The sequence below is a fragment of the Dreissena polymorpha genome, chromosome 13, assembly GCF_020536995.1.
Source record: "Dreissena polymorpha isolate Duluth1 chromosome 13, UMN_Dpol_1.0, whole genome shotgun sequence".
In the NCBI taxonomy this organism is placed as follows: Eukaryota; Metazoa; Mollusca; class Bivalvia; order Myida; family Dreissenidae; genus Dreissena; species Dreissena polymorpha.
In genome coordinates this window covers 51,990,484-52,134,662 of record NC_068367.1, presented here as the reverse complement: position 1 = coordinate 52,134,662, position 144,179 = coordinate 51,990,484, and the positions used below count along the sequence as shown (strand labels likewise).

Here is a 144,179-nt window from a genome sequence, read left to right as displayed (position 1 = left end):
TCGAGAGTTAATGATGTTAGCACAATTCAAGCTGACACAATAGTATCAGTTTTTAATTATGTGTAATTTCATTCGCACCTCTCGCTTAACTCAACGTTCAAAGGCACGCGCACTTTCACACTTTATTAGCGCCGTCTTTAATCTGTTCTATCTCTATTTAAAGAACAGATTAATGTGAACTTAATTAACACAATTAGTTTAACTAATGCAGGCTATAATTAATATATGACTACTTGCTATACAATCAGTATCATTCAAAAATGGATCTTATTTAATTGTGGTTCCTTCTTTGAACTTATGCTGTCCGCCGACATTTAGAATAGGTAGTGTCAGTAATAAATGTATTGCTTCAGATTCACATGTTGTTTTTTTAAGATATGAAAGATGCAAATGTGTCTTACTTATATTGTTTTCTGGTCTTTAAGCTATCTTATATATGTGACTACGTGTTATGTTTGTAGAGAAATGAAAGATTCAAATGAGTCTTATATATATTTTATCCATGTATCATGTGTATTCGGTGTCATGCGAAAATAGATCTTATTTCTTAATTTCCACCTTCACACTTTATAAGCGCCGTCTTTAATTAGTTCAGTAAATTAATTAATTTAATATAATGTGCAACGGTTAGATGGATCAATTCTCGTTGTTAATTTAAAGTACACACCACTTCAGCAGTAAATGAAATCAGTTATTTTGGCTGTAAATCCAATTTTTCCAGTACAGTAGCCATCATGGCCATGTTCCTGTGTATTGAGCTGATGAGATCACCACAGCAGGTTGCTAATACACAGTGTAGACTTCCCCTCTGTTTTATTATAGTATTTGTTATTTACCTGCTTGGAATAAATGACGTGTATTCATTCGGGTCTGATGGCGTTATGTTAAAGGTCATTTAATGCGAAAAGCTGGTTTTCTGACATAATTTTAAATTTAAAAAAAAATGAAATAATGAACATATATGTGTAATTTAATTCGCAACTCTCGCTTAACTCAACGTTCAATGGGACGCGCATAGTTCTTTTTATAAATTATGTACAAATATAATATGCTATACATTGTTTTGTTTATTTACTCAAAAAGTACCAGAAAGAAACATTGTTATGTATAAAGCGCTTTACTTTTGCAAAATTTTAAATTAAATAAAGAAATATCGTATTTTTTGTTAAGTGTACTTGCTTGATATATATTCATAAAATAGCAGTTTTTTTTAAACAATCGAACTTTAACCTTCAATTTGATGCAAATGAAAAGAAGAACTGCCTTTTTTATTTTTAAACTTAAATCAATATTTAACGAAGTCATTATTGACTAAATAAATATGTACATTTTTTCAATCCATTAAAATCGGCCCTTATAGTTTACTTTCATGTATATATAGTATAATTGAGTGCTTTTCGGTGTTTCTGTGCTGGCGCGATAGTGCTTTTCGGTGGCAAATAAAAATACTATTGTGCTTTATCTTTAAACTTAAATCAATATTTAACGAAGTAATTAATGACTTAATTAACACGTACATGTTTTCAATCCATTATAAACGGCACTTATAGCTTACTTTTATGTAAATATGAATAAATATAGTGCTTTTCGGTGATTCTGTGCTGTCGCGGGAGTGCTTTTCGGTCTTCACATGAAGTGCTTTTCGGTCGGTATATTGCCGATATTTCTCCAATTTTGGGCATTAATACATCATAATAAACACAAGGTAGTATAAATATGCATGAAATATAACCATTTATAACAAATTTAGTCCGTTTACACACAAAAGAAACGCAAGTTTTCATATATACATGTATAGCGAGAAGTGAGTGCTTTTCGGTCTTCACATGAAGTGCTTTTCGGTCGGTATATTGCCGATATATATCCAATTTTGGGCAAAATGTAGTTTAGAGATACAATCATATAACCATTAATTAACTAATTAAACCCGTTAACACACACTAGAAACTATATATTGCATATATATAGCGAGAAGTTGAGTGTTTTTCGGTGCTTTTCTGTGCTATTCGGTGCTTTTCGGTACTTTTCGTTGATTGTATGTACCCGTAAATAACTATGTATAGACATCGTGAACAATACATAGTGAGCAATCTACCCATATATACAATATATATTCATATCATAATATATATATATATATATACATATATATAAGTACTGTGCACGGTACTTACCGAAAAGAAAGGCGCAACTTCAAAAACGTCCCTCTCGTACATAAACTGGAGCGTTTTATATCCAGAATACGAGAACACTGAGTACGATCCGTTACACAAATTATCAGACAGGTACTTTGTCTGGCTTTGTCCCACTCCTAAAGCTATTGTTAGTAAATAAAATCAAACACAACAATTCGAGCACAAGGTCAATTAACACACTTTATATCAACATCGATTCATAAAATGTTTATATGATTTATATCGTGATCAAAGCTAGGCTTGTATTGCAGTTATGTTTTTTTCTTAACAAAAAACTTCTTATTTAAGTATTCGGATCGGAACGGTTTGACAACAAGCTGTATATCTACCCAAGACAGAAATCTTCGATTGACAGTAAGTAAGAACAACATGCCACGAGCAGATATACATAAGTGGCACTAACCTGTGATCGCGAACATTGTATCCTTAATTGGCAGTTGTTGTTACTGTGTCCCCGGAAAAATTCAGGGTATTGCATGAGCCATGTCACCAAATTGACATTTTACTGGTAATATCAATGTCAAAAGTAGCAGTAACAGACGGAGTTACCGTGACGTAGTGGTCTAAGGTGCCCATCTACCTACCCAGGGGTTGTGGATTGATATGGCATCTTTTCATATTGGTATAAACACGGCCGTAGGAATAGGTCCATTGTTTACATTACAATGGTATCAAATAATGTATGGTCGGTTGGGAAAGTGATGATTTTATTACCACTTTCACCTTTCCCGGGTAGTCCTAAAGGCATTTGCACGTGTAAAAAACGTTAAAATAGGCCGACTTTGACCGCGATTTACAGACTGAATCTGAACCTGCCTTAAAATAGTTTTACATGGTTAGAAACTGTGGAGTTTCTCCTGTACAACAATACCATTATAATTAATATCGAGTCAATAATACTGTTTTTATAACCCCGTTTACCTTTTCCGGGTTTTCCTTAAGGCATTTGCGTGTGTAAAAAAACCCGTTAAAACTGGCTGACTTTGACCGCGATTTACAGGCGGACTCTGACCCTGCTATAAAATATTTTGACATGGTTAATAACTGTGGAGTATCTTCTTTACAACGGTACCATTATAATTAATATCGGACGAATAATAATGCATTTATAACCATTTTCGCTTTGATGCTAAGCCTTATTTCATATGATGCTTTCTCAAAATATTTTTTACATATTTAGAAACAGTGGAAGAATACCATAACAACGGTACCAAAAATGTATGGTCGGTTGGAAAAAGGAAGCTTTTATAACCCCTTTTAGCTTTTCCGTGTTTTCCTCAAGACATTGTTCTGTGTAAAAAAACACGGTATTTTTCGGTCAACTTTTACCGCGATTTACAGGTTGACACTGTTCCTGCCATAAAATATTTTAACATCATTAGAAACTGTGGAGGTCCTTCCTTGCAACGGTACCATTATAATTCATATCGGACGAATAATAATGTTTTTATAACCCCTCTTACCTTTTCCGGGTTTTCTTTACGGCATTTGCGTGTGTAAAAAAACCCGTTAAAACAGGCCGACTTTGTCCGCGATTTACAGGCCGATTCTGACGCTGCCATAAACTATTTTATATATTATTAGAAACTGTGGAGGATCTTCTTTACAACGGTACCATTATAATTAATATCAGACGAATAATAATGTTTGTATAACCCCTTTTACCTTTTCCGGGTTTCCTTTACGGCATTTGCGTGTGTAAAAAAAACCTTTAAAACAGGCCGACTTTGTCCGCGATTTACAGGCCGACTACGACCCTGCCATAAAATCTTTTGATATGGTTAGAAACTGTAGAGGATCTTCTTTATAACGGTACCATTATAATTAATATCGGACGAATAATAATGCATTTATAACCATTTATATCGGTTCCGGGTTTTCTTTACGGCATTTGCGTGTGTAAAAAAAACGTTAACACAGGCCGATTTTGTCCGCGATTTACAGGCCGACTACGACCCTGCCATAAAATATTTTGACATGGTTAGAAACTGTAGAGGATCTTCTTTACAACAATACCATTATAATTATTATCGGACGAATAATGATGCATTTATAACCATTTATATCGGTTCCGCGTTTTCTTTACGGCATTTGCGTGTGTAAAAAAAACACGTTAAACAGGCCGACTTTGTCCGCGATTTACAGGCCGACTACGACCCTGCCATAAAATATTTTGATATGGTTAGAAGCTGTAGAGGATCTTCTTTACAATGGTACCATTATAATTAATATCGGACGAATAATAATGCATTTATAACCATTTATATCGGTTCCGGGTTTTACCTAAAAGATTTCCGTGTTTTCCGGATATTTCCGGGTTTTATACCTCCCCTGTTATCAATGCTAGGATCCTACGCAGTGGCGTATGCCCAAGGGAAGTAACTGAAAAATCGAGTTATCTCAATCGGACTGGCTCGGTCTTTTACATAGATGGCCATTGTAAAAAAAAATAGGTGATTATCAAACCTTGGACGCTGCTGTGGTTACACATCGTCTCACCCTAAGTGCAATAAAAATACGACTTTTGAAAATTGCTATTTTCTGTAAACGAAAAGCCCAATGCTAGTTATCTACTACGATTTTTCAAATTGTATCGCTCGGGTCAAAACTGGTCACGGCTCATAAAACACATTTTAATTTAGAATTCACAATTAGCAAACTCATTAAGAATGCAATTTTCTAAAAGAACGAGGCCCATACATTTCATATTTGAAATATCACATCAGATAGTTGTCCTTTACTAAATTGGTTTCAAAAAGCCCTGGGGTCAAAATGGTCACACCCTTATGTTGTGATATGGCGTGTTCTGAGACTTTTGGTGCTAATTCGGCAATCGTCATAATGATAAATATATATACTTAGATAGCAAGATATGCTTATATCATTCCCTTTTCGCCCAACGTTGTGCCCAAAACCAGGGATCACGAATATTCTGCTACAGAACTTCAGTGTATCAGGTTAGCGTATAATTATCATCAGGATCCTTCTTTTTAAATGAGATATTACCAAATTGCATACTTCTTCCCTAGAAGTATAGGTGTACTGTCTGAACTGAATGAGAAATGCATAAACGTAGCAGTGCGGATATGTAGTGATGTTTTGCGAAAGGTCAGTAAGGAAGATTTCAGCGAATATCGTATTGTATACTTAAAACTGACGAACCCAGTTAAACCGAAGTATTTCTGAATCACAATCCAATATAATTATGATCATAAACGTTGTTGGTGTGACCGTAACATTTTACTGTAAAAAGGAAAGACCTGGGGTCGTATTCCAGAAACATCTTAAGTCATTTCTTAAATATTTTCACTTAAGTTCAAAATTTCAATGTTTTGTATTTCTTTACTAAATAAAGACATCCATGTTTTTTGGTAGTACTCATATAAACTTGACACAATGATATTATTTTGATGTAATTTTCGATGCCTAACTATTGCAGTATGAAATGAAACACTTAAGAAAAATTCCCAATTTAAGGATAAAAATAAATTTTAACTTAAGATGTTTCTGGAATACCACCCCAGGGTGCCGTTTCATAAAAGATCGTACGACAATTTTAACTAACGATAGAATTTTGTATTCTTAATAAGTAGACGAACTCGCTCTCCATGCTCATCAAATATATATGGGGCTAGAGATGCCAATGTAATTGATTAAGTACTGAAAATTTATAATCACATGATATGGACTTAAGCAAGTATGTACCTTCAAAAAATGTATCGTATCGTAAATGTGTACTACGATGTTTATTGAAACGGTCCCCTGAATTTACTATAACTTAACTGCATTAGTTCTTCTGAGCTGTGTACGTTTATTCTATCGCATGTTTGCCAATTGCAATAGATTGATAAACACTGTCCGGATTGTTGGACCAAACAAGTATGAAAACGCTGCTGTGTTTTTGCTTCAAAAAAAGGATGTCCATAAATCCTAGGCGATTTTGCTAAAAGGAGCTGAAATTGTGTGATCCCGCATAAAGTCCAGTTATATAGCGAATATTAGAACGCAATACACGCTTATCACTTTCTTGAGGATATGGCTGGAGAGTGAACGGCATTTTAAAAATTAATAAAGGGTATAATATTGCGAACAATACTTGTTTCGGCATGTCGGCATACTTGTTTGGATTTGTTTACCTAAATTTGTTTTTAACAAAATTAGATTTAGTATCAGTATTATATATCATTCCATGAAAATCTATCACAAAGTTATCATATGCACTTTGGGGATAAAGATGTAACTTTGCTGGTCAAAGCAGGAACACTACGAATAATAGTGCAACTGTTATAATTGTTAAGTATATTTTGTGACTGAAGTCAAACTTGTTTATTCTGACATATATATACAACAGAGGCGTATAAAATGCGCGTACGTGATTTTGAACCAAACCTTCAATCGAATAAACAATAAAACGTAATTTATTATATTTATGCTTTAAATACATATATATATGCTTAAAAAGTATCAACCATCGATTATGTATTAATCTGTAAATGTTGCAGGGATGTATATTATTTTAATGTGTTCACAATTTAACTTATCGATTTTGTTCTTAAAAAAATTCGCAGATCCAATAAAGAACTTATGCATTATACATATAATTCTCACCACAAAATCACCTGTCACTGAGTTAACATCGGTTTGTGGATGACAATAACCAAAATCAATTAAATTCGAAAAGTAAATTAATCTTGTTCAACGCATTTTATCTTTTTTTCAGAGTTCATTGTTATTATTTGCGAACTATTACAGTAATGAACCTTCTCTAATTCGAATTCTTCGAGACCATAATAAAACTGACGCCAGTTACACATCAATGTTGACACCATCCAGCCCAAGATATTCTATTACCATTCAACGTTCACGTGCATTAATTAGTAAAGCCGATGGGGACCAATTCATAATTCACAATTACTACAACGAACAACAACAGGTATAACACGAATTTAATTATTTATTACCCTGTATTTGTCCGCGGAACCATGAGCGCATATTTAACCTCAAAGGGAAGTGTTTACATGTATTGGTACTAATCAAGTCTGACATTCGATATACTGTAACGTAGATGGCTTATTTAATAAATGCCCAATTAGGATTCCAATCCTGGTTTCCCAGCTTCTACAAACAGAAAACAAAACACTTGTTTCTATGTCGAATGTATTCTTCCATAACTTTAAAAAATAAAAATCAAATATAAAAAATATTAATTAATCAACATTAACACAAAACTCTCATTCCAGTGTGTGTATGATTTCATACTTTATTTTATGGCCCTATTCCACTACGAAAACAAGCCCACGATTCGCTACGATTTATCACATTTATTGAATCGGGAAGACTCGTGACAGTCTTTAATTCAGTTACGACACTGGTACGGTTGAAGTCTTGCGAATAGGGTCGCGACTTCATTAAGATATGTAAGAATCTACTGCGACTGTACTACGAACGATGCAGATCGGTCACGACTAAGCTAGGACCTCACCGAATGCACCCATGAATTAGGCGCCAATATCTATTGATATTGATATAAATCGCAAGAATCTTAGCGGGCTCGAACCTCACTTGGAGTGAACGCGTGAGAGTCTTGATCTTAATCGCGAGAATCTTAGCAGGCTCGCAACTCACTCGGGGTGAATTCGTTAGAGTCTTGACAAAGTCGTAGCTGATTCGTAGACAGATCATGTGATCACCGATTTCCCGAGTGAGTCACGAATTATCTACAATTTCATTGCGACGCCCAAAACCGCATTAGGACGCTGTTACGAGTCAACTGCGATTAAATTCATTCTTGGAGGTCCTGGTCAAATTTTAAACACGTTTAAAATCTGGCAACGATTTTTCGGGAGCTAACGAGTTGGAGAATCACTTACGACCGACCCACGACTAGCTACGAATAAGTTGGGACCTTCGCCGATTGAGCTACGAGTGTCCCCCACCTCAAAATATTGGAAATCGGGACAAATCGTGGAGAATCGGGTCGTAGTGGAATACCCCTATTAAATGGATCTTTTCACGTTTTGGTAAATTGACAAAATTGAAAAAAGTTGTTTCAGATTCGCAAATGTTCGTTTTAGTTATGATATTTGTGAGGAAACAGTAATACTGAACATTTGTCATGGTCTAATATAGCCATTATATGCATCTTTTGACGATTTAAAAACCTGAAAATTATAAAGCGTTGCAACGCGAAACGATTGAATAATTTGGAGAGTTATGTTGTTGTTTAATTTTATTAAACTACGAAGATTGCTTATATAAAGTATAAAATAGGTCGCTTATACATACTTGGCAGAATGGCCGAGCGGTCTAGGACACCGGGGGTCACAGGTTCGAGCCCTGATGCGGGCTTTTTTTTTTTCTTCCTTTTTTGAATTTTATTCTTGAATTTTTACTGGAGCTTTTTAGATGCAATGTTTATTTTTTATCAATATAAAGCATTTAATGACAAACTTCAAAAATGCCAAAAATAATGTGAAAAGGCCCCTTTAAAAGGCATTTACTGGTTTTTAAATTACTGGCAAAATTATCATTTTTATTTTTTAGCTGACAATTTATATTCGTATGAATCGGGTTCCAAGGTCGAATATATCAAAAAAGCTTCATTGCTCTTTTATATGAATTAATTTGAGTTTTTATCAAATTTGATATGTAGTGACATCTAATAGTCCTCTACCAAATTTTTCAAATTTTATCCCTGGGGTCAAATTCGACCCTGTCCGGGGTCACAAAATTGAACATATGCTTATATAATGCCTATTTTGTGAAAACTTTAAAAAAATCATTGTCCATAACCATTAGGCCTAAGGCTACACTTTTTTGTATGTAGTGACATTGTATAGTCCTCTACATAGTTTGTTCAAATTATGCCCCAGGGATCAAATTTGACCCTTCCCTGGGGGCCACAAAATCGATTGTATGCTTATATAGTGCCTATTTTGTGAAAACCTTAAAATCTTCTTGTCCTTAATCATATGGCATAGGGCTACCAAATTTGGTATTTAGTGACATCTAATAGTTCTCTACCAAGTTTGTTCAAATTATACCCCTTGGGTCAAATTTGACCCTGCCCGGGGGTCACAAAACTGAACGTACGCTTATATGGGGCCTATTTTGTGAAAACTTAAAAAAAAAATCTGCTTGTCCATAACCATTGGGCCTAGTGCTACCTAATTTGGTATGTTGTGACATCTAATAAACCTCTACCAAATTTGTTCAAATAATGCCTCTGGGGTCAACTTTAACCCTGCCCCGGGAGGTCACAAAATTGAATAAATGCTTATAAAGCGCCTATATTGTATAATCTTTATAAATCTTCTTGTCGAAAACCATTCGGACTATGGCTACCAAATTTGGTATGCAGTAACATTTTATAGTCCTCTACCAAGTTTGTTCAAATTATGCCCTTTAGGTCAAATTTGACCCTGACCGGAGGGTCACAAAATTGAACATACGCTTATATCTTGCTTATTTTGTGAAAACTTTTAAAATATTCTTGTGCTTAACTCTAGGACATAGGGCTACTCCATTTTGTATGTAGTGAGATATAGTAGTCATCTACAAAGTTTGCTCAAATAGTATGCCCCTGGGGTTAAATTTGACCCAGCCCAGGGTGTCCCAAAAGTGTACATGTGCTTAAATAGGACTATAAGATGTCTCTAAATACCAAATTTGATAGCCCTAGTCCCAATGGTTATGGACAAGAAGCTTTTAAAAGTTTGCACAAAATATGCTTTATATAAGCATTTGTTCAATTTATTGACCCCCGAGGCGGGGTCAAATTTGACCTCAGTGGCATAATTTGAACAAATTTGAAAGAGGTTCATGCCAAGAACGTTTGTGAGAAATTTTATCATTATTGAACTTGTAGTTTAGGAGAAGAAGATGTTTAAAGAAAAAGTTAACGCACGCACGCACGGACGGACGGACGGAAGCACGCGCGCACGAAGATCACAATACCATGACATATATAAGCCCTGCTGGCCTCTGGCCAGTGGAGCTAAAACTAAAAATGAGAAAAGCATGTGCCATACTAATAAAATAAACAATTAATATTAACTAAATTATGAACATCTGTTTGAGGTACAACTGATCGCTTACATGAACCATGCGTTAACAGCAAAGTATGCTAAGAAAAAAAAAACAAATAATTTACATGATGATTCAAAGCTATAAGCCATAAGACTGATCAAATATTAACCCGGCAAGAAATTTGACATTTCATGTATTGTAACTGTATCAGTCATTTCCTTGATGAATTGACTCTTGACTATCTTATTCAAACAACATAAGACTCCGACACAAGTATCATTCGTTTAACGAAGTGAATGGAGCGGAGAGTAGGAGAAAAATATCAATAGTTTGAGTCATATTTCGAAATAATCATTGGCGATCGGAATGCGACGCAGAGGAAAACAAACGTATGTGTCAATATTATTTTGATTTATTTTTACAAAACACAAATAAGATCTTTTAATGTATGTCCTCTAAATACGATCATAATCCAATGCTGTGTTTGTTCTTGAATTGTGTTAGTGATTGTTGACAAATCCTTGACTTGTGCGCATTTGAATTATGTAAATGATTGTTGACAAATCCTTGACTTGTGCGCACTTGAATTATGTTAATGATTATTGACAAATCCTTGACTTGTGCGCACTTGAAATATGTTAATGATTGTTGACAAATCCTTGACTTGTGCGCATGTCCTGTCTTAACTGTCACTTGTAGATTGTAGGCGAAGAAAGGCATTGAAAACTGATTTAATTCTTTTAGCTGTAATAACTGATTGCCCATTGCCTTAGTTTTTTTAGAAAATAACATAATGTGACAAGATTTTTTGAGGGTCAGTTATATTTCCTATTTGTCTTTAGAAGGTGCCTTTTACCAACTTCCATATTGTCCTTAATTGAAACCATTTGGTACAATTTTAATAGAATTGACCGCTAAACAAAAGAAACTTGCAGAAAGTTGTATCGAATAAATGAAGGACAAGTCTCACTTTCGTTTAATTGCTAACAAGATTTAACAGCTATATGCTGATATATTTTATTATTAAATGTTAGACGATTTAAGTATTTGCACATGCCGATAATATTTTTTTCAGCATTGTTTTCAGCAGTGGGGCGATACAGGGCAATCATGGCCCTTTTGTTCTATCTGTTACCAACATACTTAAGCTTCGAGCGCCTTTGTGTTTATTTTCATCCCTTGGTGGCACTAGTTTCTTCAGCACATCTGTCGCTACATGTAAAATGCTTATCACATATTCTCCTGAATATATTCTCTTCCACATTTACTTCAAGTCCGTGCTTCTCGACAATGTTTTGTTTTAATTATTGTCAGTATCATTACAATGAAAGTGCCATTTGTACTGTGTTGTTTTCATAAAATTATGTTATTGCAAATTTGCCCTCTTATCAAAAAATAAGATATTATTGCAAGTGTTCCGTACACAAGTTTCTATTTTGTTACTTGTCGGAATGTTAATCAATGATCTTGCTTCTTTTAAACGTTACTATTGTTGTATATCATTATGAATTGAACGTATACAAATTTAATTTTATAATTAATTAATATGTACGATATATTTTGGACGCTGCTGCCGATGGCTGTGGTTATATAGAAAAAATGGTTAAATAATTGCTACAATACATTTGATTTGCAATTCTCGGTAGCAGCGATAATCGAAGAACGTCATTGGGAAGAATAAACGTTACTGTAAGTTTGAGATTCCGCTCGCAAAAGCAGTTGTAACTAAGAACACCAATGGGTAAATAACCGGCAAATGTTTTGCTTTTTTAAATATGCAAATAAAATTGAATAGCTCAATCACTAAAAATAAAGTTGTATAAACATAAAAATATGAGAATGCTTGACAGCTCTTGAATTTATTTTGTTATACACAAATGTATTTAACATGGATAAATTTGTTGTCATTCAGTGGCGAGGGATATCCTGTGGGGGGATGGGAGATTTAATATCAAGATTACTATGGAGCAAGTTTGTTTTTCAAATTAAGCGACTTTTCTATCATTGAAATAAATCGAACGTCATAACACAGCCCTTGAAGTATAGAAACAAGGCAATTATCTGTCAGCGGACAACAAACGTGGGCCCAATTAACGATTATAAATAATTAATTTGTTTACGTCGTAGTAACCGTTAATTGTTAGAGGACTGTTCCAGATAAATAATACCGATTTATGCTCATATTGTAGGCTCGTTTATGGCATCCCTTGGGTAAGATATTTCAAACCTAATAGAGAACTAAATAATCAATTGAACTAATTAACTGTTTCAACTATTTCCCTTTCAAATGAGCCGTGTGTGTCACAATGCTGACATTCTGGTTTATTGTTTAGAAGTGTCATTCTCCGCATGATTAGAAAGACAATTAAATAGGACATGAAAATAAAATGCCATAAGCATATGAACGGTTTGTTGGATTTTCATTGAAAATGTTGAATATAAGTTTCCGTGTGCATTCATTATACCCATCGGTCATTTAAAGATAAGTCCCCGTGTTTATTCGTTATACCCATCCGTCATTTCAAGATAAGTCCCCGTGTTCATTCGTTATACCCATCCGTCATTTCAAGATAAGTCCCCGTGTTCATTCGTTATACCCATCCGTCATTTCAAGATAAGTCCCCGTGTTCATTCATTATAAGCATCGGTCATTTGAAGATTAGTTTCCTTGTTCATTCATTTTACCCATCGGTCGTTTGGAAATAAGTTTCCTTGTTCATTCTATATACCCATCGGTCGTAGGATCATAGGCATTCCAATAACAGAGGTCGTTCGCAATATATTACTTTGAATTCCTGGTTGTCTCCATCAACAGTGCTTAACATGTTCATAGAAGCATTATATACGTTTAAACTAAGTTACAATTTGAACATGTTTATAACATATTGACAGAAAGTTGTAATTGTCAGTCGCGCACAAAAAAATGCAGCATTAAACTAAAAAGAAATATAAGGTCGTGATGGCCCAAGGAGCTCAACTGAGTATAAGCTAGTATGAAAACTATACCGATAAGACTGGTTATTAAATTAGGATATCTGTATAATATTTCTGCAACTGAGGATGAAATAGGTACATTATGTTGTCTCTGGTTCATTTTGTTTCAACCGCATTGTATTGTTGAAAATCTGTGTAAGCCAGTCCGGATAGTTTGAAAATAGATACTTAACAAATAGAAAATGTCAATTTATATATATGCTCATTGATTCTGGTATATCATTTCTTACATGTTACTTTCCATGAAGCTTATACGTTTGTGGTCATACACTGTGAAAGACTTGTGACGAACGGATAAAAATAAAACCTCTATCCAGAAAAGGGTAATTATTTGAATATTTTTCAACATCCACAACTAGCTTCTTGTGTGTTAACATTTATTTCGTGATTAATGCGAACAATATCATAATAAAATGCCCATTTATAAACAGAGGGAGTAATCACGTGATAGTCAAGATGGCGACGTCCATTCCGAGACGGTTATTTTTCGCCGTTTGATACACTTTATTACTTCTTTTTTTATTTTTTAAATGACGCTCACTTTCCAGCCATATCAGTTAAAAGGTGATAGGCGTTTATTTCGTATTTAAATTCGCTTTATATCTCGACTTTACTCCCCGCACATTTTCTTAGTGGAGCCTTTATTAGGTCATCCCGCTAAAAAATTTCGCACCGAATAAAGTCGATATATTGAGCGAATATTACTATGAAATAAAAGCCAGTAACTTTCTTCCTAATATGACTGGAAAGTGAGCGGAATAAAAAATAATAATACAAGTAATACAGGGTATACAACGACGAAAAATACCTGCCTCGGCATGGACGTCGCCATCTTGTTTGTCACGTGATTACCCACTCTGATAAAGACTGATGTGTATGCCTTAAAAGAATTGCACGTTATGATCCAGACAAAAACGACGCGGTTGGCCGCACTCAGAAATGGACATAACGCAAGCTTAATGAAGTGTACCAACAAAGTTTGAAGTTCACAAAAGAATAATTACCTATACGAAGAGGCCTCTGCATTGACGAATAACACGTTTGCAAAAAATATGCTCCCAGTTTACGTTAATGAATGTACGTTAATATTCAACACGCAGAGCGTCGCAAAGAATGCGTCGGTGGTTAAGTGGTACAATTTGGCTTGCCAAGCGGGCGGCCCTGATTCTATTTTCGGCGTGTTCAAACAACAAACAAAAATGTGCAGTATGTAATCGATATTTTTGTAAAGCGTGCGTAATGACATTTATAAACAAGAGGGCCTGAAAGGCTCAAAGTCGCTCACCTGATATAAAAAGAAATGACCTGTTCTTTGCAGCCCAAGATATCAATGGAACAAATGTTCTAAGCAAGTTTCATGAAGAATTAACAACAAATGGCCCCCCAGGCGGGCATGTTTTTTTAACAGACCTGAACCATTTTTGAACTCTTCCAAAATATGTCAAAATTTCATGAAGATTTGGCAAAAATGTGTCTTCTAGACTGTTCACATGTTTTCACTATATACATATAAAGAAAACTGCCCCACCCCCTGGCGGCCATGTTTTTCCACTGATCACGACCATTTTCAAACTCGTCCGAGACATCCACATGACTAATGTTTTGACAAAATTTCATGATGATTAGGCAAAAAATGTGACTTCTAGAGTGTTCACGAGCTTTTTTACTATATAAATATAAGGAAAAAGACCCTCCCCCATGGTGGCAATGTTTTTTTACCGATCCAAACCATTTTCGAACTCAACTGTCGTATCCAGGTGCGGTCTCGTTCGCTTACGCAAGTGAACCGGTCACGGGACGGTTACGGGTTATGTAACTTTGTGAGCACTTATGTAATTAGGAAATATTTATTCGACGAACGCTTATTTCAGGTCAGGATGATACCACTGACTGGTTGTAATTCAATTAACTAAAGGCGTCCAGTCAGATACGCCTGAATACACTCAACGAATTAATCTATGAGTGTAAACCAAAGCAGCTTTAACGAAAATAACTAACTGTTATTTCAAGAACTCGGAAATGAAGAACGATGACAGAGAATTAAGAACAGATACAAGCCTAGTCAAAAAGAAGTTCACAATCTGTGAAAAAAAACTGATATAAATATTAGTTACTGTAAGTCTAGAAGTTGCTTCAAAAATCTAGTTTAGAAAATAGGTCTAACTTAATTTAAAGAACACAATTTATGGAGATAAGGAAACTTCAGTGAATCAAATGTAAAATTAAGAAGAATTTGCTAAAGTTATTGAGACTTTCTAATTTAGAAAATACCAAATAAAAATAATCTAAATAGAAAGAATAATTTGAAAAATAATGCCAAAATGTCTTCATGCTGGAGCTACAATAATTAAGAGTTTAATTATTTCAAAATTCCAACCTTTTTCAAGAGCTGTTACCTTTTCAAGAAAGCATCAAGAGGTGATTAAATCAGCCAGAACAGCTTATTGTATACAGTTCTGAGAGCACTGGCAGAAGAGTGATTTTCCCTCAGAACAGTCCATTTTTATCAATGATCAATATCTTCCCAAATTCCAGAGCAACTAAAAATAGATTACTGAACCAGGTTAAACAAGGGAGATAAATACTGCACAATTATGTACATGTTGTCTTTCTTTCAGCTATCTCTTAGTTGATAGGCTTATCATATGTGCTAATGACTAAAACATTTATGTTATTGATGAACATTCTGTGTTATGAAAAATTACAAAATACAGTTAATGTTACATAATAATGACAAAATAAAACCAACCTTTACTACACAGGAAACGAATGTTGTGACCAAATTTCATGAAGATTGGGAAAAAAATGTTTCTAATAGACTGTTCACATGTTTTCACTATAAACATATAGACAAAACTGCCCCACCCCCTTTCGGCCATGTTTTTCCAACATCATGACCATTTTCGAGAGTGTTCAAACGCTTTTTTTACTATATAAATATAAGGAAAATGACCCCCCCCCCCCTCTGGCGGCCATGTTTTTTTCCGATCCGAAACATTTTCGAACTCAACCGTCATATCCAGAAAACACATGTTCTGACCAAATTTCACGAAGATTGGACCAAAAATGTGACTTCGCATGTTTTCACTATATACATATAGAGAAAACTGCCCCGCCTCCTGGCGGCCTTGTTTTTTCACCGATCTGAACCATTTTCGAACTTAATGAAAACACTGTTTTGACCAAGATTCATGATGATTGGGCAATAATTGTGACTTCTAGAGTGTTATCAAGGTTTCTCTATAGCCATATAAGGAATAAGGCTATGTTTTTCAATGGACCGGAACCATTTTTAAACTCAACCAACATTTAGAAAAAACATTTTGACAAAGTTACATGAAGATTGGGCATCAAATGTGACTTCTATAGTGTTTACAAGGTTTTCTTTTTTTGACCTATTGACCTAGTTTTTGACCCAGCATGACCCAGTTTCGAACTCAGTCGAGGTATCAATAGGACAAATGTTTTGACCAACGAAGCTCAGACAATAAATGTGGCCTCTGGAGTGTTCACAAGGCAAAATGTTGACGCCGGACGACGGACGACGCACGACGCACAAAAGGCGATCACAAAAGCTCAACATGAGCACGTTGTGCTCAGGTGAGCTAAAAACACGCGCAGAAAGATACTCTTGTACTTGAATTGTTCGTGTTTTATGATGGTCGGGAGGAAGCTTGTATCGTTTCGTAAAATAGTTATGTATTCGACATCTGTCATGTACGGTTATGAATATAAAAAAAAAATTGAACACAAATAATGGCTAATCCCTTACAGGAAGTAACGTATGAGAGTCTCGCTGTAGCAGTGACTATTGAAGACATCCACAAGTGACAGTGTCGCTATTAAGTATATTTATTAAATATATTTAAGCTTATATATATATATTAGCAGAAATGTGTGTTTTATTTATTTTGACAGCTGTGTTAATCATTGTTAAAGCTTATACGCAGAAAGTGTTGACCCTCAATTACAATTTTCATGTTAGCCTATACAAGGCCAATTACCTGAATATACTATATATGCTTATGTGTACTGAGTATGGTAATGGGAAAATCCCACACACATCTCGAGGATCGAGACACTTGCTCGAAAGTATATTGGTTGATATGTATATATAATAAATTTATATATAAAAACATGCGATTTAAAATCTACAAACAACTTAACATATAATTATATCATGCCAGAAAATTTGGGCCAAAAATGTAATATTCCGAATTCAAATAATGCATTGTTTGCAAAAAATAAATTAATTAATGTACAATTCAGACAAACATAAAAAACAACAAATATAAATAATATAAATATAAATAATTTCAAACTCACCAGGATGAAAAAAATGTCACGATAATAGTCAGAATATACTACAACTATTTATTATGTTTGGCTTGCGACATACCAAATGTAATGGGTCGCATAGTAATTTGCGATCTCTACCACTTATTTTGAAGTGCTGACCAAGTTTTGTTCTGTTGATTGCATATCTCTCCCTCTTATCGGACAATACATGCATGAAACCACCGGTAATGTTTATGTTTATCAACTTACAACACAGATTTGTCCTATTGTTTGCGTTATAACGTCGAAATCGTTGTAAATCGGGAATTGTTTATCGGCAATTTCGAGTCAAGCTCCATGTTGATTAGACGCTCAAAGTAAATACGGTTCTCGGTTTCAGGTATTCAGTAACTCTGAGGCGCGGAACCAAAAGTTCGAAAAAAAGCTTAAGGTGAAGGGCGGATCATCGTACACAATTAAAATAAACATTCAAACAAAACGATTATATTAGTGTTTGGTGTGGACAAAAAGACAAATGTGTGTTGTAAGTTGATAAACTCTTATTTGTTTATTGTACTAATGCATTTTATATTCGGTAGCTGTGGTATTTCGATAGTTTTACTCATGTAAAATTGGCACTGAACTATCGATCAGATCGAAGCCGACCTAGGATTTCTACGAGTTCGAGAAGTATTTTCTTGTAGTTTATGTTGGCAAATAGCCGTTTGTGGTCATTTTTCGTCACGAGGTAACCTTTTCCAACAAAATGGTACATAGTTTACGAAAATCGACCGCCATTTAGGCATTTAATCGCTTAAATTGTTGATGAAGGTGATTTTCTGTGTCAAGAGATACCTACCTTGTTTATACATATTATATCAGAAAAACAAATCAGAATTTTTGTTCTTGTCAATATGATAAAAAATGTTGTTTTATGACAAATTGATAGTGTTAAAGTGACTTGGCCACGCGCTCTACACCTGTGGTTTGGGCGCACACATGAATAGACTGAATCTTACAACATCCATAACTGAACACAGACATAACAAGGAACACAAACACTAATATATTATACATAAACACAAACATCAAATGTAATTTAACTACCTATCAAACGACACCACCCCCTCTACGTTGCCTCTTCTAAAAAAAAGTCTCCAGGCGTTTAACCTTGAAAAAACTTATTTCCCATATGAGGAAATTTTAAAATTACAACAAATACAATTTAGATATTACGAACTAACTACGAGAACAATAAGATAGGCCTAAAGGAAAAACAATCTAACATCGATTAACAATTAACACAAAAGATACTCACGAGTTTACTGTAAAAGTATAATAACATAACATTGCTGTTAAAGATCAGTAAATGTACCAATCTTAAACTTAAATTTTGATAAGAGTTGTCTCCCATATCACATACTCTTAATTCATGAAAAATTACACAATGAAAGACAAAATTAAAAAAAAAAGAAACTGTAAACAAATTGATCTCATGAACAAAGAATACATTTAAAGCAGTACTTATTGTTTGAAATGAAAGCACATGCTTTAGTGAAATCTGCGGGAAGCTTATGATTGTCTCGTAAGATTATACTTAACACAGGGTCTTAACAGGTTCGATCCCAATGTGTGGGAACATTTTTTAGATCTAAAAAGACGTCAACTATCGGTTACACCCCGGAAATAAATTTGAGAACCATCAAGTCTTAATACATAGGTTTAAACAAAACCTCATAATAGCGCTATTAAAACAATACGTGAACTCCAACTGTTTTAGACCATCTCATCTGGAGATTGCTCTGAGTGATACACAGTACCTCATGATCCTTCAGTTGCGCCATCTGTCGAATGAAGTCCCTCTACGTACACTAGGAACGGTACTTCTGCGGGACGTTACTCTGGGTGCAAAATCGACGGGGTTTTCAGGGGTTTACACACGGGCTGGACAGAATGTAATCACACCATTAAGAACTTTATTTTGGCAAATATCTCAAGTTATTGAAAAAATCTATAACGCAGTAAAGAAAGCTTTTTTCTGCAGTTTGTGCCGATATCTAAAGGTATAAGAACAAATCATTGAATACGTCTGAAATCGGTGACAAAATTTCACGTTGCATGAACAATAACCGTGTGCAATGAATGCAGTAAAAATGGAATTTATGAAAAAGAAAATATGATTATAAAATAAAGTAATTCTGATGTATTTCAATTTGACACATGCAGCATAAAATCTGGTTTTTATACACTAGTTAAAATTCTTAAGAAAATTTGTTTTATAAAGTTATTTGAAACAAGGCCATTGTCAAGCAATATGGTCACCTACCGGCTCCACCATTGTCAGAAATTCCACCATTTTCAGAATTATTATTTTTTGGTTGCCAAAGCAACCGCAATTTTTGACATAGGAACAAATTGGAATGACGTGCATAATGTCCATATTGCCATCTATCCATGTTGCAAGTTTCATTAAAAAATATTAAGAACTTTTAAAGTTATTGCAGGATCCAGAAAAGTGTGACAGACAGACTGACAGACTGACTGACTGACAGACTGACTGACTGACAGCCGGAGTGCCAACCATAAGTCCCCTCCGGTGAAACCGGTAGGGGACAATAAAGCACCACATACCGTCCTGTTCAAATCCAATAACGTTAAAAGGTGGAACTCCAAATAAATTAAGTGAACCTGCAAACTGAACACGGCATGACGTGTCAGTGAATGGTTAAGAAGCATCAACATTTTAGCCATGGCTAACGTGTATATGAATTGCATATAAACTAGGACTACAACACTTAACCAACAATTATCGATTTTATGGATTGAACAAATCAAACGCACATACGAAACACATTTATGCAACAACTCAGGTTTAGGTCGTTAGTTAAGGAAGGTGTAAAAACAGGCCTTAATTGTAGATAAGTTGAATATTTGCAGTAAAAGTGTCTTCGTAATAATTGAACATCAAAATATATATAATGAATATTTGCACTAAAAATGTCTTCACAATCCTTTAAATAAATTTTAATAAATGTTTGCCTTTCAACTTACGATAGAGGAAAACAACTACTAGAAAGTAAGGGCATTATCACAAAAAGAATTAAACAATTTTTAACAAACACATGCAAAAAGGTAAACACTCACTTAGCATGGACTTCAAGAGCATATATTGTAATCTATTTTAAGTAACGAAATTTATTGCGGCAACGGCCCCTAATTTAATAAATGCGGCCCACTTTGAGAAAACAAAAAGGTGACGAGAATGTTCGATTTGCTGGGATAATTATGGTGAAACTTTCAATGTAAATTACAATCATCTACAAAGTGGGCAACTTACTATACAGAAATGCATACAGAAATTACGAGGCAAAATGCAAGCACTCTTCTAAGCATTTGTTATGGTAAAAAAGAAAAATTACAACAATATTTGTATTACTACTCAATTGTTGTATACATGGACATTATATTAACAATAACGTTATGTTGAAGATAAAAATTTGATAATGCAAAATATAACATATAATCGTTTATAAGTATGTCTAGACATGTTTTGAGTTTCCACTTTCATGACTTAACTGATATTTACATTAAAGCAGTAAGTTTAACATTGCGAATTCGCTTATCTCTCTTGTGCACTGTAAGGCATAGTGTAAAAGTATCGAAGTACGTCTGTAATCCATTTTCTTGCTTCGCTTGTCAAAGACAATGGAGGCCTTAAATTGTGAGTTGTCTCGACGGACTAGCAGATTTACCCTTTACTCGCCGGATCCATAATGTGCTAAACGATAACTGATATTCTGATTGTATTTTAACGCGAGCATTCATAAGGGATATGTTTTACAAAATTGCAACTAGTAGTTAGCAATTTAACGTTCATAGAGTGGGTCTACTTTATATACGGTTAGATCAAGTTAATTTTACAAGTTACTAAACCAGTGGTCTATGTGTCAAAACAGCTTATGTTGAAAATTATTTATAAATATTTGTTTCATTAAAATATGTTTTTGTTTTAACATAAATGGTTTATTTCACTAAGACACACCATGAAATTAAGACCAATACTAATAGTAAAATTGCAGTTTGTAATCCACAAATTATCATTAATTACACGATCTACATAAATTGCTGTTTGATCTTATTGTCGTTTTAGGTAGTCCCGTGCCATGAAAATAAACGCATTTAAAGGGCCTTTTCACATATTTTGGCATGTTTTAAAGTTTGTCAATAAATGCTTCATATTGATAAATGTAAACATTAGATCTAAAAAGCTCCAGTAAAAAGTCAAGAATAACATTTTAAAAAAGGAAAAAAAAGTAGCCCGCAGCAGGGCTCGAACCAGTGACCCCCGGAATCCTGGGGTAAAAATTAATTTGACCGCTCGGCCATCCTGCCATGTATATATGAGAGAGGTATTTTATACTTTATATATGCAATCTTTGTAGTTTCACAAAATTAATCGGCAACAACAGAACTCTCCAGATTATTCAATCGTTTCGCGTTGCAACGCTTTATAATTTTCAGGTTTTTAAATCGTCAAAAGATGCATATAATGGCTATATTAGACCATGGTAAATGTTCAGTATTACTGTTTCCTCACAAATATCATAACTAAAACGGAAAATTGCGAATCTGGAACAACTTTTTTTCAATTTTGTCAATTTACCAAAACGTGAAAAGATCCCTTTAATATCTTAACGCTTACAGAATATTTCGTTTTCATTGGATTACCAAGATCACGTACACAATGTGTATTTTTAAGCATAGTCCGTAGCGTTTAAGTGACGTAAAATAAATATATATCAGAAAAAAATATAAGTGTGTACAAAATCAAATAGTATGCACACAATTTAAATGTCCAAATCTAATTATTGATAAGTTTGTTTACGTGAATTACTAATATTAAAGTTTCATATGATCACAGCAATATTCGGTCATTTATTTCCGGTATATATTTTAAGGTCTGAGATTATGTATAAAACAATCGGTTCAAATAAGTTCGCCAATTTTGAGGGATTCTATAGTACGAGATGACGATATATTTTCGTCAGGCGACCTTATAACTTTGTGCCAAAGAGTAGCGCAAATGATCATTTCGCTATCATGCATTATTTAAATACAAAATTGACATCTCGATATTTATTTGAACTCCGTTTGTGATTTTAAAGACAGAAACTGTTACTTATCTTGTACAAAGGCGGACGGCGTGGCGTGCATCTTTATACATCGAGTGGTCTGTCCAATTGGCAAAACCAATTCCTTCGTAAATGCGGTGATGTTCAAGTACATATGTACCCCGTGTTTCATTAATTTTCAAACGCAAAGGTGATAGTGTTTAAATCAATATAATATATGGTTATAATACTAATTTGAATAGCTGACCAAATTATAGAACTCAACGATAAAATTCACTCATAGTCTCGGTGAGTAAACGATAAGTGTGTTGCTGTTGGTGGTGTTCTATTTTATTTTCTACTGTTCCAAATATAATACGGATCTCATTATTTAATTATTTTTATTCGCAGGCTTACTTTATATCTTATGTTTGTGTGTACGCCTTTTTAATTCTCATATATTCCACTGTTGTCGAGCTAGCAAGAAACACTTATAAATCCGTACTTAGACATGAGTGTGTATCCCTTCTATATTGTTGTTGACATATTAAATATTGCACCGAAAGAATACTTTGTTGGCAATGATTTATTCAAAGCGCCAAGCTGAATTTGGTTTATCTATCTTATGTCAAAATGTCATCTGATTGATCCAAAGCTGCTCGAGTCGAGTATATTTTATACACTTATTTGAATTTGATCATAAAGACCAATTTGATTTAAAGAATATGAGAATATATACCTGATAACAAAAACAAATGTTGACAATATGTGTCGTGTTCTGAGAAAACTGGGAATAATGCACGTGCGTAAAGTGTCGCCCCAGATTAGCCTGTGCAGTCCGCACTGGCTAATCAGGGACGACAATTTCCGCCTAAATTGGATTTTTGATAAGAAGAGACTTCATATAAACGAAAAAATCATAAAAGCGGAAAGTGTCGTCACTGATTCGCCTGTGCGAATTGCACAGGCTTATCTGGGACGACACTTACGCACATGCATTATGCCCAGTTTTCTCAGAACAGGACTCATATAATATACAGCGGGTTGATCTACTGAGCTAATCGGCTTGTTTTGGTGAGTAATATACATGCTTTCCCTTACTAACAGTTTCATTCTTATGTAAGTGCATGTACTTAAATTAGTGAGTAAATATTTTGTTCTTTGTATTCAACATAATGGGAAATCATCGTCATTATCGTCATTAACATCCTCATTGAAATCGTCCGTTTTGTCCTTGCAACTAACCTAATCTTTTTTTTTCAAAAATGATAAATAATAAAACAATTAAGGCATGAGTGTTCGTGTTCGACGGGATTTCTCGCACATTCATCATACATTCTAAAGCAATTGTTCGGTCGCTAAAAGTCCTTTTATGAGCAATGTTGATCAACTCCACGATACTGCTAAGTTGAACAATCACCACGGCGTTCATACACGTTACACCATTCTTCTCCAGCATTCGATCCGGGTCGTGTAAAGGTCCTGATGAAGTGTTTTAACACATGAAAATAAGCCTTGTTCTGAGAAAAGTGTTGTTCAAAACTTTCCGCCTAAACTTGATTTGCGGTAAGGAGGGACTTCCATGAAACTAAAAATACCATAAAAGCGGAAAGTGTCGTCCCTGATTAGCCTGTGCGAACTGCACAGGCTAATCTGGAATGACACTTTACGCACATGCATTTTTCCAGTTTTCACAGAACAATACACAAATGATAATAGGCAGGAGGGCGGGAAAATCAAACTTTCAATCATATTTTTTTGCGTCAAATACATACATCGAGTGGCGAATTGATAGATTTAGAATGCATATAATACAAAACGGGGAACCTAAATGTAATGTACGTGCTTAATCAGTTCCATATTGCAAAATAAGATGCGCAATACTAACACTTAACCGATTTTTTTACAACGAGAATACAATCAATCTGAGTTCATATCCAGCAATCGCAAAGTGTGTAGCGTATTAGAATATATCGCTCAAAGTTGAACTCTGCACACATTTAACACGATATGACACAAATAAACAAATGACAATAATTTAACATTCTTCTGTCAATGTAATTTAATGTTAATCTACGACTACAAGTTGCTTGCATTTAGGGGAATAACAGAAAATGAATTTGAAGACTGTTATACATTCCAAATACATTCCAAATACACAATTTGATTTAATTATGTTAAAAATTGTTTATACAGTCATATCAAAATATTTCAGACAGTTTCGTTAAGAATCGTTAAAAGCAGAAAATTCAACTAAATGCCTTGTCAACGTCACGTGTCTAAGCACAGTTTAATGCGTTGCATAAAAGGAAAACAATGTCCTATAAGGTTTTGACTGGCCATTAAAATTGATAACCTATGGTTTGGGCGGAAATTACATACCGGGTCTTTGTGTACATTGATTATCGGCAAATGTGTAATTCCCTGATCATGTGAAGGAAAATCAAAGTTTTCTCAGAACTCGTATAGCTGAGTTATATAATGCATGAATTTGCTTCTATAAATGCATTTGCGTTTATTTTACGCAAACGTTTAAATCGTAAAATTAGATGTATAATTTATTAACGTGCAAACATACCATGTGTCTATGAAATGTAATAAATATTGTTTAAACTTGATGAGCGTTGCATTTTTGTTGCATGAGCATTATGTGGAAATTCGATATAATGCAACACTCGAGTGAAACGCTATATCTACTGCATGTATATGAGCCTAGCTCTGTGAAAATGGGGTTTAAAGCATGTGGTAAAGTGTTGTTCCAGATTAGCCTGTGTAGTCCACACAGGATTATCATGGACGACACTTTCCGCTTTTATGATATTTTATGTTTCTTCTCTTCTTAGCAAATATCTAGTTTAGGCGGAAAGTGTCGTCCCTGATAAGCCTGTGCAGACTACACAGGCTAATCTGGGATAACACTTTACGCACAAGCATTATTACCAGTTTTCTCAGAACACGACATATATTGTCACAATCAACGAGAGCACAGCAACACATTGTGTAACGTCCAAAACATTCTTTCATGAAAATAAATTACCTACAAAATTAACTCAGTACAATATAAATTGTATTGCTTCAGCTCATGTAATGACATACATTCGTCTTTTGAGTATTATATTTAGGACGGAATGCTACAATCGCCTTCACAGAATGGCAACTGAGTGTTTTTGTTGATGTTTCGCCGTGATAGTAGAAGACCAATCACATCACGTTGGTCAGTGAAGAGAAACTGTTTTTAACCCAACTTAACATTTATATATTACTTAGTTGACATACTTATGCAAGAATTTTCCAACTGCACTAATTGAAACATTGGCAAAGGCTGAATGGTCGTATGTAAAATTTATATGAACGAACCATTAAAAGGCGGGTTTTCAGGCGGTATATGACATGCCTAACATGAACGTCTTCCTTACATACAATATAGTGTTCAGTAAATATTTGATATAGTCTCGCCACTTAACAAAACAAGGGCCTCCCTCTATAAAAGGGAGGGGGGGGGGGGGTAATGCATGTGCGGAAAGTGTCGTCCCATATTAGCCTGTGCAGCTTGCACATGCTTATCAGCGATGACACTTTCCGCCTAATTAGTAATCTGGATTTTTGTAAAGAAGATACTTTATGGAAACGAAAATTACCATAAAAGCGAAAATTGTCGCCCTTGATTAGCCTGTGCGGACTGCGACATTTCTTTGTATAACTATGCTGCTTTATCATTGGAAAATGTTTTGTTTAATGTCATATAACGTATGTGGTTCATTACATATTATTGTGAGTATGTAATTTTTTTTATTAATTTTACATTACAATTATATAAACGTTAGCACTTTTTAAATTTTACTTCTCTTAAACTCAATTAAAACAGTTCATAATCGGTATGTAATCTCATTTATTGGTCAACTACCACTTTGTTTAATGCCACCGAGGGTTGTCGCGCAAATAGTGTCACAGTTACAAGCTTTGCATAAGGTATGCAACTTAGTTTTTTCGTCATAGATATTTACCACAATGCCCTTGGGGTAAACATAGGCATGATTCGGGTTTATATTAAAGTTTGAACAAAATTAAGTTTAAATTTAGTACAACAACGAAAAACATAGAACTTACAAGACCCTGGTCGTTTGTTTTGTGTGTGTGTGGGGGGGGGGGTGGGGGGGGGGGGTGCAACATCGTAAAGGGCCATTTCAGCATTTAGAGCAATGGGGTCAACGTTTGACAAGTTTTAATGATCCGATGGTTTATGTAGGCGTAGCTAGCGAATCATATTTTCTATTACGAAATCGAAGAGCAAACGAAACGTTCGATACATTCTGCTGACTATCAAATTTTATTTTACACAAATGTACTTAATAAATGTTCATGTAGTCGCACCAGGTATGCCCGGGTAGAACATATTCAATACAGATAAAACCATTTTGATTCCTGCTCTGATAAAAAATAAATCAAGAAGGTATCCTTTTTTCTTTGCGAACATCATAGAATGGTTATCCATAATTGGGTGCTTTAATTACAATAGAATTGACTGAACATAATGTGTTGATGGAGTAGGTTCTTTTTTGATATTGCGCTTCGTCTGTCACTCTTAACAATCTTATGACAAAAATAAATTACGAGATCACGCGGGAACTAACAATTAACCATTATATATAAGTCTTATAAAATAATAATAATTCATGTTGGAAAGGCTGTTATATTACGTTCATTGACATAACGACCTGTAAACGCTTAAGGACGTTGCTGAATGAATAAAATTGCCGTTAATGGTGTTTGATTTTGTATTTTAAAACAGAGATAACGAATCGATTAGTGTGCTCAATAATTCTTTATAACTTGGTCGGACGATAAAAAGAGGAAATTGATTTTCAAGTTTGGACTTTAATTTTAATATTCACATATGTCAGTTAAACAGTAAAATGAAAATCAAGTTAACAATACCTATTGACTTCAGTATTCTTGAAAAAATACGTGGAATTACCCAGTGTCAACTTTTGATAATAGGTCCTTTGACAGAAAAATAAAACAAAGAAATTGATTTCGCCGGAACAAGCTGGTATTGACTACTATTTGAAAGGAACGATAATTCATCAGGTTGTTAAAACGTTAAAAACACTTATAAAGTTATTTTGTTTATATGTCAACCAACAAGTAAAAATCCATTTCATGCAATTGAATGCGAAAAAACTGGATTCATATTATCACAGAAAGAAAACAAAAAGAACAATGTTTTGCTCAATCGGGGCTTTGTTCTCGCCGGGGCTTTATGCGTTTTAAGATAGCGATCATTTTACTGAGGGCTTATTTTATTTATTAGACTCCGCTAAACAATTAAAAATCTTTTCAGTTTTTATTAGCAAGTGCGATACAGACAGCGATACACCACAGTATTGTAATATTCCATTTATTTATATTTTTTTACCGAAGATAATAAATTTAGTTGTATTTGTTTAATAACCAAGTCATTTAATAAAATAAAACAACGACTCTGATTTGCCGACTACGTATTGCTTTTAATACTAAGGGAATATAGCATTATTTTGGGTGGTATCGAAAACTTTGATAAAGAACTGTTGTACTCCTGAGCCCGCGGTGCGAATGGAACACGTTGTCAAACTGTTTAGTAAAAGGACAGGCAAAAAACAAAGTAAAGACGAAAATGAAAAGGCGATCTATGTAAACTTACTTGGATCTATTGTAGAGACAATGATTGCGTGTATCTGATTGATCAGCGTGGATGGCATTGGCATGGTTGTCTCGGCACTTAAAATACGCAAGTCGAGAAATGTCAATAGTTTCAATATCCGATTCTGGTTGGTTGTCTGGAATAGCATTTTCTGATAAAGCGCGCCTTCTACATACGAACGGATGTGTTTAAAATGCTATCAATATTTCGAATATATTAACGTTATGTTGTACGTAAGTTAAACTTTATTTTATGTGTTTGTGTTTTTTTAATGTAAAACCATTATGTTACAAATAATGAGCATGTCTTTAATGCAACCATTCTTAATATACTAACAGCAATTTGATTGAATGTTTCGAAGTAAGCAGATTTATTGTCAGCTAATTGTTCATACTGTCAAAACAATGCAAATCATAGCAAAATTAATATTAAACGGCTATTGTATATAGTATTATATCGCGGCTTACTATTTGCTTTATTTAAATAATTAACAAAAGTGCTGGTTGTTCTACAAACAAGCATGGGCGGAGCCTTAAATGTTAACAGCAGCTCGGGACATTTAAAGAAACTATTTCGTTAAACGCTTTGGACGTAGTCAGACTTTAAAAAATATTAAATCCTTGAATGCAGCAGATGTTATTTACCCTGTTTTGGTGTGTTGACATCAAGGAAACGCATTTGTATTTTCATTTTGAAAAAAAGCGCGGAGTATATATTCAATCCGTGAATTATTTGAAAACAAAATGTCGAGATTGACACGCAGTTCTTAACGTCTTATTGTTGGTTACTGCGGTAACAGTGTTTCGTTCCAAGGCTTGCTATGAAACTACTCGGGCAATTGTCCTAGTGGTAGAATACCTAGACATCAAAACTCTCTAACGTTTTGTAATACCACAGAATTTAACAATTATTTATTTTTATTATTAAGACCATTTGTTAAAAGTACATTTAATCTAATTTAGAACTTGTTCTTTTATTTATATGTTTTAAAGAAGAAAATTTTCTTAATAACCCCCACCCTGTTCTTATTACGTTTAAATGAATTGCTCTGATATTTTTATGCCCTGTATATCTACTTAATATTGTCCATTTATCCAAAAAAATTACCTGCGTTAAACTCTATGCTATTAAAACAATCAAACATATAAATAGAGAATACTATGTTAGTGTGATTGTGTACTCGTCTCAAAAAAGTTTACATAGCGAGGCTTGCAGGCTTGCACGGCTCGGAAAGCCTCGCTATGTAAACTTTTCTTCAACTCGTCGGATAAATTCAAGTTCACAATCGCACATAATAGTATTTTATTTATCCTTCAAAACCATTAAAAAAATACGAATCTAAATTAAAAGGAAATATTAAAAATGGGGTGTGTACCTTTAAAGTCTAAACATATTTGTACTCGCGTAAAAAATATAAAAACGTGTCATTCTTCTTGCGCATCAACGCGAAATAGTTCTGCAGTTAAGCGTAAGCTTGCTAAACAAAGAAGAGATTAAACATTATATACCTCGATTTAAATTTATTCAATAAAGTAAAACACACAGTATTATTATTAAATATTAATTAGTTAATGATAATATTCAAATACTTTTACATCAAAATGGAGAAAGTCGCTATTTGCAATCATGAATGAAACCTGTGACAGTGTTAATACACATCGAATAGGACAAAACAAATATCCCGCGATCGTTGGATTTCCTTCGTGTAAAAGTTGCAATTTTGTACATTGAAGAGTTTTTTTTAGACTGCTCCATAAAACTCAGAGTGTGTTGAGAGGGACACGTGATTCTGTGCCGAGTGGGTGGGGAAAGAATGAACATTCGGGAAATTGACGAGCCTAGGTTCGCATGTTGGGGCATTTACAACGCTTGACGTGAATGATGATTGTGCATCGTGATCTTCGTGCTGTTCACTTCATTTGTCAATCCTTGCTGGTGATGGTGGGGACGGCACAGTTGCAGTGACTGGATTGCGCCATTTCCCAGAAAGGATGTGTGATCCGGCCTTATGTGTTGCTTCAGAAATGGCACTGTAATTCAATACGGATTGGATGTTTTTGTGGCCTGTGAAGTGCATAATATCAGTAGGTGCAACATTCTTGTCCTTGAGCTTTTGGGCCATTCGTTTGCAAACAGAGTGGTTTGTCAGGCGTTGACGGTCCAGTCCACACTGCTCAGCCATTCTTTGAACCATGTGTCCCAGTTTATTGATGCCAACCCTCTGCATCATAAACCACTCGCCATTCGGTCCTGTCAAATCCTGGGTCCTTGGCGCAATGTAAAGGACTTTCTTGCTGACCATATGCCTTTGGTCGTTTAGAGACAAACAACTTGAAGGCTGCAATGGGGAAATCTTTCGTCTTGTGTGGCATACAACATAGGCGGCACATTCCGGATGTTTGAAATATCACCTACTGTCCTTGTTATTGTTTGGCGCTCATTCAGTTTAACAAACTCCATGCCATCTTTTGCCTGTCTGAGGGTTACATGTACGTCTTCCCAGTTAAAAGAGAGATGAATATTGGAAATCTAGAAAAGTAAGGAAATTTAGTTTGAAAAAATGAGAACAAATATAAGTTAAACATAATTTCAAAATTTCTTTTTAAATATAAATGTAAAACTGTGTACTGTCCAGTTTGCAATAAATGGACTATTCTGACTTATTTTGTGTTATATTTTTACTATCTGTAATCTCTCTATGTAACTTTATTTATTTTTGTGTAGGCAAAACAGAAAAAACCGTAAGAAAATGCTTACACGAATAACAAGAGGGCCATGATTGCCCTGTATCGCTCCACTGCTGAAAAAAGGCTGAAACAAATATTCTCTGCATGTGCAAATACTTAAAAATAGGCCCTATTTAAGCACATGTACACTGTTGTGACCTTCTGGGCTTGGTCAAATTTAACCCCAGGGGCATAATTTGAGCAAACTTTGTAGAGGACTACTATATCTCACTATATGTTCATACAAAATATGGTAGCCCTAGGTCCTAGAGTTAAGGACAAGAATAATTTGAAAGTTTTCACAAAATAAGCAAGATATAGGCGTATATAATGTTCAATTGTGTGAGCCGCGGGTCAGGGTCAAATTTGACGCAAAGGGCATAATTTGAACAAACTTGGTAGAGGACTATAAGATGTTACTGCATACCAAATTTGGTAGCCATAGTCTGAATGGTTTTCGACAAGAAGATTTTTAAAAATTTCACAAAATAGGCGCTTTATAAGCGTTTATTCAATTATGTGACCCCCAGGGCAGGGTCAAAGTTGACCCCAGAGGCATTATTTGAACAAATTTGGTAGAGGTTTATAAGATGTCACTATATACCAAATTTGGTAGCTCTAGGCCCAATGGTTATGGACAAGCAGATTTTTAAAGTTTTCACAAAATAGGCCCCATATAAGCGTATGTTCAGTTTTGTGACCCCCCCCCCAATGGGCATAAATTGAACAAACTTGGTAGAGAACTATTAGATGTCACGACATGCCATATTTGGTAGCCATATGCTTTATGGTTAAGGACAGAAAGGTTTTTAAAGTTATCACAAAATAGGCACTATATAAGCATATAATCGATTTTGTGGCCCCCAGGGCAGGGTCAAATTTGACTCCTGGGACATAATTTGAACAAACTAAGTGGAGGAAACTATACAATGTCACTACATACCAAATTGTGGAGCCCTAGGCCTAATGGTTATGGACAAGAAATTTTCACAAAATAGGCATTATATAAGCATATGTTCAATTTTTGACCCCCGAGGGAGGTTCAAATTTGACCCCAGGGATAACATTTGAACAAATTTGGTAGAAGACTATAAGATGTCACCACATACCAAATTTGATAGCCCTAGGCTGGATGGTTATGGACAAGAAGTTTTGAAGTTTTCACATAATATGCCTTATATAAGCATATGTTCAATTTTGTGATCCCCCGGGGCAGGGTCAAATTTGACCCCAGGGGCATAATTTGAACAAACTTGGTAGAGGACTATAAGATTTAACTGCATACCAAATTTTGGTAGCCATAGTCCGAAGGGTTCGACAAGAAGATTTTTAAAGTTTTCACAAAATAGGCGCTTTATAAGCGTTTATTCAATTTTGTGACCCCCCCCCCCCCCGGGGCAGGGTCAAAGTTGACCCCAGAGGCATTATTTGAACAAATTTGGTAGATGTTTATTAGATGTCACTACAAACCAGATTTGGTAGCCCTAGGCCCAATGGTTATGGACAAGCAGATTTTTAAAGTTTTCAAGAATAAAACCTTTATAAGCATATATTTAATTTTGTGACCCCCGGGGTAGTTTTAAATTTGACCCCATGGGTATAATTTGAACAAACTAAGAAGAGAACTATTACATGTCACTACATACCAAATTTGGTAGCCCTATGCCATACAGTTATGGACAAGAAGATTTTGAAAGTTTTCACAAAATAGGCCTTATATAAGCATATGTTCAATTTTGTGACCCTCGGGGTAGGGTCAAACTTGACCCCGGGGGCATCATTTAAACACACTTCGTAGAGGACTATAAGATGTCACTACGTACTTAATTTGGTAGCCCTAGGCCCAATGGTTATGGACAAAAAGATTTGTAAAGTTTTCACAAAATAGACCCTATATAAGCATATGTTCAATTTTGTGACCCCCGGGGTAGGGTCAAATTTGACCCCAGGGGCATAATTGGAAGAAATTTGGTAGAGAACTATTAGATGTCTCTACATATCAAATTTATTAGCCCTAGGCCCAATGGTTATGGATGAGAAGATGTTGAAAGTTTTCACAAAATGGCCTTATATAAGCATATGTTCAATTTTGTGACCCCCGGGGCAGGGTCAAATTTGACACCAGGGGCATAATTAGAAGAAATTTGGTAGAAGACTATTAGATGTTTCTACATACCAAATTTGATAGCACTAGGCCCAATTGTTATGGACGAAAATATTTCGAAAGTTTTCACAAAATAGGCCTTATATTAACATATGTTCAATTTTGTTACCCACGGGGCAGAGTCAAATTTGACCCCAGGGGCATAATTGGAAGAAATTTGGTAGAGGACTATTAGATGTCTCTACATACCAAATTTGATAGCCCTAGGCCTAATGGTTATGGACGGGAAGATTTTGAAAGTTTTCACTAAATAGGCCTTTTATAAGCAAATTTTCATTTTTGTGTCCCCGGGGCAGGATCAAATTTGACCCCAGGGGCATAATTTAAACAAATTTGAAAGAGAATTGGACCAGTAGTTTAGGAGATGTTTTAAGGAAAAGTTAACGTACGCACGCACGCACGACGGACACAGGACCATGACATTAGCCCCTCTGGCCTCTGGCCAGTGGAGCTAATTAATCACTCACACCAGAGATTGTACTGCTCCGTGGTTGCCCGAATGCCAAAGTGAACACCGTTGTTGTACCACATGGTATTCAGTAATGCAATGGGCGTCTGACAACCAAGAATCTGCCTCTGGTACAAAGCCTCAATCTCGTCGTCTGTCAATGGAGAAGCAGCTTTGGGCTTTTTGCGTTTGCCTTGTCTTTTAAGACTCTTGGACCTTGCTGCGAACCTTCTTTGGTTCCCTATCTATGCTTGACATATAGGATCTGGCTAGAGTTGTCATATCATAACGACTAACAAACACAAGTAGAGGTCTTTTTGTAGGAATATAGAATCCTTTCAGTTTCAACCATATTTAGTATAATGTAATGTAAAAAGTATAGATTTAGCCATACTAGGTTACGAGTATCCTCTCATAGATTGAGAATAGAAAGTGGCAGATGGTCTAAGCCCAACCCTACATCCATTGAGCAAATGACATGCACTGTTTGTAATCGTCTAGAAGACGAATACCATTGTGTGATTGAATGCAACTTATATACAAATTTAAGATGTAAATATATACCTTCATATTACAGAAACAGACCAAATATGCAAACATTTATAGAATTAATGTCTTCCGATAGTGTAGCTGTGTTAAGAAAACAATGTGCTTTTGTCCATGCCGCTTTGTTAGCTAGATCAACGAACATGTATGCGCCCATTTGATGTATTTTAACCCTTTAACTAGCTGAAAAATGTAAACTGCTGGTGTTTTTTTACTTTGTATGTGAATGAAATCCTGTATATTGAGTATGTTTGTGTGAGTTCTTTTTTTACACATTTTTAGTTTTAGTTTGTTTTGTTGAGTAAATGTATGTTAGAAAAATGCATTAGTAATAATAAGTAGGGTTACTCCTCTTAAATGAAACGTAATTCATCTATGTATGCTACCGACTATTTGCTTTAGCTGTATCATCAGTATATTGCGTGTTGTTTCACCCTCTTTAGACTTTTTTGTAGAAAAAATGTACGTTCAAATTAATGCACTATGTATTAATAAGTACGAGTACTCCTCTTAAATATTATTATTACGGTTAATATGTATTCCCTGCTGTGAATTACTAATTGACACTACTTATGTAATTGTGTTACCTCGCTTACTCATAATTTCATGTGCTTGTTATAATCATTATTATATTGCTTGTACTAAAATGTGTCCACATGGGCCATTGGCCGTCTGGAAATGCTGTAAATAAAATCTAATCTAAATATATCTAATCTATCATACCGTATTTTAGTAAACGAGTTCAGAAATTTTGTTAGTAAGCGAGCCTTTGGCGAGCTTACATACGAATCTCCTGGACGAGTTTAATAAAATATGGTATGAAATGACAACGAATGTCAGATCTTTTTTATCACATGCTTTTAAATGAGCAAATTAAATAAATATGTACGCCAACAAACTGATAAATCCCGAATGTTTTTTACATTTCGTGACGTCATTTGACGTTGCAACGTCATTTCAGCAAAATAACAAAATGCGATTGGTCAATCTAACGAAAACTAAGCCAATGAAAACGCTTAAAACATATATTACCCATGTGTAAGATAAAACTATCCGTAATGGTTATATTACATTGGAAACAGGGTATGACATGTGATAAAACATGTTTCTAATACTTGAGGGTTCATAATCTTTTCCTGACTTGGTCTTGCGTGAAAGAATAAATTTTGCAACATATGTATCTAAAATATCAACATCAAGTACATTCAATTCTCTGATCTCGCCTTTTAATGTCAGGAAGCGTTTAAAAATTGTAACATCGATTTTTTTTTTTTGATTTGTTTTCTTGCTCTAAAATACGCTTTTTAATAGTGCTAATGTCAATGTCCTCAAATTCTGCATTAAGTTCAGGAATTGGAAAGGTTGCTACTTTATAAGAAGTGACTCCCTCAAGTGTATCGCCAAGAACCCTTGGTTCGAATCCGTACAATTTAAAAAATTCTTCCAATGATACGTCTTGAACAATTTGACCTGACTTTTGGGATTCTCTCTTTCCGTTGTCCTCACGTTTCCCGTTTGCTGTTTCGTTAGTAAATTTAATTGAGTCATCTTCCATTCCGTTTTGCATAAGATCATCCAATAAAATGTTAAATGTTATATTATCAATATTATCTGACATTTGTGTTTGTTTTCTTTTAAGATTTATTTCATTTTTCTTTATTTAATATTTTTTACTTGTGTTTGATTGAAGCAGAGGACAGTACTTCAGTGTGTAATAGTGATTTATTATTATTTATTTATTTTATTGCAATGATTATTGTCAATTTAATAAATTAATAAGAAAATATACATTTTCTTGTTTTATTTGGTCAATAAAATGCTCATTTAATATCTTGATACATTTTAACTACTAAAATTGTCTACATGTCTTCATTGCGTTAGACCTTTAACAGAGGTGAAAGGCCAAAAAAGTAGTCCCTGTGTACATGTACTAGCCGTTGGATAAAGGCAAGGCATTGGATAATCCTTATCTTTTTCCAATGGGTCGTATATTGTTATGAAAAATCATTAAGCGGTTAGATAAATCTGCCTATTAAAAGACCCATAATTAAAAGCTCGTAAGAGGACATATATGAAATTGTTGGTTGGTACATTTATCAACATAATTGCTACATCAAAATAACTAAAATTTTACATGATGCCATGAAAATGTATTATGTTCTTAAAAATAACTTAATTCTAACCTTAATGCTTCAGTTTTTCAAAGGGCTGATATAGTTCAGATTAAGCAACAACCCATTGTGTAATGGTATATGAGGCACACCTTCGTCATGCAAAAGTCGGTTTCATCTCATCCGTTTTAATAAACGCTATTTGAAAACGAATTGTTTACGAGCAAAAATAGATTATATTTTAGTTTTGTTACGTTGCAATATCAAGAAACGAGAGGGGGAAAAGGCCTCATGAAAAAAATGAAAACGTATTATGACGGTTTAGAAACATGATAGTTTTTTTTCTTTTTCAGACTGTGTGAGAACGAGTAAGTGTATGCTTCGCATAGTAAGTAGTAACATCATGTCTGTTAGATTTACAGGTAAAACGAAAAAATAAACTAATTAAAAAACAACCGAAGAACACAATCAGAAAAAGCATTTACTAACAAAGTGTTGTTTTGAAACACCTTTGTTGTTACACTCGTTAAAATTTTCGACATTTTTACTGGCAAGAAATATCAATAGTATTGAACTTAAAAAATAATAAAGTATAAAATTTCAGTTCACAGAATCTGTTAACCTGGTTCGCTCTATAATCTTTTAATATTGTATGTTGTACATTTACAACTTCCTCACGTAGATCATGTATGGACAAATATTCAAATACTCGTGTATATTCCCCATTTTAAAATATAGTATTATCAATTTTACACATTTCTATGCATTGCGAATGACTATGCTTAATAAACTTTATGTTTACTACCCATTTTAGGTAGCTCTCCCTCTTTATGACAAACAATGAAAATATATGTGTACTATAAGCCCTGCGTATCTTTGCGTATTCCAGTAAATAACGTTGATTATTATGTTTTGTTTTGTTAGGCAAATGTTACATTGTCAATTTAAATTTTACAATTTTACAGGTTTAGATGCTAAAAGATAAATCAGTTATGAAGATCATCATACTCGCCCTTCTACTGGTAACGAAAAAATATCCTGCGAGTCAAGCGTCATCTTTAACTTCTGTAATTAAATTTGAACAATGCCAGACGGAAAACTTGGGGCACGTGTTTCTAGTTGGAAAGGATGTCAGCCTACGCAAGTGTGCAGCGCATTGCTCGAAGAAGGACTGGTGTAAAGGTTTAGCGTTTGGAAAGAATCTGATGTTGTGCAGTCTTTACAACAATATGACCTCATGGGAGAAAATGCAAAGCACCCGAGGCGATTGTGCCGTAATCTACAAAGCTAATCTAACAGGAATGAACTTTGCTGATTTTGAACTGGAGGAACTTAACGGTATAAATTCAATATAAGACATATGCGAAGACATTTAACAGAAACACTTGTTCCAAGATATTTGGTTCAAAGACATTTTTGTTTACGATAGACAAAAGTAAAAACATAACCAGTTTCAAAACCCATATAACTAGCGCAATAAAAAAATTATTTCAAGTTTCAACCTTAAATCAGTTGATACCATGTATCATATGTTTACAGAATGCGACGACTTTGTCACTGTGGCTAACGGCATCGTACATGGTAACATGAATAGAGAAGGAAACCGAAAGCAGGTAGTTTGTAAGCAAGGGTTTAAAATACAAAACGGAAGTGACGTTAGTCAATGTCGCAATGGGACATGGGCACCCAAACCAACATGTGTTCCAGGTAATCTACATAAAATAATAGTAATCCTCAGTCGATTTTGTAGCTAAACGGAAAACAAGCAAGTTGTACTAGTGTCGCGATGAAACAATTAATTATTAACGCGCGCGTGTTGTTGTTTTTGTTGTTTTATTAAAAAAAACGTAAGAATTAAACTGTGAAATGTGAAGCATCACATGCAAAAGCAAGGTTTTTATTTTAAAATATAAATGACCCGTGCTCTGTGAAAAATGGGTTTAATGCATGTGCGTTAAGTGTCGCCTCAGATAAGCCTGTGCGGTCCGCACAGACTTATCGGGACGATACTTTCCGCAAAAACTAGATTTTTGCTTGGGTGAGACTTTCTTTAAACGAAAATGTCATAAAGCGGAAATTGTCGTCCCTGACTAGCCTGTGCAGTCCGCAAAGGGACGACACTTTACGCACAAGCATTAAACTACCTTTTCACAGAGCACGGCCCTTATGCAGATCTGATCTTCAATGAGGAGAAAGTTATTATGAATTCTTAAAATAAATTATCAGTTTCAATTGTTAATGCGTTCTTTACGATTATTTCCGAACATAATTTATGTTAAAAACATTTTTGTTTTATATATATATACACATTGTCCTATATCGCGTTAAGCAACTTTAGAACGCCTTACTCTCGATGTTAACACAAAACGCACAATTCAAAATTTGTTCGTAATAGAGACGTCTACCGAGACAAAGCATATTAAAAAACGTTAAGTTTGGCGAAACAATTAGCATTGTTTAACCATATTGTTTCTTGTAAGCGAGTTCGTGTAATGGCTCAGAAATAAATCTGGTACTTTTTTGTTTTATTCCATGCGTCAATAGTAGACTATAAACTATAAAATACTTCATACGTGCTTAAGTCTGCCAAACATAAACATAAAAATAACTACATGCAACAACCGTAGTTTTCATATTATTTTGTTCTACAATATTTGCATCAGGTTTTCTTTTTGTTGGACTAGATTTTTATAACGCGGATTTAAGTTTCAGAATGCAGATTCGGATGGCAAAAACATGGAACTTCATGCTACTTGGTCTTTACTAACTACTCGACAGATGCCTACGTTGCACAAGTAAACAAACAATATATATGTATATACATTTTTATTAATTAATTAATTATTTTATAAAATATATACACATTTAATTATTTATTTTTATTATATTGATTTATTTCTGTATAAAGTGCATTTCATACCATATTTTTAAAACTCGTCCAGGAAATTCGTTAGTAAGCTTGCCCAAGGCTCGCTTACTAACAAAATTCCTGAATTCGTTTATTAAAATATCAGCACTTGTTAAGCGGAACTGGGTTCGACGTATGCTTAGTGTTTGTTTGTCGAAAAAAATATTATTGATATGACAGAACTCAAATAATTGATTTTTAATGAAAATATAATTGAATTATGTACAGAAATTTGTTATAACTTCAGATCGGGCAATACATAAACTGATTAAATAAACAAATCTTAAACTATATTATTTTTAATCTACATAATGCGTCAACAAATCAAAGTTATTTTCAGTGATATATCATGACACATGCATTGGTGTGAAGGTGAGAGAATTTCATTTCATAACGAGACATGTCATTACAATATAATTGTCATATCTACCATGACAGGAATGGTTAGTTCGTGGTGCGTTTAAATTTTCGACTTATTCACAAAATTTTCAATATTTGCAGACGTTTTGTGCATCAGTCGGTGCGAAATTGATGACAACTACAACACAAGACGACAAGAATTTCCTCTCCTCTATAGCAGGTGAATGGAAAAATATATATTTTATTTGAGTTGATCGCTTGCAGTTATTTAGAGATCTTGCGCATGAACAAAATTTTACCTGGGGACATGCGTTCATACGTGAAGTCATTAGCGCTGGGGACATGCGTATTGACTTGTACCTGGGGATCATTCGTCTTTTCTTTAGTTCAATTGTGTCATGCGACATGCGTAAATACTTGAGTTAATAAATGGTTTGTTGTTGTTTTTTTGTTATAAAAATATTACTTGGCAAGCATAAGTGTACTTAAAGCATTGCTTCGTTTCTTTTCCACAGGTAACACGGGTATTTACACATGGACTGGATTGCAGATGGAAGGAGGTCGAGTGACGGACACGTACACAAACACAACTGTCAGTATACAGAACTGGTGTAATGGACCATCAACGAGCGTAAACATGACGTGCATGGCCGTAGCCCATGACACAAAATTGATGTATGCTTCTTGTGTGTTTATTTATGCTTGCCATTTTCCACTGAAGACTGTATGCAAGCAACCGTTTGGTACATAGAGGGTGGGTATGCATGATTTTGATATGTTTTAAATTGTAATGTATTGTAAAAATATGTTACAATAACACAAAATAAGCAAGAACAATTATACATTGAAGACGAATTTCATAAAATGCAGCAAAGACAAATTAGCGCCCTGAGCCGATTGTGATGAAGATATTTCGTACATATTTTCCTACCATAACCGAAGCATTCGTCTTTTCATTAGGATCAGAGGAGTTAGTGTTCGTGTGTCGTATGAATAGATATCGTTGCAGGAAATTAAAATGATCCTTAAAACTAAATTTAGATTCACATCGTGCAAGCATGATATTCATACTGGAGAATTCGACTGTGTAGACATTTTCAGTTTTAGAATTAAATATCTGGCTTATTTCGAAACATGATGTTCTTAACTTTTACTTAAGTTATATTGAAATATATGTATAATAAGTTTGTTTACACATTTTATATAAATTCATAAATATCTAACAATATCGTGCATACCAACTTTAAGTTCAGTCCTATTGTTCTTTGAATGTTAAAAATAAATCACCGTGTTCGGAATATACGATTTTATACACATTATGAACATAAGAACCTTGAGGTTAATGCAAATATTATCAAATAATTTGATTCTTAAACGTTACATTATTGCAATTTTGCATCACTACGTTGCAAACTTATACTTGCTGCAACGCTAAATTAAAACAAATCTTAACATAAAAATAGGATTGCATTTACAATACATAATTATTTAGTTTATGTCATTCTGTGTGTCATATTCTATATTGTTGGACCTTTTTCCTAAAACTTGTCTTGGTTTGCAAATTTTTTTATAAACTATTCGCACTAAAGACCTTTCCATACATAAACCGTTGGAATCACATACCGACCCAGGTGTAAAGTCATTTCCGCGAATTTCGTCAAACTTTTACACAATCATTATCTCAAGTGTTTCAGTGCATGCGATTTGTGTCTATATAAAAGAATAATTTTCTTCAGCGAATACAGTCATTGTTTCGTGATTGACTTTTTTAAAGTTTAAATATCACATAAACGCTTCTGCAAACAACTCATCTTATGTTTTGCGTGAGATTTTCGTCAAACATTAACGAAATATTTACATTAAAGCTATGAAGCGTATATCCTCATAGATGTGTGATTGAGTTCATATTAAGTTACGACTCTTCTGAGCGCAAGAACTCACATACCCTGGTTGCAATGAATAATCTAAAAGTTCTTAAGAGCATACCGCAACCTTTCATTACAGCGTTATTTTCAAGTGTTTCTCTTGTTAAAAATTTGCGTGATGTCAGGACCTTGAGATTTCAGTTATGTCTCCTTTTCTAAATCATTAAATCGCACATTATGTCTGTGACAATTCGATAACAATGCGTACGTGGCGGTATATACACTTTCTTTGACATCTTGTTACTTTTTACTATTAACTAGATCTGAGGTTCAGATATTTTTCACCGGTGAAAACCCCGCAATGTCTAGTATTGTCCTTTCGAAAGCACATAAGGTGTTATTATTTGCATCTATTATCCTTTATCGTGTAATATTCGTAACAATATTTATCTTTTGAAAATGTGAATTTATTTATTCATATCATGTCTGATATTATTATTTACTTGTAACATTTGTGTTTTCTTATTTTGTGCTAAAAGAATTGACTAAAAATTTATATTCGTGTTCTTCGTTATATAATAAAATGAAAACAAAATGTCAGAATATCAGATGAAGTTTCATCTAAATGAGGTCAAAATGACGCATTTTGAGCGTGTTTAATGATTTTCTAAGAGTTAACCAAACCTGGTGATTCAGTTTTTAACCGGGATTAGGACCCGGATTATGAATAAGACAAGAGATGTCAGAAGACAGCGCGCTCAACTTTCCGAGTGCTTGACAGTATAACGTATCACCACGTGGATATTGTTCATATTCAATGTGGTGAAGGTACATTGTAATATAGTCATATTCTAACTGGAAGAGGACCATAATTTAAACATATTGATCGCTTATGTTTAAAAGTTGTGGTACATTATAGACGATTCTGAGTTCAGGTATATTTTCCACAATCTATTGAACATTTGTAAAGACTTAAAACAAACTAATAAGATTATATTTCAAGTTTATCCGGTCTTTAACATATACATCTTAAAGAACTACCAATAAAAATGTTTACCGTACAAAAAAATGCACAGACACAAACTACATGTATTTCAATATAAACGATTTTTGTCATTTTGGAGTCATAAGGTAGCTAGGGAAAAGCAACTTGTTTTGTCTCTGCTATTCACAAACAATTTCCATAGATAGATAGATAGATAGATAGATAGATAGATAGATAGATAGATAGATAGATAGATAGATAGATAGATAGATAGATAGATAGATAGATAGATAGATAGATAGATAGATAGATAGATAGATAGATAGATAGATAGACCTTCTTGAGAAGTTTGATAAGTTATTAATACCACACCGCCAGAAAACACTAAGCATGTTTGCTAAATGCATGTGATAGATCTATATTAAGAGGATGAAATGGAACACTGTGCAAAAGCAACTTTTCCTGTCTATCCCACTTGCAGATGTAATAATGCAAGTTGCCAACCAAAATGGGACTAATAAAAGCTCATATTACAGCTAGTTGCTGTAGATCTAACAAATTTACAATCACAAACAGTCTTTGATTTTGTGCAATGACAATGATAGATTTTAGAATAACAATTGCTCTCATGTTAATATAATATGTTTGAATGCTGAAGACATTTTACCTATGCTCACTTTATTACAGTATGCATTTTTAATAATTTATATTCCATTCAACCTGTGATCATAACGGTATGTGTTGCGCAAAACTCATTGATGCATCTACATATGATTTTTTATAACACAGGAAAGGCCAATGTAATGTTTCTTTATCAGAGAACACAGTGACCTTTGACCTAATGGCCAAATATGTAGTGTAATAATGTAGAACTCATTTAGGTCAGGTGTATCTTCATAGGAAGTCTGAAGATTGCAGATGGAAGCATTTTTGTTCTGAAGACAACATTAAAGTTTTCTAATAGAGGTTGAAGTGACATTGACATTTGACATTGCGATCTGACACTGGATTTTTGACCTGTAAAACTCATTGAGGTGCATCAATATATGAATTTTGAAGGCTGTAGGTGGAAGCACTTCCATTATACAGTCTATGATAAAGTTTTCTATACGAGATTTAAGTGACCTTGACCTAGCGACCTAAACTACGGTGGTGTGTATATATAAAGCTAATAAGGCTGCATCAGCATATGAAGTTAAATGTTGTTTGTTCAAAATTTATTTCATAAAAATAAATCGGGCGGTAAAACGGACAAAACATCGGGACGGACGTAACATACTGGGACAGGGACGGTCGGGACAAACTGATTCCTATATAGCTATATAGCCCCCAAACAGACTTTGTGGCGGTATAATAATGTGTGTGTGTGTGGGGGGGGACAACACTAGCATTGTGATAGCTTTTTTACATGTCTAAAGTGGACATTGATTAACCACATTATATATAAGACAAAGGATTCACGTTTCTGAAATGATGTTGGATGAAAGCCATTAAAAACGCAAATTTCTCCACAATAAATAGTTTTCTGGAGAAACCCTGCAGAGGTTATGGCAGACATGTGACAGTTTGTATAAATCCTTTAATTATTGCAGTGGCTTGCAAATTAAAGCAGTTTTTTCTCCCCTTATTGTCTGAACATGGCCCGTTTTGTCCGATCTTCTACTTCAGGGAGCCACATTTCGCTCATTTTTAAAGAAAATTTGTCAGGATTTTTTCTACATGTAACCCAATACCTTTGTTATCAATGTTAATTCACAGTTGTTTCAAATTGGACTCTGAAAAATTTATTTTTTCCAATTTACTGACCCTATGTTAATTCATGCCAAAATGCACACTGTCTTCTATGGTTTTACACGACCCGCAAGGTGTCTGGTTTCCTTGGGTGTAAAATATCAATAATATGCATCTTTTGAAATCGTTGTTACGCGAAACGATTGAATAATTTGGAGTTTTGTTGTTGTCGTTACATTTTGTGATAGTACGAGGATGGATTGCCTTAGTATAAAAAAATCACGAGTACGAGTGGCTGAGTGGACTAAGCGATAGACTTGAACTCCAGGGGTCAATGAATCCAGCCTATTTTAGGGTTACTTTTTTTTCTTTCTTTTATTTTATTCTTTTTTTACTGTAGCTTTTTAGATAAAATGTTTACATTTATCAATATTAAGCATTTCATTACAAACTTCAATACATGCCAAAATCTGTGAAAAGGCCCCTTTAAGGTAAAAACAAACAAGTTAATAACACATGCATTTAATTATATCTTCAAAGCACCAAAATATTTGAGAAACATAACATAAGAACACACTGTTTAAATGTTTTTAGTATGTCAAAGATGCTTAAATGGTTTTACTATGTCAAAGAAAGGACAACTTACCTAGTGGGGTTTAGGGTTACTTTTTTTTCTTTCTTTTATTTTATTCTTTTTTTACTGTAGCTTTTTAGATAAAATGTTTACATTTATCAATATTAAGCATTTCATTACAAACTTCAATACATGCCAAAATCTGTGAAAAGGCCCCTTTAAGGTAAAAACAAACAAGTTAATAACACATGCATTTAATTATATCTTCAAAGCACCAAAATATTTGAGAAACATAACATAAGAACACACTGTTTAAATTTTTTTAGTATGTCAAAGATGCTTAAATGGTTTTACTATGTCAAAGAAAGGACAACTTACCTAGTGGTCATATTTTTCAATGGACAGTGACCAGTTCCAAACTTGATCGCAAAATATCGCATTAGAAGGTATGTCAAATCAAGTCTCGTGACGATTGGATAACTGTTAAGAGTGCTCACACGATCCAACAGCTCGAAACCATTTTCGACCCCCGCTGAGATGTCATTTAAACAAATACTATGAGCAAATATCATGATAATTCAACAACAAATATGAGTTTTCGATATCAATGCGGGGAATCACGTGGTCAGAATTGAGAAAACATGGCCGCTGATGCATCGCTTAGATGAAAAATTGAGTGTTCAAACAGGTACATCTTCCTTATTACTTATTTGTTTTTAATCGGATGACGCCTATCATAGGGCCAGCCGGAAGCGGTTTCATCGAGTATCAACCGTTTCCCTCTGGTTGGTCTGAGTGTGGAGATTACTCATGGAATATTTTGCGATTTCCTGAACCGTCAATTATTGTTGTACACGGACTTAAAATATATAATTGTTTACACACTAACAAGGGCTGTTTGTAAAACATGCATGCCCCCCATATGGGCTGTCCGTTGTAGTGGCAGCCATTGTGTGAATACGATTTGTGTCACTGTGACCTTGACCTTTGACCTAGTGACCTGAAAATCAATAGGGGTCATCTGCGGGTCACGATCAATGTACCTATGAAGTGTCATGTTCCTAGGCAAAAGCGTTCTTGAGTTATCATCCGAAAATCATTTTACTATTTCGGGTCACCGTGACCTTGACCTTTGACCTTGTGACATCAAAATCAATAGGGGTCATCTGCAAGTCATGATCAATCTACCTATGAAGTTTCATGATCCTAGGCTTATGCGTTCTTGAGTTATCATCCGAAAACCATTTTACTATTTCGGGTCACCGTGACCTTGACTTTTGACCTAGTGACCTCAAAATCAATAGGGGTCATCTGCGAGTCATGATCAATCTACCCATGAATTTTCATGATCCTAGGCGTATGCGTTCTTGAGTTACCATCCGGAAACCATTTTACTATTTCGGGTCACCGTGACCTTGACCTTTGACCTAGTGACCTCAAAATCAATAGGGTTCATCTGCAAGTCATGATCAATCTACCCATTAAGTTTCATGATCCTAGGCGTATGCGTTCTTGAGTTATCGTTCAAAAACCATTTTACTATTTCTGGTCACCGTTACCTTGACCTTTGACCTAGTGACCTCAAAATCAATAGGGGTCATCTGCGAGTCATGATCAATGTACCTATTTAGTTTCATGATCCTAGGCCCAAGCGTTCTTGAGTTATCGTCTGACAACCACCTGGTGGACGGACCGACAGACCGACCGACAGACCGACATGAGCAAAGCAATATACCCCCTCTTCTTCGAAGGGGGGCATAATTAGCACTGTTAAAGTATCAATTGCTCGTGTGGACGCATTGTAACTGCCAAAAAATGGATTTTTCGATTGCTTATGGAGTTATTTTCAAGGTAAAGTTGAGTTTCGATTGGTTTTGACGAGTGTTGTTGAGCACGCACATGGTTGTTATACACGGACAACTTCTAGAACAACTGTTGTTGAGCACGCACATGTCAAGAATACCGTTTTCTCCGCCGAATAAGTCTAAAACAACGCCGCATTAGCATGTTACGGTACATGTAGCGATATACATATCTTATGTAAAGGCACTGAAAATGTTAATTCGTATACGAAATTGGCTATCTAGATCATCAAAATTTTATTTTCAATAGGAATTTTATTGCAAGCCTGTTTCGTCGTAGCTGCCCTTTGTAATGGGTTGTTATAAATTGCTGTTTTTTGCTTGAAGAAATCCCTTCATGAAATCGTCTTTTAAGTGCATGTTCAATTGTTTTTAGAACAAATTTTTATGCTAAAGGGACAAGTAACAAGGGCCTTTTTGTAAAACATGCATGCCCCCCATATGGGCTTTCCGTTGTAGTGACAGCCATTGTGTGAATATGTTTTTTGTCACTGTGACCTTGACCTTTTACCTAGTGACCTGAAAATCATAAGGGGTCATCTGCGAGTCATGACCAATCTGCCTTTCAAGTTTCATGATCCTAGGAATAAGCGTTCTTAAGTTATCATCCGGAAACCATTTTACTATTTCGGGTCACCGTGACCTTTACCTATGACCTGAAAATGAATAGGGGTCATCTGTGAGTCATGTTTAATGTACATATGAAGTTTCATGATCCTAGGCCCCAGCGTTTTCGAGTTATCATCCGGAAACCACCTGGTGGACGGACGGACAGACGGTCAGACAGACCGACCGACATGTGCAAAGCAATATACTCCTCTTCTTTGATGGGGGCATAAATATTAACACAGGATAACATTTTACCCGATTACTAGACAGTGTGTGACCAGAACATAAATGATGACTATGATTTGGCATTGGGCATGTATTTAAACAACTTGAAAATGCATTTTATTTCCTACAGATTGTGTACTGTGTTTTAAGCTTTCAGAGATCAGTTCATCAAGTATTTTTGTAAAAAGTATATTTTTTCGAGTGAATAAACTTAACACATTTGATGATGCATATTAGTAGCCTTTTTCGTCCCAGGTTAGTATTATCAGGAATATTTTTATTAAAATGATAATGCTGCATTGGTCTTTTTTCAGTACTCGTTTTACATCAGCCGGATTGAGGACAGACTGTACATATAACCTCGAAGCGGGCATAAAATCCTATAGCTACAGACACCAACTCAGACACATTTCAATTCACAAGGTTCACTAGTTTACAACAACAATCATCAATAAACTTTGATCCTATAACTTCATTACAGTAGCAATATAAAGTTTAGGCCAGCGTGACCGCAGGTAAGTTTTTCTGTATAACTTTGCTAAAAAAGCTATTAAATTATGAATATGAATTAGTACTGAAAATAAGCCATGTCAGACATAGAATAACGTATAATACGTATTAAATATGTTTTGGGCACGACATTTATATTCAAAATAGTAAGATTGTTTAGTATGGACTTGGAAGCTGCCATCGTTGGGAAAATCAAGAGTGAGGTATAATTATTTAATCTACGAAACAAATGGTTAAAAAGTTATGTTTGAAATTACCGTTGTTAAACAAGTCTGTCATACAATCTGAAGCCATTATCTGATCGAGCTGTTATTGTGGTAACAAGCAGAAAATTGTATTGGTTTGACTGTTCATACATTTGTCAAGATTTGGCAATATAACACTTTAGCCACCCGCCAGGTGTGAATACATACTAGTGAACACAATGGGCTCATTCCGTTTGCATATCCACCCCATCTGGCGGGGGCTAAAGTGGCATTTTGCCCAAGATTTGATTATGTTTAGACTAAACTTCGATTATTGACAATTTTAAAGTGTAAGAATCAGTTACCAATATTATTTCTCTACTATACAGCATGTATAAAACCAATAAAAGCCTCAAAATATATCTTGCTTTAACAAAGTTTACTCAATGAAACAAATAATATGATTTTAACATAATATATCTATAACAGTGTTCTATAATGTATGTTCATCAGAGATTAGGCAAGATGTGAATCAGCAGATACAGATGAACACCGAAGTTGCAACAGTAACAAGAACGAGCCTCAGACTAAGTATGTAAATATGTATGTATATAACGATTCGTGGAAATAGTTTTATTTATATAAGCTAAAATATCAACTTTTAACTATAAAATGATAATTTCATATTCTTTAAAATGAAATTATTTACTAACAATGAAACGGGCATACTGAACCAATAGAATCATATCGTTGTTTAAGAATGACCATAATAACTTAGCTGATGGCTATCAATAATCAAAATCATTCAGAACAATGCTCATCATTTTTGTAAGAAGTAAATAGAATTAACCAATACAAACAGAAATATTTAAACATATACAGGTCACTGAGCGAGATGCAGATGTACTATCCAAAATAAAACAGCTTGGCAGACAAACAAGAAAAGTTCTACGAAAGAATCACAGTACTGACTGTTACTCATAAACAAATCGAAATATGAGTGAGTACAAATGAGTTTATTACCTAAACCTGATTTCAAAAATATTATATATGCATTGAAATAATATATTTTGTTCACTTGTTAAATGGTTGTTCCAATGCTGTCAAACCCACATAAACAAACAAGGAACTAAACTATCAGTGTATGACTCAGAGATATACAAGCACAAAACTATAAAAAAAAAACATGTATATTTAATAAGTTAATTTCCTGAGTAAAGTAATTTGCGACAATTGTATCTCGAACTCTTCTCCCACCCGATACAGCCTGAAACATATCTCCATTGGACACCTCTTCTAAAGGTTCCGGACCCACTGCTGGTTCCCCACACATCAACTGCAGATTATGAAGAACAGCACAGGCAATGATGATGCGAGTAACCTTGGCAGGCTTCATTCTAATCTGTTATAAAAAGAAATTGGAGAAATAACATTGAAAAATAATGTTACTTCAAACGTCATTGTTAAAAATGTTGTCAAATTTGTCCCCAATGATTGATGCTGAGTAAATATTGTTGTCCCGAGTGTAACAATTTACTAATATCTTATTTATTTCTTATGATATTTAACAGATAAACAAAAACATAGCTATACATGTTGTAATTGTTTGAGATGGCATTCAGTAATGTATCAGTACTTCACAGTAATACGAGAAAGTTGTGTATAATGCTGTTACATTGACTTGTTCAATACGTCAAAACGAGTTACATTTATTCATATTTGAAATATTCAGCATATTGTTCTGCCTATTAGTTAGATGAATTTATGAACTGAGGTGTGTCTATGGCATAAAAAATAATGTTAAGTGATTTATAACTTTTTTTTCCAAATCTTAGACTTGATATGCCTAGAAATAAAATGATGATGTCAATTTCCATTAACCATCTTTGTTGATTAAATACATTTTATTTTATAATATTAAATAAATGTTATCATTAATAATATAAACAATTTCCTTACATACCTCACCATGAAGGACATGAAAGGTTCTCTTCCAAACACCGAAGGCCCTTTCAATACTGTTTCTGGTGCCTATGTGAGCAGTATGAACAGTATTGTACGTTTCCTGAGCTTCTGACTCTGTGAAAACTGTTATAAATATGTTAATAGTTTTAATACTGAACTATTTATTGGAAAATAGTAAGTACAAAGAGAATCAAGGAAAATCTATTTCATAATTATATGTGTTGATTTTATGCTTAGCGTACATGAAATTTTGTGTTTGTTTCGTTTTGCTTTGCAGTTTATGAAAAAATACAACTGCCATTATTATATCTCCATTAAAAGAAATATGGAAATTTTCAACCCAAACTCCTTGCACTCCTTAGATGTGTATATCGCTACATGTACTAGAACATGCCAATTCGACGTTGTTTTAGACTTATTGGGCGGTGAAAACGGTATTCCTTGACATGTGCTTGCTCAACATCAGTTGTTCTAGAAGTTGTCCGTGTATAACAACCATATGCGTGCTCAACAGCAATCGTCAAAACCAATCGAAACTCAACTTTACCTTGAAAATAACGCCATGAGAAATCGAGGTTTCCATTTTTTGTCAGTTACAATGCGTCCACATGAACAATTGGTACTTAAACAGTGCTAATTAGTGTGAAAACAGTTATATTATTGTTAGTCCGTGTACAACAACAATTGACGGTTCAGGAAATCGCTAAATATTCCATGAGTAATCTCCACACTCAGACCAACCAGAGGGAAACGGTTGATACTCGATGAAACCGCTTCCGGCTGGCCTTGTGATAGGCGTCATCCGATTAAAAACAAGTAAGTAATAAGGAAGATGTACCTGTTTTCCATCTATGCGATGCATCGGCGGCCGTGTTTTCTCAATTCTGACCACGTGATTCCCCGCATTGGATATAAAGACAATTAGGAAAACTTTCCTGCTCCCTCCCAATTATTTAGCAACGTACCGAAACCGTTTTCGACATTTTCTGTAACATAATTCGAGGAAGTATTTCGAGCAAGTTGTTTCATGATAATTAGGCAAAATATATGACTTCTATTAAATGTGATTTGCAACTAGGTGGTTTAACGAATAATTGCTTCTTCTGTTTAACAATACTCCTGAAGACAAACATAATTAGTGCAGCTAAGATCAGCATTTTATTTCGTGTAACATAAAAACTCACTTTTCACGAGTTTTTCTATTATAAACTATGTTAATTCTGTAGATTTAAACTTACTTGGATACTTATTCAGATTTGTTTATAAACCATACCTGAAATTATTTGATTGAATTATAATGCCATTTTGAGACAAAATGAAAGATGATATCATTAAAACGTGTCTATGTTTGAAACGTCAACGTTAAGACATAAGGTTGTTTGAAAAAAAGGATACACATGCAGACAAAATAACGTGTTACGTCAAAGTTGTGTTTATAACGTTGAGAAAGTGATGTGTGAACATGGCACTCGTTGCGTTTGTAAAAAGTGCAAACATGACAACCGGACCATCGTTTTTTTTTAAGGATGTGCAAACGGGGTTCGCGAATACTTGAAGCAATTCTAATACAACAAGGGCTTGCATGTACAGGTGAGGTGTTTTATAAGTAACACCATTGGCTAGACTAATTACGTGTTTATGACATAGGTGTTACATGCCTCAATCGAGCAGTTATATTAGAGACTTAAAGCTTTAACTTTGATAGGAGAAAGAGGTAGAAATAAAATGTAAACCACCATACAATCTTAAGTTTTTATTATTAATATATTTACAAACGCAAATGTAATAAAAAGTTAGTAACGATACTCTACAGCTCTTGTGTGAAAACACCATATGTCTTCTCATTGTTTTTGTATTGAACAACTTCTGTGGAAACAGCACATCGCTCACCACGACTTTATATACTGGAAAATGTTAATGCTTTAATATGAATTTATGTCAAGTTCAAATACGCTAAATTACAGTGAACAATTATCTTATAGAAGCAGTTTCACCGTATTTCTTTACTGGGCGTAATAAGACATAGCACAGACTTAACGTGTTGTTCAATGTCCATTTTGAATTCCAAAAATGTCCTTAGATTTCTAGTGCATTGTGATGGTTTTATATTGGCATCTCTCACTTCATTGTTTAGGTCAATATGTTCACTATAAATTATGCACTTCTAACTTATCTTTTTCCAAATAATCTCACGGCATTCAGACCCAGTTCCGTAATATCTGATTCATTAAATGAAAGATGCCGAAAGTCTGTATCTTTGCAAGAATCTGTCGATATATCTTGTTTCAAAAATAACTTTTGTACGGTTACACTTTTCACAAAGTTTTAATGTATCCCTATTGCAAAGTGACAAAAAAACGCTACCAGTCTAGTCTGACTTTCTTTGTTCACATTTTTAAATGCACTTTTTGACAAATATCTCTGAAAATATTTCCGTAGACTTTCGCGTAACACATACAACTTACCGACGCACAGACACGGAAAGCTTCAACGACAACGACAGGTATCAAACAGCATTAGGGTATCAAGCAAATTGTAAACAATCATTAGAATCTTGACGTTATTAACATAAACTCACCATGTTTACAATAAAATGATAAATGTTTTATTTAACTGTTTATAGCAAAGAACATTTGACTGGAAGAGGTTTCGATACATATTGACGAATGTCTAAACAGACAAACAAGTACTATGGAGGCAAGTATAACCCCACTTGTTGACGTAATGCACATTTTTAAGTTTTGACTACTAAAATATCATTCTTTGCATCACATTGACAAATATGTAACTTAATAACGTCAACAGAATGGGTTTTATCGACTGAACACATTACTAGATAATTTAAAGCTAAGGATCTTTCAACTCATTTTTTTTAATTCTATTAAAATGCCCTAGCATGTCTAAAAGACTTTTCTTAAACCCCCCCCCCCCAACAAACACACAATATATTAACATTTCTTTATATCTTCAGAATGTTCATCCCACAATAAAGTAAAGATTATTTTTTGAACAAGTGATAACTCATGATCAGCAAACGGCACGATCTTCAAAGACTGATATATGCAAAGCTCTGTGCATGAATCTTTTGTTGTGAAACATTTTATATTAAATTGTGCAAAACTCGCGTTACTTATTCTGTTCACCAGGGTGATATCGGTTGTTATGAGCCTTTAATGACACTGCTTTAGCATATTTCTTCTTGCACACAAGGCACTCATATTTGCGCTCGTTATTGTGGCTCCCTATATGCCTATCCAGATTTCCTTTTTGGCAGAACTCCTTCCCACACATGGCACATTTAAAAGGTTTTTCACCTGAATGGCGCCTCATGTGCACCCTCAGGACTGATGCATTTGAAAAGTTTTTGTCACACACGCTGCATGTGTATGGCCGCTCTCCTGTTTGGTACTTATTCTGTTCACCAGGGTGATATCGATTGTTATGAGCCTTTAATGACACTGCTTTAGCATATTTCTTCTTGCACACAGGGCACTCATATTTGCGCTCGTTATTGTGGCTCCCTATATGCCTATCCAGATTTCCTTTTTGGCAGAACTCCTTCCCGCACATGGCACATTTAAAAGGTTTTTCACCTGTATGCCTCCTCATGTGCATCCTAAGGACTGATGCACTTGGAAAGTTTTTGTCACACACACTGCATGTGTATGGCCGCTCTCCTGTATGGTATCTCATGTGCAACTTGAGTTGGGATACGGTGGCAAATCCCTTTCCACACACGCTGCAACTGTGAGGCCGCTCTCCCGTGTGAGTCTTCAGATGCTTTTTTAGGTCGGAGCCGTAGCTAAAACCCTTTCCACACACGCTACAAAGGAACGGCCGTTCCCCTGTGTGAATTCTCATATGCTTAGTAAGATCGTAAGAGAAAACAAAGTCCTTCCCACACACGCTGCATCTGTGTGGCCGCTCTACCATATGAATCTTCATATGCTTAGTGAGATGGGAGCCTTTAACAAATTTCTTTCCACATACGCTGCAGAGATGCGGCCCATTGTTGCCTGTTTGAATACCGCTGTTCCTGTTCAACTCACATGTCAGTACATCCGGGTTGACTGAAGGCCAGTTTTCATTTTGAGATGCAATGCCTGTTCCACTGTGTAAATCTCTGTGTCTTCTGAACTCCTTTAATTCTAAGAACTCTGCCCCGCATACAGAACATGTGTATCGACTTCCTGAAGTCTCTTTACAGTCAGGAGACCCTGTCGAACACCAAAGAGAAAATTAATCAATTGGATTACACAACATCATTATAATATTGCATTCCAGTGGGTTCAATCACCAGTGTAAGATCAGTTTTAAATGTCTCTAAAGACACCAATAACTGATTATATCTCGGAAACGAGCAGCATCTCAATAAGCATTAGGCTTTTGATACAATTGAGCTAAAATAAATTTGTTCTAAACTAAGCGTGCCCTTGACCTTTACTAAATGGAATCATGTTATGAGGATGAAACCACGTCTACAGACTGAAATTTAGGCAAGATAAGTTACAATTGCGTTTTAAATAGTCAACAAAGGTATCTTACTTGACTGACAGAGATTCTGTGACGTATCTACCTGTGTGTGTAAAAGACAAGGATATTGCTCAATGATACCTTTCCTACTTCGCAGCGGAAAGATCCTTTGACCTTAGTCTTTGATCTAATAACGCAGCTGTTACGTGCTTCAATATGTTTATCATTTATAGTGGGTGTTAATTTATAAAGAAATAGGCAATAAAGAAGCTGATTTTAACCAGAACGAATGCCACATAAATGAAGTCCATTTAACCAGAACGAATGTCACATCAATTAAGTCTAGCCAATTTTTATTGAAGCAATGTCAAAGCTCTGCAATATGAAATGAAACAATGACACAGTATAGTAGCTAAATGTTATGTTCATTAAAGCAATTTTAAAGTCAAAGTTACTATTTACATTTGTTAACATCTGAAGCATCTAAGAATGTTTTTGTTCAAACAAACAATATTACAATGTGATAAAAAATAAGCATGATATGATAAATTAAACAAGAGGGCCAAGATGGCCCTAGTTCGCTCACCTGAGAGGAGTCGGTTCATTCAATCTTTACCAAATGTCAAACTTGACCTAGATATTGTCCAGACAAACATCCTGGTCAAGTTTCATCATTATTTCATCTGCGAGTCATGATCAATGCACCTATGAAGTTTCATGATCCTAGGCGTAAGCATTCTTGAGTTATCATCCTGAAAATATTTTTCTAAGTTGAGTCACCGTGACCTTGACAGTCATTGTGTGAATATGTTTTATGGCACTGTGACCTTGACCTTTAACCTGATAATCAATAGGGGTCATCTGCGAGTCATGATCAATATACCTATGAAGTTTCATGAACCTAGGCATAAGCGTTCTTGAGTTATCATCCAGAAACCATTTTACTATTTCAGGTCACCATGACCTTGATCTTTGACCTAGTGACTTGAAAATCAATAGGGGTCATCTGCGAGTCATGATCATTGTACCTATGAAGTTTCATGATCCTAGGCATAAGTGTTCTTGAGTTATCATCCAGAATCCATTTTACTATTTCAGGTCACCGTGACCTTGACCTTTGACCTAGTGACCTGAAAATCAATAGGGGTCATCTTCGAGTCATGATCAATGTACCTATGAAGTTTCATGATCCTAGGCATAAGCGTTCTTGAGTTATTATCTTGAAACCGTTTTACTATTTCGGGTCACCTTGACCTTTGACCTAGTGACCTGAAAATCAATAGGGGTCATCTACATGTCATGATCAATGTACCTATGAAGTTTCATGATCCTAAGCCTAAGCATTCTTGAGTTATCATCCGGAAACCATTTTACTGCTTTGGGTCACTGTGACATTGACCTTTGACCTAGTGAACTGAAAATCAATAGGGGTCATCTGCGAGTCATGATCAATGTATCTATGAAATTTCATGATCCTAGGCATAAGTGTTCTTGAGTTATCATCCGGAAACCATTTTACTTTTTCGGGTCATTGTGACCTTGACCTTTGACCTAGGGGTAATCTGCAAGTCATGATCATTGTACCTATGACGGACGGATGCACCGACATGAGCATAACAATATACCCCCTCTTCTTCGAAAGGGGGGGGGGGGGCATAATGAGAAAACTGCCCCCCTCCCAGCAGCCATGTTATTCAACTGACCGGAACCATTTTTTAACTCCACTCTGGTATCAAGGAAACAAATGTTCTGAGCAAATTTCATGAAAAATGTGACTTCTACTGTTTTCACATGTTTTCACTATATACATAGAGAAAAATGCCCCGTCCACTGGCAGCCATGTTTTTTTCACCAATCCCAACCATTCTCAAACTCGTCCGAGATATCAATAAAACCAATGTTTTGACCAACTTTCAATGATGATTGGGCAAAAATTGTGACTTCTACAGTGTTTACAAGGTTCCTTTATAGCCAAATAGGGAAAACTGCCACTATATACATGTAGAGAAAAATGCCCTGCCCACTTGCAGCCATGTTTTTTCACCGATCTCGACCATTTTCGAACTTGTCCGAGACATCAATTGAACCAATCTTTTGACCAACATTCATGATTGGGCAAAAATTGTGACTTCTAGTGTGTTTGCAAGGTTTCTCTATAGCCAAATAAGGAAAACTGCCCCGCCCACTGGCGGCCATGTTTTTCAACGGATCAGAACCACTTTTCAACTCAACCAAGCTATCATTAAACAAACATTTTGACAAAGTTACATGAAGATTGGGCATGTAATGTGACTTCTACAGTGTTTACAAGTTTTTGTTGTTGTTTTTTACCTAGTGACCTAGTTTTTTACCCGGCACAACCCAGTTTCGAACTCGGCCGACATTTCATTGGGGCAAAGCTTCTGACCAAGTTTCATGAAGATGGGACAAGAAATGTGGCCTCTAGAGTGTTTACGAGCAAATGTTAACGGACGGACGGACGGACATATGACGGACAAAGACCGGTCACAAAAGCTCACCTGAGCAATCAGGTGAGCTAAAAATGCCAATCCCTAGTCATGACTTCTAAATTACGACTACACATTAATATGACACTAAGCATAGTTCGGTTTACTTACTTTGTTCGCTGGGATGAAAGCGACTGATGTGGGCATTTAATGATACGGACTTTGCAAATTTCTTCTCGCAAACAACACATCCATATCTGCGCTCTTTATTGTGGCTCCGTATATGTCTATCCAGATTGCATTTCTGGCCAAACTTCTTGCTGCATATGGAACATTGGAAAGGTTTTTCACCTGTGTGGCACATCATGTGCTTTCTCAGGACATGAGCAATTGAAAAGCTTTTATCACACACAGTGCATTTGTGCCGCCGCTCTACTGTATGCCCCCATATGTGCTTCTCCAGTTGTGATCTGGAGGCCAATACCTTCCCACACTCGCTGCAACCGAGTTGCCCCTCTCCCTTGTGAATCTTCATATGCTCTGTTTGGTCTGAGGCAGTGACAAAACCCTTTCCATCAATGCTGCGACTGTGAGGCCGGTCTCCTCCATGACACCACATGTGCGCAGTCAGCTTGTATCTGGTAATAAAGCTCTTTTCGCACACTCTGCAAGTATGTGGTCGCTCTCCTGAGTGAATTTTCATATGTTTAGTAAGGTAGCAGCTAAAGAAAAAGCCCTTTCCACACACACTGCAATTGTGTGGCCAGCTTCCTGTATGTGTACACATGTGCTCCTTCAGTTTGAATTTAATGACAAAGTCTTTCCCACAAATGCTGCAACTGTATGGCCGCTCTCCTGTGTGCAACCTCATGTGCAAATTAGTATTGTATCTGGTGAGAAAGCCCTTTCCACAAATGCAGCAACTATATGGCCAATCTCCCGTGTGACTTCTCATATGGTTAGTAAGGTAAGAGCTTGAAAAAAAGCCCTGTCCACACATGCTGCAGAGATGCAGTCGCCCTCGACTGCCAATCCTCACATGATTAGTTAGGTTGCTTGACCGAATAAACCCCTTGTTATCTTGAAGATTGTCATTTGAAGATGTAATGTGTATTCCATTGTGTATATGCTGGTGTTCATTGAACTCCCGAAACTCTGAGAACTCCACCCTGCATACTGTGCAAGTGAACAGACCCCCAGCAGTCACTTGACAGTTAGGAATCCCTGTGAAACATCAAAGAAATAGACAATCAATTTAGTGACACAAAATTATAATGAACAAATACAAGCTTAATGAATACATAAGCATGCGGTAATCGAAGCTGGCTTACTTATTTTAATAAGACAAAATAACACAACAAAAAGATTAAAGAAGTATTATTATAATGTCTTCACATATTGTCTCTTTGATCCTACATAAGTATAAGGCTTGCAATGCAATATTTAAATTAATATATGTTTAAATATGTGCGCACTTGATCTTTACTAAAATAATATATGTTGAAATATGTGCGCACTTGATCTTAACGAAATGGAATCGGGTTATGAGTATAAAACCACGTCTGAAGGCTGTCATTTAATGAAAGTTGATTCAAAATTGCTTAATTAACATTAAACAACAGTCTATAACTAGACTGAGAGATTTTGTGACGTTTTGACATATGTGAGTAGAGACTTTTGGTTTTCTGACCCAAGTCTCAGATTAAAAACCGCTGCCTCAATATGGTCATCATTTGAAGTGGGGTTTTATAGATTAAAAAATTTGCAATGAAAAAGCTAATTTCATTCCAGCAAATGTGACAAATGTCAGGTCTAGCAAATATAAACTGTAGCAATTTCAAAGCTCAGCCATATTAAATGACAAAAAATATACAGCATATCAGATTAAGTTGAGGTTTGTTAAAGAAATCGTAAGGTCAAAGTTAATATACATATTTTTTGAACGTCTGGAGCAAGTGTACCACACATTCAGGAAGAGTTTATGTTCCAATAAATAATATCACAAAGTGATCAACAAATGGTTGGATCATGATAAACAATGTATACCAATCTGTTTGCATTAATCATTTACTATCATACATTGATATTACACTGAGCAAAGCTTGGTTTACTTACTCTGCTCACTAGGATGGCAGCGGTTGTTGTGGGCCTTTAATGATACGAACTTAGAAAACTTCTTCTTACAGACAACACACTCGTATCTGCGCTCGTTATTGTGGCTCCGTATATGTCTATCCAGATTTCCTTTTTGGCTAAACTCCATCCCGCACATGGAACATTTGTAAGGTTTTTCCCCAGAGTGGCACCTCATATGAACCTTAAGAATTGATTTCAATGCAAAGCTTTTGCCGCATACGCTGCATGTGTGTGGCCGCTCTCCTGTATGAGACCTTATGTGAACCTTCAGTTTGTAACTGTTGACAAATACCTTTCCACATGTGCTGCATATGTGTGACTCCTCTCCCATGTGAATTCGCATATGCCCGGAGAGATTAGCGGCTGTAACAAAGTCCTTTCCACACACACTGCAGTGATGCGATCTCTCTCCTGTGCTCATCCCGCTGTTCATATTTAAATCACATTTCAGCATATCCTGGTTTACTTGAAGCGAGTTTTCATTTTGAGATGTAATGCCTATTTCACTTTGTACATGTTGGTGTAATGTGTACTCCTGCAATGCTGAGAATTCTGCCCCGCATGCTGTGGACATATATGGACCAACAGCAGTCCCTTGACAGTCCGTAGCTGCTACAAAATAATAATGCAATAGACACTAAATTAATTAAATGACATTATAATGACCAAAATAAATGTTCTAAGAAGAATAGCCAATGTAGTAATCCAAACCTGCAAACTTATTGATTGATAAGACAAATTTACACTAATTTATGAAAAATATTTAGACTCAGTCTTATATATATATTATATTATATATAATTGTAATGTGACTTCAATAATGTTAAGAATGTACTGGTATTTCTTCCATTTGACAATGTAAAAAAAATTGTAGCTTCAAAAAAGAATTGAACGTGATCGTTCTATCATTTACAAAGCATGTGTGACCAGGTTTAATAATTATAAGAATTCAACTCCAGAAGGATTGTCAGAGGACAGTGAATTTGTGTCAAAATAATCACATATATTTTACTGTTTCCCAATTGCGATAAGTAACAGTTTTCCCAAAAATCTTACCATATCTCCCTTAAAATGACCAAATCTTTCCAATAAAATCAATCAAACGTAAAAAGTCTGAAAAAATACAGGGAATGCAGTTCAGTCCCTTTTGAAGAATTCACATGGAAAATAGTTCTAGCTCTGATTGTCAAAAATCTAAATATGCCTGTCTTACTGCAATTGACGATCAATCAAAGAAAGTGGTTTATCCAGTGTTTCTTTGAAGGTTAATTTATTGAAACTGAAAGTAGGCAAATATGATTTACTTCAGAAATAAGCAGATAAACAAGTTGCAAAACAGTGTCAGATAATTACCATGCTTTATTATTGAATGCATTTTGATCAACTCTTACTTTTCTCTTGTCTATGATGAACATTTGGTAAAAGACAAACTGGGACAATGGTAATCATATTTTAGCAAAAATGCATATAATGTTTTTAACTGTTTGGGATTCACTTTTAATGAAATTAACTGCTATCTTTGTTTCCCAACAATAAAATTAAACTACAAAAGATCAGAAAACACAATGACCACGCAACATTCTTAGGTTTACCTGAAATCCATGTAAATTCAAATACACTTGGGATTGTTCTTTAATAAGGTTTTAACATACACAAAACTACAGGATGAAGTAAATTCTTTAACTTACATATCAATTTTAAAATACCTTTTAAATTTGTTCTCCATATGATATTTAATTTAAAAAAAATCTAGATTTAATTCATAATATTCAAAAAGGCTAGTTTTAAATGTAGTATTTAATAATTTAGAGATAATTGCAAGTAGAACATGCATGTAAAATAATATTAACTAACCTTGATTGGAAGAAGACATTTAAACAGCACTTAATGAATAATATAACTTTATGAAAGCAGTTAAAGGGGCCTTTTAAAGTTTTGGTATATTGACAAAATTAAAAAAATTGTTTAAGATTCACAAATTTTTGCTGTAGATTTTTGTGAGGAAACAGTAATACTGAACATTTACCATTCTCTAAAATATCCATTAAAGGCATCTTTTGACAATTTAAAAACCGGAAATTATAAAGTGTTGCAACGCGAAACGATTGAATAATTTGCAGAGTTCTTTTGTTGTCGTTATTTCTTGTGACACTACATAGATTGCTTATTATAAAAAATGTAAAATACATCACTAATTGTATGAGCACAGATGGCCGCCAAGTGGTCAAAGCGTTAGGCTTTTACTCCAGGGGTCAGTGGTTCGAGCAAAGTTGAGGGTTACTTTTTTTTCATCCTTTAATGTTATTCTTGTTTTTACTGGAGCTTTTTAGATCAAAGGTTTACATTTATCAATATAAAGCATTTAATGACAAACTTCAAAACATGCCAAAATCTGTTAAAAGGTCCCTTCAAACATGCATTCATAAATAACAGAACTAATATTATGTGCAATATCAAGGATTGATCTTCCTTGAATTTCCTACAAAAAGTTCTTGAACCACCTCACAAGTCTAAATGTTTTATTATTAATTAAGGAAACAATCTTGACTTACATCTGAGTTTTTAAGGCAATGAGGATGATATTGTAGCATGAAATAGACAGATGTTAATAATTTTAAACTGGGCACTTACCTACTAACACAATGACCAACAAGTGATGTGTTTGTGAAACACTATGTCCCCATACATTTGATCTTTGACATTGAAGGATGACCTTTACCTTGACCTTTCACCACTCAAAATGTGAACCTCCATGAGATACACATGCATGCCAAATATCAAGTTGCTATCTTCAATATTGCAAGTGTACATTGAATGAGCGATTTTGACACATATATTTGACCTTGAAGGATGACCTTGACCTTTCACCACTCAAAATGTGCAGCTCCGTGACATACACATGCATGCCAACTATGAAGTCGCTATCTTCAATATTGCAAAAGTTATGGCTTACAGTGTTTTTTTTCACCTATAGGGGAATGGTGGCGGGGCCCGTCTGAAGGGGAAAAACACGTCGTTTTTTAGGAAAAGGGGAAAATTAAAAATTCACTCTTGTATATGTAATGATATTTATTATATGAATACACATGTATGTTTGAATGTAATATTCACAGCTGAATGTCTCAGTCCTTTTAGTGATATATATGTGAATGATTTTTTTAACATTACTTTCAGACAGTTCAGCCGTCATGCAAAGTCTCAGTTTTCCAAGCCAATTTGAGTCTAATTGGGATTTTTTAAATCCATAAAATGACAAAATTGAGCATTTTTTATCAATAAAATGGACCACATTGGAATGTTTTTATCAACAAATATTGACACAATATAGATACAACGTAACATCAGGCCTTTTCCTGGCCATTTTGGGAAACAATGCAATTCATGTGAAAAGTCAACTGATTTGGGAAAAACTAATTTGATATAATTCTTTATAATAATAAAAAATCCAACTCATTATAGTAATAAACTTTGTTAGTTGTTTATGAAATAAATTTGAGATATATTTATCATAAGACAGTTGTTTATAAAAAAAAAATTTTTTTTTTAAATCTTCAAGGGGATTTTTTCGACAAAATTGGGGGAAAATACATACTCTTGTGTTTACAAGGTTTTACTATAGCCATGAAAGGAAAAATGCCCAACCCCCTAGCCGCCATGTTTTTCAACACACCAGAACCATTTCAAAACAAATCCAAGATATCATTAGAACAAATGCTCTGTCTATGTTCCACGAAGATTTGAAATATATGGAACTTCTAGAGTGTTAACAATGTTTTACTATTGCTATATAAGGAAAACAGCCCCTCCCCCTGGCGGCACTGTTTTTCAATCTACCAGAACCATTCTTAAACTCGCCCATGATATCATTGGAACACATGATCAAGTTTCATGAACACGGCCGTAAATCACACTCGCCACCCCTTTTTGGGATGCATTAATAAATGAGCCAATGCAACTTCCGAGGTGGCGCTCAGGCCCGGATGTTTTGAAATTTCATGGATAATTTTACAGGGTGATAAGATTTTACATGTTTTTAAACATAATTCGCATTATTTTTAAAATAGGACAATGTAGTGCGATTCAGTGAAGATTGATTCGTCCAAAAATGTACAGACACGTATACCCGGTACTTTCTCAAACCATTTAAAAACTTGAGAAACTGTATACGTTGTGGCATGGTGGAGTTTAAACAAGGCTATTGTCAAGCAATATGGTCCCCTACCGGCTCCACCATTGTCAGAAATTCACCATTTTCAGAATTATTTTTTTTGGTTGCCATAGCAACCACAATTTTTGACGTAGGAACAAAATGAAATGACGTGCATAATGTCCATATTGCCATCTATCCATGTTTCAAGTTTCATGAAAATGTATTAAGAACTTTTAAAGTTATCGCAGGATCCAGAAAAGTGTGACGGACGGACTGACAGACGGACGGACTGACAGACGGAGCGCAAACCATAAGTCCCCTCCGGTGAAACCGGTAGGGGACAAAAAGCATTTCGATGAGTTTTTCCTGTGTGACGAGAAAATGACTACCCAATTAAATCCCTAACGGCATCAAACGATTGCGAACAACATACATTAGATGCTGGCTGCATGCACAAAATATTGGCTTCTTGCCGACGTAGTAGATATTTTTGCATTTTTCAAAAGAGATGGAGCAAATGCTTAGGAGGTGGCGCTAATGCAGGTTGTATCAATTAACAGTCATATCACAATGACATTATCACATGACGTAGATTTGATAGACAATGTAATTTGTTATATTAAATTTATTTTTCAGCGTTAATACGAAGGCCCAAATCTTTACAGAACATAAACGCAATCTATCATAAATAAGATGTAGTTTTTTTAAATATAAAAGTGATCAAATCAATTAAGCAGTCACCAACATGAATAAATCATATCGAACGATGTGTACCAAAAATTTGTTATACTCAATCAAACCAATAACTTAATGTTCAACATTATCAAAACAATTCATCAACATCAATATTTGTATTCAGTATGATAATTCACGAAATAAGTATAAAATAATACTTCTTCTTGAAACTATTATTTGTGGCCGTTAATCCAAATGCTTAATTTACTAAAAGGCCAAGGTCAACAAATCTTAATAAGGCTCATTTATGTTGTTTTTCCCAGTATCAACTCCAAACAAAATGAAGATAACTCGGGTTTTTTTCCGTTAACATTGTTGTATAATACATGTTAAATGTTGTTATCTTACAAAGACGAATGTTTAAATCCATCAATACATTATTAGAAAACTACTTTTTCTAACTAAAAGCCCACGCGACGCAAATGTGCTGAAGTAGTAAACTTACAAAAAATAAAGTCCTGTAAACATATTAGAAATCAAAGGTCCTCACGTTTCCAAATGGTTTGTGATTGTATGTTCCTGTACATTTTTAGATGAATTTATAATCGCAGAAGCTCACTTCATTGGCCGTTTTTTTAATATTGCGAAATGTGTTGAAAAACATATTAAACTTAATCACCCTGTAAAATTATCCGTTAAATTTCAAAACATCCGGGCCTGAGCGCCACCTCGGAAGTTGCATTGGCTCATTTATTGGTGCATCTCAAAAGAGAGGTGGCGCGCGTGATTAACGGCCGTGATGAAGATTTGTCTAAAAATCTGACTTCTAGAGTGTTAACAAGGTTTTACAATGTGAGGATAGAGTACAAACATGGTGAGGAAAGAGTGCATACAATGTGAGGAAAGCGTGCAAACAAAGTGAGGATAGAGTGCACACAATGTCAGGAAATATTGGAAAATAATGTGAGGATAGAGTGCACACAAAGTGAGGATAGAGTTCAAACAATTTGAGGACAGACTACAAACATTGTGAAGACAGAGGCTCAGCATACCTTGTGGGATGTCTTCTAATTTTATCTTCACATCTCCATCAGTTACAGGTTGCTGGCCTGCATCTGAAGTCTTACTGGGATAGGCATCATTTTTGTCTGCAATTAAATCAACAATGTGCTCTGCAACATGCTGCCTCAAGCTACTCAGGTCATGCAGACTGCGTCCACAGGTCATTTGTTTACAATCCTCATAGCTCTTAAAGAGGGGTATAACTATCACATGGATAAGGTGAAAGTTTTAGTGAAATTGAGTACACAAGTCAGAGTCAGCCATATATTTTATTCTGTTTAACATTAAAAAGGTATTAATGTTGCCAACACAAATGGTCGGATCAAATATTATTTTGTTTACAAATGTCTTTTTTTAAAGGTCAATCATATTTTGTTTACAAATGTCTTTATTTAAAGGTCAATCAGATGTGATGTGTTGGGTACAATAAACCCAGAAAATTCAAAAGAAACCGCATCCAAAACTTTGGAATGTATATGAAGATGTGAAGTCTTATGCTCATAAGGTCAGACAAGTGTGGTGCTAAATGCCTGTCACTTCATGGCGGCATAAAACAGGTCTTCATCATTTAGTGAAGCAACACTATTTTGTATGATGCCTTGTTATAATTTCATGTTAACTGTAATATTTTGTATTTTGCCGAACAAAAGTGTTCTTTATAATGTAGGGATAGAGTGCAGACATTGTGAGGAGAGAGTGCACACAATGTGAGGACAGAGTTCACACAATGTGAGGACAGAGTGTCTTCTACTTTTATCTTCACGTCTCCATCAGTTACAGGTTGCTCGCTACTCAAACGTTGCTGGCCTGCATATGAAGTGTGCCTGGCATAGGTATAAATTTTGTCTGCAATGGTATCATCAATGTGCTCCACAACATGATTTCTAAAGCTAATCAGATCACGAAGACCATCTGTTTGTTCAATTTTCATAATATCATGATTAATGTTAAACAAGAGGGCCATGATGGCCCTGAATCGCTAATCTGACTAACCAAATACAATCCCAACCCAGATTTCATCAAGATAAACATTCTGACCAAATTTCATAAAGATTGGATGAAAACTGTGACCTCTATTGTCTACACAAGGTTTTTCTATTGTTTGACCTATTGACCTAGTTTTTCACCCCAAGTGACCCAAATGCAATCCCAACCCAGATGTCATCAAGATAAACATTCTGATCAAGTTTTATAAAGAGTGCATGAAAACTGTGACCTCTATTGTCTACACAAGGTTCTTCTATTATTTGACCTAGTGACCTAGTTTTTGACCCCAGATGACCCAAAAACAATCCAAACCCAGATTTCATCAAGATAAATATTCTGGCCAAATTTCATAATGATTGGATGAAAACTGTGACCTCTATTGTATACACAAGGTTTTTCTATTATTTGACATAGTGACCTAGTTTTTGACCTAGTGACCTAGTTTTTGACCCCAGATGACCTTAATACAATCCCAACCCAGATTGTATCAAGATAAACATCCTCACCAAATTTCATAAAGATTGGATGAAAACTGTGACCTCTACTGTCTACACAAACAAATTGTTATCAGTTTTTCTATTATTTGACCTAGTGACCTAGTTTTTGACCCAGATGACCCAAATACATTCCTAACCCAGATTTCATCAAGATAAACATTCTGACCAAATTTCATGAAGATTGGATGAAAACTGCGACCTCTATTGTCTACACAAGGTTTTTCTATTATTTGACCTAGTTTTTTACCTAGTGACCTAGTTTTTGACCCCAGATGACCCAAATACAATCCCAACCCAGATTTCATCAAAATAAAGATTCTGACTAAATTTAATAAAGATTGCATGAAAACTGTGACCTCTACTCCCTACACAAGGTTTTTCTATTATTTGACATAGTTTTTTACCTAGTTACCTAGTTTTTGACCCCAGATGACCCAAATACAATCCCAACCCAGATTTCATCAAGATAATCATTCTGACTAAATTTTATAAAGATTGGATGAAAACTGTGACCTCTCCTGTCTACACAAGGTTTTTCTATTATTTGACCTAGTTTTTGACCTAGTGACCTAGTTTTTGACCCCAGATGACCCAAATACAATCTCAACCCAGATTTCATTAAAATAAACATTCTGACCAAATTTCATAAAGATTGGATGAAAATTGCGACCTCTATTGTCTACACAAGGTTTTTTCTATTATTTGACCTAGTTTTTTACCTAGTGTTTGACCCCAGATGACCCAAATACAATCCCAACCCTGATTTCATCAAGATGAACATTCTGACCAAATTTCATAAAGATTGGATGAAAACTGTGACCTCTACTGTCTACACAAACAAATTGTTGACGGACGCGAGCACCCACGCACGCACACACAACGGACGCCCGAGTTCACAGGGTCATATAAGCTCACCATGTCACTTCGTGACAGGTGAGCTAAAAAAACAAATACAAAAGTCACAGACTATAATATATAAAGAAACAACGCTGAAAAAAAAATCTTGTAAACATCTGCTAGTGTTTTATAAAAGGAAAGTAATGCTAAGTGATATTATGGGCATTTTTCACTGTTGAATTGAACTGAAAAGAATTAAGGTCAAAATACTTAGAAGTTAGTTTAAATGTGGTTACTGACCAATTATCTGCAACTCATCTTGCTACCAGTTGTTTAAAAAAATATATTTTATATTCAACATTTTACATGACTCGCCCTGGAGTCCTCTAAGCCGAAATGATCCGTAAAACAAAATTGTGTCTATGTGTCGTATCAACAAATCTGCACTAAAACTAAATTTAGGTTCACAACGTACATGCATGATCAGTTGTCAAACGAAAGTACGGTTGATATTCAAATGCATTATTTTTCTCTTTCCAGAATATTGTTTTAGTATGATTATGCTGCATTAACAAATATAAGTGTATTTGAAGTGAAAACACCAAAAGCTCAATTCAACAGTGAAACATGAGGGCCTGTTCTTTGCAGCCCAAGATATCAATGGAACAAATGTTCTAACCAAGTATCATGAAGAATGAACAACAAATGGCCCCTTGGCGGCCATGTTTTTTTTAACAGACCTGAACCATTTTTTAACTCTTCCAAGATATGTCCAAATTTCATGAAGATTGGGGAAAAAATGTGTCTTCTAGATTGTTCACATGTTGTTACTATATACATATAAAGAAAACTGCCCCACTCCCTGGCGGCCATGTTTTTTAACTGATCATGACCATTTTCAAACTCTTCCGAGACATCCACATAACTAATGTTTTGACAAAGTTTCATGATGATTAGGCAAAACATGTGACTTCTAGAGTGTTCAAAAGCTTTTTTACTATATAAATATAAGGAAAAAGACCCCCCTGGCAGCCATGTTTTTTTACCGATCCAAACCATTATCGAACTCAACTGTCCTATCCATGTGTGGTAGTGCGGTCTCCTTCGCTTACACAAATGAACCGGTCACAGGAGGGTTACAAGTTATGTAACTTTGTGAGCACTTATGTAATGCGGAAATATTCATTTGACAAACTCTTATTTCCGGTCAGGATGACTATACTGACTGGTTGTAATTCAATTAACTAAAGGCATTCAGTCAGGGACGCCTAAATACACTCAAAGAATTAATTTGTAAGTGAAAACCAAGGCAGCTTTAACAAAAATAACTAATTTTTATTTCAAGAACTCGGAAAATGAAGAACAATGACAGAAAATTAAGAACAGGTACAAGCTAAGTCTAAAGAATCTAAGTATGGTTACAAAAATGAACAACATACAGCAAATACCTTAATGAATGTAAAAAGAATTTTAAAATCTGTCAAAAAACTGATATAAATATAAGTAACTGTCAGTCTAGAAAGTGCTTCAAAAATCTAGTTTACAAAATAGGTCTTATTTAATCTAAAGAACAATATTAATGGAGATTAGGAAACTTCAGTGAATCAAATGTAAAAAAAAGAAAAATTTACTAAAGTTATTGAAATAAAATAGTCTTTCTAATTTAGAAAATGCCAAATAGAAATATTCTTAATAATAAGAATAATTTAGAAAATAATGCCAAAATGTCTTGATGCTGGTGTTAAAAATAATTTAGAGTTTAATTATTTCAAAATTCCAACCATTTTCAAGAGCTGTTATCTTTTCAAGCAAGCATCAAGAGGTGTTTAAATCAGCCAAAACAGCTTATTTTATACAGTTCAGAAGAGATCAATGGCAGAGTAGTCAATTTTCCCTCAGAACAGTGCATTTATCAATGATCAATATCTTCCCGAACTCCAGAGCAGAACTAAAAATAGATTACTGAACCAGGTTAAAAAAGGGAGATAAATACTGCATAAATACTGAAAAATCATGTAAATGTTGTCTTTCTTTCAGTTATCTCTTAGTTGAAAGGCTTATCATAAGTGTTAATGACTAAAACAGTTATGTTAACTATGAAAATTCTGTGTTATGAAAAATTACATAATACAGTTAATGTCACATAATATTGACATAATAAAACCAAACTTTACTACACAGGAAACCAATGTTTTGACCAAATTTCATGAAGATTGAGCAAACTAGAAAGTTAACAAGATTTTACTATAGCCATATATAGCCATATAAGGAAAAATGCCCCGCCCCTTGGCAGCCATGTTTTTCAAGTCAAGGTTACCATTTTTTAACTCATTCAAGATATCATTGGGACAAATCATCTGAGAAAGTTTCATGAAGATCGGAAAATAAATGTGGCCTCCGGAGTGTTAACAAAAGTTTTACTATAGCCATATAAGGAAAAATGCTCCGCCCCCTGGCGGCCATGTTTTTCAACCAACCAACATCATTTTCGAAGTCGTCCAAGATATCATTGGGATGAATCTTCTGACCAAGTTTCATGAGGATCGGACAATAAATGTGGCCTCTAGAGTGTTAACAAGATTTTACTATAGCCATATATAACCATATAAGGAAAAATGCCCCGCCCCTTGGCAGCCATGTTTTTGAAGCAAACGTAACCATTTTCGAACTCATCCAAAATATAATTGAGACCAATCTTCTGACAAAATTTCATGAAGATTGGACAATAAATGTGGCCTCTAGAGAGTTAACAAGTCAAATGTTGACGCCGCACAACGCACGACGGACAAAATGCGATCACAAAAGCTCACCATGAGCAGGTTGTGCTCAGGTGAGCTGAAAAGGCCTATAATATCACTTTAAAGGGGCCACATATTATTAAGAAAACATTTCATATTTTCATTTAAAGGGAGATTGCAAACAATGTGTGGAGAGCAGACAATATAAGAACAGAATTTCAACAATGTGGGAACAGGGAGAAAACAATGTAAGGACATATTGCAAATAATGTGAGGTGAGGACAGATTGCAAACAATGTGAGGACCGAGTGCAAATACTGAGAGGACAACAATGTGAGGACAGAGTGAAAATACTGTGAGGACAGTCAGTGCAAATACTGTGAGGACAGAGTGCAAATACTGTGAGGACAGAGTGCAAATACTGTGAGAACAGAGTGCAAATACTGTGAGGACAGAGTGCAAATATTGTGAGGACATAGTGCAAATACTGTGAGGACAGAGTTCAAATACTGTGAGGACAGATTGCAAATACTGTGAGGACAGAGTGCAAATATTGTGAGGACAGCCTGCACATACTGTGAGGACAGAGTGCAAATAACATGAGGACAGAGTGCAAATAATGTAAGGACAGAGTGCAAATACTGTGTGGACAGAGTGAAAATACTGTGAGACAGAGTGCAAATATTGTGAGGACAGAGAGCAAATACTGTAAAAACAGAGTGCAAAAAAATAGCACAGAGGTTCAGCATACCTAGTGTAGTGTCTTCTACTTTAATCGTCCGATCTCCATCAGTTACAGGTTCCTGGTTATTCAAAAGGCCTGGATGTGAAGTATGGCTGGCATAGGTTACATTTTTGTTTGCAATGGAATCAACAATGTGCTCCGCAACATGCTGTTTCAAACTAATTAGGTCCTGCAGACCACATCCACAGGTGTCGCACCAGAACTGCTTCTTGAATTTTGTATCAAGGGATGTCATTGTGTCTTCACATTTGCTCTGATTAGATGCTGAAATCTCTCTTTTGCCACAGAGGTTCACATTTGTCCACATCTCTCAATAAACAGTGTCACAGTCACAACATTATCTGGAAGGTGGGGTCAACATCACTTGATAATTACATTTCAGTGTTCCCATCTTGATCAACACATAGGTTTGTATATGTATCAATATATCAGGGTGACTACCTTTTATGTCTGCTGATGACGCAATCCCTTTAGATCACAGCATAGTGTTTATTTTGCATTGTTTGCATTGGATTACATGCTCTCTTTAAAAACCAGCCAAATCTTTACAAAAAAGTGAAATCAACTGTTACATTCTGTTATTGACCAATTAATTGTAATTGGCAATTTGTTCTTGCAATTTTACCATGTACAAAGAACATTGCATTATCAAGACACTACGGCCACCCTGGACACGTATTTTGAACCAGACAAATCCGGTCACTTCTCATTTACTTCCACACAAATATCGCATGTTTCACAATCACTTGTAAAATTAAGATAATTCAGCTTAGAAAGTTTTAGCCAGGTCCACTAATCTGTAAAAAAGGAATTAAATACACATAAATTTGGTGACCAGAGATCCATCAGTGGTTACATGACAACTTGCAATATTTCTACAAAAACTTGTAAAAGCCAAAATTATTTTATAATAATTACATGTGTATCAATAAATATAGGTCATTCAACAGATTAAGTTCACATGAGATATTACACAGAAAAGTAACATCAAACGAAAACAACAACGGGCAATTTCTTATTAAAGAATGTGTAGGGTTTATGGTTCTAGTGAATTGCTCTTTTTTTACTAGCACTATGCAACAATTGTACAGGTTAATTTCCGTGGGTAACATGGTCTCGAAAATGTCAATAATGCTGTACATCTTTTCACTACCCATTGATTAATCTTTAGAGCTACAAACTTACATCAAATGTGTGAGTTATTCCTGAAAAAGACTGTTTTTACAGTACAAAATTAGATCATTAAACTAAACACTCATTCAACTGAGGACATTCTTCAGAGCATCAGCTTTCACTGTCTAAATCAGGATTGCTAGCCTCAGGTTTCATAGGAAAACTTGCCTCCAATGGAAAATTTGCCTCAATAGATTCAGACATAGATGAAACATTGTTATAATCAACATCTTGTTATAATAAATACCTTGCAATTGTACCCTGGAGTTGAATTAAAAGTATCCACCTGCAATGTCAATTGATGTCAATCTGTCCTATTATTCTGTAGCTAGTTAAGAGGGCTGCACTTCTGAACAGTACATGTATTTTTGTAGTAATAATTTGAAAGGTGCATCGCAATGATGATTCGTGATTTGCGAAAATGCTACAACTCTATTTCATCAAAGCTTGCTGTGGTTATTTCTCTTTATGGTTAACAATCACTGATCTTAGCCTCATTAGATTGTTGAGTACAGACATCAATGAGTTTTTGTTAATGCTGCGAATTTGGAATTGTTAACATCCATTGAGAATTTTTAATTTGCAATGAGGAAAAATGGCTGCATTGGGAATGGTGCAGTTTTAGGTTACCAACTTTATTATAATATAAATTATATAGAGGAATACGCCGACTAATATTTTCCAGAGGAAATAAGCATTTATTTAGAGATGGTTTTCATTAATGTTCATTTCAACTGTGGAGCTTTACCATCAGAATCCTGGGTTGTTCAATTTTATTGTGAATTTAAACAAGAAAATGTCACTGCACACATGTGCACAATAAAAGCCCAGATTATATAGAAACTTAGGGTACACAAAACAATCTTTTGACAGCAGTATTTTCCAGATGTTTTTCATAAACAAGGGCTGTTTGTAAAAAATGCATGCCCCCCATATGGGCTGTCAGTTGTAGTGGCAGCCATTGTGTTAATACGGTTTTTGTCACTGTGACCTTGACCTTTAACCTAGTGACTTGAAAATCAATAGGGTCATCTGCCAGTGATGATCAATGTACCTATGAAGTTTCATGATCCTAGGCGTGAGCATTCTTGAGTTATTATCCGGAAACCATTTTACTATTTTGAGTCACTGTGACCTTGACCTTTGACCTAGTGACCTGAAACTCAATAGGGGTCATCTGCCAGTCATGATCAATCTACCTATCAAGTTTCATGATCCTAGGTCAAACCATTCTTGAGTAATCATCCGGAAACCATTTTACTATTTCGAGTCACTGTGACCATGACCTTTGACCTAGTGACCTGAAAATCAAAAGGGGTCATCTGCCAGTCATGATCAATCTACCTATGAAGTTTCATGATCCTAGGCCTAAGTGTTCTTGCTTTATCATCTGGAAACTGTTTTACTATTTTGAGTCACTGTGACCTTGACCTTTGACCTAATGACCTGAAAATAAATAGGGGTCATCTGCCAGTCATGATCAATGTACCTATGAAGTTTCATGGTCCTAGGCCTAAGCGTTCTTGAGTTATCATCCGGAAATCATTTTACTATTTTGAGTCACTGTGACCTTGACCTTTGACCTAGTGACCTGAAAATCAATAGGGGTCATCTGCCAGTCATGATCAATCTACCTATGAAGTTTCATGATCCTAGGCCTAAGCGTTCTTGATTTATCATCCGGAAACCATTTTACTATTTTGAGTAACTGTGACCTTGACCTTTGACCTGAAAATCTGTTGTGTAGGTGTCATCTGCCAGTCATGATCAATGTACTTATTAAGTTTCATGATCATAGACCTAAGCGTTCTTGAGTTATCATCCGGAAACCATCTGGTGGACGGACCAACAGACCGACATGAGCAAAACAATATACCCCTTCTTCTTCGAAGGGGGCATAATAAAAAAACATAAAGTAAAAGTAGAATAGAATAACATAAGTCCTTAGCTAGTTAACAAAACATTCTGACATTATGTTAAATCCCAGTGTTTTTTATGGCAATTTCAGGGCCCGATATTCGGCTCAGCCCCATTGCCCTCAAGAAAGAGTATATATTTTCCTCCAATTTTGTAGATAAAATCCCCTCTAGAAGTTAAAAAAAAATCTATATTGTGTCAATATTTGTTGATAAAAACATTCCAATTTGGTCCATTTTAAAAATGCTTAAATTTGCCATTTTATCGATTTAACAAATCCCAATCACACTCAAAATGACTAGGAAAACTGAGACTGTGTGTCACATAACGGTATATGCATATTGTTCATTCTTATGATGGAAATTTATAAGAAGATATTTTAATAATATGCATATGCAATGTTGGGATGAAGTTTGAAAAATTGATTATGGAAGTATGGTTTCATTTCTCCAGTGTAGTTCAATTATCGTGAACATCTGTTGATTTGTCTTAGTTCTTGATTAACAATTTGGCTCGTAGGTCAACATTACTTCAAACCAATACATAACAGACATAACAAGTCCCAATTCAGATATGATATATAATGAAATTTAAATAATTGAGTATATAAGTGTAATTCCTATTTCCCAAGGTACATAACGGATACAAGTTTGAATGTGTATCTGGGTTTACATAATTGATTATTGAAGTGTTAGGTTTCATATTACCAATGTGGTTTGTCCATAGAGAACATCTGGTTATATGATCAAGTATGCATAATGAAATGAGGTCTCCTGTTAACAAAGGTTATTATCTGCACATGGAACATATTGGTCAAACGTGATAACTGTGTACAGCACTTTTCTGCTGTATCATGTGGTAGGTGCACGAGCATCCATCCAATCAACAAGAGTTATTCAAGGGTGGGCAGGGCTCAACATTAACTGAAAAACCAACTGCCGGGCAAGTACTTAGAAAATCTACTTGCCCTGAACGTTAAGCCGCTTGCCCAAACATGAAATATCACATTAACTGTAAACCTCATAATTTTTAAAAAGATCAAGATGATTCACCACAAAACCTTTTTTATTTTGAACATTTAACAAAATGATTACTGCAATTAAAGTCTAAATTAAATGCTCTTTGTTCTTTTTTGCACTTGCCCGGGCAGACAACTAGATTATAAAATAACTTGCCCGGACCCAACTTTTGCTTGCCAGGGGCAATAGGACAACCGTTAATGTTGAGCCCTGGTGGGGTTTAGTTGATCAAGGGAAAAGTACAGTCAACCAATCAAGAATGAGATAGAAAATATCTAAATTTTATGTTCATGTACCTTGGAATAAAATGCTGTGCTTTGTTGTAAGAAGGGCAATTTCTAGAGTCCTAGTTTGACAATCAAGTAGAGCAGTCATGCTTTCTTGACGTGGCGGCCATATTGGCCGCTGGTCTGTTAGATTGTATTTACAGAATATTCAACAGAAATAAATCGCGATGAAAACAGAAATGAACTTTGTTTGATACTATGTGTTCTCCACGAACAACGATACGTAATCAGGGCCATCAATCCATTGTAGGGGAAGCGGGTCGCTACCCATAGCAGGGGGAATTTTCACGGTGTTTCCCTTTTTGGGGATTTTTTACTTACTATCTAATTAATTATTATTACATTTGTACATGTTTGCACTATGTTGATTGCTTATTTCATAATTTAGTATGTTTGACAAGATTAAATTAAAATAGAATTGAGATAAAATAATCATGAGACATCTATCTATAAAAAAAAAAAAAAAAATTTTTTTTTTAGGAGGAATTTTTCCCCCAAAAAGGGGAAAAAAGTATACTTTTTGGGGGGGGAATGAGGCCGAATTTCGGCCGTGGATTTGACAGATTGAGGGCCCTGGTAATAACGTGACATGTGCATGACGGCTTAACTGTCTGAAACTAATGTTGAAACAAGAGCACCGCATAACGGGTGCCACGTTTGGCTGAGAAAGCTTGTCAGAATTTTGACAGTTCAGAAAGCGAAAGCGGATACAAACGTTTGGATGGTTCTACGTCGTCTTATTCAACCTTATAGTTCACGCACAAAGCAGAGAACCAGTATAAAACGCAGATACGAATGATGTAGTAGACGTAGTACACATATAGCCGATGTTACAGTAAAAATCACCTTTTTTCGTTCCAATAAAATGCGGACAAATTCGGGCCGTGTTAAGTATTGACAAGTATCTTCTTACGGAAGTAAGGGATGGGAACCATAATTGGATGGGTACCAAACAATGTTTTGTACGATTTCAAGCATATTTTTTGTAAAATTGTTTGGAACTATTTTATGGAAGGGAAAAAGCTTCTGCTGGGGGAATTTTTCGGTCCGGAAAGGGGAAAAAACCAGCCAAGATTGCTGGGGGAAGACGCCAATATTCGGCGTCTGTAATATAAGGTAAAAAAAAACCTGATATCATTTGGCAGGTTTAGAAATTATCTCCCGTTTAAAGGGATCTTTTCACGGTTTGGTAAATTGACAAAATTAAAAAAAGTTGTTTCAGATTCGCAAATTTTCGTTTTAGTTATGATATTTGTGAGGAAACAGTATTACTGAACATTTACCATAGTCCAATATAACCATTATATGTATCTTTTGACGATTTGAAAACATAAAAATTATAAAGCGTTGCAACGGGAAACGATTGAATAATTTGGAGAGTTCTGTTGTTTTCGTTTAAATTTACGAAACTACGAAGATTGCTTATATACGGTATAAAATACTTGCCCTGTGTATACCCGGCGGAATAGCCGAGAGGGCTATTGTGTTTTTACTTCAGACTAACTCCAGGACGCCGGGGGTTACTGGTTCAAGCCCTGGTACCGGCTACTTTTTATTCCTTTTTTAAATTTTATTCTTTATTGTTTACTGGAGCTTTTAAGATCCAATGTTTACATTTATCAATATAAAGCATTTAATGACAAACTTCAAAATATGCCAAAATCTGTGAAAAGGCCCCTTTAAAGCTTATTACTTCCCTTGGATTGAATTTTTTTACTTTTGACCTTGACCTTTAACAACTCAAAATGTGCAGCTCCATGAGATACACATGCATGCCAAATATCAAGCTGCTCGACCGCTAGCATATGCAGGTGAAGTTGACGGTCGGGCGAGTAAAGTTTGTTAAATACTCGACCGACCGGGTGAGTGCTGTTTTTCAAGTTGAGAAATATAAATTCAGTTCCAGAACTCCTGCCACATCGATACAAACTGCGAACAATTTTTGGAATGAACAAACAATAGATTTAGTACACAAAGAAACTGCACTTTCGTTTTCACAATGAAAAATGACGTCACAGGCACAGTAAAAATAATTCTCGAAATCGGCTACACTCTTTTTTCTTGTCAGTGCTCTTAGCTTATCGATTAAAAGTAAAAAAAAAACAGTTAAATATATTGGTCATTTGTGAAGAATAAAATTTCATTTTAATGTAAATATAAAAACAACAAGGGCTGTTTGTAAAACATGCATGCCCCCCTATATGGGCTATAAGTTGTAGTAGCAGCCATTGTGTGAATACATTTTTTGTCACTGAATACGTTTTTTGTCACTGTGAATGGTGGTGGTGGTGATGGTGGTGGTGGTGGTGGTGGTGGAAGAAAAAGTAGTAGTAGTAGTAGTAGTAGTAGAAGTAGTAGTAGTAGTAGTAGTAGTAGTAGTAGTAGTAGTAGTAGTAGTAGTAGTAGTAGTAGTAGTAGAGTAGTAGTAGTAGTTGTAGTTGTAGTAGTAGTAGTAGTAGTAGTAGTAGTAGTAGTAGTAGTAGTAGTAGTAGTAGTAGTAGTAGTAGTAGTAGTAGTAGTAGTAGTAGTAGTAGTAGTAGTAGTAGTAGTAGTAGTAGTAGTAGTAGTAATAGAGTAGTAGTAGTAGTAGGTGGTGATGGTGGTAGCAAAAGAAATAGTAGTAGTAGTAGTAGTAGTAGTAGTAGTAGTAGTAGTAGTAGTAGTAGTAGTAGTAGAAGTAGTAGTAGTAGTAGTAGTAGTAGTAGTAGTAGTAGTAGTAGTAGTAGTAGTAGTAGAGCAGTAGTAGAAGTAGTAGTAGTAGTAGTAGTAGTAGTAGTAGTAGTAGTAGTAGTAGTAGTAGTAGTAGTAGTAGTAGAGTAGTTGTAGTAGTAGTAGTAGCAGTAGTAGTAGTAGTAGTAGCAGCAGCAGCAGCAGCAGCAGCAGCAGTAGTAGCAGTAGTAGTTAGCCTTACATTTGGTAAAATTTAAATATATAACAAGGGAGGCAAATCTGTAACAATAAATTTAAACTTATTGCATTTGTTTCCCCTGTAGTGTATTACCTCCCCTGTCCTGCTTATATTTATATTAATCAACAAAATTAAACATTAACACAATATTTAATATACAAAATATACAAAAAATCTCATATTCTGATAATATTTTTACTGATCCTCTGTATTTTACTAAAAGGATGATATTTCATTGGACTGATAATTATAGATTTAGGATAACAGACCAGTTGCTTCAGTAATATTGTTCAGAGTGTGCCCTAGGCACAAGCGTTCTTGAGTTATCGTCTGACAACCACCTGGTGGACGGACAGACCAACATGAGCAAAGCAATATACTAGGGCTGCAACAATATACCGGTATATATCGCAATACGCAATCCGCATATTGTATTGCGATATGATTTTCAATATACCGGTACGAAAATTTTACAAAAATTCATTCACATTTCGTCCAGAAAAGCCATCCGAAATAATGATAAAAAGGTAAACAAAGCAGTGTAAATTATTTTTTACGTAAAAAAAGCATTCTAAAAAGTGTATTATACGGAGTAGCATTGTTACATGGGAGCATTCATTCGATGCTTTTGAACAGATTATCGTTGAATTAATTGCGCACAGCTGTAAATGTTTCGTTCGATTCTGATTTGAGCATTATTTGTAATCCGAATTTCGGAAACACGCTTCCAAATTTGAATGCTAACGCGACAATAAAAAATTATAGCGTCAAATAAAAAGTGCTTTATCCTTTGTCTCAATAAAAAGCGCGCGAAAATTATACAGACATGTAGAACGTCGCATGGAAAGTATGGGTGTATTTTGTGTTGTATAAAAACGGGAACATCACGTGAGCTGAATTACGCGTGTTCAGTGGGAAAAATGCCCCGGTTGGACGTTATTTCATCACATCTTTAAATAGTAACAATTGCAAAAATGTATTTGATACTTAAGAAAATTTGCAAATGTTTGTGTTTCTTATTATTCTTGAGCACATTTATAGTAAATATTTACCAGAATTTGCTTTAAAATTGGAATTTATGGGATTATTGGGTAATTGGCAAGTTATAATTTTGGTACAAGTTAGCAATATATTGCGATATATTGCAATACGGGTTTTTGAACTGACAATATATTGCAATACGGTTTTTGGCGTATTGTTGCAGCACTACAATATACCCCCTCTTCTTCGAAGGGGGGCATAAAAATAATACATAAGTTAACTGATTAATTATAATACTTCTTATATTTAATTTAAAAAAAAGAAACAATAATTATTAATTAACAGAATAATTCGTGATCAGAAGTCTTAGCCAAAATTTACCATATTGTAACCATTTGTCAATCAAGCGTGTCTTTCAGTAAAAGTTTGTCTGAAATATTAAAACTCAGCAAGGAAAAGGGTTCTATTTTAAAATATCTGCAAGGTAGTCAGGGCCCTCAATCTGTCAAATTCACTGCCAAAATTCGGCCACATTCCCCCACCTGAAAAGTATACTTTTTTCCTCTTTTGGGGGGAAAAATTCGCCCTTAAAAAAAATAAATATATTTTTTATAATAGATAGATGTGTCTCATGATTATTATATCTCAATTCTATTTTAATTTAATCTTGTCAAACATACTTTATTATCACAAAAGCAATGAATATAGTGCAAACATGTACAAATGTAATAATTAGAGAGTAAGTAAAAATCCCCCAAAAAGGAAAACACCGCGAAAATTCCCCATGCTATCGAAGCGACCCGCTTCCCCTAAAATGGATTAAGGGCCCTGGTAGTGGAGACAGGGAACAGAACGAAAGGTCATCAAAACGAGAAGCGGAAAGTATTGAGAAATGGAAACAGGTGCAGAAAACGTAAGGAAAGCAAATAAAATCCATCAGATAATGTAGTTAATTTGTTTGCAGTTTAGTGTGACTATGTTACGTATGTTAAAAAGGTTCTGGTTGATAATAACTATAAATATAGAATAATAGATATATTTTTTTTTTAATGCAGAGCAAGTAGATTCAAGTGAGGGGCGAGTGGATTGTCAGGCCTACTCGCCCTGAAGGGCGAGTGGCACTGGAAAAATTCTTCAATGCCTACATAGAAGCAGCTAAAACTAAATATGTCCGGAAAATACTGCTGTCCGGAAACTACTCACCTTCGAATCAATTCTCTTCTTTTCATAGCAAAATGCCAATAGTGAATTCCAAGAAATGTACTTTCAATTAAGTCTTTATCTGCATGTTGTTGCCTACTTACCTAGTAATATCTGCATACATAATAACTAGTCAATAAACATGTGTTAATATGTTAATTATTTGCGGTTACCTCTGTTGTTGTTGTTGTTTAGAAAACAACACCGTACTGTACATGTCACGACGGTCAAATTCATTGCCGATACTACTGACAGTAACGCCAAATTGGTCGTTGTCTTCTCAGCTATCTCTTCACAGTACATAGGGTACGCGTAAGCATGTGTACGGAAAATATACCTAATTATTTATTTATTGTGTGGGTCCCAAGTAAAGTACTGATGCTCTATTGGTCGTTGTCGGCTCGGGTACTACTTACATGTACCCCGGGTACTCTTTAAGTATACTTACATGTACCCTGGTTATGGTTAATATACTTAAACGTTCCCGGGCGATATTAGACTGTACCCGAGTTGTTTTCCTGCCCAATTCCGATGGCGTAAAACGTGCTACTGATATTGTAAAACGATATTGTTTATCTTAAACAAACTTCTCTTTAAAAAAAACAACTACATCAACATGCCTTATGAGTATGAGTTTTCGATGATATAGAGGCCATTTAACAGAAAATAGACACTAATGTGCACAACATTAATTGAACAAAAATAGCCGACAACGACCGATTTAGCGTTCTAATGCCCGGGTACGTTTAAGTATAATTACCGTACCTGGGGTACACGTAAGTTTACTTAAGAGTACCCGGGGCAGGCACGGATTTACCGGAGGGGGGGGCACGAGGGGCCCCCCCAGCGGCTGAAGACAAAAAAATTATTTGTGTGTGTTTGTGAAACCAACTTGGCCAGATGTTTCTTTCAACGTTAGGGAATGTGAAAACAAGCTGTCGTTCAACAATGGGGGAAGAAAGACTCACTGGTCTGATGTCAGTGCACAGGGACATTCATGTAAATGTTAGTGACATTGTCAAGCAATTTGCAAGACAAAATCCAAGACAAGAGTTCCGCGGTCGGAGATGACCGCATTGAAGCCGGATTTTTGATTTAAATGACAGGAAAGTACCAGTGGTCATCTAAGTGTGCTTGCAAACCTTCATGTCAAGTTTGAAGACTCTATGTCCAAGCATACCAAAGTTATAACAATTTTAACATTTTAACATTTAAGGTCACAGTGACCTTGACCTTCAAATGAATGACATTGAAATGACCAGTGGTCATCTTCTAGTACTGGCCAATCTTTATTTCAAGTTTGAAGACTCTAGGTACAAGCATACCAAAGTTATAACATGAAATAAGAACTTTAACATTTTTACATTCAAGGTCACAGTGACCTTGACCTTCAAATGAATGACCTTGAAATGTCCAGTGGTTACTTACTAGTTCTGGCCAACCTTCATGTCAAGTTTCAAGACTCTAGGTCCAAGCATACCAAAGTTATAACAACTTTAACATTTTTACATTCAAGGTCACAGTGACCTTGACCTTCAAATGAATGACCTTGAAATGTCCAGTGGTTACTTACTAGTTCTGGCCAACCTTCATGTCAAGTTTCAAGACTCTAGGTCCAAGCATACCAAAGTTATAACAACTTTAACATTTTTATATTGAAGGTCACAGTGACCTTCACCTTCAAATGAATGACCTTGAAATGACCAGTGGTCATCTGTTAATCCTGGCCAACCTTCATGTCAAGTTTGAAGACTCTAGGTCCAAGCATACCAAAGTTATACCATGAAATAAGAACTTTAACATTTTTACATTCAAGGTCACAGTGACCTTGACCTTCAAATGAATGACCTTGAAATGACCAGTGGTTACTAACTAGTTATGGCCAACCTTCATGTCAAGTTTCAAGACTCTAGGTCCAAGCATACCAAAGTTATAAGAACTTTAACATTTTTTATATTGAAGGTCACAGTGACCTTGACCTTCAAATGAATGACCTTGAAATGACCAGTGGTCATCTGTTAATCCTGGCCAACCTTCATGTAAAGTTTGAAGACTCTAGGTCCAAGCATACCAAAGTTATACCATGAAATAAGAACTTTAACATTTTCGAGCACGCCGCCACCCCGCCCGCCCGACAACATCAATCTATAAGCCGAGATTTTTTCGAAAAAAATCCGGCTAAAAAATGAAACTGCCTTGTATTTTGGAGTCTGATTTAAGCAATGATGACAATAACTTGTCTCACCTTAAAGAGAGTGATAGCTTGTACATTTTCCTGATGACAGTTTCAAAATTGTGATTTTTTTATTTGTATTTGTTACTTGTTGAACAATTGAATGCCAATCACAATTGGAAATAAAAAAATAACATTATTTATACACAGCATTTTCTTTTACTTCTTTATGTTGAAAGCACAATTATTAAGTAAAAAAATAGTCTTTATTTTGCTCAGGAAATAGCCCATAAACGCACCACAGACGATATAAGAACCAAAAATTTTCCGGGGGAGGGGGGGGGGGGGGGGCATGCCCCCAGACCCTCCTAGATGTGCGCAACAAATCTTGTGCCCCCCCCCCTCCCCAACTGGGTCCTCTCTGGATCCGGCCCTGCGGGGTACATGAAAGTAGTACCCGAGCCGACAATGACCAATCGAGCAGCACTGACTATTTAGCTCTTTTAGTGGGTTTTTTATACATCTCCAGAATACTTTATCTAGTCTCTCATTAAGTGACATGAGTGATGAATAATTTAGTAATAATTGTTAAGTGTAAAGAATTTCTGTTGTAAACATGAAAGATAAAAATACAATCTAGATAGTTTTTATATTTTGTTCATAACGGGTTTGCTATGTCAGTCGATTACACCCTACTCCTCTGACGTACTTGTTGACAGCTATTGAAGCCGCAATGTAAATGCTTAACAATGATAAATGTAACAACACATGTTCCTATTCAAGTCTCATGTATTTTATTGAAAAAGATGAAAATAAAAAAGAACACATGATGCAAAAGAAAATGGCTATCATTAACAAATATCTTTGAAGGAAAACAGAGACCAAGTTATCTACGTCTCCTGCGTGGTGAGCAACAATTTTATCTTGAAGTCATACAAATAGTTTATTTGAGGAAGAGAAAAGCACATTTATTAAGGACAATGCTCTGACATTAAAACGCTCTTAACACCAGCAATTCAATGTGCTTATTCCTTTCATCAATTCATCAAAAAAATGCTAGCACACTCAGGACAACTACATAAAAACTCAGTCAAGCATTATTTCTATGTGAAATGCATTACAAAAATACAGTAGAATTCAAATGAGCTGCACTCTTGGAAAATCTAGCTTAACCCTTTGCATGCTGGGAAATTTGTCATCTGCTAAAATGTTGTCTGCTGAATTTCTAAAATCATCATTTTCTTCACTTTTTTTCAAAGAATACTATCAGAATAGCAAACAGTTTGGATCCTGATGAGACGCCACGTTCTGTGGTGTCTCATCTGGATCCAAACTGTTTGCAAAGGCCTTCAAAATCCAGTTCCAGCACTCAAAGGGTTAATACAAGTGCATAAAGTATCTTCCACATAGAAAGGCTTATCAGGGCCGACTACACTTCAATGGAATTTTGCGTTCAAAGGCTGCCTTTTCAAAACTTTAAACCAGTTTAGGCGGAAAGTGTCGTCCCTGATAAACCTTTGCACTTGCTAATCTGGGATCATACTTTGCTTACATGCATAAAATCTCTTTTTCCCAAAGACTGACTCAATTATAGTCGAACATATACAGGTACTGACATGGCAACCAACATTAACACATGTCACTCTCTGATATACAAAGTCTACATAGAGAGACAAATAGACGGGAAGCGGACGACAACAAGCGAGGCATGGTAGTGTAATGCTCATGGGGGGTTAGAGGGTTAGGGTAAGGGGTAGCGTTAGTGTTAGGGGTCGGGTTTGGGTTAGGGTTAGCCCTAACCCATACCTTAACCCTAACCCGACCCCTAACCCTAACCTAACCATAACCCAGGGTTATCTCCCCTATACCATGCCATGCTCGTTGTAATTGTCCTCTTCCCCAAATAGACTGCCACGACTATAAAACGGCCTCAGTTTTCCTCTATAATGATTGAAGACAAATTGCAAATGGAATGCCAATATTGACAGTCACTTAATAAATCACACTTAATAATATACTATGTGTAACAATAACGTGTTAGTAAAAATTACTGATGAAATATGAGATTTCAGGCTATTGTTTCTAAATATAAAAAAATCAATTTTTTGTCACAAATTTAAAAAAGTGAATAAAGTAAATGGCGTTCCGATGTTCATATATTAAAAGGCATTAAATGACACAATGGAAATAATGCAAAATCTGTGAACATGTTAATTTACTTAAGAAACGTCAATAAATCTGGTCATGAAACTTTCCAAGAGTTCATCAGAGATCTGATAAATGATAATTGCATCTTTCACAGTGTCGATGTCAGTCTTTACTTTTGCCCCCGTCACAGGAGCCCTAGTATGACAGCAAGGAGGAGTCTTGTGAAATGTAATGTGAGCATGTTAAACTCAGTTATGTTCATAGTCTGCCATGTAAAGTTTTACACTGTTTACCATTTCCAAATAAAGTTTTTTGTTTAAAGGGTTCAAAACATCTTTGTGCAGACTGCCAACACTTGCTTATCAAGCTGCACATGGCATGCTGTTGTATGCACAAGGCTTCATTGTTTTTCCCTGACAGTTCACCGCAGTCTCTCTCACATTGGGTAGCTGAGCAGCACATCCTGCTTGGCAAGCTCTAGCAACATAGGATCGTCGAAGAACTTGTTGATGCTCACATCCTCACTGAGTCCCTGTACACATGAGAAATCAATCTAAATACTTGAACAGGGATTCAACAATAAGAAGTCTATCAGAACAATAAACAAACAAAAATTCTCACATAAAAAACATAGCAAAATACTTGAACAGGGATTCAACAATAAAAAGTTCATCAGAACAAGGGCTGTTTGTAAAACATGCATGCCCCCATATGGGCTCTCAGTTGAAGTGACAGCCATTTTGTAAATAAGTTTTTTGTCACTGTGACCTTGACCTTTGACCTAGTGACCTGAAAATCAATAGGATTCATCTGCAAGTCATGATCAATGTACCTATGAAGTTTCATGATCCTAGACATAAGCGTTCTTGAGTTATCATCCGGAAACCATTTTACTATTTCTGGTCACCGTGACCTTGACCTTTGATCTAGTGACCTGAAAATCAATAGGGGTCATCTTCGAGTCATGATCAATGTACCTATGAAGTTTCATGATCCTAGGCATAAGCGTTCTTGAGTTATCATCCGGAAACCACCTGGTGGACGGACCGACCGACCGACCGACAGACATGTGCAAAGCAATATACCTCCTCTTCTTCGAAGGGGGGCATAACAATAAGCAATATTCAATTCAATATTCAACATTGAAAAATCAGTAATCACAGTTAACAAAAAATGAAGTATAAACCTCCTAGCCTCTGACTTTACAAGTTTTGCTAACATTTTTTTATTTTTTTTTTACAGTCAAGGCCGTGCTTGACAAGTGTCTGATGCCTTTCATAATAGGAATACATGCACAGTTAGTTTTAGTTCAATTCTGTAAATGTGAAAATACAACAAATTTGAAACTTAGATAAATTATCTTAAATACAACTTCTGTAAAAACAAGCAATTCTGTTATCACCAAAAAAAACCTTCACATTACAAAATTAGTCCCTCTCTAGGAAAAGGCAGGTTTGTCATGTGAGTAAAGTGTCGTCCCATATCAGCCTGTGAAGACTATACTGGCTTAAAATGGACAACACTTTTTCAAATGTTTTGTTGGAAAAAAGTCTCTGCTTAGAGAAAAATCCAGTCAAGTAAAAAGTGTTGTCTCTGATTAGCCAGTGAGGACTGCACAGACTAATTTGGGACAACACACTATGCACACGCATTAAGCCCCGTTTTCCGATAGCGAGGCTCCAATGCATGATTCTCATACCTTCCTCCTCCTGGTTTTCACCATGAACTCCCTGGCCAGGTGGGTTGCTGGCTGGGCCTCCAAGGGTCGTATATGGATGCTCTTATCCAAGGGGTCACCGGGCACAATCTGCCAGTGATGGAACACTGACAGGCAAAACGCCTGGCCCTGGCAGAGGATGATCAAAATAAAGTTATTATAAAAATATAAATGATTTTATCAATTTTTAGGCTTGGTAACTGTTTAGTAATTTTAACATGTGCGTTGAATATAGGAAAAAGATGAGCGTAACATGTTTTGTACATTCTTTTATAGATTATCTTCTTTTAACAAATAGCCAATGGAATTTGAAGCCTAAAATACAACAAATCTTCATAAACAATCAGAAACAACAAAAGATTATCAGCCTGACTTGCACTAAGGTTGTTCATGTGACCTTGACCTTTGATATCTTAAATTGAAAATCATTAGGTGTCATCCATTATCAAGAAGAGCGAGCATACTACTTAAAGGCACATTAACAAAGCAAATGCATGGCATCATGAAAGCACATAAAAACTTACTATCAATGTTTTGTTTATCCCAGTATTTTACTGTTTTTGAAAAATCTTACCTATGGAAAATTATAATTAATATGAATTTTAAATTAACTAGATAAAATTTATATAATTCTAAGTTAAGGGAAATGACATGTATTTTAAAAGAGAGAAGAATAAACATTGAACAAAAATTCAGAAAAACATCCAGATAAAATAATTATTTACTGCAGCTTATGATAAATAGAATACACTGGCTGCACATACACCATGTTGTTTTAAGTACCTGTGTATGTGTGCGGAGGTCAGTTTCAAACCCAAACGAGTCAATAGCCGGCAGGAAAGCCTTGATAGTGTACAGCGGGGAACCAGGTACAGGCGAGTCCTGGGTCACATGACCTCTGCAACAAAAGGTCAAAGATTATTGCAGATTTAAATATATTTGTGTTTATAAAAAAATGTGTATATCAGTTAAATTTCGGATTTTTTCCCCGGCTATTTCTAAAGTCACAAATAAATATGTCTTTCCAGATCTTAACACATCCAAATATGTGGTATTCTTAAAGTATTTTTTGCGCAGATGTACGGTGATGTGATATTCAGGGTCAAGTTCGCATACATATCCAGTTTTGACCTATCTTATATTTTGCACAGATGTACGGTGATGTGATATTCAGGGTCAAGTACGCATACATATCCAGTTTTGACCTATCTTATATTTAAGTTTGTGATATTCAGGGTCAAGAACGCATACATATCCAGTTTTGACCTATCTTATATTTAGGTTTGTGATATTCAGGGTCAAGTACACATACATATCCAGTTTTGACCTATCTTATATTTAAGTTTGTGATATTCAGGGTCAAGTACGCATACATATCCATTTGTCTTATATTTAAGTTTATGTCCCATGTGATACCCAACTTTCCTTGAATGTTGGTTCTCAATATAAACAAGAAACAACTCAACTATATTGTAAACTTGTCTTTCTTAGCTGATTACTGACCAGTCATTTTATCTTACAAATGAAATACATTTTGCTGTTGGTTGCTAAAAGAAATGAAATAAATATTGGCAATGGTGTCCATAGATAGATCTAGTAAACAAAAAAAAGCATAATGTGTCTGTTATGTTCAAAGATAACATTAATGAATTCTTTAACACATTTATTTTAAATACTGGCAAGAATATTATATTCGATTATAACTAGTTTTCTGATTGCAAGGTAGATGTATTTTTAACAACACTTATATCTGAATTATTTAATAAAATAACAAGGGCTGTTTGTAAAACATGCATGCCCCCCATATGGGCCATCAGTTGTAGTGGCAGCCATTGTGTGAATATGTTTTTTGTCACTGTGACCTTGACCTTTGACCTAGTGACCTGAAAATCAATAGGGGTCATCTGCCAGTCATGAAGTTTCATGATCCTAGGCCTAATTATTCTTGAGTTATCATCAGGAAACAATTTTACTGTATCGAGTCACTGTGACCTTGACCTTTGACGTAGTGACCTGAAAATTAATAGCCGTTATCTGCTAATCATGATCAATGAACCTTTGAAGTTTCATGATCCTAGGTGTAAGCATTCTTGAGTTATCATCCGGAAACCATTTAGCCATTTCGAGTTACTGTGACCTTGACCTTTGACCTAGTGACCTGAAAATCAATAGGGGTCATCTGCGAGTCATGATCAATGTACCTATGAAGTTTCATGATTCTATGCCTAAGCGTTCTTGAGTTATCATCCGGAAACGATTTTACTATTTCGGGTCACCATGACCTTGACCTAGTGACCTGAAAATCAATAGGGTTCATCTGCGAGTCATCATCAATGTACCTATGAAGTTTCATGATCCTAGGCCTAAGCGTTCTTGAGTTATCATCCGGAAATCATTTTACTATTTCATGTCACCGTGACCTTGACCTAGTGACCTGAAAATCAATAGGGGTCATCTGCCAGTCATGATCAATGTACCTATGAAGTTTCATGATCCTAGACCTAAGTGTTCTTGAGTTATCATCCGGAAACCATTTTACTATTTCTGGTCACCGTGACCTTTGACCGAGTGACATCAAAATCAATAGGGGTCATCTGCGAGTCATGATCAATGTACCTATGAAGTTTCATGATCCAAGGCCTAAGTGTTCTTGAGTTTTCATCCGGAAACCATCTGGTGGACGAAAGGACGAACGGACATACGGACCGACATGTGCAAAACAATATACCCCCCTCTTCTTCAAAGGGGGGCATAAAAATATGAGACAAGATAGTTGTGTGATTGAATCGGATAATGAATTACAAGGGTTTGCAAACTGACTGACAGATTTTCCTATTCCCATTTTTATGTGATTTTGACCGACTTATGAAATTAACATATAAAACAAGAGCACTGCATAACGGGTGCCACGCTCTGCTGCAAAAACTTGTCAGAAAATTATTATTTATTATTTTTTTAGAGGTCACAGTGACCTTGACCTTTTACCTAGTGACCCTAAATGGGTGTGGCGTGTAGAACTCATCAAGGTGCATCTACATATGAAGTTTCAAAGTTGTAGGTGGAAGCACTTTGATTTTAGAGGCAATGTTAAGGTTTTTGTTAAAGTTTTATATTAGAGGTAACAGTGACCTTGACCTTTGACCAAGTGACCCAAAAATGGGTGTGGCGTGTAGAACTCATCAAGGTGCTTTTTCATATGAAGTTTCAAAGTTGTAGGTGGAAGCACTTTAATTTTAGAGCCTATGTTAAAGTTTGATATTAGAGGTCAAAGTTACCTTGACCTTTGACCTAGTGACCCAAAAATGGGTGTGGCATGTAGAACTCATCAAAGTGCATCTACATATGAAGTTTCAAAGTTGTAAGTGGAAGCACTTTGATTTAGAGCATATGTTAAGGTTTGAGCACGACGCCTACGGCGGACGAGCTGGCAATGACAAAAGCTTGGGTTTTCTCTGAAAACAGCCTCGCTAAAAATGGCAAACGTTCATACCATTTTATACCCCAACCTGGGTAGATGTTTGACTCTTTTTTTTTCATTACCTATCTTAATTTACAATTTGGGCAATGTATCAAGCCTAGTTTACCTGCGCTTGGCTAACACTGTGTAGACAGCTGACACACAGTCTGCTGGGGCCAGAACTTCCACAAAGTAGTAGGGCTCCATCATTCTTGGTGTGGCCTGAACACAAACAGCAGTCAATATAACATGCTTTACATATAAGCATGAAGTCCAGAGCCTATCCAGGAATCATGGTCTTTTTTCTTTTCTTTTTTTTTGTTGAAAAAAAAGTTACTTTGTTCAATATGAAAATTCTAAATTTACATACTTAAAACTTGGTAAAAATTATTGCTTGTATGTATGGTGTTGTTGTCTTTTTGCCAGATACAACCATATTTCAATCATATCAAGATTACCAGTTAACCAACTCAAACTATTCCTTGGTAAGCTGCTTTACCAATTCTAAGTCCACATGTTTATGTGCCAGTAACTGACATCTGTCTTACATGCATCAGAAGAAGGGGAAAGAATTGGAGTAAAAGAGCTTCATGACCAATAACCACATAAACTATCTGGCTGGGCCTGGGATCCCGCCTCTGATCCCCAGATGTGTAGTCCAGTGCTCTACCAAGTGATCTAGCCAGCCAACATAAACATGCACAATAAGAAAAATATTTTCTGTCACAGTCTTACCACAAATAATGCATAGAAAGGCTCCACAAACAGCCAGTGGAACAAAATTTATATTTAAACAAGAGGGCCTGAAGGCCCAAAGTCGCTCACCTGATATACAAAGGGACTGACATTCTGTGGAGCCCATGATATCATTAGAACAAATGTTCTGACACAGTTTCATAAAGAGTGAACTATAAATGTAAAATATAGAGGTTTTACTACAGCCATACATGTAAAAGGATCAAATCCCAGCCCCCTGGCGGCCATGTTTTTCAACAGACTGGAAGCATTTTCAATCTCATCCAATATATAATTAAAACAAATGTTCTGACCAAGTTTCATGAAGATTGGACAATAATAAATGTGGCCTCTAGAGTGTTACCAAGGTTTTACTAAAGCCATATAAGGAAAATGCCCGATCTCCTAGCAGCTATGTATTTCAACTAACCAGAACCATTTTCGAACTTGTCCAAGATATAATTGGGACTAATCTTCTGAGCAAGTTTCATGAAGATCGGACAATAAATGTGGCCTCTAGAGTGTTAACAAGGTTTTACCAAAGTCATATAAGAAAAAGAGATTGGCAAGCAATATGGTCCCCTACCGGTGAAACTCGACCATTGTCAGTAAAAAATAAAAATAATAAAAATATATTTGTTGCCATAGCAACCAGAATTTAGACGTAGGAACAAAATAAAATGACGTGCATAATCTCCATATTGCCATCTATCCATGTTTCAAGTTTCATGAAACCATATGAAGAACTTTTTAAGTAATCTCAGGATCCAGAAAAGTGTGACAGACTGACTGACAGACAGACAGACGGAGTGCAAACCATAAGTCCCCTCAGGTTTCACCGGTAGGGGACAATAAATGCCCCACCCCCTGGTGGCCATGTTTTTCAAGCAACACAAACCATTTTCGTTAAAAGACTTCATTAAAACAAATTTTATAACTATGTTTCATGAAGATTGGACAATAAATTTGACTTAAGGAGTTTATTTATAGCCATATAATGAAACAAAATGCCCCGCCCCATGGCAGCCAAGTTTTTAAACCAACTGAAACCATTTTAGAACTCATCCAAGATATGATTGGCACATATCTTCTGATGAAATTTTAAAAAGATCGGAAAATAAATGTGGCCTCTAGAGTGTTAACAAGGCAAATGTTGAAGCCACATGACGGACGACGCACATCTGACAAAAGCGATCACAAAAGCTCACCATGAGCACAGTCATTGTGCTCAGGTGAGCTTTAAATCATCACAGTCATACCATAAGGAATGCAGAGTAAGCAACTCTCCTGGCTGTGGGTATGATCTGTCCACCGCCCCGGTGTATGGGTTCCTGGGCTATCACTGCATCCAGGATCTTGAACTTCACATTGCGGATCGCTGCAAGAAGGCAAGATGAGGTTAATTGGCAATTTGAACAAGAGTGCCAAACTGTCACAAGATACGCCCGTTCGGAGGTTTTGGACACCATGCTTAATGCTTGAAATGCACTAAGTGACCTCGAGACCTAGTTATTGACCCGGCATGACCCATATTTGAACTTGACCTAGATATCATTTAGATGTAACATCTGACTAAATTTGGTGAAGATCAAATGAAAACTACTTCAATTAGAGAGCGGGCACCATGCTAAATGCTTGAAATTCATTATGTGTCCGATCGTGACCTCGTTTTTGACCCGGCATGACCCATATTCGAATTTGATCTACATATCATCTAGACTCAACTTCTGACCAAATTAGGTGATGATCAGATGCAAACTACTTCAATTAGAGAGCGGACACCATGCTAAATGCTTGAAATGCACTAAGTAACCTTGTGACCTAGTTTTTGACCCGGCATGACCCATATTCGAACTTGACCTAGATATCAACTAGATGCAACTACTGACCAAGTTTGGTGAAGATCGATGAATACAATTTGAATTAGAGTCCGGACAAAGTGGCGCCGTTGAAAATGCACTAATTGACCCTATGACCTAGTTTTTGACCCGGCATGACCCATATTCGAACTTGGCCTATTTATCAACTAGATGCAACTGCTGACCAAGTTTGGTGAAGATCGGATGAATACAATTTGAAATAGAGTCCGGACAAAGTGGCCCCTTTGAAAATGCACTTATTGACCCTATGACCTAGTTTTTGACCCGGCATGACCCATATTCGAACTTGGCCTAGATATCAACTAGATGCAACTGCTGACCAAGTTTGGTGAAGATCGGATGAATACAATTTGAATTAGAGTCCGGACAAAGTGATGCCTTCCGCCCGCCGCCCGCCGCCAAGGGGTTTCACATAATACGTCCCGTATTTTATACGGGCGTATAAAAACTGCAGAACAGTAAAAAACTCCAAACACATACTGTCCCGAATGTTTCCTTATATATTTTAATAGTCTTTACACTCACTGATTCGATAGACCAACTAACAGCTATTATGACTACTTTTATTAATACCAATCAACAAAATTGCTCAAAATTGACAACCGCCAAACGAGCAGTAATTTGCACACCTTACTTGATTGGGGGTTGTGGTTCGCTTGGGTTTGAAAACAAAGCCATTGTAACCCAATTTACGACTATGGTATTTGCATCAACTGCAAGGTGTTCGATATTCTGCCATTGTTTTTCCGTTTAACTCTTAATTCTTGATTCTGATCCATTTCTATACCATAGACAGTAGCTATAAGTTTATTATAACCCTTCATATCATATAGAAACAAGCAAAGTCGTTAAGTTGATATCTCCGCCAATTTCAAAATTTTGTAACAGACGATGTTATAAACTTATATTTAACCTTTGAGCCTTTTGCTTTCAGAAAAAAAAGATTTTTGAGGTTATTTTGGTATCTGTATAAACAATGTGACCCCCTTGGTGTTGTCAGTTATGACCCCAGAATTGATGAAAATATATAGAGGGCAAATAAGCAGTGTTACTTAGACAATAACACACACTGCTGGGCCGGACGTATAATCAGTCCCCTGTCAACATAATGGCCCAAGGGCCTCTGGCCCGAGGACAATTATGCGCCTAGGGCCGATTATAGACATCCGGCCCAGCTCTGACGTGTGTTATCGTTTATATTACATATCATTCTATTTTGTTCCTTCACTAAAATTTATTACAGAACCAGCTTTCCGTACTTTTATTTTCATTCAATTGTTTGCAAAATGTATATGACTTAACTCATGTGACGTAATTTCTGTGACAAAACACACCGTTTGAGCAAGACTTTGGATTTTAGGGACAACAATTTGGACGTGCAGGGTTTTAACAGTTAAATATTTTTTTAAAGCATCGAACGAATCCGAAACTCATTTCTGATTGTTTTTTTGACGTGTATAATTAGAAGCATCGATAGGAATAAAATTAATGCTATTAATTTGATTTCGTTAATTGTGTTTTGGGTGGCAGTGGTTACTCTGGTTAGCATTAGGTATGAACTTTTCAAAAGTGTGATTTAAAAGACATTTAGATAAACAGATGGAATAACAACAAACGGAATAGCACATTGTTGTTATTGTATTATTATAAGCATCGGATTAAAGTTGTCATCAAGGTGAATGTGTCTTTTACTGTTCAGAGTTTCAGTTTCAATCATATTTGTATAATCAAAATTGTGTGCTATGTGTCATTATAATTGTTTGATTCTTTCATTGAGTTGTGGCTTAATTTTATTGATAACCTAAGACTGAATGTGGACGCCATTTTGTTCAGTTGAAGCCGCGTTATTCGATTCTTTTATGATATGAAAAATTGGCCGGATAAGAGGGCCAATATAATTTATATTGGCCCGCTTGATACAAATAACAGCCCACTTGCGACATCATTTGTTACTATTTATAGTAAAGATGTGTAATATATACCAAATTTAAGACATCTAAATGCTGTTGTTTCAGAGCTGTTAATTTTGCTCAAATAGTCTATAACAATAATAGTTATGTTACAGACAAATCTCATTTAAAAGAGGACAGTTTAATTTTTAAAGTTTAATCTGGGATAAGAAAAAAAAACAATTTCATATCATTAGATACAAGGGCTGTTTGTAAAACATGCATGCCCCCCATATGGGCTGTCAGTTGTAGTGGCAGCCATTGTGTGAATACGTTTTTTGTCACTGTGACCTTGACCTTTGACATAATGTAAGTTATCATCCGGAAACCATTGTACTAGTTCGAGTCACTGTGACCTTGATCTTTGACCTAGTGACCTGAAAATCAATAGGGGTCATCTGCCAGTCATAATCAAGAGGGAGTGAGAGAAGGGTATTTTTTTTGTTGTTGGAGGGGGGGCCGGGGGGGGGGGGGGGGGGGTAGGGGGGAGTGAAAGGGGGGTATAATGTGGGGTGGGGTAATTTATTAGATGTTAAAAAAAATTGAGGATGGGGGTGGGGGGGTAGGGGGGTGGGGGGGGGGTGGGAGTGGGGTATAATGTGGGGTGTGGTAATTTATAAGATGTTTTAAAAACAAGGGACAAAATTGTCACAAAACCAGGTTTTCATTGTGAAAAAAAAATGTGATAAAGGGAGAAAACTCAAACTGAACTTTTGAAATGAACAAACAAAATTACCCCCCTTTGTAAGTTTGTTTTAAAAAAAATCTATTTTTAGTCGTGGCGACCTTGACATTGGAGATATTGACGTGATTCTTTTGTGTGACACACCGTCCCATGATGGTGAACAAATGTGCCAAATAATTTTAAAATCTCACAATGAATGACATAGTTATGGCCAGGACAAGCTCATTTATGGCCATTTTTGACCTTTGCACTCAAAGTGTGACCTTGACCTTGGAGATATCGACGTAATTATTTCGCGCGACACACCGTCCAATGATGGTGAACAAATGTGCCAAATGATTTTAAAATCTGACAATGAACGACATAGTTATGGCCCGGACAAGCTTGTTCTTCCACCCGCCCGCCAGCCAGCCAGCCAGCCAGCCCGCCCGCATTCGCCAATCTAATAACCAGTTTTTTCCTTCGGAAAACCTGGTTAAAAAATTGGGGGGTTGGGGGGGGGGTGGGGTGAGAGGGGGGTATAATGTGGGGGGGGGGGGGTAATTTATTAGATGTTTAAAAAAAATAAAAATAAAAACAAAATTTTTGGGGGGTGGGGGGGAGTGGGGGGTGGTGGGTGAGGAGAGGGGGGGTATAATGTGGGGTGTGGTAATTTATAAGATGTTTAAAAAAAAAATGAGGAGGTGGGGGAGGGGTGGTAGGGGAGGAGTTGTGGGGTGCGTAGGGGGGTATAATGTGGGGTGGGGTCTAATTTATAAGATGATTTTAAACCACAATGTTTGTTTTTTTTTTTTTTGGGGGGTGGGGGGGGGGTTAAGGCGGTGGGTTGGGGGGGTGAGTGAGAGGGGGGTATTAATTGCGGGGTGTGTTTAATTTATAAAATGTTTTTTAAAAAAAAATTGGGGGTTGAGAGGGGAGATATAATGTGGGGTTGTGGTTATTTGTGGTAATTTATAAGATGTTTAAAAAAAAATTGGGGGGGTGGGGGGGGACGGTGGGGGGGACGGTGGGGGGTGAGAGGGGGATATAATGTTTAAAAAAAAATGGGGGGTAGGGGGTTGGGGGGTTGGGGGTGAGAGGGGGGTATAATGTTGGTGTGTGGTAATTTATAAGATGTTTAAAAAAAAAAGGGGGGGGGGGGGAGTTGGGGGGTGGGGGTGAGAGGGGGGTCTAATGTGGGTGTGGTAATTTATTAGATGTTTTAAAAAAATATAATTTTTTTTTTTTGGGGGGGGGTGGTGGGTGGGGGTGTTGGGGGGGGGTGGGGGGTGGGGTGAGGGGGCGGGTGGGTATAATGTGGGGTGGGGTAATTTATAAGATGTTTAAAAAAAAAATTGGTGGGGGGTGGGGGGGGGGGGCGGTGTGGGGGGTGGGGGTGAGAGGGGGGGGATATAATGTGGGGTGGGGTATTTAAAAGATGTTTTAAAATAAATAGGGGTGGGGGGGGGTAGGGGGGTATAATGTGGGGTGTGGTAATTTATAAGATGTTTAAAAAAAAATTGGGGGGTGGGGGGTAGGGGGGTGGGGGGGTAGGGGGGATAGAGAGGGGATATAATGTGCGGTTGTGGTAATTTATAAGATGTTTTAAACAAAAAAATGGGGGGGGTGGGGGGGGGGGGGGTAGGGAGGAGTGATGGGAGGGTATCATGTGGGATGTTTTAAAAAAAAAAATTGGGGGGTGAGGTTGGGGGGGGGGGAGGATTCTGGTAGGGGCGTGGGGTATTGTTTGGGTGGAATCCATTGTGGTATTCAGGTAAGTGTTGTTTTGTCAAAGTAATAATAAATGTGATCATACAAAATAACAAATGATCTCACACTGACATGAACAAATTTCCTCTATTTATAAAACATGAAATTTAAACTTATTGCATTTGTTTCCCCTGTATATAAGAAAGATATAATAGTGTATTACCTCCCCTGTTCTGCTTATATTTATATTAATCAACAAAATTAAACATTAACACAATATTTAATATACAAAAAATACAAAAAATCTCATATACTGATAATATTTTTACTGATCCACTGTATTTTACTCAAAGGATGATGTTTCATTGGACTGATAATTATAGATTTAGGATTACAGACCAGTTGCTTCAGTAATATTGTTCAGAGTTTGCCCTGTTGGCCGCGTATGCATTCTTGAGTTATCATTCAACAAGAGTGCCAAACTGTCACAAGATACGCCCGTTCGAAGGTTTTGGACACCATGCTCAATGCTTGAAATGCACTAAGTGACCTCAAGACCTAGTTATTGACTTGGCATGACCCATATTTGAACTTGACCTAGATATCATTTAGATGTAACATCTGACTAAATTTGGTGAAGATCAGATGAAAACTACTTCAATTAGAGAGCGGACACCATGCTAAATGCTTTAAATGCACCATGTGACCTCGTTTTTGACCGGGCATGACCCATATTCGAACTTGACCTACATATCATCTAGACACAACTTGTAACCAAATTAGGTGAAGATCAGATGAAAACTACTTCAATTAGAGAGCGGACACCATGCTAAATGCTTGAAATGCACTAAGTAACCTCGTGACCTAGTTTTTGACCCGGCATGACCCATATTTAAACCTGACCTACATATCATATAGACACAACTTTTGACCAAATTTGGTGAAGATCGGGTGAAAACTACTTCATTTAGAGAGCGGACACCATGAAATCCTTGAAATGCACTAAGTGACCCCATGACCTAGTTTTTGACCCGGCATGACCCATATTCCAACTTGGCCTAGATATTGTCTAGACTCAACTTCTGAGCAAGTTTGGTGAAGATCGGATGAAAACTATTTGAATTAGAGTCCGGACAAAGTGGCGCCGTTGAAAATGCACTAATTGACCCTATGACCTAGTTTTTGACCCGGCATGACCCATATTCGAACTTGGCCTATATATCAACTAGATGCAACTGCTGACCAAGTTTGGTGAAGATCGGATGAATACAATTTGAAATAGAGTCCGGACAAAGTGGCCCCTTTGAAAATGCACTTATTGACCCTATGACCTAGTTTTTGACCCGGCATGACCCATATTCGAACTTGGCCTAGATATCAACTAGATGCAACTGCTGACCAAGTTTGGTGAAGATCGGATGAATACAATTTGAATTAGAGTCCGGACAAAGTGATGCCTTCCGCCCGCCGCCCGCCCGCCTGCCCGCCAAGGGGTTTCACATATTACGTCCCGTATTTTATACGGGCGTATAAAAACCATTTTACTATTTCGAGTCACCGTGACCGTGACCTTTGACCTAGTGACCTCAAAATCAATAGGGGTCATCTGCGAGTAATGATCAATGTACCAATGAAGTTTCATGATCCTAGGCCCAAGCGTTCTTGAGTTATCATCTGACAACCACTTGGTGGACGGACCGACAGACCGACAGACTGAAATACCGACAGACAGACATACCGACATGAGCAAAGCACTATACCCCCTCTTCTTTGAAGGGGGGCATAACAATGCAAGCAATTGTTTATGTTGAAAAGTGTATTAAGACAAGTTTGTTTTAGCTGGGTGAAAGAGGGAGCCATAGACAGATATCCACAGTTATTCCAGTATACTCCAGTTACTTCATAACTTGCTGAACGACTAAAAACTTAAAATAACTTGATAGCCAAATTCTAAGAATATAACTACTTAATAAACATGCATTCACAGTTTTAAATGGTGTTCAATAGAATAATCTGCTACTAAGAAAAAATGGTTTCTTTTGTATGGACATTTTGCTGTTTTAACCAATGCACAACAAGAAAGGGCTGTAAAATAAGGGCCATTAACTTACGTTCATCGCAGAGTGGCCCTTCTCGAGTTGCCCACTGGAAACCCTGTACAATACTATCCTTCACAGCTCCTAGAAGGCTCTTGTCAACCTGTCAATGCACAGTCAACACTAATATAATATCCATGAACAGAGAAGCAAATAGAGGATTATATAGTACAGTCAAACCTGAATTCAGCGGTCAGTCAAGGGAAATGATCAAAGTGACCGTTGTCCAAAGGTGACCGTTGAATTCGGATCACAATTTTAAGAAGGTTGGTCAGTTGGTAGTATTACTACGTCGTTACCCCACCCAGTCGTTTGCATACAGTGTAAAACAAATGCTCATTGCATTAACAAAGCATAATAACAGCATTAACTTACGCGTGAACATTGAATAATAGAGAATAATATCTTTTAGATTGATTTAATTTCATATTGTTAAATTAAACAATGACTTTATCAACGCTGGTATAATTGTTTACTCATGCATCTCATTCATTCAGTTAATAAAGCTTGTCACGTTCCGTTGACGTCACGTCCGTAAAAGTCTTTAAAGCGGATTCGGTGTCATAAACCGATAGTACGGTGTAATTGTACCGTTCTAATTCAAAGAAATAGCGGTCATTTAATTTAGCGATAATTACTTTCAACAAGTCATAAACTCTGATATATTTTCTTTTGAAGATACCCCCACAATTATCCCCGGAAAAGAAACCTACTCAACACCTTATAATTTGTTTACTCGCAGCGGGCCGCTTTTATAACATCATAGACAATTACCGCTTTTAGACGCTTTAAATGCAAAATAGACGGACAAATAATGTGCTGTGTTTTTAATTTTCGCGACTCGAGACGACTGACGCGTGACCGTTGATTTCATGTCAAACATGAATTTCGGAGTGGAATATAGTGGCCGTTGGCCGTTATGGTCAGGTGGCTGTTAAATTCAAGTGTAATATAGAGTGTTTTTCGACGGGGGGATTCCAGACTGACCGTTGTCTGCAGGTGACCGGTAAATTCAGGTGGCCGTTAGGTCAGTTTCTACTGTATTGTTAAAATGTATGATAATTTAGCAACACAAAGAAAAGATTAACCACAAGGGGCAGAAAGTCGTTCATATTTTGTGGCAAGCCAGTAAACTTATGTAAATATAACATTTATACAATATTTTTTGTATGAGCTGGTCTGTGGGAAAACCAGGCTTAATGCATGTACGAAAATAAAATCATGCCAGATCAGCAAGTGAGGACACTGTCTGCAAAGACTGGATTTTCAATAGATTGTTATATACACATGTTTCAAATCTTTACTTTATGGAAGTGAAAGTAAAAATACAACTGCCTACAATTGCCCAAAATTTAAAGACAAGAGGGTCATGGGCCCTAAGGCGCTCACCTGAGACCCAAAGGAACTAAACTATTCTGGGAAGGTGGAGTTCAAAATAATAAAAGTACTTCATACAGACGGGTGTACATACTTAACTTGCGCTTTATAGTTTGATTATTTAGTGTAAAATTTTCAAAAGAGGACAAGAGCTGAGCAGACAGGCGGTAGTACAGACTTAGTGTGATCTAGTATTAAAATACGTTTTCACTGTTTTTCCATTCAAAGTTATTTAGAACAATGAAACTCTGATTTTCAAGTAATACTGCATTTCACATATCATACATGACGTACGTCTGTATATAAAATTAATTAGAATAATGGTATTTCTGACTTTCACATAACAGGGCTCTTGCAAGTGGACGAAGTGGGTGATTTTTTCGCCAAATTAACCTTAACTTGGCACATTAATTTCATGAAGGCGAAGTGACTTTTCCTCCTTTTAATGATCTACACTGTGCCAGAAATAAACCATTAAAATCAATTTGATGTGGAGAATTGGACACAGGAGGATTCTCAGCCATAAGTTGCCCCATTTACAGGTCATGCAAAGTTGAACATTCAAAAGAACAGTCTGGAGCTATTACACTTCTTGAAATTGTTAATAGATGATGCCTTGATTAATTGCCTTGTGCTGACTACCAATAACTATGTTTCAGCAATGTTAAATGACCCATTAAAAAATACTAAGGAATGATCAAATGGGAAGATGTAACCTAGCACTGGCAATAGATATTGGGCTCATTTACAGGTCAGATTTGGAATCTCTGCTGTAAAATGAGATTTTAAATAAATTTTAAATTTAAAACAAATATTTGTAACAAAATATGAATTTGATTTAATGTTGAATTGCTTAAAGGGATCTTTTCACGGTTTGGTAAATTGACAAAATTGAAAAAAAACTGTTCCAGATTCGCAAATTTTCGTTTTAGTTATGATATTTGTGAGGAAACAGTATTACTGAACATTTACCATAGTCCAATATGGCCATTATATCTATCTTTTGACGATTTGAAAACCTAAAAATTATAATGCTTAAACGAAACACGAAACAATGCAATGATTTGGAGAGTTCTGTTGTTGTCGTTTAAATTTACGAAACTACGAAGATTGCTTATATAAGGTAAAAAAAATTAAAATGTGTATACCCGGCGGAATAGCCGAGAGGGCTAATGCGTTTTTACTTCAGACTAATTCCAGGACTCCAGGGGTCACTGGTTGGAGCCCTGGTACCGGCTACTTTTTTTTCCCTTTTTTAATTTTATTCTTGATTTTTTACTAGAGCTTTTAAGATCCAATGTTAACATTTATCAATATAAAGCATTTAATGACATATTTCAAAATATGCCAAAATCTGTGAAAAGGCCCCTTTAAAATTAACAAGGAAGTGAAAAGATTCTAAACATTACTGCCTTGTTATGATTGAAGTTTATTTGATACACCTGTTCAGGAAAAAAAATAATTAAAGTACATGTAAAATCATAATCAACAATTAATAAAATAAGAAAAATGTTGGTTATAATACACTTTACATGTCTTATTGTATAAAACAAGTGAAGAGTTGATTGCAAACTGAACAGAAACCACTAATCCGTTAAGTTGCTGCAAAATATACGTAAAAATAAGATCTATGACTTAAATGTACCATTTCTCCCAAAGATGTTACCAATTCTCCCTATTTTGGCTTTAGGGAGAAGTGACTTCTCCCAAAATTTTGAGCCTAGCTAGACCCCTGCATAATACTGTATTTTACATATCATCCATGTAGGCCTACATGACTTTTGTATATCAATCTGTATTTATGATTAAGAATGAAATTTCATACTTCATTTAAGAGTGTTTTTTTTTTAATTTATTCACATTTGTAAGTGTTGTTTGTAAACAATTCCTCTACGCTTCAACTCTTTATTTACAACCAATGCAAAACTAAAATGCATTTTAATTGTGAAATTAATTCTCAAATACAAGCTGTATTTAATATCATAAGCATCGCAAATAGTTGGCTTTAAGTACATTTTCTCTATCTCTTTAATTCTTGAACAAAGTATGCCTGTGATATGATATATGTACCGTAATTACTCTATGTTATCGGACACTCTAAGTTTTCAGACACCCCTTTTTTTAGCAAAAATTATTATTGTTCGTGACTCTTAATTTTCGGACACACTAGTTTTCGTCCATAACTAATGTCTCTGTTTTCGGAAAGTATATTTTACAGCGCTATTTTACCAAATTTCGGTCCTGTTTTCATATCTAATGACACTTTGATCATGGGGTTTTCCAAACAGATTAACATCATAAAACAAGGCAGGTGCATGCCTGAGGGCAACGGACCATTACATTTGTGTTATTGGGTAAATAACCTTGTAAACCGGTTTTAAACAATGGTTTCGCCCGATAGCATAAATGTTATGACAATTTCCAGGCGTAATGCCAATTAACAGTTCAATTACCTACCGAAATGGTACTACCCCTTCTCAGTAAATAACTGTGACAAATACTAAACGCTTCAAAGTGTGATGCACCCTATTGCAAGTTTAACGAACAATAAAAGGTGTTGGACAACAACTGAAATGAACAAAGAATTCACAGTTTGATTTTTTATTGCGTTAATTACAGGTTCATACTAGCGAGTATCAGTACATCACATGCTCATCTTTGAACTCGTTGGTCAAAGTACAACCTTGTAATAACTTTCTGTCAAATAAATAAAGCATTTTAATTTATTTAAAATGCAGTGCAAACATATAAAACTGTAATTTATACTATACTGCATGGCATTAAACAAGCGCGTGCTATTACCGGTAGTCGTTGATACAATTGACGCTATTTTCGGACACTTCAATTTTAGACACCTGTATTTTGTGAATATTTTTCGTATCTAAGTTTTCGGACATGAAAAAAATTATTTATTTTTAAGTGTCCGCAAACATAGAGTAATTACGGTACATGAAGACACGATAGTTTTTTTTGTCAATAAATGTACAACAGTACAGTTCATATTTCAATCTATTTTTTATTGATCAATATAATTGAATATTGACATCAGTTGTTGCCTAAGCTGTAAAGGATATTTTTACATAGATATCTTTACTTTTTCTTCTTGATATTCATAATATACACTGGGACGTTGTGATAGTTATAAGTTAAATAATAGCCATATTGAGTAAGTTCAATCAGGCATCACTGTACTTAAAGCTAAGAAATATGAAATATCATGCCCATTAAATTTATATATATTGTATAAACCTTTCTTGGAAATATATAAGTACATAATTTTTCTATTTCAAGAGCTTGCTTCAATATTGTAATCTGTTCTTTTTATTTAGTCAGCATACTGATTTTTATACGAAAATAAATGCCAGACAGATGTATTTATGTGTTTATCTCTATATAGATACCACTGTATAGCAATTGCTGTTTCATGCTGTTCACTGCAAAGGGCTGAGAACAAGGGGTTAGGCATCAAGCAACTGTCAGAGATAATGAGGTACCTGCTGTGGCTAATGGTTATTTCATTGGTCTGCAATCATTAAATTACATGTAACAAAATGTGTGAAAAGTGGCAAGCACAGGAATTTGGGGCCTGACTCTAAACTGTTATATACAGTTGTTTCTCCCCTAAGTAATTTTCTGTGAAGTCAATATTACTACTTAAAATTTTGAGATTATTTAATAAAGGGTTTTCAGATGGCACTTCATTCCCAACCAATCATCAACATAATAATCCACTGTTATTATGGCCATGTTTTTCAAATGTTCACGACTATTTTCAAACTCGTCCGAGGTATCCACATAACCAATGTTTTAACCAAATTTAATGATGATTAGGCAAAAAATGTGACTTCTAGAGTGTTCACAAGCTTTGTTACTATATAAATATAAGGAAAAAGACCCCCCCCCGGCTTCCATGTTTCAACGATCTGGACTATTTTCGAACTCATCCAAGATATCAATAAAACAAATGTTTTGACCAAGTTTCATGATGATTGGGCAAAAATTGTGACTTCTAGAGTGTTCACAAGGTTTCTATATATTTTTGTACCTAGTGACCTAGTTTTTGACCCAGCATGACCCAGTTTCGAACTCAGTCGAGGTATCATCGGGACAACTGTTCTGACCAAGTTTCATGAAGATTGGATAAGAAATGTGGCCTCTAGAGTGTTCACAAGGTAAAATGTTGACGACGCACGACAGACGACGGACAAAAGGCGATCCCAAAAGCTCACCATGAGCACGCTGTGCTCAATTGAGCTAACAAATGTTCAGACCAAGTTTCATGAAGATTGGACAAAAAATGTGACTCCTAGAGTGTTAACAAGGTTTAACTATAGCCATATAAGCAAAACTGCCCTGCCCCCTGGCGGCCATGTTTTTTTAACCGATCTGAACCATTTTCAAACTCAACCGTCGTATCCAGAAGACAAATGTTCTGACCAAATTTCATAAAGATTGGACCAAAAATGTGACTTCTAGAGCGATCACATGTTTTCACTATATACATATAGAGAAAACTACCCCGCCCCCTGGCGGCCATGATTTTTCACCGATCTGGACCATTTTCGAACTCGTCCGAGATATCAATGAAACAAATGTTTTGACCAATTTTAATGATGATTGGGCAAAAATTGTGACTTCAAGGTTTCTCTATAGCCATATAAGGAATACTGCCCCACCCCCTGGCGGTCATGTTTTTCAATGAACCGAAACCATTTTTGAACTCTACCAACATATCATTAAGACAAACATTTTGACAAAGTTACATGAAGATTGGGCATCAAATGTGACTTCTACAGTGTTCACAAGGTTTCTTTATAGCCATATAAGGAATACTGCCCTGCCCCCTGGTGGCCATGTTTTTCAACGGACCGGAACAATTTTTGAACTCAACCAACATATCATTAAGACAAACATTTTGACAAAATTTACATGAAGATTGGGCATCAAATGTGACTACAGTGTTCACAAGGTTTTTCTTTTTTTTACCTAGTGACCTAGTTTTTGACCCAGCATGACCCAGTTCCGAACTAGATCGAGGTATTATTGGGACAAATGTTCTGACCTAGTTTCATGAAGATCGGACAATAAATGTGGCCTCTAGAGTGTTCACAAGGTCAATGTTGACGACAGACGCACGACGCATGACGGACAAAAGGCTATCACAATAGCTCACCTTGAGCACGTTGTGCTCAGGTGAGCTAAAAAAAAAAAGATTTCATCAAAACTTGTCTTTTTGAAACTGAAGACAATATCTCTTTTATCTACAACTATGCAAGGTCTCAGCCTCAACTATAATCTCAACTTTTAATATTGACCTATTAAAATGCCTGTTACATATGAGCTCTGATATCCACTGACCAATCGGAATGCTTTTTATATTTAAGTTTTAAAATTCATATACAATGACAATCATTATCAGGGTTTTTTTTAGAAAAAGGGGAAGACGCTGGACGCTGGGTAAAAGGGGAAAATCGAGCGCGAAAAAGACATATTTGGGGAAAAAATAAAAACTGTTCATTTCAATGTCTATAACTCGCCTACAGACTTCAGGTTTTTTTTTAGAAAAAGAGACATGTCTCTGACCTTTTTGTTCTTAAACACATGAACAAATATGATATTAAAGTCAAAGTCCTAAATAAAGTTGCAGGGGTAGATCTTATAATGGGAAATGTTTTCAACTGGGGCTGGGGAACGATTTCAATATTGTGATTTCAATTTCATGATGAATGGGTTGACGATCTAGATCTGCTACAGTATTGGAAGGGAAAGGTGCGGCAGCTGCTGATTGTCTACTTTCACTTTCACAATAATCCGACAGTATTAATCGATGTTGATTACATGTACCTCCGAATCCTGCTGGGTTTCAACGGTTTTTGATGATTCATTCTTAAAAAAATGCGTCAACGCAATTAATATTTTCCGAGTCCGAACGTTTTATTTTGTTCATGTATGAACGCCAATTGTGAGACTTTTTTTCTGTTTTAACGTTTATACCCATCTTGGCTTTCACATAACCCGGATGAAAACTCGACTGGTTTCCAGTAATTAATTGACGAATCACCCTTCTCGCGCAAGACCGGAATCCAGTAAAATAGTCATGTGATTAATACGATTAGTTGCCCGGTTTCCATGACGTAATTTAAGAGCTATATATAGAATCACTGGGATTCCCAGATTTGAGTGTTCGTCGGGAGAGAGAGAGAGAGCGAGATCGTTGTACATGGTACAAATAGGATAAGTGTCGACTTCCCAAAAGAAAGAAAAAAACATTTCTTTGAGGGTAAAATATTATATTTTGGTGAAAAATTATATTTTTGGAGGGGAAATGGTAGTTTTAGGGGAAAAATTCTGGTAGGGGAAGACGCCGATTATCGGCGTCACTTTCTTAGTAAAAAAAACCCCTGATTATTATAAAATGTTAACTTTGATATTCATAGAAGTATAAGAATGCTTGTTACTGCTGAGCTTTGAAATCCATTGAATCAGTGATTTTTTTTGCCAGAAATTACAGCCGATATTCGGCTGCTTCCCAATTGCAAAAAATGAAGTTTTTTCCCAAAAATTTGATTAAAATTTCCCAAAAAAAGACAAAATTTTCCCAATAAAGCCAATAAGATTTCAATGTAATTTTGAAATAATTTCGAACGAGTGCCGATCGAGTTGCCGAGTCGTCGCCGAACAACAACTGACTTACGTATTTTTCGCGAATTTAGCCCAATACGATTTTACGTTGCTATCCACATCTCTCTCTATATTGCGGAGGATACCGACGATAGTCGTTGTATCCCGATTGTAAACGCCTGTTTTTACACACGCCCAAGATGGCGGCAAGCAGACGAGAAATTTGCGATGCGCGGCGAAAATGATAAATAACATTCAAATTAACAACGGATATCATATGGTTATTACGGAATAATTTAATGCGTGTGTCAATTAACGCAAAATATAACGTTTGAGATAAAAACAACAAATATTTATTACAAATCTTCACAGTGAATGTGCATCACGGAAATCAGTGTTGGGAAATTGGAGTTAGTCTACCGTTACTCACAAAGTTATTGCATTTAAGATGAGTATCGTTCGGAAATGGAAAGAGACAAACATGATATGATTTATATGTTAGTGGATCTGTGTAAAATCAGATTCATATGCATATTCTGCTTTATTATGTTTGTCACGCTTTACAGTTTACTGAAATAGCAATTAGCATTGAAGTGCAAGATGTTGAAAGGTAAAGAAATGACATAAATTATTTTAACTCCATATAATACATCATTAACATAGCAAGACCACTAAAGCGTTTTTTTTAAATAAATATTTGTTTATGTTTTCACCATATGATATTTAATTTAAAAGAATACTGAATTAAATTCTTACTGTTAAGAGGTTATGATTAAATGGTATATTTAAGAATCTATATAGATTACTGCAAGTTCAATATAAATTTGGAAGGATATTAACTTAACATTGTCTTCATTGTAAGAACACATTAAATTAGTACTTTATAATATAAAAATGCTGTCAAACATACTTTAATAATTTTAATTCTGTTCTTATAATCATATTTATAATGTTTCCCAATTTCATGTTTTATCGCGCTATTTTTCCCAATTTCATGGTTTATCGCGCTAATTTTCCCAATCCAAAAGGCACAGGCTGTAAGAAAAAAAAGCAAAAAAAATCACTGTGAATGAATATGTAACATCAAAACTAAAACTGACTTTAATAATATAAGATTTCTCAACCCTAAAACCTGTACTCACTTCAGACGGCAGGGTGTCATCAACAAGGATGTTGGGTCCAGTAGCATCAGGCCCGAAGGCCCAGATAGATCGGGCAGCCAGCAAGTCCCAGTCGTACTTGGTCTGAAAGAACTCCCCGAGTCGTTTCCTGGGCCACGTGATCTGTACCACCCCGTTCTCTATGTCCTCTGCCAGACCCTTCTCCAGAGGCTCAGCTATCATTGTCAACTTGTTCCTACAGGGATCAGCAAGCTTTTTCTGTCATTTAATGTCTTATATGGTTATATAAAAAAGCCTTGCTCTGTGAAAAGGGGTTTTAAGCATGTGCGTAAAGTGACATCCCACAGGCTAATCAGGGATTTTCCATCTAAACTGGATTTTTGCCGACTGCACAGGCTAATCTGGGTTGATAATTTACGCATTAAACCCTTTTTACAGTGCACGGCCGATATACATTTGTGTATATGGCTAATGGCTTATTTTTTTGTCATTTTATGTCTTTCATGGTTACTTACCATATGGAATTATTTTTATTATCGAATGATTTTTTTTAGCCTTATAAGATAGGGGTCATAGGTCACATATGACATAGGGATCAAAGAGGACTGTTAGTGATATTAAATTTAATGTTCATAAAAAAGTGATTTTTTAACTTTTAATTATTAACTATGCTTTAGGCGAAAATGAACAAGAGCACCGCATAACTGCGGTTGCAGTTTTGAATTAATAAAGCTGGTCAGATTTATTTATTTTGAGAGGTCACAGTGACCTTGACCTTTGACCTAGTGACCCCAAAATGGGTGTGGCCTGTAGAACTCATCAAGGTGCATCTACATATGAAGTTTCAAAGTTGCATGTGGAAGCACTTTGATTTTAGAGCAAAATGTAAAGGTTTTAGCACGATGCGGATGGCGGCTGACACGAAAAGCTGGCTATGACAATACCTTGGGTTTTCTCTGAAAACAGCCGAGCTAAAAATCATGCCAAAGTGGATGCAATGAAAGAACCCAATAAAGCACTAAAGCTAAATGGGCAAACAGCAGTTAATGGTTCATGTTGTTCTGAAAAAGCTATTGTTGGTTATTTTATGCCCAATATGAGCTTGCAAGGTCTAAATCTGACCTTGTTATGAAAACTTTAGAAAAGTTTCAAGAAACTGGGCCACTCCACCAAACAATTCTCTAATACTATACATTCCATGGTTCATTAGGTGTATACTCACTTTTTGTTGGGTGTTTCAGCAAAGCACTTGAGGGAAGATGTCTCCACAACAGTCTCACAGAAGGACACTACAGGGTCAGCAACCTTGATATCTGCGGGGAAAAAGAACAGAAGGACACTACAGGGTCAGCAAACTTGATATTTGCGGGGAGAAAGAACAGGAGGACGCTACAGGGTCAGCAACCTTGATATCTGCGGAGAGAAAGAACAGGACACTACAGGGTCAGCAACCTTGATATCTGTGGAAAAGAAAGAACAGGAGGACACTCCAGGGTCGGCTACCTTGATATCTGCGGGGAGAAAGAACAGGAGGACACTACAGGGTCACAAACCTTGATATCTGCGGGAAGAAAGAACAGGAGGACACTACAGGGTCAGCTACCGTGATATCTGCGGGGAGAAAGAACAGGAGGACACTACAGGGTCAGCAACCGTGATATCTGTGGGGAGAAAGAACAGGAGGACGCTACAGGGTCAGCAACCGTGATATCTGCAGGGAGAAAGAACAGGAGGACACTACAGGGTCAACTACCTTGATATCTGCAGGGAAAAAGAACAGGAGGACACTACAGGTTTCAGCAACCTTGATATCTGCGGGGAGAAAGAACGGGAGGACACTACAGGGTCAGCAACCTTGATATCTGCGGGGAGAAAGAACAGGAGGACACTACAAGGTCAGACTCCTTGATATCTGTGGGGAGAAAGAACAGGAGGACACTACAGGGTCAGCAACCTTGATATCTGCAGGGAAAAAGAACAGGAGGACACTACAGGTTTCAGCAACCTTGATATCTGCGGGGAGAAAGAACGGGAGGACACTACAGGGTCAGCAACCTTGATATCTGCGGGGAGAAAGAACAGGAGGACACTACAAGGTCAGACTCCTTGATATCTGTGGGGAGAAAGAACAGGAGGACACTACAGGGTCAGCAACCTTGATATCTGCAGGGAGAAAGAACAGGAGGACACTACAGGGTCAGCAACCTTGATATCTGCGGGGAGAAAGAACAGGAGGACACTACAGGGTCAGCAACGTTGATATCTGCGGGGTGAAAGAACAGGGGTAAGCAACCTTGATATCTGCGGGGAGAAAGAACAGGAGGACACTACAGGGTCAGCAACCTTGATATCTGCATTGAGAAAGAACAGGAGGACACTACAGGGTCAGCAACCTTGATATCTGCGGGGGAGAAAGAACAGGAGGACATTACAGGGTCAGCAACCTTGATATCTGTGGGGAGAAAGAACAGGAGGACACAACAGGGTCAGCAACCTTGATATCTGCAGGGAGAAAGAACAGGAGGACACTACAGGGTCAGCAACCGTGATATCTGCGGGGAGAAAGGACAGGTGGACACTACAGGGTCAGCAACCTTGATATCGGCAGGGAGAAAGAACAGGAGCAACCTTGATATCTGCAGGGAGAAAGAACAGGAGGACACTACAGGGTCAGCAACCTCGATATCTGCGGGGAGAAAGAACAGGAGGACACTACAGGGTCAGCAACCTCGATATCTGCGGGGAGAAAGAACAGGACACTACAGGGTCAGCAACCTTGATATCTGCGGGGAGAAAGAACAGGCGCAACCTTGATATCTGCAGGGAGAAAGAACAGGAGGACACTCCAGGGTCGGCTACCTTGATATCTGTGGGGAGAAAGAACAGGAGGACACTACAGGGTCACAAACCTTGATATCTGCGGGAAGAAAGAACAGGAGGACACTACAGGGTCAGCTACCGTGATATCTGCGGGGAGAAAGAACAGGAGGACACTACAGGGTCAGCAACCGTGATATCTGTGGGGAGAAAGAACAGGAGGACGCTAAAGGGTCAGCAACCGTGATATCTGCAGGGAGAAAGAACAGGAGGACACTACAGGGTCAACTACCTTGATATCTGCAGGGAAAAAGAACAGGAGGATACTACAGGTTTCAGCAACCTTGATATCTGCGGGGAGAAAGAACGGGAGGACACTACAGGGTCAGCAACCTTGATATCTGCGGGGAGAAAGAACAGGAGGACACTACAAGGTCAGACTCCTTGATATCTGTGGGGAGAAAGAACAGGAGGACACTACAGGGTCAGCAACCTTGATATCTGCATGGAGAAAGAACAGGAGGACACTACAGGGTCAGCAACCTTGATATCTGCGGGGAGAAAGAACAGGAGGACACTACAGGGTCAGCAACGTTGATATCTGCGGGGTGAAAGAACAGGGGTAAGCAACCTTGATATCTGCTGGGAGAAAGAACAGGAGGACACTACAGGGTCAGCAACCTTGATATCTGCATTGAGAAAGAACAGGAGGACACTACAGGGTCAGCAACCTTGATATCTGCGGGGAGAAAGAACAGGAGGACATTACAGGGTCAGCAACCTTGATATCTGTGGGGAGAAAGAACAGGAGGACACAACAGGGTCAGCAACCTTGATATCTGCAGGGAGAAAGAACAGGAGGACACTACAGGGTCAGCAACCGTGATATCTGCGGGGAGAAAGGACAGGTGGACACTACAGGGTCAGCAACCTTGATATTGGAAGGGAGAAAGAACAGGAGCAACCTTGATATCTGCAGGGAGAAAGAACAGAAGGACACTACAGGGTCAGCAACCTCGATATCTGCGGGGAGAAAGAACAGGAGGACACTACAGGGTCAGCAACCTCGATATCTGCAGGGAGAAAGAACAGGACACTACAGGGTCAGCAACCTTGATATCTGCGGGGAGAAAGAACAGGCGCAACCTTGATATCTGCAGGGAGAAAGAACAGGAGGACACTACAGGGTCAGCAACCTTGATATCTGCAGGGAGAAAGAACAGGAGGACACTACAGGGTCAGCAACCTTGATATCTGCGGGGAGAAAGAACAGGAGGACACTACAGGGTCAGCAACCTTGATATATGCGGGGAGAAAGAACAGGAGCAACCTTGATATCTGCAGGGAGAAAGAACAGGAGGACACTACAGGGTCAGCAACCTTGATATCTGCGGGGAGAAAGAACGGGAGGACACTACAGGGTCAGCAACCTTGATATCTGCGGGGAGAAAGAACAGGAGGACACTACAGGGTCAGACTCCTTGATATCTGTGGGGAGAAAGAACAGGAGGACACTACAGGGTCAGCAACCTCGATATCTGCGGGGAGAAAGAACAGGAGGACACTACAGGGTCAGCAACCTCAATATCTGCGGGGAGAAAGAACAGGAAGACACTACAGGGTCAGCAACCTTGATATCTGCAGGGAGAAAAAACAGGCGCAACCTTGATATCTGCAGGGAGAAAGAACAGAAGGACACTACAGGGTCAGCAACCTTGATATCTGCAGGGAGAAAGAATAGGAGGACACTACAGGGTCAGCAACCTTGATATCTGCGGGGGGAAAGAACAGGAGCAACCTTGATATCTGCGGGGAGAAAGAACAGGACACTACAGGGTCAGCAACCTTGATATCTGCGTGAAGAAAGAACAGAACACTACAGGGTCAGCAACCTTGATATATGCAGGGAGAAAGAACAGGAGGACACTACAGGGTCAGCAACCTTGATATCTGCAGGGAGAAAGAACAGGAGGACACTACAGGGTCAGCAACCTTGATATCTGCAGGGAAAAAGAACAGGAGGACACTACAGGGTCAGCAATCTTGATATCTGCAGGGAGAAAGAACAGGAGCAACCTTGATATATGCGGGGAGAAAGAACAGGACACTACAGGGTCAGCAACCTTGATATCTGCAGGGAGAAAGAACAGGAGGACACTACAGGGTCAGCAACCATGATATCTGCGAGGAGAAAGAACAGGACACTACAGGGTCAGCAACCTTGATATCTGCAGGGAGAAAGAACAGGAGGACACTACAGGGTCAGCAACCTTGATATCTGCAGGGAGAAAGAACAGGAGCAACCTTGATATCTGCGGGGAGAAAGAACAGGAGCAACCTTGATATATGCGGGGAGAAAGAACAGGAGGACACTACAGGGTCAGCAACCTTGATATCTGCGGGGAGAAAGAACAGGAGCAACCTGGATATCTGCAGGGAGAAAGGATAGGAGGACACTTCAGGGTCAGCAAACTTGATATCTGCGGGGAGAAAGAACAGGAGCAACCTTGATATCTGCAGGGAGAAAGGATAGGAGGACACTACAGGGTCAGCAACCTTGATATCTGACAGGAGAAAGAACAGGAGGACACTACAGGGTCAGCAACCTTGATATCTGCGGGGAGAAAGAACAGGACACTACAGGGTCAGCAACCTTGATATCTGCAGGGTGAAAGAACAGGAGGACACTACAGGGTCAGCAACCTTGATATCTGCGGGGAGAATGAACAGGAGGACACTACAGGGTCAGCAACCTTGATATCTGTGGGGAGAAAGAACAGGACACTACAGGGTCAGCAACCTTGATATCTGCAGGGAGAAAGAACAGGACACTACAGGGTCAGCAACCTTGATATCTGCAGGGAGAAAGAACAGGAGGGCACTACAGGGTCAGCAACCTTGATATCTGCAGGGAGAAAGAACAGGACACTACAGGGTCAGCAACCTTGATATCTGCGGGGAGAAAGTACAGGACACTACAGGGTCAGAAACCTTGATATCTGCAGGGAGAAAGAACAGGAGGACACTACAGGGTCAGCAACCTTGATATCTGCGGGGAGAAAGAACAGGAGGACACTACAGGGTCAGCAACCTTGATATCTGCGGGGAAAAAGAACAGGAGGACAATACAGGGTCAGCAACCTTGATATCTGCGGGGAGAAAGAACATGAGGAAAGTTAGCTTCTTACTTTGTAAGTAATGAATGAGATAGTCTCTACATCTGGAAGCACATATTATCTTCTAACACTGTAACAAAGTATTCTTTCTTTGTATCTGTCCAAAGTTGCCTCACATAGGAATATCAGGCATTGAGTAAAATATTATTGTTTTGACAAATCATGGTCAATCCTTCATAGAAAGTCATACATGGATGGTTTCAATTACTGAAGTTTAAAGAAGATCTAGGTCAAAGTAAGGTTTGGTGATATAGGTAGATAGTGAATGGTAATGAACAAAGGCTGGGCGATATGGGTAAATAGTGAATGGTAATAATCAAATGAAGGTTGGGTGACATAGGTAGATGTAAGGTTGGGTGATATAGGTATATATGGTAATGAACAACAATATATTGTACAGCTCAGTCTGTTTGCTTTTGTAGCACTATCAGCATTCAGAGAATTAATTAAGGGCAATCAATCACAAACATTTTCTTTAATATTATTTCCACATTCACATGAAAGCACAGTAAATCATATTAGTTCACCACAACACTGCTGAAGTAATTTGTACACTAAAACAAGGGCTGTTAATAAAACATGCATGTCCCCCTATATGGGCTATAAGTTGTAGTAGCAGCCATTGTGTGAAAAGGTGGTGGTGGTGGTGGTGGTGGTGGTGGCGGCGGCGGCGATGGCGGTGGTGGTGGTGAATCATTTTACTTTTTACTGTGTTAAGTTTTTCTTCGAAAGGGGGCATAACTAGGTAGAGATAATGCAACCTTAATTTCATTTTTGCCCGATGTTGATTGATACAAAGCATTACAAAAATGCAGTTAGCCTTACATTTGGTAAAATTTAAATAAATTACAAGTAAGGCAAATGCTGTAACAAAAAGAACATGCATAAACGGTAGTTGTTTCCCTTGTTTGAACCATGCTAAATCCTTAAAATGCCTATTTCCAGTAACTGTGACCTTCACCTGTGACCTTGACCTTTGACCAAGTGACCTCAATATCAATAGGGGTCATCTGCGAGTCATTATCAATGTTCCTATGAAGTTTCATGATCCTAGGCCTAAGCGTTCTTGGGTTATCATCCGGAAAACAACGGTGGACGGACCGACAGACCGACAGACATGAGCAAAGCAATAAACCCCCTCTTCTTCGAAGGGGGGCATAAATATGATGATGGCATTGGAGACTCTACCCTGAAACATCACCCATATCATTGATGTCACACAAATTATCTCATAATGCAGCGTGTTTTTTTCTTTCCTTATAACATACTGGAAAACAGCACTTTACCAATCAGGGAAAAATTACACATTTTTCAATGGCTGTCAGAAATTCCAACTGAAGGTTTCCCCAAAATATTTATTATTTTTAATAAAATGTGAGTTATTGAATTTCCCTATGTAGCTGTATGGGTTAAACCTTTGTAACTAAAATATGTAATATTTTCTCTATTTGAGGTTTTTTTGCACTAATTTGTCCCACTTGGGCTGGTACTGGTACTTTTCCCAATTGGGCAAAAAAATCAATGTTATTGCGCTGGTACCCGATCTCAGTTTAACATGACAGGCAAAATGCATCTGAACTGTACAATGCTGAAAACATTTCCCAACCAACATGCTCATTTTTTCCGCCCAGCACACTCATAATTTCACCCAAAATACTCATATTTTCCCATCCAACCTACCAATCTCGGAGTACATCTTGCGCAGGTCATGCATGACACAGTCCAGATACAGCTCTCCAGTACCCATGATGATGTGCTCGCCGGACTCCTCCACCTGTACACGTGAGAGAAGTACACTGTAGGGTTGTTTATGAGCCTTTTTCTGCGAAAACTGGGCTTAATGCATCATGTGCGTACAGTGTCATCCCTTATTAGCCTCTGCAGTCCGCAAACGCAAATTGTGGACGAAACTTGTTGCATTTATGGATTTTTATTGTTTAAAGAAAGTCTCGTGTAATATCAAGTCTACGCAGAAAGTGTAATCCCTGCTAAATCTGTGCAGAATGCACAGGCTAATCTAGGACGACACTTTAAGCACAAGCATTAAGCCCAGTTTCCCCAGAAAGAGTCTCATATAACAGTTTCGAGGTCCACCTCACTATCAAAATAAGCACCAGCACGCAAACAAAGCAGTAAATTTTGGAAACCGTGTGTCCTCAGATTCTGAGATTTATTTTGTCAGGTTTGTAAAATTGTCTTCAACTCAAGTTTTACTGGTAATAAAAGACTTTGTTGTTACTTGGTCAAACTGCTTTGTTCAATCAAAGTCCTCACCTGCCTGAAGCTGCGTTAATTTGATTAATCCTTTACCACATAGAAATGTATGTTGACGCATGTGTAGTCCTTTAGAAAGTTAAATTTAATAAATGACCTTTTTTACTAGATCCAAGTTTAAAAGGTTATTTGCAGGCTGGGTTGGTTTCATGCTGTTTGCACATAGCCATTCCCCTGAAGTTCAACACGAGCTCAGTGATCAAGATCGCTGTGGAGCCTGTGAACCCTTCTGAACTGCCTAAGATGCTACTTTGGAAATGAAGGGAAATATTCAACAAAAGTAATTATAAATAAGACGGTTACATATTTATGGTGCTTCGAAAATTGCATCGTAAGGTGAGAATGGCGTACGATATTTGATAAAACGGGCCCCAGATGTAGGGGCCAGATGTTACTTATAAGAGCCACCTTGTGGGAAAACTGGCTAAATGTATGGGCATATATTTAGATCCCAGATCAGCCTGTGCAGTCTGCACAGACTAATAAAGGATGACACCTTATGCTATCATGGAATTTTTCCTTTTAAAAAAGACTACTTAACAAAAATCAGTTCAAGCGTTAAGTGTTGTCCCTACAGCATAATCTGGGACGACATGTTACTCATACGCATTATGCCCGGTTTTCCCAAAGAACAAGTCTTTGTCAAGTCTTATTAAGTCTTATCAACCTGCTCACCTTAGTAGTGACGAGGGGGTAGCTCTTGTTCACTTTGCGCAGGCCGTCCAGCATCTTAGGCAGTTCAGAAGGGTTCACAGGCTCCACAGCGATCTTGATCACTGAGCTCGTGTTGAACTTCAGGGGACGGAATATGTGAACCTGCAACATGGTCAGAGTGTTGGTTTGTTTCGGTTGTTTTCCTTTTGCAACATCATTTCAGAAATATTATTGGAGATAATTTAACATGTTCACAAGTTTCCTGGAAAAGCTGGCTTTATCAGTACTAAGTGCATATACTTTATATGACAGTAATAATTCTGCCCGACTTGAATTAGAGGTAGAGAAGAGAAACTGTAGGAATAATATCATGATCAATGCGCAAACAAGTTGAAGGGCTGTTATGGGTATCAGACCAATGGTTTCATGGCCAGCATTCTACATAATAATAGGCTAGCAAGTCTGGTGAAATGACCAAATAGGATTCTGTGAAAGACAGAGAGCATGTTATGTGAGTTTTGGATAAAGATCAGGTTTATCATGCGAGGCTTAGAACCAATGTAGCGCGAGGCTTGCTGAGCGCTAACATGGTTCGTGCCCAGAATGATTAGCCAGATGACCATTCTCCATCCACTTCACCAACCTATAATTCTATTTATCCTGTCACATTTACAACATTCCTTGAAATGTTTCTAAAATATAAAGTTTTCCAGTATTTTGTGTTTAAATATTTAATATGGGAAAAAAGCACGCCGCAGCAAAAACATTGTGACGTCACGTCATGCAAAACACTTAGGCTAGCTTCCGTCTTGTTAAACAACACAGAAATCGAGTCAATCGTTATTAATTCAATACACAAAGACGAAATTATGCTGTTAAAATAATAATTTTTAAACTAACAGTACTTTACACGTATGTTGTATTTTTTTTAATTGAAAACAAGTATATTTTATAAATAGACAAGGGACAAAATTGTCACAAAACCAGGTTTTCATTGTGAAAAAAAATATGATAAAGGGAGAAAACTCAAACTGAACTTTTGAAATGAACAAACAAAATTAACCCCCTTTGTAAGTTTGTTTTAAAAAAAATCTATTTTTAGTCGTGGCGACCTTGACATTGGAGATATTGATGTGATTCTTTCGTGCGACACACCGTCCCATGATGGTGAACAAATGTGCCAAATGATTTTAAAATCTCACAATGAATGACATAGTTATGGCCAGGACAAGCTCATTTATGGCCATTTTTGACCTTTGAACTCAAAGTGTGACCTTGACCTTGGAGATATCGACGTAATTATTTCGCGCGACACACCGTCCAATGATGGTGAACAAATGTGCCAAATGATTTTAAAATCTGACAATGAACGACATAGTTATGGCCCGGACAAGCTTGTTCCGCCCGCCCGCCAGCCAGCCAGCCAGCCAGCCCGCCCGCATTCGCCAATCTAATAACCAGTTTTATCCTTCGGAAAACCTGGTTAAAAACCTGGTTAAAAATAGTACAGGCGTGCGCATGCACGGACGGCAACTGACGGATATTCAAGGTCACGTGGTCATCTAGCCTAATTTCTTCTGGGATATTAGGTTACCTGGTTATCGGGCTGATTTAAAGGCATGTGACAGGATAAAAGACCTTAAAGAGATTTCTTAAAAAAACAAATGGGTAAATAGAACACACACAAAAAGTGACTCTTATATAGCCCCCATTACCAATGGTAATGGGGGTATAAAAAAACAAACTGAAAGAAAAAGTTAATAGGAGCTATATATACACCAACCTCTTCAGTGATGTTGGTATCAGTGATGGTGGATGTTTTCACTATGGGCTGATCTATGCCTTCAATAAGGATCCAGTTGCCTGCTGGCACTCTGTTTACCTCCACTTTGTACCTGAAACAGGCACATGGAATAGCATTAAATAAAACATGCTTTATCCTGGATCCAGGAGTTCAAATCCAGTGTGTTTATTTTACATATTTGTGGCCAAAGTTCACCCAAATTCCATATGTCAAACGTTTTCCCACATATGACAGCCTAAAATTCCTAAATGATGGTTACCCCCCCCCCCCCAAAAAAAAAAATTGTTTAATTAGTTTTAAATTAATTGCAACATTTGATTCATCAATCAGCAATCTCCCTAACCAGCACTAAAAATGGTGAAAAAATATGGCTTCACCTATCACAGCAGTTACTGTTATCAGTATTGTGCGACTATCCTAGATGAAGACGATCGAAGGTGGAGGGAAAATGGTCATAGAAATAGTTATTAACAATCAAGATAAGTTATATAAGTGGTATGTGATTCGAAATTAAAATATATTTAACTCTAAAGATTAAGTTTAAAATAAATTACAGTTGTAAGAAAACAATTGTGCTTATATAATTAACACATTGTCCTTAACAAAGAATTTATAATTATTTTTGTTAACTGCCATGCCAGATTTGATTTTGAAGTAGTTTTAGCACATTACAGTTTTAAGCATATTTTTTATTGTTAGACTCAAGTCAAATGGGTTGCTGAGGGTTTTGGTCACAAGGTCATACCTGGCCTCCGAGATCCACAGTCTGCCCACCTGGCCAAACCTCGAGTCTTCTTCATCCTGTAGGGTGTAGTTTTCTCCCAGAATCCTAACTTCCTGGTTGGCGTACAGCGTCCCGCTAATCACCCGTCCGTAAACGTGAAAACATGTGGCGTCCGAAGTTGGGAACAATTTGGTAGTGTGCACCATGAGGGGACCCTGTTAATCGTACAGTATATTCTTTGAAGATATAGCTAAGATAGACTGCTAGCAGTTCAATTGTATAACCAAACACATTTTGTATTAAGGGTAAGGAAGGACAAATAATTTATTCATGTTTGCTTTACTTGAACACCATTTTAATACTGTTTGCTCCTACCTGACTATAAATCTGGCCGATCACTGAACTTGGCCAAGACATTATGCCAAAGAACCTGTCCATGACACAAAACACCACCTCAACATGTTCATACATGCCAGAATGGGACATATGCAATAAGCGGCCAAGAGTGGCTGCAGACCAGTGCCAGTATTCCTGCAGTCTGGTCTAGAGCTGCCCTATCATGCAATAAGCGGCCAAGAGTGGCTGCAGACCAGTGCCAGTATTCCTGCAGTCTGGTCTAGAGCTGCCCTATCATGCAATAAGCGGCCAAGAGTGGCTGCAGACCAGTGCCAGTATTCCTGCAGTCTGGTCTAGAGCTGCCCTATCATGCAATAAGCGGCCAAGAGTGGCTGCAGACCAGTGCCAGTATTCCTGCAGTCTGGTCTAGAGCTGCCCTATCATGCAATGAGACCATGAAACCTTCTGTTAGTTTATTGCATACAAGGTACCTCCTGACCACATTGAGTGCATGCATAGGCTGGTCTTGAGCAATGCTTGCTACATATAACATATAAGATCCATTTTTGCATGACACAGCTTGTATATGAGTTGTGCTCTGTGAAAAGGGGTTTTAATGCAGGGACAACACTTTCCACCTAAACTGGATTTTTGCTAAGAAATAACCTTGTGTAAACAAAAAATAACAAAAGCGGGAAGTGTCTTCACTGATTACACAGACTAATCTGGGAAGACACTTAATGCACATGCATTAAACCCTCTTTTCACAGAGCACAGTCCATATATATATGTTTCTATCTTGTGCAATGTTCACTCACATCCGAGTCACACTGCACCATCATATCGACTAGGTCTGACTCCAGTGGACCTGTGTAGATGTGTTCTATCTTCTGACGGGCGTTACCTAGCGGAGACTTGATGTGCTCCACACACATGTCCACAAAACCTGAAAAATTAAGTTAAATTTTACACTTTTACACTCTGTGAAAACGGGGCTTTATGCATGTGCATCAAGTGTCACCCTGGATAAGCCTGAGCAGTACACACAAGCTTATCAGGGACAACACTCTCCGCCCAGACTAGATTGCCATTTTGGAAGAGACTTCCTTAAAAAAAAAAAATCAATTAAAGGGGAAAGTGTCGCCCCCAAGTAGCCAGTGGGCTCAGGCTGATCTGGGATGACATGTTATGCACATGCATAGAGCCCCATTTTCCCAGAGTGGTATATTAAATTAAGCTCTATAGCAGAGAAAACCTTAGGATTATTGGGACACTGCTGGGTAGAAAAAGCTCTTGATGTCTTAAGAATATCTTGTGAATGCTCCATGATTGGGGATCAAACCTGGAAACCGACCGACATGTGCAAAACAATATACCACCTCTTCTTCGAAGGGGGGCATAAAAACTAGTCATTGATTACTGAATTTAAGTTTCATAATTGTTTGAATTGGTTTTGTACTTTTTATTTGGAATGTACATCAGTATTATTATTTAAGTGTTCTTAGCTATGAATTTCAAATTGTTGTGTCTGTTTAGATGTTTTCTTCAGTTTCTATGACCATTTTCCCCGCTTGTATGGGCGAAGAGGGGGGGGGGGGATTGGATTAAATAAATAACTTTCCCAAGATTTGATGAAAGTTAAATATTCATGTCAACCAACTTTGCAGATTTCTACACAAATATCAAGCATAGTTGGATAGACAATATTCATTATCATAGTTTTAAGCACCTGATAAATCACCAAAGAACCTCCTGCACAAAATCCTGAGGTGTATCCTTTAATTGAGAAGCTCTAGATCCAAAAGAAGATACTTTTTCCATTCCGAATGGGCCATATAACAGCTCGAAATTCAATGAAAACAAACACTAACACACCTGTGAAATCGCCAAAGAACCTCCTGCACACAATCCTGAGTAGCGGCTTTATGTTGAGTTTTTTCTCCTCACTGGTCAATGATATCCCCAGCTCATCACACACTCTCGGCAGGGACTCGTCCACATCCCCCACAGTCTGTGCAGGTGACAGGTAACACAGTATGAGCCATGTTCTTGGAAAAGGGCTTAATTCATGTGCATAAGGTGTAGTCAGACAACACTTGGGACGATTGAACTTTACCGGTACGCAACACTTGACATCGAACAGCGTACCCTAACCCTAACCCTAAACACCTCACACATAACAACTAACGCAACACCTTATAATCTTTTTTATCCTATATATTTCCTTAGTATCGGAGGCTACCGCCACCAAACCCCCGCTTTGTCGATAGTGGTTAACAACTGCGTACCGGTAAAGTTCAATCTAGCCCAACACTTTCAGCCCAAACTGGATTTTTATTAGAAAAAACTTTCTTTAAATGAAAAATTCCATACATACCGAGTGTTGTTGCTGATTAGCCTGTGCAGGCTGCTAATCTGGGACAACACTTTACGCACATACATTGGGCCCAATGTTACCAGAATGCTGCACATATAGTTTTTAGAGCATACCTTTTAAATAAAGATTGATAATATTGGAAGCTTCAGGCTTATTGAGACACACTCGAGTCTGTTCCTGAGTTGAACCATTGCTTGGTGTCTTGTGAAGATCTTGAGAATGCTAAGTGGGAATTCAAGCAAAGACTTCTTTACTCTAGGAAAACACTATTAACCACTAAGAGTGGTTGAAACCTGAACCAAAAGCCTTTACACATGGTTTTGTATTTGTGCTGAGCAAAAAACTCATCTGTATTTAACACAGAGTGTCATCTCATGTAAAATTTATTCCAATCTCACTATATTACATAATTTAGGAGAACGCCTGAACGGACAGCCGAAATTTCTTTTTCATAACTTTTAACCAATGAAATTTAAATTAAAAACTGCTTTAATTAGATCTGGAGAGCAATGATTATTTTATTGGATAATGTTTCTTACTCTGAAAGCAGACAGATGACAGTAAATGTGGCAATGTGATCCCCCCAACCCCAAACATTTTCAAGTTATAATGGGTAAAATCTATGTGTCGAATTATACTCAGAACCATATGCATGAATAAGCAATTTTGCTAACCAAGGATGATCTTGTGCCATTAAACTTAACAAGAAAATTTGAATGTAAGCTTGGGAAGGCTTACCTACAAACGCCCTGTACCCCTGAAATGGTATAAACATGAACCATGCACGTATGTTACCTGTGCAAAGATCTTGTAGAGAGGCTCCAGAATAAACTCCACAAAACTCCTTGGTGCTGAAGCACTGGGGGGCTTCTTTGAAAACTTGCGACTGCAGATAGACCATACATACAGTGAATGATTGATTCCAAAGTAATGCAGATATATATAGTAGTTATCAGTTTGTGACCATCAATAACAGCATCCTATGATGCAGTGGAAATAATCCGCAAAAACATCATGGAAACCTAAATGGGCAAAATTTTGTTCCTGGGTATGAACCGCTCTCTAAAATACAGTAAAAGGGGTATAAAACACTTTACAAAACACAATCCTTTCTGTAAGTCGTAATAAAACAGAACAATTTTATATTAACATTAACAAATCCTCACATGGGGAAATCACCGCTATAAACAAGGACCCAATAACAAGTTATGCTATAAGTAAGGACTGCTCACGTTTTACTGTTGAAGTAGATATCCCCCCAAAGACGCCTGGCAAACTCCCTCTCATTAATCCCCCCATACGTGTCCGCGTAGATTTTACTGAACGAGCCCAAGGTGAAGCAGACCCGGAAATACGCACTCGCAAAGCACACGTTGCCAATCAGTGGGGACACCTGCTGCTCTTCTGACTCCTCTGTGTACAGCCTGCAAGTCAAACATTCCGTATGAGATGCGTTTTGGGAAAAACGGGCTTAATGTAAACTATGCCTTTTTTAGCTTCTAGGAAAACTAGGCTCAATGCATTTGCGTATGTAAGTGTTTTCCCAGATTAGCCTTATCTGTCCTCACAGGCTTGTCACGGACAAACTATCCACTTTCATGGAAATTTTGGTTTTACAAAAGTCTCTTCTATATAGAAAATAAAGTCTATGCAGAAAGTGTACAATGCAAAGGCTATTCTGGAACAACACTTTACGCACATACCTGTTTTGCCAGAGGGGCGGCTTATATGTAAGCCAGTTAATTAACTGTCATTCATGTACGCATACAGTATCATTTGGGCTTAATACAACAAAACCCCACATGACTATGGACTAGACAGTTTTTAACAGATTTAGACAGTGTGATAAAGGAACAGCTACTCCTTATAAATAACAGAACAGCATGGGATAAAGTACCAGCCATTGATATGTTTGTACTGTTAGTAGCAGGTTATCAACAGTTAAACATACTTGATTATTCCGTTGATCTCGTCCAGAATGTTTCTCAGTTTGAAGTACGCGTCAGCTGGTGGCAATTTCAGCTCCAGTATAAGGCGATCAATCTTATTGATGCAGACACACACTGGCAGCTTCTCCTGTATGGCGTGCTTGATGTAGCGCTCTGTGTTTAGCATAACCTATAAAACAAGGGCTGTTTGTAAAACAAGCATGCCCCCCATATGGGCTGTCAGTTGTAGTGGCAGCCATTGTGTGAATATATTTTTGTCACTGTGACCTTGACCTTTGACCTAGTGACCTAAAAATAAATAGGGGTCATCTGCCAGTCATGATCAATGTACCTATGACGTTTCATGATCCTAGGCCTAATTATTCTTGAGTTATCATCTGGAAACCATTTTACTATTTTGAGTCACTGTGACCTTGACCTTTGACCTAGTGACCTAAAAATCAATAGGGGTCATCTGCCAGTCATGATCAATATTCCTATTAAGTTTCATCATCCTAGGCCTAAGCATTCTTGAGTAATCATCCGGAAACCATTTTACTGTTTCGAGTCACTGTTACCTTGACCTTTGACCTAGTGACCTGAAAATCTATAGGGGTCATCTGCCAGTCATGATCAATGTACCTATGAAGTTTCATGATCCTAGGCCTAGGCATTCTTGAATTATCATCCGGAAACCATTTTACTATTTCGAGTCACTGTGACCTTGACCTTTGACCTAGTGACCTGAAAATCAATAGGGGTCATCTGCCAGTCATGATCAATTTACCTATGAAGTTTCATGATCCTAGGCCTAAGCATTCTTGAGTTATCATCCAGAAACCATTTTACTATTTCGAGTCACTGTGACCTTGACCTTTGACCTAGTGACCTGAAAATCAATAGGGGTCATCTGACAGTCATGATCAATGTACCTATAAAGTTTCATGATCCTAGGCCTAAGCGTTCTTAAGTTATCATCTGGAAACCATCTGGTGGACGGACCGACCGACCGACATGTGCAAAACAATATACCCCCTCTTCTTGGAAGGGGGGCATAAAAATCAAATGAAGTGCTCTGTTTTCAGTGTTATCTTTAGTTTCTTCAATTAACCACTGTTTATTCTGTGTTGAAAATAACCTATAAATAGTCAATATTAAATAAGCAGACTTGTTTTTAGCTTTATATATAAGATTAAGTTTTCGATCAAACTGATCAATTTCATCCTCAAGTAGTCAACAAATGGCTCTGTGTTAAAGATACTGCCTTATGCCAGTAATAGAAGCTGCTCTGCATAAAAATGTCATATTCAACATCCTTTACCAACAAGAAATGCTTTTTGCAACTGTTTTGAGAGAAATCACAACTAAAATGTCAGGTCAGATTTAGCATTTACTATCTTGTGGTGATTCAGTCTTGTAGAAAATATGAAATAATGTATGAATAAAATATTTAAAAGATTTTTTAAGAATGATGTTTAAAAGAACTCATGTTCAATGAATCCTTTATGCAAAGAACAGCGGCTGGACAGGGCAGATGGTTCTTCTTTTAGAGGCGTCTGATTTATCAAGGTTTTAATATATTAAATGTACATAATACAAGCATACACACCAGGACAACACTGATAGCTTACCCCATCTGCAGCATCGACAAATATCACGGCTCCGTCACTGATCCTCAAGGCTGCTGTCACTTCATCGGAGAAGTTCACATGACCCGGTGTGTCAAACACGTTGATCAGGAACGATTTGTTTCTTGTGTCTGGCAACACCAGGGTCACAGGAGTTGATTTGATGCTCACACCTCGCTCCTGCTCTGTGAACAACGTGTCTGTGTACCTGAAAACAGAATCATGTGATTTATTTACCAATAATCTTGCAATTAAGAAATGTAAGTATGAACTGAAATACCCTGGGAAACATACAATATACAACTCAAATCATTTATCCATGCATAGTGTTTTGATTCTTTTAGTCAACTTTCTAAGATTTCAACTCTGTATTTTTTTTGTAAAAACTCAAAGGATAAAAATCCCCTTACCACACTTACAGGATTCACAAACACTCTTCACTTTCAAATCAGTTTAGCAACATTAATTACTATATGTTGATTTATTTTGGCATACAATAGGGAAGAAATCAGCTTAAAGTATGGAATAAGTGATGCATTGAACGTCATCAATTAATGAGGTTCATTGAACGAATGATAATGGCCACTAAAATTCGTTAAGCTCCTGGTTATAGCCGCGATTTGGCAGTCTTGAAAACTGGCCCAACACGTTTGCTGAAATTTGACATGTTTATGGACAAGAACGCGATCTACACGATGGCATATTCGTCATTTCTGGGAAATATCTAGTTTTTGATAAAATGACCAAAAAGTGGTGTTTTTTATTGCGCAATCGCTATAAACATGTGGCTTGGCCGGAAGTACATGTAGCATTAATAGTAACCCCAAGACAATTCGCTAGACAATTCAAATTTGATTTTTTATTTCGTACCCAAAATATTTCGTACCCATATTTTTTTCGCACCCAATTTTTTTTTCGTACCCATTTTTTTCGTACCCAATTTTTTTTCCTACCCAAATGTTTTCATACCCCAATTTTTTTTTCAAAACCATTTTTTTCTAACCCAAATGTTTTTCGTACCCAAATGTGTTCGTACCAAAATAAAAATTGTACTCATTCTTTTCATACCCAAATGTTTTTTGTACCCAAATGTTTTTCATACCCAATTTTTTTCGTACCCCAATTTTTTTTCGTACCCAATTTGTTTGTACCCAAATGTTTTTCGTCCCATTTTTTTTCGTACCCAAATTTTTTTTCCTACCCATTTTTTCACACCCAAATTTGTTTCGTACCCAAATTTGTTTGTACCCAAAATTTTATTCGTACCCTTTTCTTCCGTACCAAAATAGTTTTTTGTACCCTATTATTTTTCGTTCCCTATATTTTTTCGTACTTGTTTTGTTTTCATAACCAAATTTGTTTTTTCCTACCCACAATTTTTTTGTATCCAATTTTTTTTTGTACACAAATTTGTTCGTACCCAAATTTTTTCGTACCCATTTGTTCGTACTGAATTTTTTTTCGTACCCAATTTGTTCGTACCTTATTTGTTTTTCATACCCATTTTTTTCGTACCCAAATAGTTTTTCGTACCCTTATTTTGTTCGTACCCTTTTTTTCGTACTCAAATTTGTTTTCGTACCCAAATTTGTTTTTTTTCGTACCCACATATTTTTTCGTACCAATTTTTTTGTAGAAATAATCGATTTTCAATTTCATTTAATCTCTCCAATTATTCCATCCTGCGAAACCCTTAAGGTGTCGCAACTCTAGTAGGAGTTATCACACACCTGGCTTAACACTTTCCCAGTCATATACACATTTGTCACATTTTACAAAATAGTTTAATTAAAGACCTTTCTTACTAGATACAATTTGTAAAGGCTTCATTTCCGACCACAAGATACAGATGAGCTGCAAACGGCATAAAACCTGAACAGAAAGCCAGTTACTCACAGGCTGTTTTGGTTTTATGCTGGTTGCAAAAAGCCATTGTCACTTTGTTCTGAGCGGGAAAGGGCTATATCACACACGTGCATCCCTAACACTCCACCTACCTTACGTCCCTGTCATCCTTCACCTCAAACTCTGGGTGTGTCTGCAACACGAGGCAGTCAACAAAGGACGTCTTCCCATGATGCAGGTGGCCACACAGAGTCACGTTGCGAATCAGTTCTGGAGTGTCCATCAGATCAGCAAGAAACCTGAAACAATGGTGAAAATTGAACACACCTGCACTGGGATTTCTATGCCATTTTCCAAATTAGCAAATTTGGCGTAAGAAACAAATGTATTTGGCTACAATGTTTTCTTAAATTTGACACAAGAACATTTTTAGCACCAGGGAGCAATTTTGCGTTGATGGCCCTCTGTCCTCATTTAGTTTTTAAACTCATTTTGTCCTGATTTTGTTCTCATTTAGTTTTTAACCTTTTTTGTCCTTATTTGTTTTGAACCCGTGGGGTGAATTATACTGTTTGAAATTTTAAGTATAACAAGTTTAGGGCAAAACTTTAGCATTTGAATGATTTTTTTAAAAGAATGAGGACTATTTACCGCCTCAATTGTAGAAAGAATGAATTCCTGTAGCATGGCATAAGGCTTGGATAAAAATAAAACGGCATCTAGCCTTGTTGAAAATATTTTTGAAAGATTGTATCTGCCAATCAGAATGTTTTCATTATTTGGTTAGGAGCCCTTTGCCCTCATTAACAGTAATAAAAGCATTATTTTTGGCATCTTGGGGAAATTTTTCATAGCAGAGGATAAAACATTCCGAAGTAAGATCTGGTTAAGGAGAAAACTAAGTGATCGGAACAAATTGGTAAAGGTTTTTATTATTGAAGGAATCAAGCCTTGTAAATTATTTAGTTTTCTGGAAAGATTTTATTAGTATAATAATGTATTAAGGTTTTTAAGATGGCCCTATTTTGGTGCACTAGTTCATATGAACAACCATTCAACAATAAATTACACTAGAAATCCTTTGACCTTGTAATTTGGTAAAACCATGCTTACTCCATACTGTACACGGTGTCTGGCAGATCTTGTTCTGCCATGGAAAACTTTTTCTTCTTCACTGGAGCAATAATTGGTTCTGAAAGAAACAGCAGGTTCAGTAAGTGGGTTCTGATTGAAGCTAGTTATACGTTATTATCACTATTGGTATATAGAATTAAATAACATAAAAACAAAAGTCTGTTATCAAAGCATTTTGCTAGATTGCTTACATTTTAATATTAAAATAAACATACTTTTAAAATTTTCTTGAACCATTGCAACAAGAATGGGGCTTGCTTGGCCAAATTGTATTACTTCAATCTTTGTCAACAAATCATGCTCATCATTCTTGGAGGCCCAGTTCAACATTCTTTTTTATATTATGTAATATCAACCTGGTAATTCACAGTATAAACTCCCTGTTATCTATGAGTTGAGTCTCACAATTGAAGTAATTTCCACCAAATGTGCATAGAAACTGAAAACATTACCTAGCAACCATTAGATAGTCAACCATTTTTTTCAAGTTCATACAAATAACACGATGAGTAACTAGAGTACGTACCAGTGAGAGGCTGAGTGTCTTCTTCTTGTACGATTGTCTGAAAACAGCAAGTACAATAAACCCTTCACTTTTTGGTTAAAAGCTTAGAGAGGGTTGGACACATAAAAATAGTGTTGTTGTTCTATGGCTTTTGAAGTGGACAAATTCAAATGCTTTAACCCTGAATTCAGAGATTTAAGTATAATATATATTTCAGAGATTATTAAAATCTGCAATATATATTAGCAATATGCATATAGATTACAAGCAAAATTTATGGTACAACTAAGACAATAAATAATACTGTTGTCAGGAATGTCTTTTTAGGCCTGATAAATCATGACTGCACTCATCTGACTTCATATTTATTGGTGCTTTATAAAGTAACATGTATTCATAGAAATTGATTATTTGAACTCAAACCAGCGAAAAATAAATGTTCCATTTGTACCAGCAAGTATGTAACACTTTATTTAGTTGTTAACTGCTAGAGTAAATTGTCATTATTTGTATGCCTCCACTTTCGGCAAATACAACGCATCATTCAATGAAATGTTGTGTTAAAAGGTAAATTGGAAGTTATTTTTTACCCTCATATTTATTTGTTTAATTTGTTTACAAAATTTGGTGTTTTAAACATACAATTGACAAAAAAAACATTACAATTGAATTTTTTTTTAATGTAAATCTGATTAAAAATCAGGTACAACATTTTCAGCAGAGGAAATAAACCCTACTGACCTCCACCTCTGGCCCATACACCTCTTCAGGGGTAGGGTAGTACTTCTTGTCCTCATGTAGCACTACCTGCATGTCAGCAGCATCGTCATCATCTGCATCCATCGCCTCATCATCCTGAAACAGTTCACCAAATGAGTCATCCATTGCAGGGCTTTTTTATGGCTGATTTTATAGCCGTTAATAGGTAAATTTACTCACAATGGCAAACAGTACTTTTTTCCAAATCCATTCCAAAAATTCCAACTTATAATCATTTTATTTTCAAATGTTTATATTTGATCATTTCATTTTTAAATGTTTAGTCATAAGGCTTTTGCCTGGCCATATTTGGAAAAAATTGAATTTCAGAATCAGGAATTTTTTTGCACGAAAAGGCAACTGATTTGGGAAAAACAAATTTAATATAACTCTTAAAAATAATTCAATTTTGAAGATTAAGATCATATAATTAATAAATTATAGTTATATACTTTGTTAGATACTTTGTTAGATGTTATTGAAATTAACTTGAGGTATAATAATCATAAGATGCTTCTTTCTAAATATTATTTTTTGGGGAAAATTGGGAACAAATATTTCATTTTGGGAAATTATTTCACCATTTTGCTTTGGAACTCGGTCCGTTTAACAGACCCGTAGATACGCCAGGAACAGTCCTGGTAATAGAGATGAAATAGTTTTAAAATTGTTATATCCTTTCACAAATATTTTTTGTTTGGACTTTGCCGGCTTATTAATATTTATACATCAAACAACTAAATATGTTTCCCAATCTAGAGTTTGAAGCTATTATATACCCGAAATGATGAGAAAAAGCCCTGCCAGGGGATGGATTTTAAGTTTTAGATGACTGTCTTTTCAGTCATATAATTTGTGTTAGATGTAACCATGCCCACAGACACAACTCACGTCAGCGTCTGGGAACTTCTCAGCTTCTTCCTGTTCCCCAGAGTCGTCGCTATCGTCCTCATCATCATCACTGTCCAGCTCGGGACCGATATAGTTGCCAAACTCGTCATACAGATCCCCATCCATGGCTGAAAATGTATAAAATTGCAAAATTGTCAGTTTTATCTTGACTCTCCAAGAGCATATATGGAAATGAAAAACCATAAAGCACAGCAGGCGATTTAAACATACATAAAGCACAGCAGGCGATTTAAACATACATAAAGCACAGCAGGCGATTTAAACATACATTTTATATTGGATTTTGAAGATTTATGCAACAAAGTGGTGATACAGAGAATAAACATCTAATGTGCCAAGTAAAGGCCCTAGATTCAAGCAGCACAGCTGTTGATGTTCAATACCACAACAGTTTTTTTTTTGTCCAATTTTGAAAAGTACCGGTACCAGACCAATTGGGAAAATTGTGCGCGAAAAAAGCTGAAAGAAAAATATGCGTAGTGAAGTCTTCATATAGAGAAAGTGGTGCAGGTCTTTTTTTCTTGATTTGGAGTAAGGGCCTGGCCTCCCATTTTGGAGAAACAATTATCGACAAAACTGATTTCCAAAGGCAAAGTAAGCTTGAAATTTTGGAAAAATTGCATCATTTTAAATAAATTTTTGGAACGGGCCTTAGTCTTGAAGGTAGGAACCTTTCTAAGGCCCTTGCTGAATGAGGAAAAAAGCCCTGTGGTGTATTAGATTTTTTGCTCCCACGTTCTTTAAATTTATAACTAAATGTTTTCAAGTTGTCAATATTATATTTACTTAGGTTCATTCCATAAAGCTGCATAGGGAAACTAAACAAGAGCTGTCAGAGGACAGCGCGCTCTACTACATGTATTCGAGTGCTCGACAGTATAACGTAAGCCATCATGGAGAGGGGGGGGGGGGGGGGGGTATAATGTGGGTGTGTGGTCATTTAATAATGATCTTTAAAAATAAGGAGAACTTTTTTTTTTTTAATTTGGGGGGGGGGATTCTGGGGTGGGGGATGGTTTGGGTGGAGTGCATTGTGGTATGTCAGGTAAGTGTTGTTTTGTCAAAGTATGAATCAAATGTGATCATAAATAAAGTTATGGCAATTTACGCAAAATGTAAATTATCTAAGTATAAAAGGGGCAATAACTCTGTCAAAATGCTTGATACAGTTGTCTGCTCTTGTTTATAGATTGGGGTCATGTTGGTAAAGAAGTATGCAAAATATACAAGCAATATGTCAAAGGACATAGGAAATAATTGAGGTGGTACGCAAACCTTAAAATAGATTTATCAATAATATGCACATTCTAAGTATAAAAGTATATATGCAAAATGTTAAATTATCTAAGTATAAAAGGGGCAATTATTCTGTCAAAATGCTTGATACAGTTGTCTGCTCAATTGGGATTTTTTGGACAGAAATAAAGAAATTTGTAGTTTTTTTCCTAATAAGTGCTGTTTTCCGGTACTCTATACAGAAGGACAAAAATCAATGTATGAACCTCATTTACTGCCCACAGCCTAGCACTCTTACTCATACCAAGCTTACGAGTTTGATGTTCATTTGTATTGAAGGTAATGCCACGATGAGCTGAACAATAAAAGTTTGGAAGAGCTATGTGATGAGTTCAAAATTATGTTGTAGATGACTATCCCACACCACACTGTCAGCTTTGTGATCCATTAATAACAAAAGTACAATATTATTAATGACTTAGTGTCATAGGCTGCCAGTGAACAGACTGTCAATTGGAGTTTGAAAAAAATGCTGTATATTGAAACAAGAGCTGTCAGAGGACAGCGCGCTCGACTATTTGATTGCTTGACAGTATAACGTAAGCGATCATGGGAAAATTGTTCAAATGATTCAATAAGGTGAAGGTAATAGTTCAGGTATATTTTCCACAATCTATTGAACATTTGTAAAAACATAAAACAAAGTAATAAGATTATATGTAAAGTTTGATAGCAATAGCTTGGGTGGAAAGTTTGGATGGTCATTAAAAAAAAAAAATATATATGTTTTTTTTTTGGTAACCATGTTTTAAAGAAACAAAAATTGTTTTGGGTTAGTTAGGAGTGGGGGGGATGTTTAGAGGGGAGTATAATGTGAGGTGTGGTAATTTATTAGACGATTTGTCAAAAATAAAAATAAAAAAGGAAAAATAAATAATTGTTATTATATTTTTTGTTTGGGTGGGGGGAGGCAGGGATCCTGGGTTGGGGCGTGGGATATTGTTTGGATGGAATCTGTGGTGATATTTAGGTAAGTAATGTTTTATAAAAGTATTAATAAAATCTGATAATAAATGTAAGAGTTATGGCAATTTGAAAAAAAATTATCATTTTGACCTTAAGTCAAGGTAAATGAAAGGTCAAGGTAAATTGAACTTGCCAGGTACAATACCTTTTTGATAGTAAGAAAGTATCTGAAGTTTAAATCAATAGCAGCGATTTTCCTTGTCCAATTGGGAAAAGTACCCGTACCTGTCAAATTGGGAAAAATCGAGTTGTGAAAACCTCAAAATTGGGAAAAATGGAGTCGTGAAAACCTCAAATTGGGAAGTTGGTGTATTTGATTTTTTGCTCCCAAATACTTTAAAATTGATAACCAAGTGTTTTCAAGCTGCCAATATTATATATACCTAGGTTCAAGCTATAGAGCTGCAAATGGAAACTAACTAAATGTTGCTTAAAAAAAAAAAAAAAAAAAAAAAAAAAATTTTTTTTTTTTTTTTTTTACCTTTAATTGGGAATTTAAGGACAGCAATTGGGAAATTTGTATTTTTTTCGTAATTGGGAAAGTGCCGTTTACCGGTACTTTATAAAGAAGGAGGAAAATCGCTGTATAGCTTTGATACTTAAGAAGTCAAGTGGATCTAAACACAAAATTTAACAAAGTATTCAGTTACTAATATAAGAGTATCGTTCAAAAATGGAATTACACAAACAGGATGAAGTGAGAGACATTTTTCAGCCTACACAGTGGCTTTTAAACTGTTTTAAACAATGGATCCCATGAGAATTTCATTTATTTCTACTAAAATAGAGGCCCTGCCCAGTGCTCCAGATAACATGCGTTAAGGCGTAAAAACAAATTTGAGTTCTAAAATAACAATATAGATTTAAAATCTTTGCGTATAGTTACGCATTGAAAAAATGAAACACAAATTTGAAATTTTCGTCATGCGTAAAACTTCCAGTAGCAAATTATATACGGTAAACATTTCATCCCGGTTCAAGTACAACTTTAAGTCAACGTCACTCAAGCGTTTGCTGTGAGGAAGAGCCACACCTAAGAACTGTCGAAAGGCCAAACAGTCTCGATTCTGTTCTCCTAGTATTGCAGGCGAGTCATTACTGTTTATTGTAACTTTTTAATTACACTTATCGTAATTTTTATACACAAGTAATATACTGTTTACCTATTCAAAATATCATTAAAATTAAATGTTAAATATAGTTTTTTTATATGACTTCAACGGCGACCAAAAGCCTCTTATGACCTAAGCCGAAGTGTCAGTGACCGTTTTACATAAAAAATGGCCGACCCAAGCGGTGTATTGAAGCGTGGAAGGCAAAAAAGCCCTTTTAGTGTCAAAAGTCCACGCTGCATGCATTCTTTCAATTAGATTCAAATACCCAAAGCATGGTTTCGTCAATAATTGATGAACTTATGGGAAAGAAAGAAATGGAGAAGGAAAGCCAGGCTTTTCCAAGACTATAAACCAAAATGTTGAATTGTTGATGTGTCAAAAACAATGAATAAAAATAATGAATAACAATATATTTTATTTTATTTTTTTTGGGGGGGGGGGGGGTGGGTGGGTATAATGTGGGGTGTGCTAATTTATTACATGAGGGAGAGGGGAGTATAATGTGGGGTCTGGTGATTTATTAGATGATCTATAAAAGAAAAATAAAAAAATAAAAAATTGGGGAGGGGGGAGGTTGGAGGGGGGGGGGGGGGGGGGGAAGGTTCGGGGGGGGGGGGGGGGGGTGAGAGGGGGCTATAATGTGGGGTGGGGTAATTTATTACATGCTGTTTAAATTGGGGGGGGGGAGGTTGGGGGGGGGGAGGTTTGTGGGGGGAGGGGGTGAGAGGGGGGTATAATGTGGGGTGTGGTAATATACTGTGAAACCATTTATTTTCGACAGCACAAAATTTCGTCATTTTTATAAAAATGACGATTTCGTCAGCACTTAAATTCGCCGATTTCTGATTTTGAATTATAAAATTATTTATGCGTCAGTCAATATCCGATTTGTGTGTAATACATATTCGCGATCAATCGCAGTTGCGAAAAATCGTGGTACGAATGCGGGAACACACTTGAGAATCACTGCAGGGAAGGGGGCCGGTTTGTCACATGCCAATTAAGTAGTCTTTTGTTATCAAGGGACAGTAATGGACCCTCTTAATGTATGCTATTCACACGTTCATTGTTATGATTAGCGGACAAGTGGGATCAACGAGTGTTTGTAACAACAAAGCCAATTGCCAATTAGTCTTATTCTATTATTATAATTGCCAAACGTAAACTACCGGTATATAAATCAATAATGTCAATAATTTAAAAAATAAATAAATTGATACATATAAAAAAGTAATAAGTGTGGTCAAACGCAAACAATCAAACAACAAACAGCAATTAAAATATTCTTTATTAATTTGTGATAAATACGCATGTTGATCACACATCGTCATCTTTTCATTTGGTTTATTGTCTTTTATCGGCATTCGCTGCGTGATGGCTAATATGCAACATCCCTGAAAAACACAATGCACCTAATAAGTAATAAAGTTATAAACAACTAGCGCTAATCCATTACCATTCTACATAAACGAAGTCAACGCATTCGATACAGCTGTACTGCACATGCGTTTTAAAGAAGTGTAACGTGTCAGTTAAGTACCTTGTGTAATCTACATCCCTTTGTGTCAAAACCGGATTAATCTTGATTACAAAACAGCAGTGAATGTGTGCATGGATTATGTTGGAATTTAATGCCTCATGTCTACGGTAAAGTTTTAAAATAGTGTTCAACTTAGTGTTTGTTTTTGTTCAAACATAGAGCATGATTGTTCGTTAGGATCTTAAATTCGCCGATCAGTCGACTGACGAAATTTATGAAAATTAATGCCTGACGATTAATAATGGTTTCACAGTATTAGGTGATGTATAAAAAACAAAAAATTTCGGGGGGAGGGGGGGGGGGGGGGGGGAAGGGACTCTTGGTAGGGGCATGGGGTATTGTTTGGTTGGAATCCATTGTGGTATTCAGGTAAGTGTTGTTTTGTGAAAGTAATAAGAAAATGTGATCACAAATAAAGAAGTTATGGCAATTTAAGCAAAATTTTTAATTACATAAGTGTAAAAGGGGCCATAAGTATGTCAAAATGCTTGATACAGTGGTATGCTCTTGTTTATAAGTTGGGGTCATGTTGGTAAACAAGTATGCAAAATATGATAGAAATATGTCAAAAGATATAGGAAATATAATTTGGGGTAGTACGCAAACTTTAACATGGATTTATACATAATATGCATATTTTAAGTATAAAAGGGGCCATAATTATGACAAAATGCTTGATAGAGTTGTCTGCTCTTGTTTATAGGTTGGTAAAAAAGTATGCAAAATATGAAAGCAATATGTCAAGGGACAATGAAAATAGTTGGGGTAGTACGCAAACTTGAACATTTGCTGCATTTTCTAAGTATAAACGGGGCCATAATTATTACAAAATGCTTGATAGAGTTGTCTGCTCTTGTTTATAGGTTGGGGTCATGTTGGTAAACAAGTATGCAAAATATGAAAGCAATATGTCAAGGGACAAAGAAAATATTTGGGGTAGTATGCAAACTTTAATATTTGCTGGATATTGTAAGTGGAAAAGGGGCCATAATTATGAAAAATGCTTGATAGAGTTGTCTGCTCTTGTTTATAGGTTGGGGTCATGTTGGTAAACAAGTATGCAAAATATGAAAGCAATATGTCAAGGGACAAAGAAAATATTTGGGGTAGTATGCAAACTTTAACATTTGCTGCATATTGTAAGTGGAAAAAGAGCCATAATTATGAAAAAATGCTTGATAGAGTTGTCTGCTCTTGTTTATAGGTTGGGGTCATGTTGGTAAACAAGTATGCAAAATATGAAAGCAATATTTCAAGGTACAATTAAAATATTCAAGGTAGTACGCAAACTTTAACATTTGCTGCATATTGTAAGTGGAAAAGGTGCCATAATTATGAAAAAATGCTTGATAGAGTTGTCTGCTCTTGTTTATAGGTTGGGGTCATGTTGGTAAACAAGCATGCAAAATATGAAAGCAATATGTCAAGGGACAATAAAAATATTTGGGGAAGTACGAAAACTTTAAAAACATTTGCACGATCACGCAGACGCTAACGCCGACGTGAGTAGGATAGCTCCACTATATATATTTTATATATAATAGTCGAGCTAAAAAACAGGTTTAATATTGGTCCATTTTGTCGATAATATTTCCCCAAATTTGATATTTAATCAATTAAAACAAGAAATGTGTTTGTCAAAAACACTATGTCCCCTACTGCGCCTCTTTGATTTATTTTATTTGTTTAATTATCATTTGGCAGGTTCAGACGATTATCTCTCTTTAAAGCTTACATGTATGACTTCCCTTGAATTTGTTTTTTACCTTTGACCTTGAAGGATGACATTGACCTTTCACCACTTAAAATGTGCAGCTCAGTGAGATACACATGCATGCCAAATATAAATTGCTATCTTCAATATTGCAAATGTTATGGCAAAATGTTAAAGTTTTACACAAACAAACAAACCAACAGACAAGGCAAATCAATATGTCCCTCACTATAGTTGTGGTGGACATAAAAATCCCAATTTGACCAGACTCCTTTTCCAAAAATGACTAGTAAACCCGTGATGATCAGCTATGGCTACTGCCTGGATGGGATTCTGCAAGTAACCTAAATGCTGTAGTGAAATAAGGTCACTTCCAACAGCCTTGCTATTGGGCTAGCTCTTTAGCGACGTGGTTAAAGTGTCTAACAACCACTCTGGAGGTTGTGGGTTTGGGTTCAATCCCTGGCTTGAGCTCAGTATTTTCACATTTATGCCCAGAAGTAAATTTGGTCAAGCTCCAAACTTATGGTGAAGAGAGCATGTGTAGGAGATTGAGATCAAGTGAGATGTAGGATTGAAAAGGGCTCTGGATTCCCAAAAATATAGTGGATCCGTGGATGCATGCAGCGTTTTTTTTCCTTCCTTAACTTGTACCTGGGAACGGTACCTTTCTCAAAGCCTACCGGAGGCTTCTCAATTTTAGCACAGGACCTATCCCAATCTCCATATCTACCGTTCATAACGATCCTAGGTGCCGTTCCCAATCGCCAGTGCCTTTTATTTACGCTGGAAATATCTTTTGAAATCGTTGAGCCTTTCATTTTCGGCCATTTATTTTCGCCGGACATGGTTGCGTAGAAAGTAAACAAAACTTTTCAAAGGGGCGCAACTCTAACCATTGTGTAAAATGTGACTGGATTACATAACCGCGACGAGTGATCGATTTTTCCTGCGAAAGAATTCCATCGTAAAGACAAGTCTTCCTTACATCAATAAACTTTCTCAATACTTATTTTTGTTGACATTAAAAAAAACGTAACCGTATTGAGTTAAATGCTCATATTACTTTAGATCTATGTATAGTTTTTTTTAAGTGTCAAATCCGGACAGAAACTATTCGGATACGGATGTTAACAAATAAAAGTTTAACATAAAATTCAAATAATGGGACGTGTGTAAAACTAAAAGCATTTAATGGCAGATGATCTTAATCAGGGCTATAGATAATTTTTTGGGTAATTGGGTTTTTCACCCCCTGTTTTGACAACAATAGGGTTTTTGTAAATTCTATAGAGTTTTAGCAAAAAATTTTACCCCTACTTTTGAGCTTTAATGGGGTTTTACCCCCGGTTTTTTTACTCAATTGGGTAATTTAGGGAATGACATATATAATATAAAAGCAAGAGGGCCAAGATGGCCCTAGTTCGCTCGAGAGCAGTCGGTACATTCAATCTTTACCAAATGTCAAACTTTACCTAGATATTGTTCAGACAAACATCCTGGTCAAGTTTCATCATTATTTCATCTGCGAGTCATGATCAATGTACCAATGAGGTTTCATGATCTTAGGCTAAAGCATTCTAGAGTTATCATCCGGAAACCATTTTTCTAAGTTAAGTCACCGTGACCTTGACAGCCATTGTGTGAATACGTTTTTTGGCACTCTGACCTTGACCTTTGACCTAATGACCTGATAATCAATAGGGGTCATCTGCAAGTCATGATCAATATACCTATATAGTTTCATGAACCTAGGCATAAGCGTTCTTGAGTTATCATCCAGAAACCATTTTACTATTTCAGGTCACCGTGACCTTGACCTTTGACCTAGTGACCTGAAAATCAATAAGGGTCATCTGCGAGTCATGATCATTGTATCTATGAAGTTTCATGATCCTAGGCATAAGCGTTCTTGAGTTATCATCCAGAAACCATTTTACTATTTCAGGTCACCTTGACCTTGACCTTTGACCTAGTGACCTGAAAATCAATAGGGGTCATCTTCGAGTCATGATCAATGTACCTATGAAGTTTCATGATCCTAGGCATAAGCGTTCTTGAGTTATCATCTGGAAACCATTTTACTATTTTGGGTCACCGTGACCTTGACCTTTGACCTAGTGACCTGAAAATCAAAAGGGGTCATCTACGAGTCATGATCTATGTACCTATATAGTTTCATGATCCTAGGCCTAAGCGTTCTTGAGTTATCATCAGGAAACCATTTTACTATTTTGGGTCAATGTGACCTAGACCTTTGACCTAGTGACCTGAAAATCAATAGAGGTTATCTGCGAGTCATGATCAATGTATCTATAAAGTTTCATGATCCTAGGCATAAGCGTTCTTGAGTTATCATCCAGAAACCATTTTACTGCTTTGGGTCACCGTGACCTTGACCTTTGACCTAGTGACCTGAAAATCAAAAGGGGTCATCTGCGAGTCACGATCAATGTATCTATGAAGTTTCATAATCCTAGGCATAAGTGTTCTTGAGTTATCATCTGGAAACCATTTTACTATTTCGGGTCATCTTGAACTTGACTTTGACCTAGTGACCTGAAAATCAATAGGGGTCATCTGCGAGTCATGATCAATGTACCTATGAAGTTTCATGATCATTGGCATAAGCGCTCTTGAGTTATCATCCGGAAACCATCTGGTGGGCTGACGGATCAACATGAGCAAAACAATATACCCCCTTTTCTTCGAAAGGGGGGGGGGTATAATGAGAAAACTGAAAACTGAAGAAGAACAAGAAGGCAACTTTTCTGCCACAACTTTTGAGTCTTCTTAATCTAAAACGGCATTTGTAGCAGACGTACCATTGCCTAAAACTCATCTGGTTTGTCGCCAGCATCAAAAATGCAGTATGGTACACATTTCAATTCACTGTCAGGATTTGTTCCTTGACATTCAAACTTTATCTGTTTAAACTACACTTGTAATTTAATGCATGATATTTAATTGCATGTTTTTTTTCCATTATGAATGAAATGCACTTACCAACCAGCCAGCAATGCTGGCTGAGAATCAAATTCCTCAATATACTTGGATACATCAAAACGAAGCCAAGACTGATTATTTTCCCATTACGGTTGGAATTTTCGTTTCATTGACTGTTTTGTTGCTACTTTCATTTTCATTTTGCGGTGGATGTTTGTGCGTTGTGCCCACAAAAACAAGCAGAAAAGACCTTATATTAATTGCAAGGAGTTCTCCACCAAGTAATAATAAAAGTTAAATTGTCTCGGGAGATCGACTTACAACACTGTTTGATAAGCGTCTAATCAATGAGTGCTTGACGGAAATAACTGATAAGTTTTTAATAAGCGTCTATGTGAAGCTATTTCGAACTTGTTACTAAGTTCGGGCACGAAAAAATCACTCGACCAATTGGGCTACCCGTAACCAGCTAGGAATTTTTACTCAACCGACGCAAAAATCAATAGACTTGGTTGACTGTCAAGTGGGTAATGTCCAAGACTGATTGCTGTTGTTTTTGTTTTTTAAGTTTTTAATTTAACTCGCATAAAACATTGCAGCGCTTGTGAGACTTTTAAGGGCTTAAACAAAAAATTTAATATTATTTTTTTATGCAACCTCAGTGATTATGCCTATCACTAGATTTTCTTTTCCATTGACAGGCACATTCCTACTGAAGTGGCAATAACACAATTTACACATAACATGATATGATTGTCAAAATATCATCACTAGTAGTTTTTCTGTTAAAACTAGAGCTTAAAATGCTTTGTGATGCAGAATATAGCCCCTAATGATAGATGAGATGCATTTTAAAGATTTCCTATTCATCAATTTTGCGACTCAAATTTTTCACAATTCATTGATTTCGCGACTTGTATTTTTGGCTAGATTGAACTTCACCGGTACGCAGTTGTTTACCACTATCGACAAAGCTGGGGTTTGGGGGCGGTAGCCCCTGATACTAAGGAAATATATGGGATAAAAAAGATTATGAGGTGTTGCGTTAGTTGTTATGTGTAAGGTGTTAAGGATTAGGGTTAGGGTTAGGGTACGCTGTTTTATGTTAAGTGTTGCGTACCGGTAAAGTTCAATTGTCCCGTATTTTTCCCAATTTGAAGATTTCACGACTCAAATAATTCCCAATTGTATGGGTACAGGTACCTTTCCCCTTTGGGGAAAAAAACGCTGGCATGCAGTGACTTTGGTCATTTCCAACAGCCTTGCCGTTGAGTAAGCTTATCAGCAATGTGATGACTGCATCATCATGAACTTGATGAAGTGAAAGAACGTCAGCTTTTGTTAATGACTGGATGGGTGACTACATGAATGAAAAATTATGTGTGAAAAATATCTGGACAATAAATATGTTCATGATCATAGCTTCAAATAGATATAAAGTGCTGTTGTTGTTTTTCAAACGACTCAATACGCATCCGAAATGTACGAAACATCCGAATATTGAGTACCAAAAGCCGGTAGAAGTTGCATGAATTATTATCACAATTCATTCAAGTTTGACAGACAATACACTGTCAAACATGTAGTAACAATAAAATAAACGTAATTTATTTGCATACCTTAAATAATGTGCATAAAACCACAAGATTTCCTATTTCTGTATGTTTCTCGTGTTATGAAAGTTCGACCGGAAGCGTAGTAGAAATCAATTCATAAATCAATATCATAGTCTTAAGAAAGAAAATTTACAACGATGAAAAGATCGTTCAATTTTTATCTTTGATCATAGATGTTTGTCTTAAAAATAATTCCCTTACTTTTTCTCTACAACAAATTATTATTTTATAAACGATTAAAATTTATGCATTATGTAAACATAAAAAATATGGCCGCCATCATCTTGCAAACGCTGTTTTTAAGGTAAGGTTACACTAATCTTCCAATTCTCATTGCGTCTCATTCTAAAAAAGCCGACTTTCAACGCATTTCTCTTGCATTTCCTACAAATCAACATTTTCAAGTCTGGAATCATTTAAAGGTGGACATTTCAATAATCGCAAACTTAATATATACACACTCATAACTTTTAAGAAAATGAAATTCGCTCAGAGGCAAGCACCCTTGGAAATCAGGGTTTCGGCATGGAATTCCGACAAAAGCACAGATCTTCAATAAATGCATCCAAACCGTGCATCCTTCTAAGTAATTCTAAACGAAATGCACCATAATTTGCAGCAGCAGATAGCATATAGGAATTAATAAAAAAAGCATGGAAGCTAAATCGCTAAATTGCTTAAAAACCAAAAGAAGAAAAGAACTATGTAGAAATAGGCACTTCTTTCGACCATGGAAGGGAGAAATGAGGGGCATCGACACATTGATCTTCCGTCAGTCAGGACTGTTGTGGGATACTGAAAGTAACTCATCCATGGGAAGGAAAGTCCACTTATTCACATTTTCTATCCATCATTTATCTCTTGTGATGGCTTCGATGGCGACCTTGCTCCCCATAGCGTGCCTTGGAGCGCAGTCTTACACAGAGAACTTCCAGGTACTTGAAGCTGGTCACTTAGTCCAGCATCTCTTCGTTCATTGTGATGTTTGTTCTGGTGATTTTGGCATTTTCACCGTGATGTTTGAATTCTCGGTGCTGATCGACATCCACCCCATATGCCGCTACTTTTTCATAGATCTTGTTGTTGCGGTCTGGGAGTTCAGTGCTGGTGCCACCAATGAGGTAAATGTCATCAGACAATCTGAAGTTGGAGATAGAGGTGTGCTGGTATTGGAGGGTATCCTGAATTATCTGTGGGCAAGAGCAGACATCCCTGCCGGACGCTTCTGATGTCCCGGAAAAGTCAACATTCTGTCATTTAAATTGCGATGTAACTATTTTGTCAATTGAGAAGAATTGCGCTTCCAACGTTTCCCATGTTTCCGTCGAGTTATAAGATAAGTTGCACCAGACCTTATAAATAGACAATATTAAAGGGGCCTTTTCACATTTTGGTAAATTGATAAAATTGAAAAAAGTTGTTTCAGATTCGCAAATTTCCGTATTAGTTATGATATTTGTGAGGAAACAGTAACAGTAACAGTGAGTAATACTGAACATTTACCATGGTCTAATATAGCCACTATATGCATCTTTTGACGATTTAAAAACCTGAAAATTATAAAGCCTTGCAACGCGAAACGATTGAATAATTTGGAGTGTTCTGTTGTCGTTTAATTTTGTGAACATACGAAGATTGCATATATAAAGTATAAAATACGTCTCTCATATAGACTTGGCAGGATGGCCGAGCGGTCTAATTGGTTTTATTCCAGGATTCCGGGGGTCACTGGTTCGAGCCCTGCTGCGGGCTACTTTTTTTTCCTTTTTTTTAAATTTTATTCTTGATTTTTTACTGAAGCTTTATAGATCCAATGTTAACATTTATCAATATAAAGCATTTAATGACAAACTTCAAAACATTCCAAAATCTGTGAAAGGGTCCCTTTAACGTGCCTACCCCCTAAATATATTTTCGGGCAAGTTATGGATACAGCATTTTTGCGGATACTACGATTGCAAAATTTATCATCAATAACGACTGTCATCAAGAGCAAATTTCAGCCCAATCGATGATCTATGATCGTTCAATTGAAAACTTTTACTAAAGTTTGTTTTCAGAAGTGAACTTATCGTGGTTGTCATCATACATTGGAGAGAAAAAAATATTCAAAATAAATGCATGCACGTGAACCATAGTTAAAGCAAAAGCAAAATGCGCAAATTGATAAAAC

At 36.4% G+C, this 144,179-nt stretch overlaps 2 protein-coding genes and 1 long non-coding RNA gene across 7 annotated transcripts; all 3 read right to left on the bottom strand.

Moving 5' to 3' along the window:
* Window positions 1-53,010: 53,010 nt before the first annotated feature.
* LOC127855805 (zinc finger protein 883-like) lies at window positions 53,011-80,495 on the bottom strand. Of its 5 annotated transcripts, XM_052391616.1 has the most exons (7): window positions 80,397-80,479; window positions 70,814-71,604; window positions 64,994-65,089; window positions 59,096-59,728; window positions 57,152-58,204; window positions 54,606-54,636; window positions 54,147-54,277 (listed from the first exon to the last, which is right to left on the bottom strand). In XM_052391616.1, the coding sequence occupies exons 2-7, from the start codon at window positions 71,112-71,114 to the stop codon at window positions 54,268-54,270; spliced, it is 2,124 nt and encodes a 707-aa protein (XP_052247576.1). In that variant the 5' UTR covers window positions 71,115-71,604; window positions 80,397-80,479; the 3' UTR covers window positions 54,147-54,267. The 5 variants fall into 5 exon arrangements, with proteins under 5 accessions (XP_052247573.1, XP_052247571.1, XP_052247574.1 ...); XM_052391613.1 differs by lacking the exon at window positions 54,606-54,636 and having other exon boundaries at window positions 53,011-54,277; window positions 70,814-71,148; window positions 80,397-80,495; XM_052391611.1 differs by lacking the exon at window positions 54,606-54,636 and having other exon boundaries at window positions 53,011-54,277.
* A 2,747-nt stretch (window positions 80,496-83,242) lies between these two features.
* On the bottom strand, window positions 83,243-142,189 carry LOC127855441 (116 kDa U5 small nuclear ribonucleoprotein component-like). Its single transcript, XM_052391018.1, has 24 exons — window positions 142,010-142,189; window positions 130,793-130,920; window positions 129,884-129,997; window positions 129,164-129,200; window positions 128,617-128,695; window positions 127,656-127,802; window positions 125,662-125,866; window positions 124,054-124,220; window positions 123,335-123,526; window positions 122,898-122,988; window positions 121,601-121,736; window positions 120,544-120,671; window positions 119,411-119,604; window positions 118,645-118,756; window positions 116,883-117,023; window positions 115,614-115,707; window positions 109,163-109,253; window positions 107,962-108,175; window positions 98,837-98,924; window positions 91,782-91,900; window positions 89,915-90,009; window positions 87,114-87,228; window positions 86,313-86,459; window positions 83,243-85,145 (listed from the first exon to the last, which is right to left on the bottom strand). The coding sequence occupies exons 2-24, from the start codon at window positions 130,916-130,918 to the stop codon at window positions 85,050-85,052; spliced, it is 2,928 nt and encodes a 975-aa protein (XP_052246978.1). The 5' UTR covers window positions 130,919-130,920; window positions 142,010-142,189; the 3' UTR covers window positions 83,243-85,049.
* On the bottom strand, window positions 97,759-98,203 carry LOC127855457 (uncharacterized). The gene is made up of 2 exons (XR_008037547.1): window positions 98,057-98,203; window positions 97,759-97,900 (listed from the first exon to the last, which is right to left on the bottom strand). It is a non-coding gene; the product is annotated as an uncharacterized LOC127855457 (long non-coding RNA).
* Window positions 142,190-144,179: the final 1,990 nt, after the last annotated feature.

Coding starts and splice junctions, on each gene's coding strand:
- LOC127855441 (XM_052391018.1), bottom strand. CDS start 130,918: ATGGATGGGGATCTGTATGACGAGTTTGGCAACTATATCGGTCCCGAG. Junction 108,176..109,162: donor GCTGAAACACCCAACAAAAA/GTGAGTATACAC, acceptor TGATCCCTGTAG/GAACAAGTTGACAATGATAG. Junction 86,460..87,113: donor ACCTCCGCACACATACACAG/GTACTTAAAACA, acceptor ATCCTCTGCCAG/GGCCAGGCGTTTTGCCTGTC.
- LOC127855805 (XM_052391613.1), bottom strand. CDS start 71,114: ATGTGGACAAATGTGAACCTCTGTGGCAAAAGAGAGATTTCAGCATCT. Junction 58,205..59,095: donor CTGCCATCCTAGTGAGCAGA/GTAAGTAAACCA, acceptor GATGTTTCACAG/GGATTCCTAACTGTCAAGTG. Junction 54,278..57,151: donor CTTTCATCCCAGCGAACAAA/GTAAGTAAACCG, acceptor GGTGTTCGACAG/GGTCTCCTGACTGTAAAGAG.